General features: G+C 38.8%; 2 protein-coding genes across 2 annotated transcripts; both read left to right on the forward strand.

Moving 5' to 3' along the window:
• Positions 1 to 41,571: 41,571 nt before the first annotated feature.
• Positions 41,572 to 48,686, forward strand: LOC116751921 (transmembrane emp24 domain-containing protein 2-like). The gene is made up of 2 exons (XM_032628402.1): positions 41,572 to 42,154; positions 48,658 to 48,686. Exons 1-2 carry the CDS (start codon positions 41,572 to 41,574, stop codon positions 48,684 to 48,686), a joined length of 612 nt encoding a protein of 203 aa, XP_032484293.1.
• Positions 48,687 to 53,265: 4,579 nt separating this feature from the next.
• On the forward strand, positions 53,266 to 117,454 carry ZNF879 (zinc finger protein 879). The gene is given in 7 exon segments (XM_032627244.1): positions 53,266 to 53,364; positions 54,439 to 54,505; positions 57,320 to 57,446; positions 57,901 to 57,996; positions 62,096 to 63,543; positions 113,544 to 113,754; positions 113,843 to 117,454. Coding segments are annotated over 6 exon segments (2,526 nt in total). The 5' UTR covers positions 53,266 to 53,364; positions 54,439 to 54,472; the 3' UTR covers positions 114,454 to 117,454.
• Positions 117,455 to 123,881: the final 6,427 nt, after the last annotated feature.

Here is a 123,881-nt window from a genome sequence, read left to right on the forward strand (position 1 = left end):
CATCCTTAGAGAGGGCCACTTCTCAAAGGTCAAGAAACATAACTAACCTTCCACATACATAAAAATACAAATAGAAATTTAAACAAAATGAAAGGGCAAAGGAATATGTTCCAGATGAAGGAACAAGATAAAACACCAGAAGAACAGCTAAGTGACATGGAGAGAGGTAATCTACCTGAGAAAAGGTTCAGAGTAATGATCATAAAGGTGATCCAAGAGCTTGGGAAAAGAATGGATGTACAGAGTGAGAGGTTACAAGAAATTTTTAACAAAGAGAAAATATAAAGAACAACCTAACAGAGTTGAAGAGTACAATAACTGAAATGAAAAATACACTGTAAGAGATCAATAGAAGAATAAATGAGGCAGAAGAACAGATAAGTGACATGGAAGACAGAGTGGTGGAAATCACTGCCACAGAACAGCATAAAGAAGAAAATAATGAAAAGAAAGAAATGAGGACAGTTTAAGAGGCCTCTGGAACAACATCAAATGCACCAATATTCACATTATAGGGGTCCCAGAAGGAGAAGAGAGAGAGAAAGGGCCTGAGATAATATTTGAAGAAATAATAGCTGAAAACTTCACTAACATGGGAAAAGAAACAGTCACCGAAGTCCAAGAAGTGCAGAGAGTCCCATAGAGGATTAATCCAAGGAGGGACATGCTGAGAAACATAGTAATAAAGTTGACAAAAATTAAATATGGAGAGGACTTCCCTGCTGACACAGTGGTTGAGAGTCTGCCTGCTGATGCAGGGGACACGGGTTTGTGCCCTGGTCCGGGAAGATCCCACATGCCATGGAGCGGCTGGGCCCGTGAGCCATGGCCACTGAGCCTGCACATCTGGAGCCTGTGCTCCACAACAGAAGAGGCCACAACAGTGAGAGGCCTGCGTACCACAAAAAAAAAAAAAAAAAAAAAATTAAATTAAATATGGAGAGAAATTTTAAAAGCAACAAGGGAAAAGCAACAAATAACATACAAGGTAAGCCCCATAGGTTATCAGCTGATTTTTCAGCAGAAATTCTGTAGGCCAGAAGGGAGAGTCATGATATACTTAAATTGATGAAATGGAAAAACCTACAACCAAGAATACTCTACCCAACAAGGCTCTCATTCAGATTTGATGGAGAAATCAAAAGCTATATAGACAAATAAAACCTAAAAGAATTCAGCACCACCAAACTAGCCTTGGAACTTGTCTAGGTGGAAAAGGAAAGGCCACAACTAGAAACAAGAATATTATGAAATGGGAAGTTCTAAAGGCAAACATAAAGTAAAGGTAGGAAACCATCCACACACAAATATGATATCTAAACCAGTAACTGCGAGAGGAGAGTACAAATGCAGGATATTTGAAATGCATTTGAAACTTAAAGATCAGCAACTTAAAACAATCATATGTTTATATAGACTGCTGTACCAACACCTTATGGTAACTGCAAACCAAAAATCTATAATGGATATACACACAAAACAGAAAAAGAAATCCAAACACAACACTAAAGATAGTCATCAAATCACAAGAGAATAGAACAAAAGAGGAAAGGAAAAAAAAACCCCTATAAAACCAAATCCAAAACAATTAACAAAATGGCAATAAGAACATACATATCAATAATTACTTTAAATGTAAATGGATTAAATGCTCCAACCAAAAGACATGGATTGGCTGAATGGATACAAAAACAAGAGCCATGTATATGCTGCCTACAATAGACCCACTTCAGATCTAGGGACACATACAGACTGAAAGCAAGGGGATGGAAAAAGTTATTCCATGCAAGTGGAAGTAAAAGAAAGCTGGAGTAGAAATACTCGTATCAAACAAAATGGACTGTAGAATAAAGACTGTTACAAGAGACAATGAAGGACACTACATAATGACCAAGGGATAAATCCAAGAAGAAGATATAACAATTGTAAATGTATATGCAGCAAACATAGGAGCACCTCAGTATATAAGCAAATGTTAACAGGTATAAAAGGAGAAATTTTAAGTGGGGGAGTTTAACACCCCACTTACACCAATGGACATATCATTCAGACAGAAAATCAACAAGGAAACACAGGCCTTAAACGATGCATTAGACCAGATGGACTCAATTGCTATTTATAGACCATTCTATCCAAAAGCAGCATAATACACATTCTTTTCAAGTGCACATTGAATATTCTCCAGGGTAGATCACATGCTGGACCGTAAAGCAAGCCTTGGTAAATTTAAGAAAATTGAAATCATATCAAGCAACTTTTCCAACCACAATACTATGAGATTAGAAATAAATTACAAGAAAAAACTAAAAAACACAAACACATAGAGGCTAAGCAATATGCTACTAAACAATCAATGGATCACTGAAAAAATCAAAGAGGAAATCAAAATATACCTAGGGACAAATGAAAATGAAAACACAATAATCCAAAACCTATGGGACACAGCAAAAGCAGTCCTAAGAAGGAAGTTTACAGAGTTACAATCTTACCTCAGGAAAGAAAAATCTCAAATAAACAACGTAACCTTATACCTAAAGCAACTAGAGAAAGAAGAACAAACAAAACCCAATGTTAGCAGAAGGAAAGAAATTATAAAGATCAGAGCATAAACAAATGAAATAGCAATGAAGAAAACAATGGAAAAGATCAATGAAATTAAAAGCTAGTTTTTGAAAAGATAAATAAAATTGATAAACCCTTAGTCAGACTCATCAAGAAAAAAAAGGGAGAGAGCTCAAATCAATAAAATTAGAAATGAAAAAGAAGTTACGACTGACACCACAGAAATACAAAGGATCATAAGAGATTACAACAAGCACCTATACGCCAATAAAATGGACAACCTAGAAGAAATGGACACATTCTTAGAAAGGTACACTCTCCCAAAACTGAATCAGGAAAAAATAGAAAATATGAACAGACCAATCACAAGCACTGAAATTGAAACTGTTATTTAAAAACTCCCAACAAACAAAAGTCTAGGACCAGATGGCTTCACAGGTGAATTCTATCCAACATTTAGGGAAGAGTCATCGCCTATGCTTCTGAAACTCTTCCAAAAAATTGAGGACGAAGGAACACTTCCAATCTCATTCTCTGAGGCCACCATCATGCTGATACCAAAACCAGACAAAAATACCACAAAAGAAGAAAATTACACGCCAATATCACTGATGAACATAGATGCAAAAATCCTCAACAAAATATTAGCAAACTGAACCCAACAATACATTAAAAGGATCATACACCATTATCAAGTGGAATTTATTCCAGGGATGCAAGAATTTTTCAATATCCACAAATCAGTCAGTGTGATACCCCACATTAACAAATTGAAGAATAAAAACCATATGATAATCTCAATAGGTGAAGAAAAAACTTTTGACAAACTTCAACGCCCATTTATAATAAAAACTCTCCAGAAAGCAGGGACAGATGGAACATAACTCAACAAAATAAAGGCCATATATGACAAACCCACACCTAACATCATATGGAATGATGAAAAGCTGAAAACATTTCCTCTAAGATCAGGAACAAGACAAGTATGTCCACTCTCGCCACTTTTGTTCAACATAGTTTTGGAAGTCCTAGCCATGGCAATCAGAGAAGAAAAAGAAATAAAAGGAATCCAAACTGGAAAAGACGTAGTAAAACTGCCACTGTTTGGAGGTAACATGATACTATACATAGAAAATCCTACAGACACTACCAGAAAACTACTGGAGCTCATCAATGAATTCAGTAAAGTTGCAGGATACAAATTTAATACACCGAAATCTGTTGTATTTCTATACACTAACAACAAAAGATCAGAAAGAGAAATTAAGGAAACAATCTCATTTACCAACACATCAGAAAGAATAAAATACCTAAGAATAAACCCCTAAGGAGGCAAAAGACCTGTACTCCAAGAACTATAAGACACTGATGAAAGAAACAAAAGATGAGAGGAGCTTCAAGATGGCAGAAGAATAAGACACAGAGATCACATTCCTCCCCACAGATACATCAGAAATACATCTACATGTGGAACTACTCCTATAGAACACCTACTGAACGCTGGCAGAAGACCTCAGACCTCCCAAAAGGCAAGAAACTCCCCACATACTTGGGTACGGCAAAAGAAAAAAAAAAGGCAACAGAATAGGGAAGGGACCTGCACCAGTGGGAGGGAGACTGTGAAGGAGGAAAGGTTTCCACACACTAGGAAGCCCCTTCATGGGCGGAGACTGCGGGTGGTGGACGGGGGAAGCTTCGGAGCCATGGAGGAGAGCGCGGCAACAGGGGTGCGGAGGGCAAAGTGGAGAGATTCCTGCACAGAGCATCAGTGCCAACCAGCACTCACCAGCCCGAGAGGCTTGTCTGCTCACCCGCTGGGGCGGGGGGGGGCTGGGAGCTGAGGCTCGGGCTTCGGAGGTCGGATCCCAGGGAGAGGACTGGGGTTGGTTGCGTGAACACAGCCTGAAGGGGGCTAGTGCGCCACAGCTAGCTGGGAGGGAGCCCGGGAAAAAGTCTGGACCTGCCGAAGAGGCAAGAGACTTTTCCTTCCCTCTTTGTTTCCTGGTGCACGAGGAGAGGGGATTAGGAGCACAGCTTAAAGGAGCTCCAGAGACCGGAGTGAGCTGCGGCTATCAGCGTGGACCCTAGAGACGGGCATGAGATGCTAAGTCTGCTGCTGCAGCCACCAAGAAGCCTGTGTGCAAGCACAGGTCACTATCCACACTGCCCCTCCCGGGAGCCTGTGCAGCCTGCCACTGCCAGGGTCCCGTGATCCAGGGACAACTTCCCAGGGAGAACGCACGGCACGTGCCTCAGGCTGTTGCAACGTCACACTGGCCTCTGCTGCCGCAGGCTCGCCCCACATCCGTACCCCTCCCTCCCCCTGGCCTGAGTGAGCCAGAGGCCCCGAATCAGCTGCTCCTTTAACCCCGTCCTGTCTGAGCGAAGGACAGATGCCCTCAGGCGACCTACATGCAGAGGCGGGTCCAAATCCAAAGCTGAATCCCGGGAGCTGTGCGAACAAACAAGAGAAAGGGAAATCTCTCCCAGTAGTCTCAGGAGCAGCGGATTAAATCTCCACAATCAACTTAATGTACCCTGCATCTGTGGAGTACCTGAACAGACAACGAAGCATCCCAAATTGAGGAGGTGGACTTTGGGAGCAAAAATATATTTCCCCCCCTTTTTCTCTTTTTCTGAGTGTGTATGTGTATGCTTCTGTGTGCGATGTTGTCCGTATAGCTTTGCTTTTACCATTTGTCCTAGGGTTCTGTCCATCCATCTTTTGTTTTACTTTACAAATTTTTTTCATAATAATTATTTCTTATTTTAATAACTTTATTTCATTTTATTCCCTTTCTTTCTTTCTTTCTTTCTTCTTTCTTTCTCTCTCTCTTTCTTTCTTCCTTCCTTTCTTTCTTTCTTTCTTTCTTCCTTCCTTCCTTCCTTCCTTTCTTTCTTGCTTGCTTGCTTTTTCTTTTTTCTTTCATTTTTTCTTCCTTTAATTCTCAGCCGTGTGAATGAAAGGTTCTTGGTGCTCCAGCCAGGAGTCAGTGCTGTACCTCTGAGGTGGGAGAGCCAACTTCAGGACACTGGTCCACAAGAGACCTCCCAGCTCCACATAATATCAAATGGTGAAAATCTCCCAGAGATCTCCATCTCAACACCAGCACCCAGCTTCACTCAACAACCAGCAAGCTACAGTGCTGGACACCCTATGCCAAACAACTAGCAAGACAGGAACACAACCCCACCCATTAGTAGAGAGGCTGCCTAAAATCATAATAAGGCCACAGACATCCAAAAACTCAGCACAAGACATGGACCCGTCCACCAGAAAGACAAGATCCAGCCTCATCCACCAGAACACAGCCACTAGTCCCCTCTACCAGGAAACCTACACAACCCACTGAACCAACATTAGCCACTGGGTACAGACACCAAAAACAACAGGAACTACGAACCTGAAGCCTGCAAAAAGGAGACCCAAAACACAGTAAGTTAAGCAAAATGAGAAGACATAAAAATACAAAGCAGATGAAGGAGCAAGGTAAAAACCCACCAGACCTAACAAATGAGGAGGAAATAGGCAGTCTACCTGAAAAAGAATTCAGAATAATGATAGTAAAGGTGATCCAAAATCTTGGAAATAGAATAGAGAAAATACAAGAAACATTTAACAAGGACCTAGAAAAACTAAAGAGCAAACAAACAATGATGAACAACACAATAAATGAAATTAAAAATTCTCTAGAAGGGATCAATAGCAGAATAACTGAGGCAGAAGAAAGGATAAGTGACCTGGAAGATAAAATAATGGAAAAAAATACTGCAGAGCTGGAAAAAGAAAAAAGAATGAAAAGAAGTGAGGACAGTCTCAGAGACCTCTGGGACAACATTAAATGCACCAACATTTGAATTATAGGGGTCCCAGAAGAAGAAGAGAAAAAGAAAGGGACTGAGAAAATATTTGAAGACATTATAGTTGAAAACTTCCCTAATATGGGAAAGGAAATAGTTAATCAAGTCCAGGAAACACAGAGAGTCCCATACAGGATAAATCCAAGGAGAAACACACCAAGACACATATTAATCAAACTGTCAAAAATTAAATAAAAAGAAAACATATTAACAGCAGCAAGGGAAAAACAACAAATAACACACAAGGGAATCCCCATAAGGTTAACAGCTGATCTTTTAGGAGAAACTCTGCAAGCCAGAAGGGACTGGCAGGACATATTTAAAATGATGAAGGAGAAAAACCTACAACCAAGATTACTCTACCCAGCAAGGATCTCATTCAGATTTGATGGAGAAATTAAAACCTTTACAGACAAGCAAAAGCTGAGAGAGTTCAGCACCACCAAACCAGCTTTACAACAAATGCTAAAGGAACTTCTCTAGGCAAGAAACACAAGAGAAGGAAAAGACCTACAATAACAAACCCAAAACAATTAAGAAATGGGAATAGGAACATAAATATCGATAATTACCTTAAATGTAAATGGATTAAATGTTCCCACCAAAAGACACAGACTGCCTGAATGGATACAAAAACAAGACCCATATATATGCTGTCTACAAGAGACCCACTTCAGACCTAGAGACACATACAGACTGAAAGTAAGGGGATGGAAAAAGATATTCCATGCAAATGGAAACCAAAAGAAAGCTGGAGTAGCAATTCTCATATCAGACAAAATAGACTTTAAAATAAAGACTATTAGAAGAGACAAAGAAGGACACTACATAACGATCAAGGGATCGATCCAAGAAGAATATATAACAACTGTAAATATTTATGCACCCAACATAGGAGCACCTCAATACACAAGGCAAATGCTAACAGCCATAAAAGGGGGAATCGACAGTAACACAATCATAGTAGGGGACTTTAACACCCCACTTTCACCAATGGACAGATCATCCAAAATGAAAATAAATAAGGAAACACAAGCTTTAAATGATACATTAAAAAAGATGCACTTAATTGATATTTATAGGACATTCATCCAAAAACAACAGAATACACATTTTTCTCAAGTGCTCACGGAACATTCTCCAGGATAGGTCATATCTTGGGTCACAAATCAAGCCTTGGTAAATTTAAGAAAATTGAAATTGTATCAAGTATCTTTTCTGTCCACAACACTATGAGACTAGATATCAATTACAGGAATAGATCTGTAGAAAATACAAACACATGGACGCTAAACAATACACTACTTAATAACGAAGTGATCACTGGAGAAATCAAAGAGGAAATCAAAAAATACCTAGAAACAAATGACAATGGAGACACGATGACCCAAAACCTATGGGATGCAGCAAAAGCAGTTCTAAGTGGGAAGTTTAGAGCTATACAATCCTACCTTAAGAAACAGGAAACATTTCAAATAAAAAACCTAACCTTGCACCTAAAGCAATTAGAGAAAGAACAAAAAAAACCCCAAAGTTAGCAGAAGGAAAGAAATCATAAAGATCAGAGCAGAAATAAATGAAAAAGAAATTAAGGAAATGATAGCAAAGATCAATAAAACTAAAAGCTGGTTCTTTGAGAAGATAAACAAAATTGATAAACCATTAACTAGAATCATCAAGAAAAAAAGGGAGAAGTCTCATCAAGAAAAAAAGGGAGAATTTAAATCAATAGAATTAGAAATGAAAAAGGAGAAGTAACAACTGACACTGCAGAAATACAAAGGATCATGAGAGATTACTACAGGCAACTCTAGGCCAATAAAATGGACAACCTGCAAGAAATGGACAAATTCTTAGAAATGCACAACCTTCCAAGACTGAACCAGAAAGAAATAGAATATACAAACAGACCAATCACAAGCACTGAAATTGAAACTGTGATTAAAAATCTTCCAACAGGGCTTCTCTGGTGGCACAGTGGTTGAGAGTCTTCCTGCCGATGCAGGTGACATGGATGCATGCCCCAGTCGGGGAAGATCCCACATGCCTCAGAGAGGCTGGGCCTGTGAGCCATGGCCACTAAGCCTGCGCGTCTGGAGCCTGTGCTCTGCAACGGGAGAGGCCACAACAGTGAGAGGCCTGTGTACAGAAAAAAAAAAACTTCCAACAAACAAAAGCCCAGGACCAGATGGCTTCACAGGTGAATTCTATCAAACATTTAGAGAAGAGCTAACACCAATCCTTCTTGAACTCTTCCAAAATATAGCAGAGGGAGGAACACTCCCAAACTCATTCTATGAGGCCACCATCACCCTGATACCAAAAACAGACAAAGTTGTCACAAAGAAAGAAAATTATAGACCAACATCAGTGATGAACATAGATGCAAAAATCCTCAACAAAATACTAGCAAACAGAATCCAACAGCACATTTAAAGAATCATACACCATGATCAAATGGGGTTTATCCCAGGAATGCAAGGATTCTTCAATATAGGCAAATCAATCAATGTGATACACCATATTAACAAACTGAAGGAGATAAACCATATGATCATCTCAATCGATACAGAGAAGGCTTTCAACAAAATTCAACACCCATTTATGATAAAAAACCCTGCAGAAAGTAGGCATAGAGGGAACTTTCCTCAACGTAATAAAGGCCATATATGACAAACCCACAGCCAACATCATCCTCAATGGTGAAAAACTGAAAGCATTTCCACCAAGATCAGAAACAAGACAAGGTTGCCCACTCTCACCACTCTTATTCAACATAGTTTTGGAAGTTTTAGCCACAGCAATCAGAGAAGAAAAAGAAATAAAAGGAATCCAAATAGGAAAAGAAGAAGTAAAGCTGTCACTGTTTGCAGATGACATGATACTATACATAGAGAATCCGAAAGATGCTACCAGAAAACTACTAGAGCTAATCAATGAATTTGGTAAAGTAGCAGGATACAAAATTAATGCACAGAAATCTCTGGCATTCCTATACAGTAATGATGAAAAATCTGAAAGAGAAATTAAGGAAACACTCCCATTTACCATTGCAACAAAAAGAATAAAATATCTAGGAACAAACCTACCTAAGGAGACAAAAGACCTGTATGCAGAAAATTGTAAGACACTGATAAAGACATTAAAGATGATACACACAGATGGAGAGACATACCATGTTCTTGGATTGGAAGAATCAACATTGTGAAAATGACTCTACTACCCAAAGCAATCTACACATTCAATGCAATCCCTGTCAAACTACCACTGGCATTTTTCACAGAACTAGAACAAAAAATTTCACAATTTGTATGGAAACACCAAAGACCCCGAATAGCCAAAGCAATCTTGAGAATGAAAAACGGAGCTGGAGGAATCAGGCTCCCTGACTTCAGACTATACTACAAAGCTACAATAATCAAGACAGTATGGTACTGGCACAAAAACAGAAATATAGATCAATGGAACAGGATAGAAAGCCCAGAGATAAACCCACGCACTTATGGTCTCCTTATCTTTGATAAACGAGGCAGAAATGTACAGTGGAGAAAGGACAACCTCTTCAATAAGTGGTGCTGGGAAAACTGGACAGGTACATTTAAAAGTATGAAATTAGAACACTCCCTAACACCATACACAAAAATAAACTCAAAATGGATAAAGACCTAAATGTAAGGGTGGACACTATAAAACTCTTAGAGGAAAACATAGGCAGAACACTCTATGACATAAATCACAGCAAGATCTTTTTTGACCCACATCCTAGGGAAATGGAAATAAAAACAAAAATAAACAAATGAGACCTATTGAAACTGGAAAGGTTTTGCACAGCAAAGGAAACCATAAATAAGACCAAAAGACAACCCTCAGAATGGGAGAAAATATTTGCAAGTGAAGCAACTGACAAAGGATTAATCTCCAAAATTTACAAGTGACTCATGCAGCTCAATATCAGAAAAACAAACAACCCAATCCAAAAATAGGCAGAAGACCAAAATAGACATTTCTCCAAAGGAGATATACAGATTGCCAACAAACACATGAAAGGATGCTCAACATCATTAATCATTAGAGAAATGCAAATCAAAACTACAATGAGATATCATCTCATTCCGGTCAGAAAGGCCATTATCATAAAATCTACAAACAATAAATTCTGGAGAGGGTGTGGAGAAAAGGGAAGCCTCTTGAACTGTTGGTGGGAATGTAAGTTGATACAGCCACTATGGAGAACAGTATGGAGTTTCCTTAAATAACTACAAATAGAACTATCATAGGACCCAGCAATCCCACTACTGGGCATATACCCTGAGAAAATCATAATTCAAAAAGAGTCATGTACCAAAATGTTCATTGCAGCTCTATTTACAATTGCCAGGACATGGAAGCAACCTAAGTGTCCATCAACAGATGAATGGAGAAAGAAGATGTGGCACATATATACAATGGAATATTACTCAGCCATAAAAAGAAATGAAATTGAGTTATTTGTAGTGAGGTGGATGGATTTAGAGTCTGTCATCCAGAGTGAAGTAAGTCAGAAAGAGAAAAACAAATGCCGTATGCTAACACATATATATGGAACCTAAGGGGAAAAAATGGTCATGAAGAACCTAGGGGCAAGACGGGAATAAAGACACAGACCTACTAGAGAATGGACTTGAGGATATTTGGAGGGAGAAGGGTAAGCTGTGACAAAGCGAGGGAGTGGCATGGACATATATGCACTAACAAACGTAAAATAGATAGCTAGTGGGAGGCAGCCGCATAGCACAGGGAGATCAGCTCAGTGCTTTGTGACCACCTAGAGAGGTTGGAGAGGGAGGGTGGGAGGGAGGGAGACGCAAGAGGGAAGAGATATGGGAGCATATGTATATGTATAACTGATTCACTTTGTTATAAAGCAGAAACTAACACACAATTGTAAAGCAATTATACTCCAATAAAGATGTTAAATAAAAAAGAAACCAAAGATGACAAAAACAGATGGAAAGATATACCATGTTCTTGGACTGGAAGAATCAATATTGTCAAAATGATTACCCAAGGTTATCTACAGATTCAAAGCAATCCATATCAAATTACCATGGCGTTTTTCCCAGATGTAGTATAAAAAATGTTTACATTTGTATGAAAACACAAAAGACCGCAAATAGCCAAAGCAATCCTGAGAAAGAAAAACGGAGCTGGAAGAATCAGTCATCTGGTGAGTTTGAGTTGAAGCCAGAGCTTATTTACTATTCCCCAAATCCTAGGGCCCTTAAAAATTACACTAAATCTACTCTGCTTATGTTCTATAAATGGAACAACAAAGCCTGGATGACAACACAACTATTTACCCCACGGTTTACTGAATATTTTAAGCCCACGGTTGAAACCCACCACTCAGAAAGAAAAGATTCTTCTCAAAATATTATTGCTCATTGACAATACATCTGGTCACCCCTGAGCTCTGATGGAGATGTACAATGAGATTAATATTGTTTTCATGCCTTTAACACAACATCCATTCTGCAGCCCATGGCACAAGGAGTAATTTGAACTTTCAAGTCTTATTATTTAATAAATACGTCTTGCAAGTCTATAGTTGCCATAAATAGTGATTCCTCTGATGGATTTGGGCAAAGTAAGTTGAAAAGCTTCTGAAAAGTATTCACCATTTTAGATGCTATTAAGAATATTTGTGATTCATGGGAAGATGTCAAAATATCAACATTGGGATTCCCTGGTGGCGCAGTGGTTGAGAGTCTGCCTGCCAATGCAGGGGACACGGTTTCGAGCCCTGGTCTGGGAGGATCCCACATGCCGCGGAGCAGCTGGCCCCGTGAGCCACAGTTGCTGAGCCTGCGCGTCTGGAGCCTGTGCTCTGCAGCAGGGGAGGCCACGACAGTGAGAGGCCTGCGCACCGCGTTGAGGAGTGGCCCCCGCTTGCCGCAACTAGGGAAAGCCCTCGCACAGAAACGAAGAGCCAACACAGCCATAAATAAATAAATAAATAAAATTAAAAAAAAAAAAAAAAAAATATCAACATTAACAATAGTTTGGAAGAAGTTGATTCCAACCCTATGGATGACTTGGAGAGGTTCAAGATTTTAGTGGAGGAAGTCACTGCAGATGTGGCAGAAATAGGAAGAGAATTAAAATTAGAAGTGGAGGCTGAATTTTGTGATTGAATCGCTGCAATCTCATGGTAAAACTTTAATGGAGGAAGAGTTGTTTCATGTGGATGAGCAAGGAAAGTGGTTTCTTGAGATGGAATCTATTCCTGGTAAAGATGCTGTGAAGATTGTTGAAATGACAACAGAGGATTAAGAATATTACATAAACTTAGTTGATAAGGCAGTGGCAGGGTTTGAGAGGATTGATTCCAATTTTTAAAGAATCTCTACTCCAAGTAAAATGCTATCATTGCATGCTACAGAGAAATCATTTGTGAAAGGAAGTCAATGAATGTGGCAAACTTCATCATTGCCTTATTTTAAGAAATTACCACAGCCATCCTCAAACTTCAGCAAACACCACCCTGATTGGTCAGCAGCCATCAACATCAAGGCAAAAGCCTCCACCAGCAAAAAGATTATGACTTGCTGAAGGCTGATGATGTTTAGCAGTTTTTAGCAATAAGGATTTTTTTTTTTTTGCGGTACGTGGGCCTCTCACTGTTGTGGCCTCTCCCATTGCAGAGCACAGGCTCCGGATGCGCAGGCTCAGTGGCCATGGCTTACGGGCCCAGCCACTCTGCGGCATGTGGGATCTTCCTGGACCGGGGCACGAACCCGTGTCCCCTGCATCGGCAGGCAGACTTTCAACCACTGCGCCACCAGGGAAGCCCAGCAATAAGGTATTTTTTAATGAATGTATGTACATTGTTTTGACATAATGCTATTACACACCTAATAGATTACAGTATGCGGTGAACAAAACTTTTATACATACTGGAAAACCAAAAAAAGTTGTGTGACTTGCTTTCCTGCAATATTCACTTTATTGCAGTGGTCTGGAACCAAACCTGTGATATCACTGAGGTACACCTCAGAGGTGTGGCAGAGGTTCAACTTCAATTTTTTGCAAGTGGATAACCAGTTTGATATGTAGATCTCTATGGCAGGTGGTACTTGGGCAGAGACTGAATGAAAAGTGTGATAAAACAATGTTGATATCTACCAGGCAGAGGAGACAGCAATTGGAGACTTCAGGTACAGACAGGTACAGACAGGTGACACAAATTAATCAAGGAGTGAATATAGGTGCTTCTGCGAGAGTACAGTATAGATATCTCTGAAAAATCTTCTGTTGAGTAAAAATTCAGACAAAAAAATAACTGGAGTTATGAGAAGAATAGGATTTGAACAGAACACTCAAACCTTAGCAGGTTTGGAACAATCTTAATAAAAAACAGCATAATTTAAAAGACATAATTAGTTATTAGATACCTATATATGCACACGCATGAGAGAGAGAGAGAAAGTGAGAGAGAGGGAAAACTTCTCCTATTAAGAAAGGTGAAAGTGGGAGTTCTGGTGGTCTAGTGGTTAGGATTCAGCGCTTTCACTGCTGTGGCCAGGGTTCAATTCCTGGCCAGGGAACTGAGATCCCATAAGCCATGTGGTGTGACCAAAAAAAAAAAAAAAAAAAAAAAAAAACGGGTGAAAGTACGTTGGATAAAGAGAAATTGATGAAGGGTTGATGCCACTGAGTCATGAAGACTCAGAAGTGTTTCTGAGAGAGAAAGCAGGTGGCCACACTGAGTTAGGAGAGAGATTGTGAGAATTAAAGGCATATCAGGAACAGTCCTATTTTCTCCAATTGCACTGCTCTCAGCTGTGTTGGTTTACCTTCACTCAGACTAACATATTAATGTGCTAGAGGAAAAAATCTCCTATGAACCAAGAAACCTTCCACATCACACTAACCTGATGCATAATACAGAAGCACCTGTTGCAGCAGAACATATTCTTCACAAAAATTCAAAATAGACAAAGAAAACATCTTACAATATATTTTATAATATATTATAAAATATATTATATATATTTTATATAATATAAATACTAATAATTACCTAGGACAAGAAATAAAATTTACATCCAAACCAAGGAGCACAAATACAAAAATCCTTGTCAAACATTTGCAAGCTGAAGAACATAAAAATATCATTATCAAGACTGGTTTGTCCCAGAAATGCACTTTAGCAGATTAAGGACTTAGGAAATTATTAATGTAATTCATGGCATTAACAGATTAAAGGAAAAAACATTATCTAAATGGATGTGAAAAAGCATTTGAGAATATCCAATATTCATTCATAATTTTATAAACTTAGTAATCTATGGATCTTCTTTAACCTGATAAAATTATCTACCAACATCCTCCAGAAAAAATTGTATTCAGTGATGAGTCATTTCAAGTGTTTATTTCCTTTAAAACCAGAAGAAGACAATACAGTTGATCCTTAACAATACAGGGTTTAGGGACACTGACCCACTTCACATGTATAACTTTATGTTTAACGACTGACCTGCATCCACAGATTGAACCAACCACAGACTGTGTAGTTCTGTAGTACGAATTCACTGAAAAAAAAGTCTGTGTATAAGTGGACCCATGATTTCAAAGCTGTGTTGTTCAAGGGTCAACTGTAATTCCAATTATCACCCCCTGTAGGGGGCCCTAGTCAGTGCAAGAAAAATAAGCATAATAATCTAATTTAAAAATATACAACCATCGGGGAGCATCCGGGCACTTCCGCAGCCAAGTGGTGATCCTGGCGATGGCAGCAGCTGTGGCGGAAGCGGTTGAGGAGCTCCCACGCCTGGGACCAGGAGGGGGGAAGGCAAAATGGGGGCGAGGCCTTAAGCCTGAGCCACAGCGGGGTGGGTCCCGAGGGAGGCAGAGTGGGAAGCACTCTTGTGGGTGCAAGAGAGCAGAGAGCGGGGCTCGTTGAGTCTCTAGTGCATTCACCTGGCCAGCCGGGGCTCCAGAGATGCATTTGCATCAGGTACTCACCAGAGCTGTCAACCCTGGAGACAACTGCTATTCCATGGGCAGCCTTGAGGATGTCCGCTTTATGGAGAGAGGAGCCTGAACCAAGATGGTGGAGTAGAAGCATGTGCTCTCACTCCCTCTTCTGAGAACACCAGAATCACAAACAGCTGCTGGACAATCATCAACAGGAAGACACTGGAACTCACCAAAAAAGATACCCCACATCCAAAGACAAAGCAGAAGCCACAATGAGAAGGTAGGAGGGGCGCAATCACAGTAAAATCAAATCCCATAACAGCTGGGTGGGTGACTCACAGACTGGAGAACACTTATACCACAGAAGTCCACTCACTGGAGTGAAGGTTCTGAGCTCCACAACAGGCTTCCCAACCTGGGGGTCTGACAACAGGAGGAGGAATTCCTAGAAAATCAGACTTTGAAGGCTAATGGGGTTTGATTGCAGGACTTTGACAGGACTGGGGGAAACAGAGACTCCACTCTTGGAGGGTACAAACAAAGTAGTGTGCGCACTGGGACCCACAGGGAGGAAGAAGTGACCTCATATGAGACTGAACCAGACCTAACTGCTAGTGTTGGAGGGTGTCCTGCAGAGATGGAGGGTGGCTGTGGCTCACTGTGGGGACAAGGACACTGGCACAAGAAGTTTTGGGAAGTACTCCTTGGCATGAGCCCCCCCAGACTCTGCCATTAGCCACACCAAAGAGCCCAGGTAGGCTCCAGTGTTGGTTTGCCTCAGGCCAAACAACTAAAGGGAGGGAACCCAGCCCCACGCATCAGCAGTCAAGAGGATTAAAGTTTTACTGAGCTCTGCCCACCAGAGCAAGAGTCAGCTCTACCCACCACCAGTCCCTCCCATCAGGAAATTTGCACAAGCCTCTTAGATAGCCTCATCCACCAGAGGGCAGACAGCAGAATCAAGAAGAACCACAATCCTGCAGCCTGTGGTACAAAAACCATATTCACAGAAAGATAGACAAGATGAAAAGGCAGAGGGCTATGTACCAGATGAAGGAGCAAGATGAAACCCCAGAAAAACAACTAAATGAAGTGGAGATAGGCAAACTTCCAGAAAAAGAACTCAGAATAATGATAGTGAAGATGATCCAGGATCTCGGAAAAAGAATGGAGGCAAAGCTCGAGAAGCTGCAAGAAATGTTTAACAAAGACCTAGAAGAATTAAGGACAAACAAACAGAGATAAACAATACAATGACTGAAATGAAAACTACACTAGAAGGAATCAATAGCAGAATAACTGAGGCAGAAGAACGGATAAGTGACCTAGAGGACAAAATGGTGGAATTCACTGCTGTGGAACAGAATAAAGAAAAGAAATGAAGACCGCCTAAGAGACCTCTAGGACAACATTAAATACAACAACATTCGCATTATAGGGGTCCCAGAAGGAGAAGAGACACAGATGGGACCAGAGGAAATATTTGAAGAGAATATAGTCAAATACTTCCCTAACATGGGCAAGAAAATAGCCAACCAAGTCCAGGAAATTCAGTGAGTCCCATACAAGATAAACGCAAGGAGAAACACACCGAGACACATAGTAATCAAATTGGCAAAAAATAAAGACAAAGAAAAATTATTTAAAGCAGCAAGGGAAAAATGACAAAAAACATACAAGGGAAATCCCATAAGGTTAACAGCTGATTTCTTAGCAGAAATTCTACAAGCCAGAAGGGAATGGCATGATATACTTAAAGTGATGAAAGGGAAGAACCTAAAACCAAGATTACTCTACCCGGCAAGGATCTCACTAAGGTTCGATAGAGAAATCAAAAGCTTTACAGACAAGCAAAAGATAAGAGAATTCAGCACCACCAAAGCAGCTCTACAACAAATGCTAAAGGAATTTCTCTAAGTGGGAAACAGAAGAGAAGAAAAGGACCTACAAAAACAAACCCAAAACAATTAAGACAATGGTCATAGGAACATACATATCGATAATTACCTTAAATGTGAATGGATTAAATGCTCCAACCAAAAGACACAGGAGTGCTGAATGGATACAAAAACAAGACCCATATATATGCTGTCTACAAGAGACCCACTTCAGACCTAGGGACACATACAGACTGTAAGTGAGGGGATAGAAAAAGATATTCCATGCAAATGAAAATCAAAAGAAAGCTGGAGTAGCAATACTCATATCAGATAAAATAGACTTTAAAATAAAGAATGTTACAAGGGACAAGGCAGGACACTACATAATGATCAAGGGATCAATCCAAGAAGAAGATATAACAATTATAAATATATATGCACCCCACATAGGAGCACCTCAATACATAAGGAAACTACTAACAGCTATAAAAGAGGAAATCAACAGTAACACAATAATAGTGGGAGACTTTAACACCTCACTTACACCAATGGAAAGATCATCCAACGTGAAAATAAATAAGGAAACAGAAGCTTTAAATGACACAATAGACCAGATAGGTTTAGCTTTAATCAAAGAGGAATTCCAAAAATACCTAGAGACAAATGACAATGAAAACATGACAATCCAAAACCTATGGGATGCAGCAAAAACAGTTCTAAGAGGGAAGTTTATAGCTATACAAACCTACCTCAAGAAACAAGAAAAATCGCAAATAAACAATCTAACCTTATACCTAAAGGAGGTAGAGAAAGAGGAACCAAAAAAACCCAAAATTAGTAGAAGGAAAGAAATCATAAAGATCGGAGCAGAAATAAATGAAATAGAAACAAAGAAAACAATAGCAAAGATCAATAAAACTAAAAGCTGGGTCTTTGAGATGAAAAACAAAATTGATAAACCATTAGCCAGACTCATCACGAAAAAGAGGGAGAGGACTCAAATCAATAAAATTAGAAATGAAAAAGGAGAAGTTAAAACAGACACCGCAGAAATACAAAGCATCCTAAGAGACTACTACAAGCAACTCTATGCCAATAGAATGGACAATCTGGAAGAAATGGACAAATTCTTAGAAAGGTATAACCTTCCAAGACTGAACCAGGAAGAAATAGAAAATATAAACAGACCAATCACAAGTAATGAAATTGAAATTATGATTAAAAATCTTCAAACAAACAGAAGTCCAGGACCAGATGGCTTCACAGGTGAATTCTATCAAACATTTAGAGAAGAGCTAACAGTTATCCTTCTCAAACTCTTCCAAAATATTGCAGAGGAAGGAACACTCCCAAACTCATTCTATGAGGCCACCATCACCGTGATACCAAAAGCAGACAAAGATACTACAAAAAAAGAAAATTACAGTCCAATATTGCTGATGAATATAGATGCAAAATTCTCAACAAAATACTAGCAAAGAGAATCCACCAACACATTAAAAGGATCATACACCATGGTCAAGTGGGATTTATCCCAGTGATGCAAAGATTCTTCAATATACGCAAATCAATAAATGTGATATCCTATATTAACAAACTGAAGAAGAAAAACCATATGATCATCTCAATAGATGCAGGGAAAGCTTTTGACAAGACTCAACACCCATTTATGATAAAAACTCTCCAGCAAGTAGGCAGAGAGGGAGCCTACCTCAACATAATAAAGGCCATATATGACAAACCCACAGCAAACATCATTCTCAATGGTGAAAAATTGAAAGCGTTTCCTCTGAGATCAGGAACAAGACCAGGATGTCCACTCTCACCACTATTATTCGTTTTGGAAGTCCTAGCTACAGCAGTCAGAGAGGAAAAAGAAATAAAAGGAATTCAAATTGGAAAAGATGAAGTAAAGCTGTCAATGTTTGCAGATGACATGATACTATACATAGATAACCCTAATGATGCCACCAGAAAACTACTACAGCTAATCAATGAATTTGGTAAAGTTGCAGGATACAAAATTAATGCACAGAACTCTGTCATTCCTATACACTAATGATGAAAAATCTGAAAGAGAAATTAAGGAAACACTCCCATTTACCATTGCAACAAAAAGAATAAAATACCTAGGAGTAAACCTACCTAGGGAGACAAAAGACCTGTATGCAGAAAACTATAAGACACCGATGAAAGAAATTAAAGATGATACCAGCAGATGGAGAGATATACCATGTTCTTGGTTTGGAAGAATCAATATTGTGAAACTGACTATACTACCCAAAGCAATCTACAGATTCAATGCAATCCTTATCAAATTACTAATGACATTTTTTACAGGACTAGAACAAAAAATCTTAAAATTTGTATGGAGACACAAAAGACCCCAAGTAGCCAAAACAGTCTTGAGGGAAGAAAACGGAGCTGGAGGAATCAGGCTCTCTGACTTCAGACTATCCTACAAAGCTACAGTAATCAAGACAATATGGTACTGGCAAAAATCAGAAACATAGATCAATGGAACAAGATAGAAATCCCAAAGATAAACTCATGTACCTATGGCCAACTTATCTATGACAAAGGAGGCAAGGATATACAATGGGGAAAAGACAGTCTATTCAATAAGTGGTGCTGGGAAAACTGGACAGCTACATGTAAAAGAATGAAATTAGAGCACTCCCAAACAGCATACACAAGAATAAACTCAAAATGGATTAGAGACCTAAATGTAAGACCAGACACTATAAAACTCTTAGAGGAAAAGATAGGAAGAACACTCTTTGACATAAATCCCAGCAAGATCTTTTTTGATCCACCTCCTAGAGTAAGTGAAATAAAAACAAAAATAAACAAATGGGACCAAATGAAACTTCAAAGCTTTTGCACAGAAAAGGAAACCATTAACAAGACGAAAAGACAACCCTCAGAATGGGAGAAAATATTTGCAAACGAATCAATGGACTAAGGATTAATCTCCAAAATATATAAACAGCTCATGCAGCTCAATATTAAGAAAACAAACAACCCAATCCACAAACGGGCAGAAGACCAAAATAGACATTTCTCCAAAGACATACAGATGGCCAAGAAGCACATGAAAAGCTGCTCAACATCACTAAATATTAGAGAAATGCAAATCAAAACTACAATGAGGTATCACCTCACACCAGTTAGAATGGGCATCATTAGAAAATCTACAAACAACAAATGTTGGAGAGGGTGTGGAGAAAAGGGAACCCTCTTGCACTGTTGGTGGGAATGTAAATTGATACAGCCACTATGGAGAACAGTATGGAGCTTCCTTAAAAAACTAAAAATAGAATTACCATATGATCCAGCAATCCCACTACTGGGAATATACCCAGAGAAAACCATAATTCAAAAAGATACATGCACCCCAATGTTCATTGCAGCACTATTTACAAGTGCCAGGTCATGAAAGCAACCTAAATGCCCATCAAAAGATGAATGGATAAAGAAGTTGTGGTACAATGAATATTCTGCAGTGTAGATCATACCCTAGAACATAAAACAAACCTCAACAAAATAGAAAAAACATACAAAATATGTTCTCAAACCACAAAGGAATTGATTTAGAAATCAATAACAAATAGAATTTGGTAAGTTCATAAATATGTAGAAACTAAACAACACAATCCTAAATAACCAATGGCTCAAATAAGAAATCAAAAGGGAAATTAGAAATTTTTTTTTTTTTTTTTTTGCGGTACGCGGGCCTCTCACTGTTGTGGCCTCTCCCGTTGCAGAGCACAGGCTCCCGGACACACAGGCTCAGCGGCCATGGCTCACAGGCCTAGCTGCTCCGCGGCACGTGGGATCTTCCTGGACCGGGGCATGAACCCGTGTCCCCTGCATCGGCAGGCGGACTCTCAACCACTGCGCCACCAGGGAAGCCCTAGAAAATATTTTGAACTGAGTAAAAGTGAAGACACAGCATACCAAAATTTATCAGATGCAGCTAGAAGGACATTTATACTGGTAGATGCCTCCCTTAGAAAAGAAGTAACATCTGAAATCAACAACCTTACTTTCCAAATTACGAAAATAGGAAACAAAGTGCAACCTAAACCTAAAGAAAGCAAGCAAAATGAAGACAATAAAATACGAAGTAATAGCTAACGGGATAGATTTCTCTTTGAGGTGAGTAAAACGTCCTAGAATTGACTGTGGTGTTTGTAATTGTGCAATTTAAATGCGTGAATTTTATGTTATGTAAATTATATTTCAATAAAACTGTTTTTAAAAAAACTTAAAAAAAAGAAGTTGTACATATATACAATGGAATATTATTCAGCCATAAAAAGGAACGAAATTGGGTCTTTTTTTGAGACGTGGATGGACCTAGAGACCGTCATACAGAGTGAAGTGAGTCAGAAAGAGAAAAACAAATATCGTATATTAACGCATGTATGTGGAACTTAGAAAAATGGTACAGATGAACCAGTTTTCAGGGCAGAAATTGAGACACAGATGTAGAGAACAAACGTATGGACACTAAGGGGGGAAAGCCACAGTGGGGTGGGGGTGGGGGTGTGATGAATTGGGTGACTGGGACTGACATGTATACACTGATGTATATAAAATTGATGACTAATAAGAACCTGCTGTATAAAAAAATAAATAAAATTAAAAAAAAACAACTCTCATCATTTATATATATGATTGTCTACTGTATTATTCGGGGTTCTCCATAGAAACAGAACATGACTATATTAAGAGGAATTGGCTCATGTGATTATGGGGGCTGAGAAGTCTCAAGATCTACAATTGACAAGCTGGAGGACCGGGAAAGATGATGGTGTAATTTCAGTTCAATTTCAAAGGTTTGAGAACTAGGAGAGCCCATGGTAAAAATTCCAGAACAAAAACAAAGAACCTCAAGATCCAAAAAGAGCCAATGTTTCAGTCTGAATCTGAAGGCAGGGAAAGACCAATGTTCCATCTTAAGACAGGCAGAAGTTCCTTGTTCACCATGGGAGAATCAGCCTTTTTCTTCTATTCTGGCCTTCAATTGATTGGATGAGGCCCACTTACATCATGCAGGGTAATCTGCTTTACTCAGTCTGCCAATTCAAATGTTCATCTCATCTAGAAACACCTTCACAGACATACCCAGAATAATGTTTGACCAAATATCAGGGCGCCCTATGGCCTATTCAAACTAAAACAATAAATTAACCACACTTTGTCAACTTGGCCCCCATATGCATCTCTTTAAACCATATTCAATCTCTAAATAAAGATAGTAACAAAGTCATACTTCTACCCCAAATGATACAAGTATCCTGCCTACAATCAAAAACTCACTAAGCCCTTCCACAAAAGAGTAGGTAATGTCCTTGAGGAATGTTTACTCTTCCTGATATCTTGTAACTTAAATACTATGATATAAAATCAATACATCTTATGTTACATGATAAGAGTATAAGATAAGGAAGAAAACATATTCATAACCAAAAAATGAACTCATAATATTACAGTCCTCATTTCTATAACTCTTCACTTGGTCATAGTTGGTATTTATAACAATCTTCTACTACCCATTTTGTATTCCCTTTGCTTTCAACAAGCACCTCAGCTGGTATCAGTTTCTGATGTGGTTGGGTGACCTAAACCTTCATTCCTAAAGGGTCTGGGCAATTAGTAATCTTGCCTGGATTTGCTTGTAGTTTTCCACTGACCTTAATTGCAGGACACTGTAATACTAAAGACATCCTAAGAGATCTCCTGTATTCCAGACATACTCTTCTTTATGTCCACTTGGAGTAACTGTTTAATTTCCCCTTGGTAGTCAGGATCAATCACCCAGCCAACATCATAACTCTTCTTTGCCTGATGATACAGAGTCATGAGGAACTCAAAGTGACCATCTTAACTTCCAGTTCAATGGAATCATTGTGTCTTCCGGTGAAAGTTTTCCTCCCTCTGGAACAAAGACCTCTAGTCCAGTAGAATGTAAGTTTGCAGGAACAGGAAGCAAAAATTTTGCTCGTGGGTTACTAGGGGTAATAGTGGAGGGTGCTACTATTTCCCATTTCCTCCCCTTGATTCCTGGACCTGTGAATTTTGGCTATGGGAAAAACCGAACTGTATATTGGATGCTGATTCAGAGCATATACAGCCTTAGGGAGAAACTTGCCTCAACCCTGCTAGGTATTCACCTAGTTGGCAATGTAACTAGATCTTCAAAAGGCCATTCTGTCAAGCTGGCTACTTCAGGATTGTGAGAAATATGGTAAGACCAACAAATTCCATGAGCATGGGCCCATAGCCACACTTCATTTGCTGTGAAGTGAGTTCTTTGATCACAAACAATGCTGTGTGGAATACTATAATGGTGGATAAAGCATCAAACTGCCTGATCACCATGGGAATGGTGCTATATCAAGGACTCAGTGTTGGCCTCTACTGCTGGCAGATTGGGCATTCAACAATGGCCATAGCCAGGTCGGGCTTGGTGAGCAGAAGTCCATGCTGCTGAGCCCACATGTAACCCCCATCTTTGCTACCATGACAACTTTGTTCACGAGCCCATTGGTTGATGACAGAGGTGGCTAGAGAAAGATACTGGCTGGTTTCCACAGAACAGGTTACCTTATCCACTTGATTATTGAAATTCTCCTCTGCTGAAGTCACCCTTTGGTGAGAAATCACATGGACACAAATACCTTCACATTTTTGCTCATTCAGAAAATATATCCATGTATCTCTTCCCCAGAGTTCCTTGTCATCAATTTTCCAATCACGTTCCTTCCAATTCCCTGACCATCCAGCCAAACCAATGGCCACAGCCCATGAATAGGTATATAACCTCACATCTGGCCATTTCTTCTTCCAAACAAAGTGAACAACTAGGTGCACTGCTAAAGTTCTACAGGGAGGATTTCCCTTCACCTAAGTCCTTCAGGGATGTCCCAGAGAGGAGTAGTGCTGCAACTATCCACTTCCAGTGATGTCCAGGACACTGTGGACTTCAGACATGCAGGTTGATGGTGAAGAGCAGAATAAAGAAGTGCTGCAGGATGTGGAAGATGAAAATCAGTGAGACATAAAAGCCAACAAGAGAAACCATCTCTGACCACCCCACACCTTCCCATCCCACCCCTATTGGAAATTCCCCCATTGTCACTGAGAACCACCAGATCTGACTTTTACAGTTGGTCTCAGAATTTAGGTTCCTGCCCTGCTGTGTTTTTTGTTTGTTGGTTTGTTTTTTAAACAGTTTTTGAAAGTTCTTAAAGGCAAGGGTGAATTTCTGTGGATTTTACTGGTCCCAGTTTTTAGGCTCTTTAAGACACTAACAGGACTGCATAGAGGCCTTTTCAGCATTACTGTATTGTCTCCTGCCAGATGTGGCAAGATCACCATTAGAAATGGAAATTTTATTGAACAGTCAAAAGTGATTAGATTCCTAGGTGATGCAAGCATCTAAGAAAAAGGTTAATCACACTGCAGAGGCATAAGTGGTATATCATTTTTACTTTTTCTAATTGTTTAAATTTAATTTGATACCAATGTTTAAAATTAATTGGATGTTAGCTTGAGGTGGTTAAAGGTCGTTTGGGGAGTCTGTTGTAATGGTTTTGCTGTAAGAAGTGTTTCAAACTCTGCTGAAATGTTGCTGAAAAGCATGGTGCTGGTAACAGTTCAATAATCCATGGCTGCTCATTCTTGCCTACTTTTACTTTCCCTCTGAAGCAGGTTAGCACTGAAGGTGGTATGGAAAAGCCTGCATGCATGTTCAATTCTTTGTTTCTTCTCCTTCCCTCTCCCCCTGGGCCCCGCCCCTTCGTCGCTCCTCAACCTCTTTTGTTAAGTATGTATAACTTGAAGCTAATTTGTACTACTGGATATCTGACTGGAGCCACAGATACAGAATCTGTATTGTTCTTACTGAAACACTTCCAGTGATGCCTCCATATTGTGCAGAAACATCTGCAAACCAGGCCCATATTTTCTTTTCCTTTGTCCACTGATCAGAGGGAACTCCCTATGAAGGCATGGGTGCAGGCTGTGAGAGAAAAGGCAGTGTAGTAAGAGTGGCGACCATAGGACAACTGACAGACTAATGGATAAATAAATTGTAGTGAAGTCACACAATGACATCCCAAAGAACAATGAAAATTAAGAACTTCAGTCACGTGTATTAAGATAGATGAAGCTTCCAAACAAGGCTATAAGAAAAACATTTAACTACGGGAGACTAGGCAGATATTTTAGGGATACGTATTTGTAATATTTGTTTTTAAAAAGCAATGGTATAATAAAAATGAATCCAGGAGAATGTTATCACTGGTGTGGGGGGAGGGGAGGAGGGGTGTTGATGGTTGGATTGAGAATGGAGATAAAAAATAATGACAATAATAGTATAATAATGTCTAATACTTGTATAGTGTTTAAAATTTGCCAGTGTTCTAAGTGCTTTTTAATCTTTAGCTCATTTAATCCTCACAAGTCCATAGGTAGTTACTAGTACTTTCTGCATTCTACAAAGGAGACCAAGATATGCTTCCGAACCATTGTACCAAATAATTCCTAAATTAAAAACAAATGAAACCATGGATAAAACATTGTCAATATTGAATATCTTAAAGTAGAAAAATAGCAGCATAAGTTTGCTTTTTCTTTTGTTTCATTTAATTTGGAAATGTACAGGTAAATTCCAGGAAAAACAAGGGAACTTGAAAGAGGTTTCCTCTAGATGTGGTACTCCATTTTAGGAAGGAGTTGTATAGGGCCCTGTCTTTTGATGATAAAAATTGCCCCTCCCATTTGACATATATACTATATGCATGCATTTTTTTGATAGAAGGAATTTACTGAAAAATATAATTAGAATAAAAATATGCGAGATCTAGCTGGTCTCTGAATGGCAAAGGTTTTTTTATGTTTTCCTCAATGGCATAAATGACACAGAAAATATTGTGATACTTGAGTTACAAAAGTATTTTAAATTTCTGAATACCATGAATATCATATAAGAAAAATTAAAAGCCTAATAAAATATTTGAATGATTCAAAAAATGAGAGAAACACAAAGGCCTTGTTAAGGAATAAAGAAAACAGGTAAGACCATGGCTCTCATAGAAATATAAAATGAATGCATGCCAAGGATTTTATTTAACTTATTAACTAATGAGGGAAAAAGTAAGATTTTAAAATCAACTCACAGGAAAATTCAAAGGACCACACATATATAGGCAAATCAAGAATGTGGAAATCTGGATCTACAAATAGATGCACAAAGTTTCTATTCATAGGAATGCAGGATCAATTGCACTCCCCAGACACAATTTATTTGCATTTCTGTAAATAAGAACAGCTTGCATTATTAACAATTTTTTACAACTTTCAGAACTGTGAAATGGCTGAAAGACAATGAAAGGCTTAGATAACCCAAAAGGACATTCAGTAAACTTTTTGGTCCATTTCAAAGTCTGTCTCATTTTTTTCCTATAGCTTACAGAGATAAGCAGGAAAAGAAAGGACTATTTTTTTTTTTACAAAAAGGAAATATAAATGAAAATAAGAATATGAGAAAATGTTTTATAAATCAAAGAAATCCTAACTGTTCTATGAAAATATTTAAACACATATAATGCTCTTCTGCTTAAAATTAAAGCTAACTCCTTATATTGGGCCAGGACTCATTTTTAAAATAAATTTTTATTTTAGAATAGTTTAGATTTATAGAAAATTTGCAAAAATAGTACAGTTACCATACAACTCAACCCATAGTATGAACATCTTGCATTCACACAATGAACCAATATTGATAAATTATTATTAACTAAAGTTCATACTTTATTCAGAATAATTTCTTAAGTTTTTTCCATTCCAGGATCCCATCCATGACAAATTACACTTAGTTGTCATGTCCTCCTTAGGCTCCTTTTTGCTGTGACACTCTCAGACTTTCCTTATTTTTGATGATCTTGATAGTTTTGAGGAATACTGGTCAGGCATTTTGTAGAATCTCCCCTTATTGTGATTTTTTTGATGTTTTTCTCATTACTAGGCTGGGGTTATGGGGTTTTGGGAGGAAGACCACAGAGGTAAAGTGCTGTTTTCATTACATTGTTTCAAGTGTACATACTATCAATATAATTTACAACTATCGATGTTGACCTGAATCACCTGGCTGACATGTGTTGTCATGTTTCTCCACTGTCAAGTTATTCTTTTATTTTCTTTAAACCTTCCTGTACTGTCCTCTTTGGAAGGAAGTTATGTTCCACTTCCTTGAAGACAGAGTTTCTATAATAACTGCATGAGTGATTTATCTATTCTTACCCAAACATTTTTTGTGTCTCTGGGGATGAGGCCAGGAAATATGTTTCAATTAGTCCTCCAGATGATTCCTATGTGAGCTAAAATTTGAGAACAACTGAGATATTGGGGTTGTAACTATAGCATAACTTCTTCTAAACAGACTGATGCAGGATCCAGTTTCCTTTTTTCTTTTCCATATGGTATCCAACCATCCAAATTCCATTCATTGAGTAGTTCATGCTTTCCTCAGTGATCTGCCATGCTAAAACTGTCATATATTAAGTGGCCAATTACACATAGGTATGTGTTTGGGCTCTTCAATTCATTTCACTCATCTGTTTATGTAATCTTGTAACAACACATGTCATAACTATTCTATCTTTATCATAAGGCTTGGTATCTTAGAGAGCAATTCCTCCCATATACTTCTATTTCATTATTGTCCTCACTATTCTTGACCCTATGCACACTGATACAAATTTTAATATCAACCTGTTAACTTCAGCAAACAACCTGTTGGGATTGCACTGAATTGGTAAATCTTTTGGGGGTAATTGAACATACTTACAATTTTTAGGTTTCTAATTTGTGAATATGGTCTCTCTCTCCATTTATTTAAATTTTTAAATATCTGCCAATAAAGTTTTATAATTTTCTTCATCGAGGCCTTGAACATTTTTGTTAGATTTATTCTTAAGGACTGTATATTTTTGATGCTATTATAAATGGTGTCTCTTTTATTTCACTTTTTGATAGTGGCTGATATATAGGAAAACAAATTATTTTATATCAATTTTACAGCTATCAATTTCACTAACTCATTAATTCTAATAATTATCAGTAGAATATGCTGGATTGTGTATGTACAGAAGCATATCACCTACAAATAATGTGATTCCTTTCATTAAATCCTTATGCCTTTATTTTTTTAACCACTCTTGATTGTTTATGATCTCTTAAAAAACTCAAATAGAAGGGATGATACCAGAACTACTGTCCTATTCATGATCTCAAAAGGAAAATTTTTTTCACTATTTCATCATTTGGAATGGTGGTAAGCTGGAGGTATTTGATAGAAATCCAGTATCAGATTGAGTTCCCTTCTATCCTAATTTGCTGCAAATTTTTATTATGAATGGTTGTTGAATTTCATGAAACTTCTGCATCTATTTAAACGACCATGTGATTTTTCTCCTTTCATTTTTTAAAAAGTGTGGGGCCCCTTAGGTAAGACTGGGCCCCCCTTAATTTTTAGAAAAAATACGTATTAATTTATTTGGCTGCACTGGGTCCTAGTTGTGGCACGCGGGATCCCCGTTGCAGTGTGCAGGATCTTTTAGTTGCGGCATGTGAGATCTTATTCCCTGACCAGGGATCAAACCCAGGCCCCCTGCACTGGGAGCGCAGAGTTTTAGCCACTGGACCATGAGGGAAGTCCCTTTCTCCTTTCATTTTTTAATATGAATGATTATATTAATTGCTTTTTTTTCAGGGATGTACTCATTTTTAAAATTCAGGTTTATTGAAGCATAATTTACTAACAGTAGAATACACCTGTTTTCAATGTTGTTTGTTGAATCTTGGCCTACAGTCACGTAATTGCCAGAAAAATCGAGATGTAGAACATTTACATCACCACAAAAAGTTCCCTTGTGCCCCTTGGCAGTCAATCCCTTCCTCCTCCTTCTACTCCCTGCACCAGGGAACTACTGATTTGATTTCTGTCCATATAGTTTTGCATTTTCTTGTTTGTTGTATAAAGGGAATTATACACTATGTATCCTTTTTCTGTCTTGCTTATTTCACTTAGAATAATGTTTTTGAGATTCATCTACGTTATTGCATGTAACAATAGTGGAGTTTTTTAAGAAAAATGTATACCAAAATTTGTTTATTCATTTATCAGTGGGTGGACATTTGTGTTTCCAATTACGGGTTATTATGAATAAAGCTGCTGTAAAATTTTCATACAGCTTTTTGTATGGACATATATTTTCATTTCTATTGAGTAACCTAGAAGTGAGATTGCTGAGTCATATGATAAGTGTATGTTCAACTTTATAGAAACTGACAAACTGTTTTCCAAAGTATGAGAGCTCTAGTTGCCTCACATTTCACCAGCATTTTGTATTATCTTTTAAAAAATTATTTAAATAATTTTAATAGGTGTATTGCTGCTGAAATTCAGTGGCTTAAAAAAACATTAATTGGTTCTCTTATAGTTCTGGAGGCCAGAAGTCCAAAAAAATTGTTTCACTGAGCCGAACTCATGCTGACTCTAGATTAGAATCCATTTCCTTGCCTTTTCCGAATTATAGTGGCTGACTGCAACCTAGTGGCATAATGCAATCTTGCTAAGCTTACTTTCTAGTTCTAGTAACCTTTTCATAGATTCCATCATATTTTCCTATGAAGAATATCGTGTTGGTTGCAAATAAAGGTAGTTTTACTTTTTCCTTACCAACCTTGATGCCTTTTCTCTCTTTTTCTTGCCTTATTGCAGTGACTAGAACCTCCACTAAAATGACGAATAGAAGTAATGAGAGTGACATCCCTGTGTTGCTCCTGATTGTAGAGCATTTTGTCTTTTATCATCAAGCATGATGTTAGCTGTAAAACCTACTGTTAACATTGCAGATGAGGAAGCTCCTTTCTATTTCCAGTTTGCTGAGTGTTTTTAATCAGAAATGGATGTTGGGCTTTGCAAATGCCTTTATTGTGCCTTGACCTGAAAACTCTGTCAAAGAAGTAAGCTTGGACGGTTTTGTAGGGCTCTTCTCCTTTGTTTCTTGTCTCTCAGGAACCAATGTCCTTTGTCGCCTGATGTCTTGTGTCTAGAAAATATTATTTCATATATCTCATCTGTGTTTGTTGTTATTGCTGTTGTTTAAGGTGGGAAGATAACTCTAGTTCCTTTTACTCTGTCTTAGTCAGAAGCACAGGTAAACAGATTTTTCTGGCATCAGATGCATTTCAATCCATTGCAGTTAATATTCTTTTCTGATGCCCAAATTTTTCCATCTTTGTCCAACAGAAACTCTTCAAGTTGGTTCCTGTGTCCTTTTGACATGACCCAGTAGTCGTGGATAGTTTTCCAGCTTTCAAGCACCAGACTTATTTTGTGAACTCCCTGTCTTGGATTTGTAATCAGCCATTTCTCTATGGAAACTTTTTTTATTAAATGCTACCTAGAGACCATAATTTGTTATTGCTATTGGATTGTCATTCTTTCTAGTCCTTTACAGTAGATAGAGACAGGAAAAACCTTTTTTTTTTGAGAACCAAACTTTGATTTCTGATATTTCCCAGTTCACATGTTAGGCAAAAGGCTTTTCCACTTAAGTTCTTTGAAGTAACATTTAAAAAAATCTCAATAAGATAATTGAGAGCTGGCCCTGGAGGTCTCCACCTTCTCCACAAGTCTTGCCTGGGCCCTGAGCCTCTGCACAGAATCCGGGTGGGGGTGTGGCACCAGGGCTGCCTAGCTGCTCTAGGTGGGGAGAAGAGCTGGGCTTTAGGGTGCCCCAGTTCTGAGCGCCCACCCACTGCCCTGAAACATGCCAGCCCATCCAACATTTCTGCGTTTGGAGGCGTGAACCTGAGACCTTGGGAGGTAATGCTGGCTAGACTTTGAGTGGGCTTGGTGAGAGTGAAGAAACACCCTAAAGGAGAACTTTTCTACCAGGACCTAAGGCACCAGTGGCTTGGACCACAGGCCTCTTCCGAGAAACCTCAGCTAAGGAACAAATTAGCTCTTTAGTGGTTGGCAGTTTAACATCCTTATTGATTCTAGCTCATCAATGCTTTTATTTCCCCTCAACTACCTCCAAAATCCTGGAATGTATTTTTTGCTGTCTGCATCTCGTGGAGTAGTATGACTGATACCAACCTGGGTTCTTGAACTCTTTAATCAATGGAAATTTATGAGGCCAGATTAGAAATCCAGGCAAGGCTTTATTGGGACTGGTGGGACATGAGGGAGCAAAAACAAGTAACAGGTTCCCTTGCTCACAGCCCAAGGGGTAGCAGGAGCAAGCTGGTTCCTTAAATGGAGTGAAGGTGGGGCAGACCAGTGGGTCCAGCCAGAGGAGTGGCTTAGGTCATCTGCCCACCCATTTGGTGGTGCTGTGTGCAGGGATCATGCACAGTACCCTGCTTTTGCTCAGGGAACCTCAGAAGTGGCTGTTAGTTTGTGTGCTTTTTATAGTTTATTGTTCATAATTGCCCCAATTGCACAAGAGTGTTGCTATTTTTAGTCCCATTTAGTTTCTTTGTATTTTGTTGCTGGAGGAGACCTTTGTCCAGGTGCAAGTGCAAGCACTCCGGTAAAGGGTCCCAGGTCCCAGTCTATCTTATGACGGCCAGCATACTTAAGTACTAATATCAACAAGGAGACTCAGAACTGAAATTTAGAGTGCTAACTTAGTGATTTTATTTTCTATTACCATGTGTACGTGGGAACCTGTGCTTCCATATGTGGGAAAGTGAGGTTGGCAAGGTATAGGACTATGAATATGCTGGATAAGGTATGCTGAAGAATCTCCCACTGAAGTCTGATACAAGATTTTCATGTTAATTGTATATCTAAATACCCTTTTGCAGGGGAGACATATCATAGATCACTTTGCTTTGTCTTTAAGAAGCTGATGTTGTACTTAACATTCCAACCCTTAAAGCTCAAACAGCACAAGTAATTGTCACTTTGAAACTGAACTTTTTTATACTGTAATTGCAAGGCCAAAGGCTATGTAATAAACAATCTTGCATTTTCAGACACGAATTCTTTTATTTCTGTTAAACTGAATATACAATTTTTGTTTCCTAGGCAAACAAATTTGTTTATAACTACCATTTAATTTCTTGTTAACAGAACATAGTGAAAAGACAACTTTGATTGTAAAGATATAATTACTATAATAAATAAAGTAATTTATATTAAAAGAGAATGTTGAATGTAGTTTAAGATTACTCAGGGGAGTCAAGATGGCGGAGGAGTAGGAAGATGGGGAGTTTACCTCTCCTCACATATGCATCAAGAATACATCCACAGGGACTTCCCTGGTGGCTCAGTGGATAAGAATCCACCTGCCAATGTAGGGGACACAGGTTCAATCCCTGGTCTGGGAAGATCCCACATGCCAAAGAGCAACTAAGCCTGTGTGCCACAACTACTGAGCCTGTGCTCTAGAGCCCACATGCCACAATTAATGAGCCCGCGTACTGCAACTACTTCAGCCTGAGCCCCTAGAGCCCATGCTTCACAACAAGAGAAGCCACCATAATGAGAAGACTGTGCACCACAACGAAGAGTAGCCCCCACTTGCCACAACTAGAGAAAGCCTGCACGCAGCAACAAAGACCCAACGCAGCCAAAAAAATAAAAATCAAATCAAATCTTTAAAGAATACAAGTGGAAAAATACAGAGCACCTGCTGAACACTAGCAGAGGAAATTAGACACCTAAAAGGACAAGAAAGATCCTCGCGTAACTGGGTAGGATGAAAAAAAAGAAGAAGGGAAAAGGAAGAGGAGAAGAAGCAGGATGGAACCTCAACCCCTGGGAGGGAGCTGAAGGAGAGGAGAGGTTCTCGCATCTTGGGAAGCCCCCTCATCAGCAGGGAGATCAGCTAGAACAGAAGAGGAGCTTTGGGGACTCGGAGGAGAGCGCAGCAACCAATCTGTGGCAGGTAGGACAGAGTGAGACCTACACAGATGGTCTGTGCCACAGCCATGTGCGTCCCAACCTGAGACATGTGTCTGCCAGTGTGGACGGGGTCTGGGTGATGGAACACGGGGATTGGAGAGTAGACCCAGGGAAAGGACTGCTGTTGGCTGTACAGAGATAGACTGAGGGTACAGGAGTGAGGAGCTCTGCAACCAGGAATGCTCATGGAGGAAGTCCAGACTGCCATAGAAGCGAAGTGCCATTGCTGAATGATGTGCAAAGGGCAGGGCTGCCATTGCAGCCTCTATCTCCATGTACTGGTCCCTGCCTCCTTGGACACTAGAAAGTGCTCCCACCAGGGCAGGCTCTCATGCCCCTGGCTTCCTCCTCCTCCTCCGCACCCCATCTCCCATAGGGTAGACTTTTGTGCTCCAGGGCATCCTTGGGAGTAGATTCCTGTGGGTGGCCCATATGCAGAGGTGGGGCTGAAACCACAGCTGAACTCCAGGGGCCATGCAACTAAGGAAGAAGAGCTGAAATCTCTCACAACTGTACAAATTGCAGATTTACACCCCCGCTACTGACTTTGTAAACTCAGCGCCTGCAGAACATCTGAACAGGCAATGAGTGCTCCCACAGCCAAGACAGGTCTAGCTTTAGTAGCTATGGACTTTGTGGGCATGTACATGCAGGGGTTGGGCCAGGCTAGAGTCTGAGTTGCCCCCACTCACCCAGAGCAGGTCTAGATCCATGATTACTGCAATCAGGGACCTGACTTCAGTGGGTCTATACTGGTGGTCTGCTGAAAACAACATCTGAGAGGCACCAGGACCAATTGCTGACATACTCACAGTTAAGATGGGGCCAAGAGCAGTGCCAACAACAGTGAAATCAGAGAGTTCACACAACAGGTGAAAGGTGACACAACAGAGCACACCCACAGGTGAACATCTCCAGAGGAGGAACACTCAGTGTCTTTTCTCCCAGTGGGAGTGCTCCAATCCCACCTACCTCACACCACAGATCAGAAACACAGCTATGAAACAGATCTGGGGTCCTCTACTCCAACAACTAGGGAGCGGACCCAGCCCCTGACAGGGCAGTGACAACCACAGAGCAAAAGGGAGGCCCTGCTCAATATCCAGTGCAGGCTCTGGTCACCACAACATCATTTGCACCTCCTATCAAGGGGTTAATGGCAGCATAAACTGAGGAAAGAGGTGGCAGACTTCTATACCAAAAACAGCCCTTGCACCAAAAAATATTAAACCCACACAGGCTACACGGGGATATTCTCACATAAAAATAGCCCTCCAAGAGTGTCTGATGGTCTGGCATTGGGGGGAAGAACCCCCAGAGCATTTAGCCTTGATGGCCAGTGGGGCTTTAGTGCAGGAGCCCCACAGGGCTGGGGGAAACAAAGACTCCACTCTTGGAGGGCACACACAGGTTTCATGTGCACTGGGACCAGCACAAAGCTGTACCTCCACAAGAACCTGAGCTAGACCTACCTAGGGGTTTTGGAGGGTCCCCCAGGGAGGCAAGGGGTCAGCTGTAGCTCACTGTGTGGGCAAGTACACTGGTAGTAGAGGCCTCTGGGAATATTGATCAGCCTGAGCTCTCCCAATTTGGCACTGAAGCCTGGCCCCACCCTACAACATGCAGACTCCAAGTGCTGGAAAGCTTCAGGCCATGCAACCAATAAGATAGGAACACAGCCCCACCCAGCAGCAGACAGGCTGCCTAAAGTCGTGCTGAGCTCATAGCCACCTCAAAACACACTCCTTGACATGGTCCCCCTCACCAGAGGGGAAAGACCCAGCTCCACCCACCAGAGGGCAGGCACCAGTCCCTCCAACCAGGATGCCTAAACAAGCCTCTGGACCAACCTCACCCACCAGGGGAAGACACAAGAAGCAAGAACTACAATCCTGCAGCCTGTGTAAAGGAGACCACAAACACAGAAAGTTAGACAAAATGAGACAACAGAGGAATATGTTGCAGACATTGGAACAAGAAAAAACCACAAGAACAACTAAATGAAGAGGAGATAGGCAATCTACCTGAAAAAAAATTCTGAGTAATGATAGTAAAGACAATTCAAAATCTCAGATAAAGAATGGAGTCACAGGGCTTCCCTGGTGGCACAGTGGTTGAGAGTCCGCCTGCTGATGCGGGAGACATGAGTTCGTGCCCTGGTCTGGTAGGATCCCATATGCTGTGGAGCGGCTGGGCCCATGAGCCATGGCCACTGAGCCTGTGCCTCCAGAGCCTGTGCTCCGCAATCGGAAAGACCACAACAGTGAGAGGCCCGCGTACCACAAAAAAAAAAAAAAAGAATGGAGGCACAGACCAAGAAGATACAAGTAATGCTGAACAAACACATAGAAGATTTAAAGAAAAAACAAACAGAGATGAACAACACAATAACTGAAATGAAGAATGCACTAGAAGGAATCAATAGCAGAATAACTGAGGCAGAAGAACATATAAGTGACATGGAAGACAGAGTGGTGGAAATCACTGCCACAGAACAGAATGAAGAATGAAAAGAAATGAGGACAGTCTCAGGGACTTCTGGGACAACTTTAAACACACAAACATGAATCCAGGAGAATGGTTACCACTGGTGGCGGGGTGGTGGTGGTGGAGGGAGTGTTGAAGATTGGATTGAGAATGGAGATTAAAAAAATAATGGCAATAATAGCATAATAATGTCTAATATTTGTATAGTGGTTACATTTGCCGGGGCTCTAAATGCTTTTTGTATTTTAGCTCATTTAATCCTCATAAGTCAATGGTAGTTACTAGTACTTTCTGCATTCTACAAAGAAGGAGACCAAGTTATACTTCCTAACCATTGTACCAAATATTTCCTAAATTAAAAAAAATAGAAACAAATGAAACCATGGATAAAACATTAAGATATTTAATATCATTTTTTTTTTTCCTGTATGCAGTCCTCTCACTGTTGTGGCCTCTCCTGCTGTGGAGCACAGGCTCTGGACACACAGGCTCAGCGGCCATGGCTCACGGGCCCAGCTGCTCCACAGCATGTGGGATTCTCCTGGACTGGGACACAAACCCATGTCCCCTGCATCAGCAGGTGGACTCCCAACCTCTGCACCACCAGGGAAGCCCGAGATATTTAATATCTTAAAGTAGAAAAATAGCAACATAAGTTTGCTTTTGCTTTTGTTTTATTTAATTTGGAAATGTAGAGGTAAATTCCAGGAGAAACAAGGGAACTTGAAATTATAGGGGTCCCAGGAGAAGAAGAGAAAGGAAAAGGGCCTGAGAAAATATTTGAAGAGATTATAGCCAAAAAATTCCCTAACATGGGAGAGGAAACAGTCACCCAAGTCCAGGAAGCACATAAAGTCTCATACAGGATAAACCCAAGGAGGAACACACTGAGACACATATTAATCAAACTCACAAAAATTAAATATAAAGAAAAATTATTAAAAGCAACAAAGGAAAAGCAACATACAAGGGAATCCCTGTAAAGTTATCGGCTGATTTTTCAGCAGAAACTACAGGCTGGAAGGGAGTGGCATTATATATTTAAAGTTATGAAAGGGAAAAACCTACAACCAAGAATACTCTACTCAGCAAGTTTCTCATTCAGATTTGAAGGAGAAATCAAAAGCTTTACAAACAAGCAAAAGCTAAGGGAATTCAGCACCACCAAACCAGACTTACAACAAATGCTACAGGAACTTCTCTAAGCAAGAGGGAAAAAAAGAGGCCACAACTAGAAATAAGAAAATCACAAATGGGAAAGCTCATGAGTAAAGGCAAACATAAAGTAATAGTAGGGAATTATCATACACATATATGATATCAAAACAAGCAACCATGAAAAGAGGAGAGTACAAATGCAGGAAATGGGAAATGCATTTGAAATTAAGAGACCAGCAACTCAAAACAGCCTTGTGCATATACAGACTGCTATATCAAAACTTCATGGAAACTGCAAACAAAAAACAACAATAGATACACACACAAAAAGAAAAAGCAACCCAAACATGGCACTAAAGATGGTCATCAAATCACAAGAGAAGAGAACAAAAGCAGACCAACAACAAAAAAATCCAATACAATTGAGAAAATGGCAATAGGAACATACATACTGATAATTACCTTAAATATAAATGGATTAAATGCTTTAACCAAAAGACATAGATTGGCCGAATGGATACAAAAACAAGACCCATATATATGTTGTCTACAAAGAGACCCACTTCAGACCTAGGAACACATACTGACTGAAAGTGAGGGGATAGAAAAAGATATTCCTTGCAAATGGAAATCGAAAGAAAGCTGGAGTAGCAATACTCATATCATAAAAAGTAGACTTTAAAATAGAGACTGTTACAAGAGACAAGGAAGGACACTACATAATGATCATGGGATCAATCCAGGAAGAAAATATAACAATTGTAAATATATATGCACCCAACATAGGAGTACTCAATATATAAGGCAAATGTTAACAGCCATAAATGGGGAAATGGGCAGCAACACAATAATAGCAGGGAACTTTAACACCCCACTTACACCAATGGACAGATCATCCAGTCAGAAAATCAGTAAGGAAACACAAGCCTTAAATAACACATTAGATGGACTTAATTGCTATTAGATGGACTTAATTGCTATTTATAGAGCATTCCATCTGAAAGCAGCAGAAAACACATTCTTCTCAAGTGCACATGGAATATTCTCCAGGATAGTTCACATCTTGGGCCACAAACCAAGCCTCAGTAAATTTAAGAAAACTGAAATCATATCAAGCAACTTTTCCAACCACAATGCTATGAGATGAGAAATAAATTATAAGAAAAAACTATAAAAAACACAAGCACGTGGAGGCTAAACAATATGCTACTAAACAATCAATGGATCACTGAAGAAATCAAAGAGGAAATACCTAGAGGCAATTGAAAATGAAAACATGACAATCCGAAACCTATGGGGCACAGCAAAAGCAGCTCTAAGATGGGCATTTATAGAAATACAATCTTATCTCAGGAAACAAGAAAAATCCCAAATAAACAGCCTAACCTTATACCTAACGTAACTAGAGAAAGAAGAACAAACTAAACCTAAAGTTAGTAGAAGGAAAGAAATCATAAAGATCAAAACATAAATAGTTGAAATAGAGATGAAGGAAACAATAGAAAAGATCAATGAAACTACAAGCTTGTTCTTTGAAAACATAAACAAAATGGATAAACCTTTAGCTAGACTCATAAGGAAATAAAGGGAGAGAGCTCAATTCAATAAAATTAGAAATGAAAAAGGAGAAGTTACAACTGATACCATAGAAATAGAAGGATTATAAGAGACTACTACAAGCAACTATACACCAATAAAATGGACAACCTAGAAGAAATGGACAAATTCTTAGAAGGGTACAATCTCCAAGACTGAACCAAAAAGAAATCGAAAATATGAACAGACAAATCACATGTATTAAAATAAAAACTGTGATTTTAAAACTCCCAACAAACAAAAGTCCAGGACCAGATTGCTTCACAGGCGAATTCTCTCAAACATTTAGAGAAGAGTTAATAACTATCCTTCTGATACTCCAAAAAATTTCAGGGGAAGGAACACTACCAAGCTCATTCTATGAGGCCACCTTATCCCAGATACCCAAACCAGACAAAGATACCACAAAAGAAGAAAATTACAGGCCAACAGCACTGATGAACATAAATGCAAAAATCCTCAAAAAAAATACAAGCAACCTGAATCCAACAACAAATTAAAGGGATCGTATACCACGATCAAGTGGAATTTATCCCAGGAATGCAAGGATTCTTCAATATATGCAAATCAATCAATGAGATACACCACATTAAAAATAATAAAAACCATATGATCATCTCAATAGCTTCAGAAAAAGCTTTTGACAAAATTCAAAACCCATTTATGATAAAAACTATCCAGAGAGCTGGCACAGAGGGAATATACCTCAACATAATAAAGGCCATATACAACAAACTCACAGCTCACATCATTCTCAGTGGTGAAAAACTGAAAGCATTTCCTCTAAGATCAGGAATAAGACAAAGATGACCACTCTCACCACTTTTATTCAACTTAATTTTGGAGGTTCTAGCCACAGCAATCAGAAAAGAAAAAGAAATAAAAGGAGTCCAAACTGGAAAAGAAGAAGTAAAACTATCACTGTTTGCAGATGACATGATACTCTACATAGAAAATCCTACAGACACTACCAGAAAACTACTAGAACTCATCAATGAATTTGGTAATGTTGCAGGATACAAAATTAATACACAGAAATCTGCTGCATTTCTATACACTAACAACAAAATATCAGAAATAGAAATTAAGGAAACAATCCCATTTACCATCGCATCAAAAATAATAAAATAGCTAGGAATAAACCTACCTAAGGAGGCAAAAAACCTGTACTCTGAAGGCTGAGATGCTGATAAAAGAAATGAAAGATGACACAAATAGATGGAGAGATACACCATGTTCTTGGATAGGAAGAATCAATATTGTCAAAATAACTATCCTATCCAAAGCACTCTACAGATTCAATGCAATCTCTATCAAATTACCAATGACTTTTCAACAGAATTAGAACAAAAATTTTACAATTTGTATGGAAACACAAAAGACCCCGAATAACCCATGCAAACCTGAGAAAGAAAAACGGAGCTGAAGGAATCAGGCTCCCTGACTTCAGACTATACTACAAATCTACAGTAATCAAAAAAGTTTGTTACTGACACAAAAACAGAAATATTGATTAATGGAACACTATAGAAACTCCAGAGATAAACCCATGCAACTATGGTCAACTAATCTATGACAAAGGAGGCAAGAATATACAATGGAGAAAAGACAGCCCCTTCAATAAGTAGTGCTAGGAAAACTGAACAGCTACATGTAAAAGAATAAAATTAGAACACTCCCTAACACCATACACAAAAATAAACTCAAAATGTATTAAAGACCTAAATGTAAGGCCAGATACTATAAAACTCTTAGGGGAAAACATAGGCAGAACATTCTCCGACATAAATTGCAGGAATATCTTTTTTGATCCACCTCCTACAGTATGGAAAATAAAAACAAAAATAAACAAATGGGACCTAATGAAACTTAAAAGCTTTTGCACAGCAAAGGAACTCATAAACAAAAAGAAAAGACAACCCATAGAATGGGAGAAAACATTTGCTAATGCAGTGACAGACAAGGGATTAATCTCCAAAATATACAAAGCACCTCATGCAGCTCAATATATTAAAAAAAATGACCCAATCAAAAAATGGGCAGGGCTTCCCTGGTGGCGCAGTAGTTGAGAGTCTGCCTGCCGATGCAGGGGACACGGGTTCGTGCCGCAGTCCGGGAAGATCCCACATGCTGTGGAGCGTCTGGGCCCATGAGCCATGGCCACTGAGCCTGCGCGTCCAGAGCCTGTGCTCCGCAAGGGGAGAGGCTACAACAGTGAGAGGCCTGCATACCGCCAAAAAAAAAAAAATTCGGCGATGATCTAGATGGACATTTCTCCAAAGAAGACATACAGATGGCCAAAAAGCACATGAAAAGATGCTTAACATCACTAATTATTAGAGAAATGCAAATCAAAACTACAAAGAGGTATCACCTCACAGTGGTGAGGATAGCCATCGTCAAAAAATCTACAAACAGTAAGTGCTGAAAAGGTTATGGAGAAAAGGGACCCCTCCTACGCTGTTGGTTGTAATGTAAATTGGTACAACCAATATGGAGAACAGTATGGAGGTTCCTTAAAAAACTAAAAATAGAGCTGCCATATGATTCAGCAATCCCACTGCTGGACATATATCTGGAGAATATACTTTGAAAAGTATACATGCTACTTTGAAAAGATACATGCTAAAGCAACTATACTCCAATGAAAATTAATTTTAAAAATATAAAATAAGATACGTGCACCCCAATGTTCATTGCAGTAGTATTTACAATAGCCAAGACATGGAAGCAACCTAAATATCCATCGACAGATGAATGGATAAAGAAAATGTGATATATTACTAAGCCATAAAAAAAAAAGAATGAAATAATGTCATTTGCAGCCACATGGATGGACCTAGAGATTGTCATACTGAGTGAAGAAAGTCAGTCAGAGAAAGACAAATATCATATGATATCGCCTATATGTGGAATCTAAAAAAAAAAAAAAGGTACAAAATGAACTTATTTACAAACAGAAATAGAGTCACAGGTGTAGAAAACAAACTTATGCGCTGAGGTGGTGGTGGCAGCAACGGCGGCTCTGGAGGCCACAGTTCCAGTCCTGGTTTTGGCCCCAGCCCCACCATGGTGACACTTGCTGAGCTGCTGGTGCTCCTGGCTGCCATCCTGGCCATGGCCTTGGACTACTTTGTCAGCATTGACGTGCATGCAGAGGAGTGCTTCTTCGAGTGGGTCACCTCGGGCACCAAGATGGGCCTCATCTTCGAGGTGGCCGAGGGCATCTTCCTGGGCATTGACGTGGAGATTACAGGGCCTGATAATAAAGGAATTTATAAAGAAGACTGGAAGTCCAGTGGGAAATACATATTTGCTGCTGACATGGATGGAACATGTAAGTTTTGTTTCAGCAATAGAATGTCCACCATGACTCCAAAAATAGTGATGTTCACCATTGATATTGAGGAGGTGCCCAAAGGACAAAACATGGAAACAGAAGCTCACCAGAACAAGCTAGAAGAAATGATTAATGAGCTCACAGTGGCGATGACAGCTGTAAAGCATGAACAGGAATACATGGAAGTTCGGGAGAGAATACACAGAGCAATCAATGGCAGAACAAACAGCAGAGTGGTCCTTTGGTCCTTCTTTGAAGCTCTTGTTCTAGTTACCATGATATTGGGACAGATCTACTACCTGAAGAGATTTTGTGTGTGTGTGTGTGTGTGTGTGTGTGTGTGTGTGTTCTTCTTTAATCTGTTAATGTGGTGAATCACATTATTTTTAGAGTTAAAATTATCTGTATTCTGGAAAAGCCCAACATGGTTATCATATATTATTACCATTTTTATGTATTGCTAGTTTGTGTGTCCTAATATATTTTTTTTAATTTTTGAATTTTATTTAATTTTTTTTTTATACAGCAGGTTCTTATTAGTCATCAATTTTATACACATCAGTGTATACATGTCAATCCCAATCGTCTAATTCATCACACCACGAACCCCACCCCACCGTGGATTTCCCCACTTAGTGTCCATACGTTTGTTCCCTACATCTGTGTCTCAATTTCTGCCCTGCAAACCGGTTCATCTGTACCATTTTTCTAGGTTCCACATGCATGCGTTAATATACAATATTTGTTTTTCTCTTTCTGACTTATTTCACTCTGTATGACAGTCTCTAGATTCAACCACTTCTCAACAAGTGACCCAATTTTGTTCCTTTTTATGGCTGAGTAATATTCCATTGTATATAAGTACCACAACTTCTTTATCCATTTGTCTGTTGATGGGCATTTAGGTTGCTTCCATGACCTGGGTGTTGTAAATAGTGCAATGAACATTGGGGTGCATGTGTCTTTTTGAATTATGGTTTTCTCTGGGTATATTCCCAGTAGTGGGATTGTTGAAAAATATGATAATTCTACTTTTAGCTTTTTAAGGAACCTCCATACTGTCCTCCATAGTGGCTGTATCAATTTACATTCCCACCAACAGTGCAAGAGGGTTCCCTTTTCTCCACACCCTCTCCAACATTTGTTGTTTGTAGATTTTCTGATAATGCCCATTCTAACTGGTGTGAGGTGATACCTCATTGTAGTTTTGATTTACATTTCTCTAATAATTAGTGATGTTGAGAGCTTTTCATGTGCTTCTTGGCCATTTGTATGTCTTCTTTGGAGAAATGTCTATTTTGGGCTTCTGCCCATTTTTGGATTGGGTTGTTTGTTTTCTTAATATTGAGCTGCATGAGCTGTTTATATATTTTGCAGGTTAATGCTTTGTCCGTTGATTCATTTGCAAATATTTTCTCCCATTCTGAGGGTTGTCTTTTCATCTTGTTTATGGTTTCCTTTGCTGTGCAAAAGCTTTGAAATTTCATTTGGTCCTATTTGTTTAATTTTGTTTTTATTTCACTTACTCTAGGAGGAGGATCAAAAAAGATCTTGCTGGGATTTATGTCAAAGAGTGTTCTTCCTATGTTTTCCTGTAAGAATTTTGTAGTGTCCAGTCTTACAATTAGGTCTATAATCCATTTTGAGTTTATTTTTGTATATGGTGTTAGGGAGTGTTCTAATTTCATTCTTTTACATGTAGCTGTCCAGTTTTCCCAGCACCACTTATTGAGGAGACTGCCTTTTCTCCATTGTATATCCTTGCCTCTTTTTTCATAGATTACTTGACCATAGGTGCATGGGTTTATCTCGGAGCTTTCTATCTTTTTCCATTGATTTATGTTTCTGTTTTTGTGCCAGTACCATATTGTCTTGATTACTGTAGCTTTGTAGGATAGTCTGAAGTCACGGAATCTGATTCCTCCAGCTCCGTTTTTTTCCCTCAAGACTGCTTTGGCTATGTGGGGTCTTTTGTGTCTCCATACAAATTTTAAGATTTTTTGTTCTAGTTCTGTAAAAAAAATGTCATTGGTAATTTTATAGGAATTGCATTGAATCTGTAGATTGCTTTGGGTAATATAGTCATTTTCACAATATTGATTCTTCCAATCAAAGAACATGGTATATCTCTCCATCTGCTGGTATCATCTTTAATTTTTTTCATCAGTGTCTTATAATTTTCTGCATACAGGTCTTTTGTCTCCCTAGGTAGGTTTACTCTTAGGTATTTTATTCTTTTTGTTCCAATGGTAAATTGGAGTGCTTCCTTAATTTCTCTTTCAGATTTTTCATCATTAATGTATAGGAATACCAGAGATTTCTGTGCATGAATTTTGTATCCTGCAACTTTACCAAATTCACTGATTAGCTCTAGTAGTTTTCTGGTGGCATCTTTAGGGTTCTCTATGTATAGTATCATGTCATCTGCAAACAGTGAAAGTTTTACTTCTTTTCCAATTTGGATTCCTTTTATTTCTTTTTCTTCTCTGACTGCCATGGCTAGGACTTCCAAAACTATGTTGAATAATAGTGGTGAGAGTGGATATCCTTGTCATGTTCCTGATCCTAGAGGAAATGCTTTCAGTTTTTCACCATTGAGAATGATGTTTGCTGTGGGTTTGTTGTATATGGCCTTTATTATGTTGAGGTAGGCTCCCTCTCTGCCTACTTTCTGGAGAGTTTTTATCATGAATGGGTGTTGAATTTTGTCAAAGGCTTTCCCTGTATCTATTGAGATGATCATATGGTTTTTCTTCTTCAGTTTGTTAATATGGTGCATCACACTGATTGATTTGCATATATTGAAGAATCCTTGCATCCCTGGCATAAATCCCACTTGACCATGGTGTATGATCCTTTAATGTGTTGTTGGATTCTGTTTGCTAGTATTTTGTTGAGGATTTTTGCATCTATATTCATCAGTGATATGGGTTTGTAATTTTCTTTTTTGGTAGTATTTTTGTCTGGTTTTGGTATCAGGGTGATGGCAGCCTCATAGAATGAGTTTGGGAGTGTTCCTTCCTCCGCAATTTTTTGGAAGAGTTTGAGAAGGATGGGTGTTAGCTCTTCTCTAAATGTTTGATAGAATTCACCTGTGAAGCCATCTGGTCCTGGACTTTTGTTTTTTGGAAGATTTTTTTTTTTTTTTTGCAGTACACGGGCCTCTCACTGTTGGGGCCTCTCCCGTTGCGGAGCACAGGCTCCAGTTGCACAGGCTCAGCAGCCATGGCTCACGGACCTAAGCATTCCATGGCATGGGGGACCCTCCCGGACTGGAGCATGAACCCATGTCCTCTGCATCGGCAGGCGGACTCTCAAGCACTACACCACCAGGGAAGCCCTGTTGGAAGATTTTTAATCACAGTTTCAATTTCATTACTTGTGATTGGTCTGTTTATATTTTCTATTTCTTCCTGGTTCAGTCTTGGAAGGTTATACATTTCTAAGACTTTATCCATTTCGTCCAGGTTGTCCATTCTATTGGCATAGAGTTGCTTGTAATAGTCTCTTAGGATGCTTTGTATTTCTTCGGTGTCTGCTGTAACTTCTCCTTTTTCATTTTTAATTTTATTGATTTGAGTCCTCTCCCTCTTTTTCATGATGAGTCTGGCTAATGGTTTATCAATTTTGTTTATCTCCTCAAAGAACCAGTTTTTAGTTTTATTGATCTTTGTTATTGTTTTCTTTGTTTCTATTTCATTTATTTCTGCTCTGATCTTTATGATTTCTTTCCTTCTACTAACTTTGGGTTTTGTTTGTTCCTCTTTCTCTACCTCCTTTAGGTGTAAGGTTAGGTTGTTTATATGTGATTTTTCTTGTTTCTTGAGGTAGGCTTGTATAGCTATAAAATTCCCTCTTAGAACTGCTTTTGCTGTATCCTGTAGGTTTTGGATCATCGTGTTTTCATTGTCGTTTCTCTCTATGTATTTTTTGATTTCTTCTTTGATTTCTTCAGTGATCTCTTGGTTATTTGATAACGTATCGTTTAGCCTCCATTTGTTTGTGTTTTTTATGTGTTTTTTTTTTGTTGTTGTTGTTTTTGTTTCTTGCGGTACGCGGGCCTCTTACTGTTGTGGCCTACTCCCATTGCGGAGCACAGGCTCCAGACGTGCAGGCTCAGCGGCCATGGCTCATGGGCCCAGCTGCTCTGAAGCATGTGGGATCTTCCTGGACCGGGGCAGGAACCCGTGTCCCCTGCATCGGCAGGCGGACTCTCAACTGCTGCGCCACCAGGGAAGCACTGTTTTTTATGTTTTTTTCCCTGTAATTGATTTCTAATCTCATAGCTTTGTGGTCAGAAAAGATACTTGATATGATTTAAATTTTATAAATTTACTGAGACTTGATTTGTTACCCAAGATGTGATCTATCCTGGAGAATGTTCCATGCACACTTGAGAAGAAAGTGTAATTTGCTGTTTTTGGATGGAATGTCCTATAAATATCAATTAAATCTATCTGGTCTATTGTGTCATTTAAAGCTTGTGTTTCCTTATTTATTTTCACTTTGGATGATCTGTCCATTGGTGTAAGTGAGGTGTTAAAGTCCCCCACTATTATTGTGTTACTGTCGATTTCCTCTTTTATAGCCATTAGTAGTATCTTTATGTATTGAGGTGTTCCTATGTGGGGTGCATATATATTTATAATTGTTATATCTTCTTCTTGGATTGATCCCTTGATCATTATGTAGTGTCCTGCCTTGTCTCTTGTAACATTCTTTATTTTAAAGTCTATTTTATCTGATATGAGGATTGCTACTCCAGCTTTCTTTTGATTTTCATTTGCATGGAATATCTTTCTCTATCCCCTCACTTACAGTCTGTATGTGTCCCTAGGTCTGAAGTGGGTCTCTTGTGGACAGCATATATATGGGTCTTGTTTTTGTATCCATTCAGCACTCCTGTGTCTTTTGGTTGGAGCATTTAATCCATTCACATTTAAGGTAATTATCGATATGTATATTCCTATGACCATTGTCTTAATTGTTTTGGGTTTGTTTTTGTAGGTCCTTTTCTTCTCTTCTGTTTCCCACTTAGAGAAATTCCTTTAGCATTTGTTGTAGAGCTGTTTTGGTGGTGCTGAATTCTCTTACCTTTTGCTTGTCTGTAAAGCTTTTGATTTCTCCATCAAACCTGAATGAGATCCTTGCCGGGTAGAGTAATATTGGTTTTAGGTTCTTCCCTTTCATCACTTTAAGTATATCATGCCATTCCCTTCTGGCTTGTAGAATTTCTGCTGAGAAATCAGCTGTTAACCTTATGGGAGTTCCCTTGTATGTTATTTGTCACTTTTCCCTTGCTGCCTTCAATAATTTTTCTTTGTCTTATTTTTTGCCAATTTGATTACTACGTGTCTCAGCATGTTTCTCCTTGGGTTTATCTTCTATGGGACTCACTGAATTTCCTGGACTTGGGTGGCTATTTCCTTTCCCATGTTAGGGAAGTTTTCAGCTATATTCTCTTCAAATATTTCCTCTGGTCCCATCTGTGTCTCTTCTCCTTCTGGAACCCCTATAATGCGAATGTTTTTGCATTTAATGTTGTCCCAGAGGTCTCTTAGGTGGTCTTCATTTCTTTTCTTTCTTTTTTCTTTATTCTGTTCCACAGCAGTGAATTCCACCATTTTGTCTTCCAGGTCACTTATCCGTTCTTCTGCCTCAGTTATTCTGCTATTGATTCCTTCTAGTGTAGTTTTCATTTCAGTCATTGTATTGTTCATCTCTGTTTGTTTGTTCTTTAATTCTTCTAGGTCTTTGTTAAACATTTCTTGCAGCTTCTTGATCTTTGCCTCCGTTCTTTTTCCAATGTCCTGGATCATCTTCACTGTCATTATTTTGAATTCTTTTTCTGGAAGGTTGCCTGTCTCCACTTCATTTAATTGTTTTTCTGGGGTTTCATCTTGTTCCTTCATCTGGTACACAGCCCTCTGCCTTTTCATCTTGTCTATCTTTCTGTGAATGTGGTTTTTGTTCCACAGGCTGCAGGATTGTAGTTCTTCTTGATTCTGCTGTCTGCCCTCTGGTGGATGAGGCTATCTAAGAGGCTTGTGCAAGTTTCCTGATGGAAGGGATTGGTGGTGGGCAGAGCTCAGTAAAACTTTAATCCACTTGACAGCTGATGGGTGGGGCTGGGTTCCCTCCCTGTTGGTTGTTTGGCCTGAGGCAACCCAACACTGGAGCCCATCCAGGCTCCTTGGTGGGGCCAATGACAGTCTCTTTGAAGGCTCACGCCAAGTTGCATTTCCCAGAACTTCCACTGCCAGTGTCCCCGTCTCCATGGTGAGCCACAGCTGCCTGCTCCCTGTCTTTGCAGGAGACCGCCCCCTCCCAACACCCGCAGGCAGGCCTGGCTCAGTCTCCCCTGGTGTCCCCGCTCCCCCTCCTGGTTCCCGATGCACACACTACTCTGTGTGTGCCCTCCAGGAATGGAGTCCCTGCAAAGTCCCTGTCGAAGTCCTGCAATCAAATCCCAGCAGCCTTCAAAGTCTGATTCTCTAGGAATTCCTTCTCCCATTGCTGGACCCCCAGGTTGGGAAGCCTGATGTGGGGCTCAGAAACTTCATTCCATTTCGTGGACTTCTGTGGTACAAGTGTTCTGCAGTCTGTGAGTCACCCACCCAGCAGTTATGGGACTCGACCCTACTGTGATTGCACCCCTCCCACCATCCCACTGCGGTCTCTCCTCTGTCTCTGGATGTGGGGCATCTTCTCTGGTGAGCTCCAGTGTCCCACTGTCGATGATTGTCAAGCAGCCAGTTGTGATTCCGGTGCTCTCACAAGAGGGATTGAGAGCACATCCTTCCACTCCTGAAGAGACTTTTTTGAAGTCCAGAAGGTTGTTTAAAAAGGCTTTTTCTAATGATCCCAAACTCATAATTCGCTGTTTACCAAACGTCTTGTCATAATAATGTCATTAGTTTCTATGTTTTTATTTTCTAAACTGTACATTCACAGCTTATGTTTCTTTGTGATTAATATATATTGGGGAGAAACATTTTTTAGGAAAGTCAGTGAAATTTGACATGTGATTGGCATGATTTCATATTTGAATTCTTCCTCCATTATACAGGTCCTTCCAGAACTCAAGCACTGTAAGTGGAATATAGGTGCATAGTCCTTATTATATCTTCTTTCCTTTGTTTTTATAATAAAATGCAGTCTGATCAGGATTGTACTTTACTGATAGTACTTTACTAAAAATGACTACATTCTTGGGATCCCTAATCCTGCAGTTCAAGTCATTAAAGATTCATTTTGTTGAGTACTTATCAGAAACAACAATCTGAATCTTGACATTTTCTATCTAGCCTAATGGCAGAGCTCTGTGACTAGAGTATGCTACCAGGTTGGTACTTTTATACTTTGTCTATCTTGTTTTTGCTTTAAAGACTTAAACCAACAACCTTTTTCCCCTTTAAAGTTTTACTTTGAACCTTAGAACTCAATCATCTCCACTTAAAATTGTTGACACAAGCAGCTAATAACCATTTTTTGTTTCTGCCTAACCTTTTAAGACGTTGCTACTAAAGCCAATTCTCTGGGTGTTGCAGTGAACGGTAGTTCTTTTTCTTTCTATGATGGCCTATCCACTTTCTCTACTCTTAGCATGGAGGAGGTATGCGTTCACATAATTGGAAAAATCTGGATTTCTGATGCCAAAGGGTTAAAAGCCTCTTGGATTTCTTTGCAGTGATATACAGCCACTATTTTATTTTTGATCAGTGGCATTTTGGCCACTGTTTAATTAGTGTACTGAGCATTACTGTCAGCACTAGGGTGTTTGTTTTTCTTGGGTCTTTCATTTTTGGCACATGTGAATTTTGCTTCGTATAAAACAAAATGACTTTCTCTTGGCCTCTGATGATGGGTTAAAATTAAAGAAGCATCTAGTTTTGGTGGGGATGATCCAGGATTATGTTGTGACTGATGTATATTAGTTACTTGTACATTTTTTTTTTGGATCTTTGCAAGGGGAAAACTACAAGTAACAAGTTTTATATAATTAATTTAAATCTGTTACAGGTTTTCATGTTCAGGATAAACAATTTTTCAACCTTGGGTGAAAATACTTGCAACAGTTTATGGTGACTGTGTTTTGCCTTATGACAACTGTTGCATGCCAGTTTGTGTGCGTGTGTGTGTGTGTGTGTGTGTGTGTGAAAACACTTCAAAATTGAGTTAAAAGATGTAAATTTAAAATTGGTTGTGTATCTAATCTGCCCCAGGTCCAGTAAATAAACAATTCTTTTTAAAAACAAAAACAAAGTGAAACAAAAACGTATGGTTCCCATGGGGAAGGGGAGGATGGATAAATTCGGAGACTGGGATTGACATATACACACTACTATTTATAAAATAGATATAATAAATACCTACTAATAAAGACCTACTTATAGCACAGGTAACCCTAATCAATACTCTGTAATGACCTATATGGGAAAAGAATCTAAAGAAGAGTGGATGTATGTATGTGTATAGTTGATTCACTTTGTTGTACACCTGAAACAACACAACATTGTAAATCAACTATACTCCAATAAAAATTATAAAAATAAATAAGATTTGAACCTACAAAAAAAAAAGATTATGCAGTGGCTGGTTAGATATTCATATACTGATTTGCTTAGTGGGTTCTATTGAATATTTAACATACACATTTAAAGATTTTTAAAACTTATTTCTGAAATTATGTCATTCTCCTGAATAATCAAGAACAGTAACCTGCTACCATATTCTCTTTGCCACTCTCTTTTGTAATATTTTGGGTTTTAATTGCATGATTAATTACCCTCACAATATGCTTCAACACTAATTTTGACTCTAATGTTTTACTGATTAATTTACTTACTTCATTTCCTTGTAATCCATACAAATTTTACTTTCTTTGATTTTGTAATGAATTATATTCGTAATTAATTCTGTCAGAGCTATTCTAGGAACTATAATCTGTGTAAATACTTTTGTTACCCAACACAAGTTCATGTGCCAAACATACAGAAAAGTCGGAGTTTGGAGCAGAAAAGGTTTATTGCAGGGCCATGCAAGGAGACATATGGCTCTGTTAGATGGCCTTTGTCTCTCAGGGCACATATCTGCTGCATGCCTTCCAAGATTATTAATTTCTTGTGTTCTGGTGGTATTTTTCTAGAGTTGTATGGTTTTTATTACTTTTCAAATTATACATGTGTTTTTATTATTTTAAAGAATATGAAGAGAAAAAAGGAGGTAATGATGTGTATTCAGTCTGCCACCTTGTTTTTACTTTGTAAATCTCAATGCTGTCTTGCCAGTAATGGTTCATAATTGTTATTTTATTTTATATTATTATTTTATTGTGGTAAAATACATATAACATAAAATTTACCATTTTAATCATTTTTTAAGTGTATAGCTTAATAGCATTAAGCATATTTACATTGTTGTGCAATCACCACCACTAGTCACCACCAGAAAATTTTCATTATCCCAAACTGAAACTCTGTACCCATTAAACAATAAATCCTCATTTCACTCTTCCTTCAACCATTGGTAACCACTATTCTACTTTCCTTCTATGAATCTGACTCTTCTAGATACCTCACATAGGTGGAATCATACAATATTTGTCCTTTTGTGTCTGCCTTGTTTTACTTTGCATGTCTTCAAGATTCATCCATGTTGTAGCATGTATTGGATTTTCCTTCATTTTATGGCTGAATAATACTTCATTGTACGGATAGACCACATTTTGTTTATCCTTTCATACATCCATTGACACTTCAGTTGTTTCTACCTTTTGACTACTGTGAATAATGTTGCCGTGAACATTAGTGTACAAATACCTGCTTGAGTCCTTGCTTTCAATTCTTTGGGGAATATACCTAGAAGTGGAATTGCTGGATTATATGGTAATTCTATTTTTAATTTTTTGAGGAACCGCCTGTCAACTGCAAATTGGCACTTGCCATCGGCACTTGTCATCTACCTCTACAAGGTAGATGTGCTGCTGCAGCTGCTGACTTTCAACACCCCCTGAAAGGAATTCAGGGTGGAGAGCAGAAATGAGGCACTCTGTGCTCTGGGAAAAACTGGCAGAACATGTCTTCAGATAGTCATATATTTTCAGGAGACAATTTTATGAGTCCAATTCTTGCATCTCCTAATATCTAGAAAAGCACTAAGCACCTTCATGGTGATGATTGCTCCTTGTGACTAGCAGAAACCTTCTGCAAAAAAATATGTGCTTGATTGCATGTACTCCCCCTTCACCAAAATCACAAATATACTGACATCCCCCAATACCTCTTTGGAGCAGTTTCTCAGAGCTATCTGAAATGCTGTCTCCCAGGCTATAGTCCTCATTTCGCCCCAAATAAAACTTGACTCACAACTTGCACGTTGTGCATTTTTTAAAGTCGACACGCCATACTATTTTCCACAGCAGCTGCACCATTTTACATTGTCACCAGCAATTCACAAGGATTCAATTTCAACAAGTCCTCACCAACACTTGTTTTTTTCTGTATTATTTTGTTTTTGTCTTTGTTTGTTTGTTTTGATAGCAGCTATCCTAATGGGTGTAAAGTGATAGCTCATTGTGGGTTTGATTTGCATTTCCCTAATGGTTAGTAATGTGTATTGTTATCTTTTATCGATACATAACAACCTATTTTGTCCAACTTAACTATTTTTACTTTGAAATATATTTGTCTTTGTAACATTGTGATCCCAGATTTCTTTTTCATATTATTTTTCCGGGTATATTTTAATTCATCTCTTTATTTTCTACCTTAAGGTACCCTTTGATTTTAGGTCTGTTTTCGTAAACCGTAATGGTGGATATTTTAAAAAGCATTCATTCAACACTTATTGAATACGTATTATTTGGTATGTACAGTGCCAGACAATGAGGATGCAGTTGTAAAGAAGGGAAGTACAGTCAATACTGGAAGACAAGCTTTACAATTTAAAGGAACCCTTTTAAAAGAAGTAATGAGTGTCATGAAAAGGGCAATACTAGGTCTATGTTTTTGTTTTTACCCAGTGTGTCAGTTAAAAAATGTATCTTTTATCATAGGCTACAAAATTTAGACAATTTTTTTAATTCAAAAATTTGTTAGATTCTAAGTTTTCTCAATAACCAATAAGGAGCAGCAAACTTCTAGTCGTCCACATTTTCTATTACATATTCACTTTTCCCTCCTACTATCATTGTCATCATAATTATGAATAAAAAGGGTGCGCCAGAGGACATGTGGTTACAGCAGAGGCTCCAACTTCCTCTGCCTTCTAGCAAGACTGCTTTTTCTAGCAAGACTCTAGCCTTCCCACCGTTGGCCCTTCTCGTACCCCGTAGAGTGCCGTAGAGTGCAGACGTCTGGGAAGTATAGTTCGAAAGGAAAAGCTCTGCGGTTCTCCTTTGCGCACGCGCATTTTTGTCCGGCGGCCTGGCGGCGGCGGCGACAACAAATATTCCTGCGCTAGGTGTTCCCCTTGCCTGCAGTAAGGGCCGCAGCTTCGAGTGCCCGTCCTGGCGAGCCCAGGTACAGACTGCCGGTGAGAGTGGGCCCGGGGTGTGCGCCTCCTACGGCGGGGCCAGGACAGAAGGCCAGCGCGGCGCGAGCCCCAGCTCTGGGCGTGCCAGCCCAGGCGGCCTTGGCAGGTGAACGCAGCCCGAGGAGGGGGCGTTGCCCGGGGAGGTCTACCCGCCCGACAGCTGGGCCTATGCCTGGGGCAAGACTCCTGGAGAAACGGCACTCGAAAAGAGATTGCAGCAAGCTGTGCCTTGTTTTCAGGGTTCGTGAACCCTGGGGCGGTTTTCACCTTTTTCCGTTGGTTGGTTTTTTCCCCCCTAGAGTTTAAACTTTGTTTATCCGTTTTTGCCAACCTTGTTTTTTGACATTGTTCTAGAGTGAATCCTAAGTGATTTAACTGTTTACTCGTTTGTTTAGAGTAATTTTGTATGCTTGCAGAGTTACTTCCGTTTTCTCTAAATTTTAAATTCATTTCTAGCCAACGAAGCTATTTCTTCTAAGTCTTGTATTTTTGGGGGTGTGGGAGTAGGGAAGGTGGTTAGGTAATGTTTCCTTTTACGTTTAAGGAGCTTTGATAACTCTTTCTTCGAAAGGAAACAGTTTCCAAAAACACAGCTAATTTTTGGTTGACTATTTCTGAAAAGGACATCAATTCTTAAAATGACTTTTGAAGAATTATTATATCATAATTACTATAGCTCAAAGTACCTAAATGCAGGTGTGTGGAATATTTATGTCATTTCTCTATGATTAAACATTTCTGTGAGCCCGGTGTGACTGCCCTTTACACTGTTAATGCATATCAGATAGTTCTAAGCCCTTAGTTTGATTCCTCTTTATTCATAAACCACTGGCTGAAAGGTAGCAGGCCCAGTGACTGGCAGTCTTCTTACTGCCCACTCCTGGTTTTGGTGATCAAGCATAGGGCCCCTCCCACTCAGGAATGCCTAGGCTTCCAGGTTCCTTCTGGTTTCCTTCTGCAAGGTGCTCAGTGCGTGGAGACTTCTTAACCTAGCCTAACCCTGATGAGGACGGGAGTGCAGATAGGATGGAGAGACCTCACAGTTTCTTTCAACGTTTCAGGTGCCTTCTCCAAGAGGAGCAGCAGGAGGGAGACATGGCCACAAGATTGCTGCCAGCCCAGGCTCTGGTATGTGAAGGCTTCTTTCTTGAACTACCTTCTGGGTTCAGAGGTGGGGAACATGCTTCATCCATTGTTGAGCTTTTCTAGGTAATGAAGCGCACTGAGGGACCAGAAGGCCTGGTAGTTGAGGAACTTCAGAAAGAAGGTGTTTCCCTTGCTGCAGGGCCAGTCTCATTTTGAATTTTCTACGTAAGTTAGTGCTTGTTGACTAGGAAATGAATGGGCCCACAGGCCCCATGCCAGTGCCACACCCAGAGCTTTGTGTGGGATCCAGGTCTGTTTTGCCTTGGGGAGGGCAGAGACGTGGGGGAGTCAGATCTTTCCATAATGCTAGGAAATCGAAGAGGAAGGTCTCTATCCTCAAGGTATTGAGAACCAGTCTACTCCAGTAATACCTGGTGAGGGTCCAGGTGATTTTCTAAGAAGATCCTAGAAAGAAGACCTCTGAGTCAGCAGGTGTGGTCAGGGATACTCCCTCCTATTGTGCGATTTTGCACATGCAAGCAGGATTAGGCTCGTACAGATGGTGAAAGGAAAAGAAGTCGCAATTTGGGCAGTGGCTTGCGGGGACAGATTCGGGAAGTGAGCCTTCCCTGAAGTGGGAAGCGTCTGGTTCACAGTGATTTTTTTCCCTTCTTTGCCCTTTCACTTGGGGAACTATAATTAAAAACATAATCTCTTCCCAACCCAGGAAACCTTTCCACAAAGGTAGAAGAGAAAGAAAACACTTTTATTATTGAATAAACATTAAGCCAGAATGTAATGTGCATCACAGGCAATCCACTAAAGAGAGTGCAAAGACAGAAAACTCATTCTTATATAGGTAAGTGCTATAACCCAATATCGCAATTGGGAAATTTGTCAGGTGACAAGTTAGGCCCATCTCCTCCCAGGAATTGGGAATGTTGGCGCATTCAAAGAAATGGTTGCCAGGTCCTTGAGGAAACAGTCCTGAGTTGTGAGACTGACAGATGGTTTATTTAGCTATTAAAAAGATTTACATACATTTGGTAAGGATGAAGAAAGAAATTCAGAAAGAAAATGGAGATTGGAGTGGGAGTCTTCTCACTTATTTCCAACAGCCTCTTAGTTTTGTTTTTGCCCTTATCAGTCAGAGAACATCCCTGGCCTTGTGATCTCCTTTCTGGGTTTTGGGGATAAAGAGAAAGTGTGGAAGTATTTCTGCCTCTAGAAATGTGTCCTAAGGAAATAAGCTTTTTTGTGATGTGCAGGGATGCTCAATCCAGAATTTTTAGGGTTACAAAAATGGAAACAACCTAAATGCCCACAAGTAGCTTAGTTACCTAAATGCCCACTAGTAGATTAGTTAAGTAAACCATCTAATAATCTGTAAGTAATCTATACAGTGAGATGCTGGGCAGCAAATAAAAAATGTTGTTGGATAAAGTTACCTGTGTAACATTTTATTTTTGTTTAAACTTAGAGCCATATTATCATGTAAAAGTCTGAAAGAACATACAGCAAGAAGTTAATAAACCTTGTTTCTAGTGGTAGAAAGTTAGATTAACATTCCTTTTTCTTTTGCTTATTCCTAATTTGCTTAAAAAAAAGATTCTTAATAATAAAAGAAAGGGGCCACTACTTTAAAAGAGGTGACTTGTGATGCAGTGAAGTGGGAGATGTTACTGAAGGCAAGTTCGTGTCCCTGATGCACAGTGAGGCAAAACTAACCAAAACGTCGGAGTTTGGAGTGGAAAAGGTTTATTGCAGGGCCAAGCACTGAGAAAGGATGGCTTGTGTTAAAAAAAACTTGAACTCCCTGACTGTTTTCGGGGATAAGTTTTTTTAGGGAAAATTTGGGGTGAGGGCTGCAGAGTGTGTGACTTTCTTCTGATTGGTTGGTGGTGAGGTAACAGGGCAGTGTTCCAGGACTCTTGCGCTCAGCCTTAAGTGACATTCTCTACCTGGATGGGGGCCTTAGTTCCTGCAGAAGAACTCAGAGATACATTGTTATGTATGTCCCTTGAGCAGGAACCAGGACCCTACTTTTTGGCTGCACTGTTGTTTCTTGACAACAGAAACAGTTTCCTTTGTTTGTCTGTTCCTTTGTTTCTGCATTCCCTCACTTCCCTGATTAGCAACTGTTTGAATATGCTCTTTGGTGTTCAGGAAGGTCTAGGAAGCTGAAGCCCTTTTTCTACAAACAAGAAATGGGGGACATGGAAAGGCTCTTTGTATACAGGAGGGCCCCACAGGGTCCTGCTTGGTATCAGAGAGAGGTAGAACAAAGACTTCTGGGGTGGGGAGAGAGAGTCCCAACTGCAGCCTTCTCACATGGCTCTTCAAACTGTGCAGCTCACACGCTGGGCCCGCTCCTGGGAAAGCCATGCTTGGGGCATTCTCTGAGCCTCCCTTACTGTGACTGTCAGAGTCCTCTTGCCCGGGACACAGATGGCCCACGGTGATGACAGAATCCAAGCACACCTATTCCTCCTTGAGTGAGTGTACTGGAGGCTCTAAAATCTTCTAAAATCCAATTCTCATGTCTCACCTGTAAAATGAGTTTGGTCTAGGTGATTGTACATGTCCATGTCTAGAGTTCAGTGTTTCTGTCATTCTGATTTTATTTAATTATTTCAAGTGCTTTACCTTGTTTGGCTGCTGTGTTTCATTTTTCTGGGGACACAGTGCATCACTGACAGTAGGTAGATGACAAATATATATGTGATCAGTAATTGAGGGGTGGTAAGGAAGTATTCAGCCTGAAATGCTCAGAACCTAGAGTACTGACAGTGTTGCTGCCCAGTCATCCCACAGAGGGTATGGCCCTGGGTGAGCAAGAATGGGTTTCTGTTACAGGAGTCTGTGACATTCAGGGATGTGGCTGTGTTCTTCAGCCGGGATGAGTGGTTGCATCTGGACTCTGCGCAGAGAACCTTGTACCAGGAGGTGATGTTGGAGAACTACAGCACTCTGTTCTCGCTGGGTAAGGACCTTTCCTTGTGATGTAGAATTTGCTGGGGGAGCACCTTGGTGCCCTCTCCAAGGAGGACACTTGGAGGGCATGGCCAGGTTCAGCCCACAGGTGGACTCAGAAAGTAGCGGTTGCTATTGCCCTTGGCCGCCGGGACAAGTCTTGGCTTGGTAGAATTGGTGATGGGCATCTTCTCTGTGCTTTTCCTGTCTTCTGTCCCTTGAACTCTGTCCCTCTGGGTCTCACAGGAGGTTCCAGCTTAGAGGAGTGCACAGCCAGAGCCCTAACTTTCTTCCTGAGACCACCTCCTGGCCATCCTCTGGGAGCCCAATTTTAAACCCTTCTCAGAACAAATCTCTTTCCTCTCAACTGTCCCTCTGCCCCAGACTCTGGGGCTGGATCTGAGTGTCAGACTGGCCACTCATGTCTGCACCATGGATTCATTCTCTTTCTTGCTTATGAACAGGGATTCTGTTTTCCAAACCAAAAGTTATCCTCCAGTTAGAGCAAGGGGAAGACCCCTGGATGGTGGAAAATGGAGTTTCTCAAAGCACATGTCTAGGTGAGTGACAGTAATTGGGAAATGGGTATAGCATTTTCTGACTGCTTGGGCTTTGCTGATCAGTGAGGAGGCTGCACGCAGGAGATATTGATGAAGGCCCTCCTTGATGTACCAGGCCAGGTGAGAAATGCTGGGAAGGGCATATCCTCACTTGACCTTTTTGAGTACTTGGTACAGCAGGTTCAGAGGGAGAGTTGAATTCTTCCAATATGGGTTGCATTTTTGTCATATGTCCTTTGTAATTTGAATACAGAATATGTAATGCAGTATGTAATGTGTAAAGGTTTGTGATTCATACCTTCCCCCTTTTTTCTTGCTTTTACTGGATTGATTATTTTCTTAAATTATTTTCTTTTTATGGTCTGAACAAACCTTTTATCACTACAGTGCATTTCTCGTTGTCCCATCTTGGGTTTTTGCTTTGACTTATCTGCAACTTTTTACACATTTCAGCTAAAAAAAATACAAAAAGAGAAAAAACAAACAAAAAATGATGCATGTATATTTTGTATTATGCAAGAGAGAGAAAGCAAGGTTAGCAAAGTGGTAACAATTACTGAATTCAGGCAGAAGGTTTGCAGATGTTCAACATGCCTTTTTCCTAATTCTTTTGTGTGAAAAAATTTAAACTAATATGTTCCAGACCCTGGCTTCTAGGACATATCTCTCAATCTCTAAAATCCCTGTGGGTTGCTGAATCATAAGCTCTTGCTTTCTGTTCTACTTTGAATATTGTCTTTGTTTCTGACACCAGAGGATGGCTCGCTTTTTGAGTTTTGCTGCTTGTCCAGAATTTATTTCTCTTGATAGCAACAGATAGCCTTTCTATGTCAGTTCAGTCTTGTGTTTCTATTCGTGAACTCTGTCTTCAGATATTTTCCTTTGGTCTGACTAGAATATTTACTGAGTAATGTTTTCAGAAAGGTTCATGTGTACTGTATTTGTGCATGTCTAATATCAATTCTTTTACCTCTCCTGTGGGAGTTATGTTTGGGATCTAGAATTCTGGCATCAGTTTTTATTCCCAAGAATTGTTCAGACTTTGCTCCACTGTGTTGGGGCACTGAGTATTGTTGATTAAAAGTCTTCTGGAGTTTCTTTCCCCTCTGTTTCCTGTATAGAAAACCTTTTCCCCCTTTTTTGTCTTCTGTCTAGAATATTATAAGATATCCTCTTTGTCTTTGGAATTCAGAAGTTTCATTAAGTTATATCAAGGAGGTTTGACTTTTTTGTTTTTGTTTTTAATATTATTCAGCATTCACGGGGCCCTTTGCTTTGAAGACCCAAGTCTTTTTTCAGTTCAGGGATCTTTTTTCTACCACAAACTAAAATATATTCTGCCATATTCCATGGACAATTGGAGAAGCCTCACTGTAAGAATAACAATATAATAAAATAGAAATTCAGTCAGAACTGTAGAAAATAAATGTATCTATTATAAGAACCAGGATGGTAGCCAAGGATGAGTTTCAAATTTGGCTGTGAGCTTTCTAGTTGGCAAAGAAATCATTAGTTTCAAATTGACTGTGTTCTTCTTTTGAAAGCATTAAAAAAAATCAATTATTTTAAATTTGTTTAAGGTGTGCATGGTATTGTAAAAAAAACAGAGGAGTAAAAAAAGGAGATTCACTTGACATTTTACCAACTGTGCTGAGCCATTGTTAATATTTTACTATTTATCTTTTCAGACTGTGAATATTTGTTTGAGTGTATTTGTACATGAGAGAGAAAGACACATGCATGCAGAGAAACAGATTGATTATACATATTGTTCTTGAGTTTGTTTTTAATTATGAATGTCATTCAATTATTTAGCCATCATTGAATAGAGGTCTACTTCATTGAAAGAACTCTAGTGTATTGTTAAGCCATATTTTATTAAACAATCTTCCTTTTGGAAATTTTAGTTTCCCATTTTTCCCTATTAATATTGCTGTCATGGCTATGGAATACAAAAGTAAATATAAGGGGAAGAAGGTCTGAATAATTATAGCACAAAGGTATGAGCATTATGATTAAAAAGATTTCTTGAAAAACTACTCAACTTCATTATAAATCAATGAAATTCAAACTGAAGCATTTTTCTCTTTAATAGGGAATATTACCAAAGGTTAAGAAATACACGTCCAGTGTTTTGCTACTGTTTTGAGCAATAAGCAATATCTTTAGTGGGATTTTGATTGGAAGTCTTTCTGGCTTTATTAAAATCAATCCCAGGCTTAGAAATTTATCTTAAGAAAATAATTCCATAATTGTGCAAAGTTGCAAAGATAGTGTAAAAGAATGTTTGTTATAACATGAGGCATTACTAGGAGTAACTAAAGCTAAATGACTCCAAAGGAGATTTATTAAATATGATATATTCATGTACTGGAATATTATGCAGCCATAAAAACGATGATGTCAGCCTACATTTATGGACATGGAGAGAGTTCATAATTTTTTTTTTAAGTGAAGTGGGGAGGGGGAAGTTTTAACCACTTTAATTTTTTAGGTAAAAATGTTTTCTTTATATACAGAAAAATTTTGGTGAGCTGAATTCCACATATAGCAGTGATTATATTTGCATGATGTGTTTATGGGTGAACTGTATTTTCATTTTTATAGTTTTCTGTATTTTCTTAATTTTTCTTACAATGATTATATATTTCCTTTTTAGTTAAGAAAATGAAAGCTCTTTCATAAGGTACATTCATTCCTTTTGAATCAGTGATCCCACTTCTTGCACTGTATCCTAAGTGATCAAAAAGGTAGACAGAAAATCATTTTCAAAAATGTAGTCTTCTCACAGTATTTCCTATATGGCACCCATCTCCATTGAGTTCCCCAAGCCAAAAGCTAGGTGCCATCATTCTTGAGTCTTCTCACTTATTCTGTACCCCCTATTCACAGGTGAACATACCTGTCATCTCTGCCTTTAAAATATCTCAGTGTGCCTGATTCTGCTACCATGCCAGTGCAGACTGCCATCACCTTCCTCCAGGAAGACTGTGGCAGCCTCCTAATTGGCTGCTCTATACCTGTCTTTGTTCTGTTTTCCTCTGCCCCCAATTACAGCCCATTTGTCACACAACCATCCCCCAGTGATCCTTAGAAGAAATTCCAAACACATTCCTATATCTTACAAGATGCCACATGATGTGGTCCCTGCCCACCTCATTTCCTCCCATTGTAGCACTCTCCCCTAGTTCCCTCTTGCCTAGGCCACACTTGTTCTTTATCTGCAAACACACGAAGCTTACTCCTGCCTTAGTGCCTTTGTAATGGCTCTTCTTTCTAGGTGGAATCATCTTTATACCCATGTTTTTTCATGGCTAGCTCTTGTGTGTTATTTAGATCTCATGTTTAATTTTATTTCCTCACCACCCAGTTTAAAATACCAGGTTGTTCACTTATATTACACATTGCCTTGTTTTTGTATATTTTCTTACAGTTCTCATTACTCCCAATACTTTATTTGGTTACTTGGTTATTGTCAGTGTTGGCTATTAGAATGTAAACCTTGTGAAAATTGGACTTTTATCTGGCATGTTCCCTGTAACCCTGAGTCTTGACCTTTGCATGGTAATACACAGTGGATACTCAGTAGATATTGTCTGAGTGAGTCAGTGAAGTTCATTACAACATTATGCATAGCACTCAAATGAGTCCCAGAACTTCAGTAGCTGAGGTCTGGTGTTTCAAAGAGCCTTTTAAGGGCAGTGCTTCTTCCACTTTTTGTTTATAGCCCCTCTGCAGTTTTCTCTTGGATTTGGCTTGAGTACACTGGTGGCTGACCTGGGAGATGAAGCTGAATAACAGTACAACCTGCTGTACACAGAAATGCTGTATACCCTGCTGACCTCTGCTTTGTTACTAGATCAGGCCTGGCTCTACTGGAAGAGCTGCCCTCTCAGTTCCTCAGCCCACCCACACATAGGTTTCTTCAGACCCTTTCCCACCCAGGCACCTCTTCCATCCTGCTTGTTTCTCTTGCTCTTCTTTTTTCATCCTTTTCTAAGGACTCCCAGGATACATTTGTTAGCCATCCTTGTATATGTTAATGTCATTTTTCTTTATTCTCAGTGCAAGAGAGACTTACATGTTTCATTTATTTTAGGATGGGAGAGCTTGTTTGAAACCACAGTTTCTGAAGAAGAAAATCAGGAAGTAATGAATCAACTCATAGGTGATGGTCCTTTTGACTTCAAGTTGGGAGAAATTTACATAAATGAGGAAAAACTAGAGAATCAGCAAGGCAAAAAGAACAGACCTTTGAGGGGAGTCTTAGTTACCATCAAGAAAACCTGTATGAAGGAGAAGAGCTTTACAGGTATTGACCTTGGGAAAAATCTTGATCTAAAATTATCACTTATTAGAAAACCCAGAATTGTTTCCAGAGGAAGGAAACCCTGTTCACAGCAGTATTCAATTCTATTTAAACAGCTGGGAATCAACACAGTGCGTAAGTGTTACAAGTGTAGTATCTGCGGGAAAATCTTCCTCCACAGTTCTTCTCTGAGTAAACATCAGAGAATCCATACTGGAGAGAAGCTCTATAAATGTAAGGAATGTAGGAAAGCTTTTAGCCAAAGCTCATCTCTAACTCAGCACCTGAGAGTTCATACTGGAGAGAAGCCTTATATATGTAGTGAATGTGGAAAAGCCTTCAGTTTCACTACATCTCTAATTGGACATCAGAGAATGCATACTGGAGAGAGACCCTATAAATGTAATGAATGTGGAAAAACATTTAAAGGTAGTTCATCCCTTAATAATCACCAGCGAATTCATACTGGAGAAAAGCCCTATAAGTGTAATGAATGTGGGAGAGCCTTTAGCCAGTGCTCATCTCTTATTCAGCATCATAGAATTCATACTGGAGAGAAACCGTATGAATGTAGTCAGTGTGGGAAAGCCTTTACTTCAATATCACGGCTAAGTAGACACCATAGAATTCATACTGGAGAGAAACCCTTTAATTGTAATGAGTGTGGAAAAGTATTTAGTTACCACTCAGCTCTTATTATACATCAGAGAATTCACACTGGTGAGAAACCTTATGCCTGTAAAGAATGTGGGAAAGCCTTCAGCCAAAGCTCAGCTCTTATACAACATCAAAGAATTCATACTGGAGAAAAACCTTACAAATGTAATGAATGTGGGAAAGCTTTCTCCTGGATTTCACGGCTTAATATACACAACAGAATCCATACTGGAGAGAAACCATATAACTGTAAGGAATGTGGAAAAGCCTTCAGTTCCCACTCAGCAGTTAATACTCATCGAAAAATTCATACCGGAGAGAAACCTTATAAATGTAATGACTGTGAAAAAGCCTTCAACCAAAGCTCAGCTCTCATTCAGCACCAGAGAATTCATACTGGAGAGAAACCATATAACTGTAAAGTATGTGGGAAAGCCTTTAGACAGAGTTCATCCCTTATGACACATATGAGAATTCATACAGGAGAAAAGCCTTATAAATGTAAAGAATGTGGGAAAGCTTTCAGTCAGAGCTCATCCCTTACAAATCATCAGAGGACTCATACTGGAGAAAAACTATAAGTTAAATGCATGGGGAAAAACCTTCCAACTGAAGTTAATTCCACATGAAATATCAAAGAATTCGTCTTGGGGAGAAAGCCATGAAGATTAGTTAATTGTGAATTAAACTTCAGAATTTAGACCTCATCAAACATCAGAGACTTTATGATGCAGGAAAACCTTAGGAATATTAGGAAAGCTTCTATAAGATGTTGTTTTCATAAATTCTTAAGTTATTACTGACTATAAAATAGAAAATTTGTCAGATCAAAGGGTTAGTATTTTATTTTCTTTCTAGTGATGTATGATAACAGCCACCAGCTTTCACAGGCATCACTGGGAAGCATGTTGATTTATGGAAAAGTGCAGACTTCAGATTAATCTAGTATTCTATTTTTTGAAACTGCATTTGAGTGTTACGCAAGCCAGTTGTACTAAGAAGAATGTATTGGAGAGGAAATGTAAGCAGGTGACCTGGAGCTACCTCACTGTCACTAAAATTTGTTTTTGTAAGAGTTTAAAAGCAACTTCTGTACTTGGTGGTTGTTAAAACTTTTGAGTTATTTCTCCCCTGCTTCCTAAGCCATTCACCTGAAAATAAAATCACTCTGTAAACTGCAGGTGTAAGTCCTGTGAGTTTTCTCCCCAACTATTCCAAACTCTGAATCAGATCTAAAGTCACATGATTTCAAATCATGGAAGGCATGATATTTCACTTGTTTTTCTCATAAGTTGATTACCTTTGCTGTATTAAGCTGAGAATTAGAGGTTGTTTAGATAACTGCTTTTGCAAGTTAATTTACTGATAAATGTTGTTAAAAATCATCTTGCAATGTAGCCATAGGGAGTATGACTCTTGGCTCCCAGGTTGTGCCTGCTTCCTTGAGTTCTCTGGTTACCAGCCACCAGTAAGGCCCAGGAACAACATGGAACTTGGGTTGTCCTCCTAAGAGGTCAAGTGAACAAGATAACTTTCACTCTTACATTCTACCTTCACCTCCATCACGTGATGCTCTCTCCCTCACACACTCTGAGGGCCACTAGACAAAAATTCAGGCTTATCTAAGTTCAGATGCTTTTTCCTCCAAAAAATGGGCTATGTCTTTTAACAAGTTATTTATCCCAGTAAAGCATTTCTAAAATGTGAACAATAATTTGAGCAAGCTAAAAACAAGTCATACTAAAATTGTTGAGCTTCACAGAGGTTCAGAGGTTAACATCCAGTTTTGCCAATTTTATCAGGAGTAGACAAGCAGTTAAGGACAGGAATACTCATTTCATTTTAAAAACTGTTAGTTTTTTTTCTATTTGCCAAGGTGCTAAAACAAAACAAAACAAAAACTCCAAAATGTTATTTCGGATGGAGATTAAGCAAAGCAAAAATCAGTGAATTCAGCTTTGCCTCCTAGGACTAATCAGTCTCATTGTTTCAGACTTGTGAGGAACAAACTCTTCTGGGTCATTTAGTACTCTACCTGCAATGTCTCTTTCCCAACAACCATTCTTTTAAATTCTCTAATTACCTAAGGAAAATTCCTAGGAAACACATAACTTCCCTATCTTAGTTTGGAGTGCTATACCAAAATACCAGAGACTGGGTAGCTTATAAACAACAGAAATTTATTTCTCACGATTATGGCTGGGGAGTCCAAGATCAAGGCACCAGCATGGCTGTATTGTGGTTAACCCTCTTCCTGGTTCATTTCTGGTGACTTCTCACTGTGTCCTCACATGGTGAGGGAGCTGTCAGGGACCTCTTTTATAAGGTCATTGATCTATTCATGAGGGAGGTACCCTCATGATCATCATCACCCAATGCCCCACTTCCTAATACCATCACCTTTGGAGTTGAATTTCAACATGAATTTTGAGGGGACACAAACTTTCAGACAATAGCATTCCCTAAGTATCAATAGTCCTAAAGTCATCAAAAAATTAAATAAAATCACACAAAATATTAAGCCTAGTTATTTTTAAGGCGAGGTCTATCAAACTTGAGTGTAACAGATTAAGTCTTTTGCAGGATCCTTCAGAGGAGATAATCTTTAAGCATGATGATTCTAATATAACCCAGTACCAAAATCAGACAAGGAAAATACAAGACAGAAAAATTGCAGGCCAATATCATCTATCAACAGAAATGTAAAAATCCAAACAAAGCATTAGCAAATGTAAACCAAAGTACCCAAACATAGATAACACATGATAAATACAGAATTTTCATGGGAATGCATGGGTTATTTTAACATTAGGAAACTTACAGATGCTGTGCACTACCTTAATATTAACAGAAGTCCATATGTTCATCTCAATACATGTAGGAAAAAACCCAAGATACTCAGTACTTACTCATGATAAAAACTTTTAGCCAAGCAGCAGTAGAAAGGAACTTTCTAACCAGATAAAAAGGTATTTAACAAAAAACCTGCTGAAAAAAATAATAAAAGGTTAGAAGTATTCATGACGTGATGAGTATGGGGAAAGAATGAACTACCCAATAATGGTCCTAAGAAGCAGAAATGGTTCATGCACATACAAAAAAAAAATGGATGCCTACCCTCACCATATCAAGAGTTATATGATTTTGGAAGAATATGTAAGGAATAACTTTATGACCTCAAGATAGGGAAGGAATTTTTTAAACAGGATACAAATAAGCTATATAAAATGTTTATATTATTTGCTCACATTGAAATAAGGAACTTATGCTTATCAAAATGTACCAAAAAAGAAATGAAAAATCAAGACACAAAACAGAAGGAAATCTTTCCACAGCATGCCCAATATGTTTTCTGGAAATTTTGAATAATTTGTATGGATCAATTAAAAAGAAAAACTTGGGACTTCCCTGGTGGCACAGTGGATAAGACTCCGCACTCCCAATGCAGGGGACCTGGGTTCAATCCCTGTTCAGGGAACTAGATCCCACATGCATGCTTCAACTAAGGAGCTGGTGAGCTGCAACTACGGAGCCTGCCTGCCACAGCTAAGACCCGGCACAACCAAATAGTAAAAAATAAATAACAACAACAAAAAAGAAAAACAATAGAAAAAAGTGATCTGAATACATGACTACTTATTTCATAGAAGAGGAAATACAAATTTCCAAAAACATGAAAAGATGCTTAACTTCATTAGTTTAAAAATGTAGATTAGGACCACAGGCATGATTTTAAAGTACACATGAGCAAATATAAGATGTATGACAATACTGAGTTTTGGAATGTATGTGGAATAACTGGCATTCATACTCTGCTAGTGGGAGTATAAATTGATACAGGTCATGACATCTTGCAAAGTTGAACACCTGCTTGTTGTAATACACAGGCACCTATACATGCTACATAAATGTTTGCAGATGAGCACCAAGAATTATGTGTAAAGACATACTGATCATAATAGCAAATATTTGGAAGTAGTCTTCTGAATGTCCATTAGTAGGAGAATGGATACACTTTAGAGTATTAACACGGTAAACAGCAATGAAAATTGATGAACCAAAGCTATATACAAAACTTTGATGAATTGTAAAACATGCTGAATTCTAAAGTCATAGGAAACTACATGTGGTATATCATTTTTTGCAAAATTAAGTTTATACTAAGTGATATGTACATGTGGTGAAGATCATAAAAACAGCAAGTGATTGGATGAGATAGTGTTTTAGTTATTGTTAACCCCCAAAATGCAGAAGACTGCAAATAAGAAAAAACAGTTTGTTTGAGGTCCTAAGAATTGCAACTCGAGAGGCATAGATTCTAGCAGCCACTCAAATATGTTCGGAGGGAAATACAAAATGGCTAGGTTTTATAAAAGCAACAGACAAAAACATCCCAGTAACATTATATACACGTTACTTTTAGAGAACTACAATTGGTGGCATTCAGTCACTTGGGGACAGCAGATTGGTTGCTAAGCTGTGGTCTCGAGGGAGAAAAGAAAACAAGTTCCATAAAAAAATAAGTTCCAGATGGTCTCAGAATGGCTGTGTCAAAAGTTTATATTGCATCCGGGGGTGGATGTGTGTAAGTTCTACTTCCTTAGTGGCCTCCTGGCTCCATTTTAGATCCCTTTGACATAAGTAACTCCATTTTGTTGTTCATGGTCCACATTATCCACTATGTAACAACTCTCCCCAAAATTTACTGGCTTAACAAGTTATTAATATCTGTCTTGGTTCCACGTTTGGGCTCAGCTGGGCAGTTCTTACTTAGTGTGTCTAATGTGTTTGCGTTCAAGTGGCAGCTGGGGCTAAAGGCACGACTGGGCTTGATACCCAAGGTGGCGGGCCGTTGTTGATGACTGCCAGGTGGGAGCATGGTTGGGCTTCTGTGTGGCTTGAGCTTCTCACAGAAAGGTGGCTGGTTTCTGAGAGGGAGTATCCCTAGAGCAAGCATTCTGAGAGACGTTGGTAGAAGTGGCAAATCTTATAACTCAGTTTTGGAAGTCACAACATTAATTCTGCTGAATATTATTGGTCAAAAATTATTCACAGATTTGGCCCAGATTCAAGAGGAGAAGACTATAGAAGGGCATTAATACCAGGGGGCATGGTTCATTGGGTGAACCCATGAACCCATATTTGGTGACTAGCTACCACATAAACACAAAATTCTGAATGGTAATTACCTCAGGATGTAAGGCAAAGAAATGACTTGGGAAGGAGCAGAGAATTCCTCAGCTTGCTTGATGCCAGAAAGAGGCTCCCTTGTCAAGAAGAGGCTGCCCAGGCCAGCTAGAATGATGGCCAGTGTGTATGTCAGTAAAATTAATTAAGTATAAATTTTTGGTCCAACACTGTACTGGGTGATTTGAGAGAGAATAAAGCAGACATCTTCATGCCTGATCACCCTGGATAAAGTGAACATGTAGTTTAAGGTAAAGTTTAAGGAACAAATAGTTTAAGGATAAAGTTTAGGATAAAGTTTAAGATGTAATGACCTCAGATGTTGTACCAAGGGCTATCCCAAAGTGATTAACATTCTTCAGGCCACTGTTAAATTTAAATGTGTCTCATTAATAGAACCATCAACATCTCCCTCCTGTCTGCACCTTCCCCTTCTTATTCATCTCCTGGATCACCAGAGGAAGAGAATATTGGTTCCTATCACAAGTAAGGAAACGTAGTAAACCAAAACATGTGCATCATAAGAAAACAAGGCAAAGAAGTAACAATCATCATTAAGCTATCGATAGGTTTTTCTTTGCCTAATTTCTCTTATTCTCAGAGACTTGTTCAGAATCTAGGCAAAAGAGAAAAATGTCCATTTTCATAGCTTCTTAATAGGCCATTTTCAAAGCAGCCTGAAAAAGCAAACTATGCTTTAATTTTTGTGATAATTGACATGCCTGATATATTTACAGTGTTCAAAGTGATTAAATTATTTAAAATATTCATCTTTTCAAGCGCTTTGGGTTGCATTATCAAACATATTTTCTCATGAAGAGATCTGTGAAATGAATAGATCATTTTATTTCTCAGCAGTCGCTCCATTGAATTTATCAAATATTTCCTCATGATTAGATTTTGCTTTTTGGTAAGAAAGTCACCACAGTAATATGGTATTCATCTCAGTACATTATATTATCACATTAGGAGGCTTGTGATGTTGAATTAACCTATTCCTGGGAAATTTAACTTTGATCTGTTGGTTAAGGTGGTATCAACCTAATTTCCCACTGTAAAGTTACCGTTTTTCTCATCGTAATCTTTAGTATCTTGAGAGGAAATCCTAGAGTGTATGCATGTATATTTTTACTGGTCAAACTCCCCTCCACTAGTTTTAGCATCTATTGATGGCACTTGCTGTAATCAATTATTATTATAATGGTTTCCAAATGGAAATTATCTAATTCCATCATTCCTTCTACACTTATTAACTGGCTTTCTACTTTAGGGAAGAGTTTTATCTTCTATTTGTTTCTATGACTCTGGAAGCACAGTTTCTTATTATATTCAATGGACTGTAATCTGCTAATATCATTATTTATTTTGATGCTGAAATTGTCACAGACTTGGCCTCTGAGATTCCCTGCAAGCTGGTATCTGTGTCCTTTCTGTCACAACAAGCTTGGAATTGTGTCCAAGATTTGTAATTCAAGTACACCTACTTCTTGCTGTGTAGCAAAGTATGATTTATTAACTAGATGACTTGAGGGTTGGGGAGAAGAATTGTGGGGTCAAAAATAAGTGGGGGGATTTTCTCTTTTTCTTCTGCAGTATCTTATATTTCCTCCTCTTGCTACTTTCCTCCTTGAAACATGGTTTCCACACCTCTATTTTCTGTTAACAATGTTCCCCCGAAGCATTACCTTCCCACTAATGCCTCCTTGCATCCTGCATGTACTTAAAAAAATTTTGTAAAATATTTATAGCTTAAAATGTATCATTTAACCATTTTAACGTGTACAGTAGCATTGAGTGCATTCACAATTTGGGTGTAACTATCACCAAAATGTATTTCTAGAACTTTTTCTTCATCTCAAACAGAAACCCTGTACTCGTTGAGTAACTTTCCATTTTCCCCTTCCCTCAGCCCTTGGTAACCTCTATTCTGCTTTCTGTCTCCAATAATTTGCCTTTTCTAGCTAGTTCATATAAGTGGAATCATACAATATATTTCTTTTTGTGTTTGGCTTATTTCACTTAGGGTAATGTCTTAAAGATTCATCCACGTTGTAGCATGTTATCAGAATTTCGTTCCTTTTTTAAAGGCTGAATAAAATTCCATTGTATGTATAGACCACATTTTGTTTATCCATTCATCTGTCAATGGGCATTTGAGTTGCTTCCACCTTTTGGCTATTGTAAATAATGCTGCCATGAACACTGGCATACAAGTATCTGTTTGACTCCGTGCTTTCAATTACTTTCCCTATAGTTTTGCCTTTATAGAATATCGTATGTCTGGCTGCTTTTTCTTAGGCTAGTACATTTGAGATTTCCCCCATGTTGTTGTATCAGTATTTTGCACCTTTTAATTGCTGAGTGGTATTCCATTATATGAATGTACCACAGTTTGTTTATCCATTCTCCACTTGAGGAACATTTGGGTTATTTCCGATTTTTGGAAGTTATGAATAAAGCTGCTACAAACAATTGCATACAGGTTTTTGTGTGAACATTAAGTTTTCATTACTCCTCGTGTAAATACCTAAGAGTGTGGGATTGCATAGTCATTTGAGAAGTGGATATTAACCTTTATAAGACACTGTAAACTGTTTTCCACAGCAGCTGCAGCATTTCACATTCTCATCAGCAATGCACAAGGGTTCTAGTTTGAATGTGGATTCTTCTACATCTTCACCAACACTTGTTAACACTTGCTATTTTTTTTTTATATAAGAGCCATTCTAACAGGTGTGAAGTGGTATCTCATTGTGGTTATGAGTTGTGTTCCTCTAATGACTAGGGATATTGAGCATCTTTTAATATGCTTATTGGCCATTTGTATATCTTATTTGGAGAGCTATTTGAAACCTTTGCCCATTTTTGTTTTTTTTAACCATTTATTTAATTATTTTAATTAATCAATTAATTATGACTGTGCTGGGTCTTAGTTGCAGCACACAGGATCTTCGTTGCGGCATGCAGGATAGTTTTTAGTTGCAGCATGCGGTCTTCTTAGTTGCGGCATGCGAACTCTTAGTTGCAGCATGCATGCGGGATCTAGTTCTCCAACCAGGGATCGAACCCAGGCCCCCTGCATTAGGAGCGCAGAGTCTTACCCACTGGACCACCAGGGAAGTCCCCGGCCCATTTTTTAATTGCATTGTTTTGTTGTTGTTATTGAGCTATGGAAGTTGTTTATATGTCCTGCATGTACTTTTAAGCGCTTACTTATATATAGTCCTCTTATATACCGTAAACTTTTGCATATTTTCACACATAGGCTGTACTTTCTCTTTCTGGTGGTGGTTTTAATATCAATTTTAGGAACACCACTACCTCTTCTCTTTTCTGTTGCATATCCTTTATTGTTTTTTTAAAGGATATGATGGAAGTTTTAGATTATACCACCATCGCTTCCTCACCTCCAAGAATTACCTGAAGAAATATTTTTGTTATCCAATTTCCACAGAATTTCTACCTGATTTTTATTTCTCTTTATTCCAACAATATTCTTTAAGTGCTTATTATGTGCCATATCCAAAAAAGTTTGTTGTTTCTGTAACAGAGGAAACCCTTGTCATACCTGTGGCAAGAAGTCTAAAAGCTGCCAGTGCTCCAACATTTGCTTTGTGATCTCTGCTTCAGTAACAAGATATGGGCAAAGGGAAACAAGCTAGCAGAGCTTCAGTTTCTTTCAAGCAAATAGATTATACACAATAAAAAATTGTAGGTTTTCATGACTCTCCCCATAAAAGTTGTGATGGAAAAACCAGGATAGAATTACACCTTGGATTCCTGTTTTTCAATACCATCCAGCCTGCACACTTCTTCACTTAGGTCAATGGGATTATTTTTTCTAAACAAATATTTGCAGTCATTCTTAAATGTGCTTGTACAAAAATCCTTTAAACTTCTATGAGTTCATACAGGACAGGAAGATATAAATAACTTATTGCATGTTTCTATCACTCAGGTTTGCAGTAGTATCTGTATGGCATTTTAAATAGTATACACCCTTGTGTCTCCCCAATCTAGCCAGTCCATCATCCTCAATTCCACATGTACACAGGGATGGATGTTGTTATGATCATCAGCTGATTAAGAGAATAAGATGGAAGAGGAGCTGTAATTTAATTTTAAACACTATGCATGTACTTCAATTTAGCCTTTCAAATTTTGAATAGTTGGGAAAAATTCCCATTTTTCCTTTTCTAAAATTATTCTTTTTATTTCCCCATTGTACAGAAAAGGAAGGGAAGAAGGGAGGAAGGGAGAGAGGAAGGAAGGAAAAAAATAGTCCACCTTCAGTTACACCACAATGGACCCAAGGAACCTGCTGGGTCAGGATATTGGGTTACTTACTATTTCATGGATATCATATGCAGTGCAGATATTATTTCAAACAAAGTAGACGGTCATTTCTTTTAAAAGGATAAACTACATTAGAAAGAGAAAGTGGAGAAGGATAGCCACTTTGTAAACTGGATTCTGTAAGCTTGGAAGATAAATTTGAAGGTTCTTCCCTGAAAATGGAGGAAAAGGCAAAGAATTAAATGTGAGGTTTGCACATTGTCATGAAAGCCAGACATCAAGAATAAGAGTTTAATATGTTGCCAATGAAGAAAGCAGAAAAAAATAGAACAGAGTCTTATCCTTTCTTTGTGCCTCAGACAATAATAATGGAAAAAACCCAGATCAGAAATAAATGAAAAAAAAAATGAAGGAAACAATAGCAAAGATCAATAAAACTAACAGCTGGTTCTTTGAGAAAATAAACAAAATAGATAAACCATTAGCCAGACTCATCAAGAAAAAAGGGAGAAGATTCAAATCAATAGAATTAGAAATGAAAAAGGAGAAGTAACAACTGACACTGCAGAAATACAAAAGATCATAAGAGATTACTACAAGCAACTCTATGCCAATAAAATGGACAACCTGGAAGAAATGGACAAATTCTTAGAAATGCACAATCTCCAAGACTGAATCAGGAAGAAATAGAAAATATGAACAGACCAATCACAAGCACTGAAATTGAAACTGTGATTAAAAACATTCCAACAAACAAAAGCCCAGGACCAGATGGCTTCACAGGCGAATTCTATCAAACATTTAGAGAAGAGCTAACACCTATCCTTCTCAAACTCTTCCAAAATATAGCAGAGGGAGGAACACTCCCAAATTCATTCTACAAGGCCACCATCACCTTGATACCAAAACCAGACAAGGATGTCACTAAGAAAGAAAACTACAGGCCAATATCACTGATGAACATAGATGCAAAAATCCTCAACAAAATACTAGCAAACAGAATCCAACAGCACATTAAATGGATCAAGTGGGGTTTATTCCAGGAATGCAAGGATTCTTCAATACACGCAAATCAATCAATGTGATGAACCATATTAACAAATTGAAGGAGAAAAACCATATGATCATTTCAATAGATGCAGAGAAAGCTTTTGACAAAATTCAACACCCATTTATGGTAAAATCCCTGCAGGAAGCAGGCATAGAGGGAACTTTCCTCAACATAATAAAGGCCAAATATGACAAGCCCACAGCCAACATCGTCCTCAATGGTGAAAAGCTGAAAGCATTTCCACTAAGATCAGGAACAAGACAAGGTTGCCCACTCTCACCACTCTTATTCAATATAGTTTTGGAAGTTTTAGCCACAGCAATCAGAGAAGAAAAGGAAATAAAAGGAATCCAAATCAGAAAAGAAGAAGTAAAGCTGTCACTGTTTGCAGATTACATGATACTATACATAGAGAATCCTAAAGATGCTACCGAAAAACTACTACAGCTAATCAATGAATTTGGTAAAGTTGCAGGATACCAAATTAATACACAGAAATCTCTTGCATTCCTATACACTAATAATGAAAAATCTGAAAGTGAAATCAAGAAAACACTCCCATTTACCATTGCAACAAAAAGAATGAAGTATCTAGGAATAAACCTACCTAAGGAGACAAAAGACCTGTATGCAGAAAATTATAAGACACTGATGAAAGAAATTAAAGATGATACAAATAGATGGAGAGATATACTATGTTCTTGGATTGGAAGAATCAACTTTGTGAAAATGACTGTACTACCCAAAGCAATCTACAGATTCAATGCAATCCCTATCAAACTACCACTGGCATTTTTCACAGAACTAGAACAAAAAATTTCACAATTTGTATGGAAACACAAAAGACCCCGAGTAACAAAGCAATCTTGAGAATGAAAAACGGAGCTGGAGGAATCAGGCTCCCTGATTTCAGACTATACTACAAAGCTACAGTAATCAAGACAGTATGGTACTGGCACAAAAACAGAAAGATAGATCAATGGAACAGGATAGAAAGCTCAGAGATAAACCCACGCACATATGGTCACCTTATCTTTGATAAAGGAGGCAGGAATGTACAGTGGAGAAAGGACAGCCTCTTCAATAAGTCGTGCTGAGAAAACTGGATAGGTACATGTAAAAGTATGAGATTAGAACACTCCCTAACACCATACACAAAAATAAGCTCAAAATGGATTAAAGACCTAAATGTAAGGCCAGAAACTATCAAACTTTTAGAGGAAAACATAGGCAGAACACTTTATGATATAAATCACAGCAAGATCCCTTTTGACACACCTCCTAGAGAAATGGAAATAAAAACAAAAACAAATGGAACCTAATGAAACTGCAAAGCTTTTGCACAGCAAAGGAAACCATAAACAAGACCAAAAGACAACCCTCAGAATGGGAGAAAATATTTGCAAATGAAGCAACTGACAAAGGATTAATTTCCAAAATTTACAAGCAGCTCATGCAGCTCAATAACAAAAAAACAAACAACCCAATCCAAAAATGGGCAGAAGACCTAAATAGACATTTCTCCAAAGAAGATATACAGACTGCCAAGAAACACGTGAAAGAATGCTCAACATCATTAATCATTAGGGAAAAGCAAATGAAAACTACAATGAGATATCATCTCACACCAGTCAGAATGGCCATCATCAAAAAATCTAGAAACAATAAATGCTGGAGAGGGTGTGGAGAAAAGGGAACACTCTTGCACTGCTGGTGGGAATGTGAATTGGTTCAGCCACTATGGAGAAGAGTATGGAGGTTCCTTTAAAAACTACAAATAGAACTACCATATGACCCAGCAATCCCACTACTGGGCATATACCCTGAGAAAACCAAAATTCAAAAAGAGTCATGTACCAAAATATTCATTGCAGCTCTATTTTCAATAGCCTGGAGATGGAAACAACCTAAGTGTCCATCATTGGATGAATGGATAAAGAAGATGTGGCACATATATACAATGGAATATTACTCAGCCATAAAGAGAAACGAAATTGAGCTATTTGTAATGAGGTGGATAGACCTAGAGTCTGTCATACAGAGTGAAGTAAGTCAGAAAAAGAAAGACAAATCCCGTATTCTAACTCATATATATGGAATTTAAGAAAAAAAATGTGATGAATAACCTAGGGGTAAGACAGGAATAAAGACACACACCTACTGGAGAACGGACTTGAGGATATGGGGAGGGGGAAGGGTGAGCTGTGACAAAGCGAGAGAGAGGTATGGACATATATACACTACGAAACGTAAGGTAGATAGCTAGTGGGAAGCAGCCGCATAGCACAGGGAGATCAGCTCAGTGCTTTGTGACCACCTGGAGGGGTGGGATAGGGAGGGTGTGAGGGAGGGAGATGCAAGAGGGAAGAGATATGGGAACATATGTATATGTATAACTGATTCACTTTGATATAAAGCAGAAACTAACACACCATTGTAAAGCAATTATACCCCAATAAAGATGTTAAATAATAATAATAATGGAAAAAACCAATTGCTAGATACAGGGAAAAAAATAGAAATACTTAAAGATACAGGAAGTAAAGGGAGGGATTTATAAAAGTCAATGTACAGAAATAAATAAACAGAAGAATATTACCTATAAGAGAAGAAAAATCAAATTGGCCTCAGATATCTCCAGAAAACTAAGTAAAAGAGGCCCATGGAATAACTGAGAGGACACAAATAAAAACTAGTCTGTGACTGTGAAAAAACCCAGAAATGTCAAGACCAAAAGAGAAAATTCAGGAAGTGATGGTATAGACATGGTCAATAGAGAAACAGATTAAGTATAAATTTAATTACAAATAAGTATAAATTATAAAACTCAAGGAAATTGCCAAAATTCATAGTTGAGAGAGAAAATGGAATATGGAAGTAGTAAAATTAGATAGGCCTATTAGCTCATATTTTTTAAAATTTTAAAGGGGACAGAAAATTAAATTGCATTTGGTTTAAAATATAAAGTGTAAGAAATTAATAAACAGAAAACTCAATTAAATAGAAATGGGAGACTAGAAGGGGGTGCTCTCACCCCTACAACAGGAAGAGCCCAACAGGGAAAGAAAAGACTTCCCCTTCTTTCCTGGAAGGAGCTCAGCCAATGAGAGTCTGTCAGGACTCAGCCAATGAAAAAGCCATGGGCTCTTTCTTTATAGCCCTCTCAACTTCCTTTTCCCCTCTATAAAAAAGGTGTCCTCTCCATTTTTGCTGAGGACTTGCACAACCATATTTACAGACCCCAAATTGCAATTCTTTGCTAATCCTGAATAAACACATTTTCGCTGGAGAAAAAACTGGCGTCTATTTGTTTTAGGTCAACAAAAGGAAGTCAAGAGATAAGCTAATCCTTAATTTTTATAACCAGAAAAACAGAACATAAAGAATATTTTTTAAAGTGTAATATTACCAGGACAATTTAAAAGGAATATATATAATTCATAGTTGAGAAACATTATATTCCAATGTTCTTAACATCTTCATCTTTTCCATATTTTGAATTTTTACTTTTTCCAACCACTTCTCATAACTTCTACTCAGTCCAAACTGCTGTTTTCTCTCACAGATTTACCACAATAGCCTTCTAACTAGTCCTAGTCTCTCTACTTCTTACTTTGAACTTTTAGTTTATTCTCAGCACAGCAGTCAGCATGATCACTAAAAAAAAATGGACATAAGAGTATGTCTCTCCAGTGCCCAGAGCATTCTCTTGAGAATAAAATCCAGTGACATAATGACAAATAAGAGCCTATAAATTCTAGTCCTCTTGCTGCTGATCCCCTACTTCTCTTTCCCTCCTTATTTCTGTTTTCCTTATTGTTCCTTAAACAGGCCAGGCATGCTCCCACCTCAGGGCATCTGCTTGTTAGTCTATCAGAAAGCCTTCCCCCAGATATTTAGCTTGGCTCACTTCTCATCTTCTGCTGGTCCTTCTTCAAATGTCACTTTGTTGGTCAAATGTTTCACAATCACTTTGTGTAAAATTGTAAAATACCTCTCCCACCAAGGTTCCTATTCCCCTTTCTTGTTCTTGTTAGTACTCATCACTTTCCAAACACATACTATTTATTTACTTTACTGAAGTATAGTTGATTTACAATGTTGTGTTAGTTTCTGGTGTACAGAAAAGTGATTCAGCTATGCAGCTATACATATTCTTTTTCAGATTATTTTCCTTTATAGTTTATTACACAATATTGAATATAGTTCCCTGTGTTATACAGTAGGACCTTGTTTATTTTATATATAGTAGTTTGTATATGCTAATCGCAAACTTCTGATTTATCCCTCCTCCACCCCTTTTCCCTTTGGTGTAACTATAAATTTGTTTTCTGTGTCTGTGAGTCTGTTTCTGTTTTGTAAGTAAATTCATTTGTATCATTTTTTAGATTCCACATATAAATGATATCATATGGTAATTGTTTTTCTCTGCCTGACTTACTTCACTTAGTATGATATCTCTAGGTCTATCCATGTTGCTGCAAATGGCATTATTTCTTTCTTTTTTATGGCTGTTATTTTTGTTATTATTTTTCTTCTTTCTCTCCCATGAGGATTTAAGCTGCATGAATGCAGAGGTTTTGCCAGGTTTATTTACTGGTCTATTTCTAGCATCTACAACAATGCCAGGCGCAAGACAGGTGTTAAATATACTTTGTTCAATGAATGAATAATGGAATCATACAACAGTGAAAATGAAGTTTTCATATATCAAGATAGGTGAACCTAATAAGTGTTCATGTTGAGCATGTAAGTCACAGAAGAACATATAGCAGATTCTGTTTATATAAATATCAAACACCTTGCAAAAGTAAACACTGTTTTAGGGACACATACATATTGAGACAGACTGGGACTGGGACCTTTTGCTGTAGTGCTGCAATGCTTGCACCTGGACACACCTCTCCTCCAGCAACAAAGTACAAAGAAACTATATGGGACTAAAAATAACTGCTTGCATGTGCAGTTGGAGCAAATTCTGGACAAAAGATATAAAGAGACCAAAAAACCCAACTGCCACTTTTGAAGAGCCCAGAGCAAAAGCAGGGTACTGCCCATGTCCCCTGCACACAACACCATCTAAGGGGTGGGCAAACCACCTAAGCCACCCCTCCCGCTGGACCCCTGGACACACCCCTACCCTCACCCCATATAAGGAACAAGCTGCCCCTCCCCCCCAGCAAGTGAGCAAGGAAACCTGTTACTTGTTCTTGCTCCCCCCTGCTGCAGCAGGGGCCCCAATAAAGCCTTGCCTTAATTTCTTGTCTGGCCTTTTGTCAATTTCTATTGATTGGGGAAGGCCAAGAACCCTGTTTTGTATCAATATGACCTACTACTCATCAGGCTAATGAAAGGAATGTTTAACAAAATTTAGAAAAATGGGGAGCATCATGGACAAGTCTTCCAAAATTCTGATCAAGTTCTCTTTTGTGGGACCAAGAGCTCCCCAGAGGCGACAACTTTCACCTCTCGGAAGTGGCAGGCGCCAGCGGCGCCCCCTAGGAAGTGTAGTCGGCGCGGGGCCAGAGGCATGCCGGGAGTCGTAGTTCTCCTGGGTTCGCGGGGCGGCGGGGACGGCTCGCGGCCTTTCTGGGGCTTTTGGCGCGGGTGATCCCGGAACTGCTAGGGCACCGTGCCTGGGACTGAGAAGCTCCCGGTTGCCTCTTTCGGGTGGCGGTCGGAGCCAGCGCCTGTGACCGTCTGGGCTGGCAAGTGCGCGGGCCGGGCGGGGACGCGCGCTGGGGCACCAGGGAGACGCCACGGGCGGGTGGGTCTGGAGGCTGTCTGCACGGTCCGAGCCACGGTGCTTGGAGGGCGTCGTTCCCTCCCTCCCCACCCCCTACCCCCCAGACTCGCGGGGAGGGAGCACCCCTTCCAGGTGAGCTGGGGCGGGCCCGGGAATGCTGTCAGTGGGGGTCTTTTGTGGCTGGCTTTTCTGAGACTTCTAAATGAAACAGACAATGAAAACAATAGCTAATGCCTATGGAGACTTTATGTGTGCCGGGCACTAGTCTGGCGCCTTGGAGGAATTAACTCATTTCATCCTCAGATAACAGGTAGGTCCCCGTTTTACAGATGAAGAAAATGAGGCACAGAGTGAACAGGTAATTTGCCAGCCTTGGACTCAGACCATGGTCACTTTGTGCCTCTACTACTTACCAGTTTTGTTTCTTTGGACAGGTCACTAGACTCCCTGGTTCTCAGTCTTCCTCACATCCGTAATACGGAGTAGCAATATATTTTAGAGTCGTTGTGAGGATTAAATAATACATGTAATGCATGTAAGATTCCTGGCGGGCAGAAGATGTGCATCATAGAGTAACTATGATACTTGTACAGCAGCTTCCCTTCCCTGGCTGAGTTTACACAGCATACTCAGCTTGTTGAGCTTTCATGCCAGGTGCTATACCTGTAGAACCCGCTGCAAACTTAGGCGGCCAATGCAGGCAGCTGTGGCCACGGCTCTTCTCTGACGGTTGTCTGGCTGCTCCTCTTACCTTGTTTTCCCTGTTGGGGTTTGTATATGAAGAGCAAAGGACTATTTGGAGCTGTGGATGCTGCAAGAGGTGGCACCTGTGGAATTTGTGTTTGGGAGTGGCAAGCAATATGGCGTGCATTGTGTGAGAGTTCCCTAGGAAGAGCACAGCACTCCAGGAAGGAGCCACTCAGGAGCGCCTGCGTTGGTCATTCCGCAGAGAAAGAGAGGGCACATGTGGGCAAGTTCCTTTATTATGGTTTCTTCAGGAATGAAAAGGTGAGGCAGGGCAAATGGGCTTAGGATTGACTAGCTATGTTTGAAAGTGGGAGCCCAGGAATCACACGCTTGCTGTGACTGTGAGTGTGTAGTTTAAAGCTATCTTAAGGACTCCAGAAATCTGTGGTGAGTCACAATTTGCTTAGATGTAGCTAATAGATCCCAGATGGATGTTAAAGCATCAGTTTATGGAAATTAGAAGTATGGTTAATACAAGGAGGAGGTGGAGGTTGGCAAATTGTCTTAGAACTTCATTGGCTTAGTAGGCACACACTTGGTTTGCATCATTTATGTGGGGTGGCTTTCTAGGGACCTGATGGACATTATGGGTGGTTGTAACTTCCTTTCTCCAAGCCATCCCTTGACGCCAGAGTTCTTCACAATACCTTTTTCTCTCTGCAGACCTACCTTGTCAAGCACGCTGCTCTCCCTTGACAGGAATACTAAGAAGGAAAGAATGGCTGTGGATTTGCTACCTGCTCAGGTGACAGTAAGTAAATTTTGTCTTTTTAATGAATTGCCTTCTGTGTTCAGAGATGGTGGACATATTTCCATTCTTTGTCCAGGTACTTTGCTTTCTAGTGAAAACTATTGAGAATCCAGAGCCTGATAGGTTTTTCCCATGGTCCTGGCCTTATCAAGGGGTTGCTGAGGAATGTGCATCCTCTGTCCCCAGACAGAGGTCACTCTTAATTCACCCCAAAGTCATTTCATGACCAAAGATTGAGTCAGCTCTGAACATAGGCTTCCAGATAGGTTAAGTGCTTGGTGAGGAGTATGGAGTATTAGGGAGTCTTTATCTTCACAGATGATATCGTGTCACTTGGAGCAAAGCCATGAAAGGGCCAGAAGAGACACCCTCAACAGATATTGAGCATGACAACGTACAGGATACTGTGTAGGGCACTGGAGGTACAAAGAGGAAAGTTGTTATTTCTGTCTTCAGGGAGTTTTTGGTCCTGATCTTAGGAATGAATGTCCAAGAGGATTCAGGGAAGAGATTCAAGAAGTGGAGTTATTTTGAGCTAATACTAAAGGTCAGGACTGATACCTGATGGGCATCACAGAAGGAGTTCAACGTGGCCTGGGCTCTGAGACTGGCACTGGGGAGGACAGAGAGCTCCCTCTTTATTGGGAGTTCCTCTGTCTAGTGCAACTGTGGTACTAAACCGTCCAAATGTCCTTCTCATCTATCTGACTGATACCTCTATCTCCTTCTATGATTGTTTTTTCCTTGCTACTTCAGACTCCCCTCCTGGGCTCTTGTTTTTTGGTCTTTCCCCTTTTGAGATCTGTTTTCATTACTTAACCCTCACTTTTCTGAAGATCTTTCTCAAATTTCTCTCCCCAGGCCTGAACTTTTTTGGAGTTCACATGCAGGCCAGAGATGTGACTGGGCAGATTATTTTCTCCTTCTGTGCCTCATTTCCTCATTTGTAAGTGTGGTTAGTAATACACATGCCTCATTTAATCCTTACAAGAGGGCTGCTAATATCTGCATTTTACACATGAGGAAACTGAGGCACAGAGAAGCAAGTAACTTAATCAAGGTAGTACAGCTGGCTTTTGAACCCCAACAAAACAGTCTATACAGTTAACATGCTCTAAGAAAGTATATGTAAAGTGCTAAGAACAGCTCATAGTACATATTAAATCTCAGTAAATGCTGGCTGTCACTACCGTTAGTAACAGCAGCAGCAGCATTATTTTAGGACCTGCCAAATTTGGTACATATCTCCTCACTAGGCTAGACTTTACTTTGATTCTTTAATTACAAGAAGATGGGTGATTCAGGAAACCAAAATATAAAACCAGCAAAATGCAGTGCAAAGCAAAACCCAGCTTTCACTGTCTGAGCTTTCCCACACTCCCAAGCTGGAGAGACTGACTTGATTTTAGCTAAAAGAAGATGTAGAGAAGTATGTTTGCAACTCAGAGCCAGTTTTTGTGGAGCACTAATTCAGTATCTAACCCTTTTGATTAAGTCTCTTAGAGACCCCGAGGTGACCCAATCACAGGTCTCATTACCCCATTTGAATCAGTTCAGTGGTAATATTCAATATCAACTTCTTTCCTCATTAACGGTCCTCAGAGGTGAATTTCTCTCTGCTGTCTGTTAGAAAAATCAAATAGCAAATAAACAATTTTTGGAAAAAGCAGAATATTTTCAGATTTTACAAATATTCTTTATTCTCTTCTGTTTCGATGCAGCATATAATTTACCTTGTGGGGAAAAGGTACATAGGACTTGGCGTTTATTGATTTATAGTCATAGTTTGTCAATTAACTTTTTTTGTAGTAAATCAGTATTTGTTTTTGTGATTGTCACTATTTTTTTAAATTATTTTTTAGGATAGTTTTAGATTTAGAGAAAAATTGCAAAGATAGTACCATAATTACCGTATACCCTGCACCCAGTTTTCCCTATTACTAACATCTTCCATTATTATGAAACATTTGTTGTAATTAATGAGCCAGTATTGATATACTATCATTAACTAAAGTCCATACTTTATTCAGATTTCTTTAGTTTTTATTTAAAGTCCTTTTTCTGTTGCAGGATCCCATCCAGGATAACATATTATGTTTAGCTGTCATGTTTCCTTAGGCTCCTCCTGGCTCTCAGTTTCTCAGCCTTTCCTCATTTTTGATGACCATAACAGTTTTGAGGAGCATTGGTTAGATGTTTTGTAGAATGTTCCTCTATTGTGATTTGTCTGATATTTTTCTTAATGTTAGGCTGAAGTTATAGGTTTTGGGGAGGAAGACCACAGAGGTAAAGTGTAATTCTCATCACATCATCAAAACTACATATTAAATAACATGACTCATCACTGTTGATATTGACCTGATCACCTGACTGAAGTGTGTTTGCCAGGTTTCTCCACGTAAACTTCCTCTCTTTTGCCATCTTCCCACACTGTCCTCTTTGGAAAGAAGTCACTATGTGCAGCCCACACATAAGGAGTAGAGAGTTATGCTCCATCTCCTTGAGGGCAGAGAATCTACATAAATTATTTGGAATTCTAAATGGAGGATTGTCGCTTCTCCCCCATTTATATCAGTATAGACTCACAGATGCTTATTTTATATTTTGGGTTATAATCTAATACTGCTTTATTTTGTTGCTCAAATTGTTCCATCTTTGGCCAGTGGGAGCTCTTTCAGTTTGTTCCTCTGTCCCTTTGACATACCCCTATCACTGTGTAGTTTTTTGTTTTGTTTTTGGAGCACTTCCTTACTTTTGGTACTGTAAGGTGCTCTAGGCTTATTTTGTGTCTTCCCTGGCCCAGAAATCATCTATTTCTCTCGTGGCCTTGTTTTCTTTTCCTGGAGAATCGTATTAGAAAGCAAGATTTGGGCCTTAGGTTTACTCATTGCTACTGGGGTGTCTTTGCTTTTAGATCCTCTCAACTGACAGAGCAAGGGAATATATGTATATACTAACCTCTGTGTGTGTGTATAAATATTTTATATGTAACCATGTGTGAGTGTATGTGTGCATGTATATTTCTATATGTAACCACTTGTGTCTGTGTTAAGCAACATATTCGTTCATACTAATGTCTCCAACTCTAATTTATTACCACACGGATCATTCTAGCCTGCTCCCCTTCCTTACTTATAACGTGCCATTCCAACAATGAGAAACCTAGCTCCCACCATCTGCCATCCTTTGACTTTAACCATTCAGTTCCAGTCTGCATGTGTAGTAGTATCTGAATTGTTAATCCATACTGCCCAGAAAACTACTTTATTAACCAGAGTACAGTACTTATGTGCAGTTCCTTTTGTCTTACAGACTCCACTTATTTCCAAAGTTAGTAAGGTCAGCACCTTTTCCACCACCTCCTTCACTGGTTTTTGTCATACATTTGTATTATATTTAGATCATTGTGTCAGATTCTGTATTCCATTCTGGGACCCCCCCCCCAACATCCTAAATGATTTTTTTAAATTTGCATACATTAAGTTTAACTCTTTGTGTTGTAAACTTCTATGAGTTTTCAAAAATGCCTTGTGTCATGTATCCACCATTACAATATCATACAGAATAGTTTCACTAAAAATTTCCCTTTGCTTCACCTATTCAACCATCTTCCCCTGCCCCACTCCAAACTTCTGGCAACTGCAAATCTTCGTACTGTCTCTACATATCAGTAATACTTCTTTTTTATTTTAAATTAATGGTTGTCCTGCAGTTTTTTATAAATTACCACTAATCTAAGTCTACCTTTGAATAATACTATATTACTTCCTAGGTATTACAAATACCTTGTAATGAGTAATCCCAATTCCTCCCACCCATCCCTTATGGCATTACTATCAGTCATTTTACTCATCATATGCTATAATCACCCAATTCATTGTTATTATTACTTTAAGCAAACAGTTATCTTTTAGATCAACTAAGAATAAGAAAATACCTTGACTTATTTCTTCTTTGTCACTCTTCCTTAGTGTAGATTCACGTTTTTGACCTGCATTATTTTCTTTTCTCCCTGAAGAACTTGGTTCTTCATTTTCTTGCACGGCAGGTCTGCTGGTAATGAAGATTTTGCTTGTTTGGGAAAGTTTATTTCTCATCCCTCTTGAATATGGAATTGTAGATTGGCATTTTCTTTAAATATTTTAAATATTTCTCTTCTTATTTGTGTGGTTTCTAATGAGAAAATCCACTGTAATTCTTACCCTTGTTCCTCTATGGGTAACATGTGTTTTCTCCTTATCTTTGGTGTTTGGCATTTGAATATGATATGCTTAGGTGTACATTTTTGGTTTTTATCCTTTTTGGCATTCTCTGGACTTCCTGGATCTGTGGTTTGTGTCTGTCACTAATTTTGGAAAATTCTCAGCCATTATTATTTCAAATATTCCTTTATTTTATTATCTTTTTCTTCTCCTCCTGGTATTCTAATTATCAAGTAATTTTTTTTAAACATCTTTATTGGGGTATAATTGCTTTACAATGGTGTGTTAGTTTCTGCTTTATAACAAAGTGAATCAGCTATACATATACATATGTTCCCATATGTCTTCCCTCTTGCGTCTCCCTCCCTCCCACTCTCCCCATCCCACCCTTCCAGGCTGTCACAAAGCACCGAGCTAATATCCCTGTGCCTTGCGGCTGCTTCCCCCCAGCTATCTACCTTACTACGTTTGTTAGTGTGTATATGTCCATGACTCTCTCTCACCCTGTCAAAACTCACCCTTCCCCCTCCCCATATCCTCAAGTCCGTTCTCCAGTAGGTCTGCGTCTTTATTCCTATCTTACCCCTAGGTTCTTCATGACATTTTTTCCCCTTAAATTCCATATATATGTGTTAGCATACGGTATTTGTCTTTTTCTTTCTGACTTACTTCACTCTGTATGACAGACTCTAGGTCTATCCATCTCATTACAAATAGCTCAATTTCATTTCTTTTTAAGGCTGAGTAATATTCCATTGTGTATATGTGCCACATCATTATCCATTCATCCGATGATGGGCGCTTAGGTTGTTTCCATCTCCGGGCTATTGTAAATAGAGCTGCAATGAACATTTTGGAACATGACTCTTTTTGAATTTTGGTTTTCTCAGGGTATATGCCCAGTAGTGGGATTGCTGGGTCATATGGTAATTCTATTTGTAGTTTTTTAAGGAACCTCCATACTGTTCTCCATAGTGGCTGAACCAATTCACATTCCCACCAGCAGTGCAAGAGTGTCCCCTTTTCTCCACACCCTCTCCAGCATTTATTGTTTCTAGATTTTTTGATGATGGCCATTCTGACTGGTGTGAGATGATATCTCATTGTAGTTTTGATTTGCATTTCTCTAATGATTAATGATGTTGAGCATTCTTTCATGTGTTTGTTGGCATTCTGTATATCTTCTTTGGAGAAATGTCTATTTAGGTCTTCTGCCCATTTTTGGATGGGGTTGTTTGTTTTTTTGTTATTGAGCTGCATGAGCTGCTTGTAAATTTTGGAGATTAATCCTTTGTCAGTTGCTTCATTTGCAAATGTTTTCTCCCATTCTGAGGGTTGTCTTTTGGTCTTGGTTATGGTTTCCTTTGCTGTGCAAAAGCTTTGAAGTTTCATTAGGTCCCATTTGTTTATTTTTGTTTTTATTTCCATTACTCTAGGAGGTGGGTCAGAAAGGATCTTGCTGTGATTTATGTCATAGAGTGTTCCTCCTATGTTTTCTTCTAAGAGTTTGATAGTTTCTGGCCTTACATTTAGGTCTTTAATCCATTTTGAGCTTATTTTTGTGTATGGTGTTAGGGAGTGATCTAATCTCATACTTTTACATGTACCTGTCCAGTTTTCCCAGCACCATTTATTGAAGAGGCTGTCCTTTCTCCACTGTACATTCCTGCCTCCTTTATCAAAGATAAGGTGTCCATATGTGCGTGGGTTTATCTCTGGGCTTTCTATCCTGTTCCACTGATCTATCTTTCTGTTTTTGTGCCAGTACCATACTGTCTTGATTACTGTTGCTTTGTAATATAGTCTGAAGTCAGGGAGCCTGATTCCTCCAGCTCCTTTTTTCGTTCTCAAGATTGCTTTGGCTATTCGGGGTCTTTTGTGTTTCCATACAAATTGCGAAATTTTTTGTTCTAGTTCTGTGAAAAATGCCAGTGGTAGTTTGATAGGGATTGCATTGAATCTGTAGATTGCTTTGGGTAGTAGAGTCATTTTCACAATGTTGATTCTTCCCATCCAAGAACATGGTATATCTCTCCATCTATTTGTATCATCTTTAATTTCTTTCATCAGTGTCTTATAATTTTCTGCATACAGGTCTTTCGTCTCCTTAGGTAGGTTTATTCCTAGATATTTTATTCTTTTTGTTGCAATGGTAAATGGGAGTGTTTTCTTGATTTCACTTTCAGATTTTTCATCATTAGTATATAGGAATGCCAGAGATTTCTGTGCATTAATTTTGTATCCTGTTACTTTACCAAATTCATTGATTAGCTCTAGTAGTTTTCTGGTAGCATCTTTAGGATTCTCTATGTATAGTATCATGTCATCTGCAAACAGTGACAGCTTTACTTCTTCTTTTCCGATTTGGATTCCTTTTATTTCCTTTTCTTCTCTGATTGCTGTGGCTAAAACTTCCAAAACTATGTTGAATAAGAGTGGTGAGAGTGGGCAACCTTGTCTTGTTCCTGATCTTAGTGGAAATGCTTTCAGTTTTTCACCATTGAGGATGATGTTTGCTGTGGGCTTGTCATATATGGCCTTTATTATGTTGAGGAAAGTTCCTTCTATGCCTACTTTCTGGAGGGTTTTTATCATAAATGGGTGTTGAATTTTGTCGAAAGCGTTCTCTGCATCTATTGAGATGATCATATGGTTTTTCTCCTTCAATTTGTTAATATGGTTTATCACATTGATAGATTTGCATATATTGAAGAATCCTTGCATGCCTGGAATAAACCCCACTTGATCATGGTGTATGATCCTTTTAATGTGCTGTTGGATTCTGTTTGCTAGTATTTTGTTGAGGATTTTTGCATCTATGTTCATCAGTGATATTGGCCTGTAGTTTTCTTTCTTTGTGACATCCTTGTCTGGTTTTGGTATCAAGGTGATGGTGGCCTCGTAGAAGGAATTTGGGAGTGTTCCTCCCTCTGCTATATTTTGGAAGAGTGTGAGAAGGATAGGTGTTAGCTCTTCTCTAAACGTTTGATAGAATTCACCTGTGAAGCCATCTGGTCCTGGGCTTTTGTTTGTTGGAAGGTTTTTGATCACAGTTTCAATTTCAGTGCTTGTGATTGGTCTGTTCATATTTTCTATTTCTTCCTGATTCAGTCTTGGCAGGTTGTGCATTTCTAAGAATTTGTCCATTTCTTCCAGATTGTCCATTTTATTGGCATAGAGTTGCTTGTAGTAATCTCTCATGATTTTTTTTATTTCTGCAGTGTCAGTTGTTACTTCTCCTTTTTCATTTCTAATTCTATTGATTTGAGTCTTCTCCCTTTTTTTCTTGATGAGTCTGGCTAGCGGTTTATCAATTTTGTTTATCTTCTCAAAGAACCAGCTTTTAGTTTTATTGATCTTTGCTATCGTCTCCTTCATTTCTTTTTCATTTATTTCTGATCTGATTTTTATGATTTCTTTCCTTCTGCTAGCTTTGGGGTTTTTTTGTTCTTCTTTCTCTAATTGCTTGAGGTGCAAGGTTAGGTTGTTTATTCGAGATGTTTCCTGCTTCTTAAGGTGGGCTTGTATTGCTATAAACTTCCCACTTAGAACTGCTTTTGCTGCATCCCATAGGTTTTGGGTCGTTGTGTCTCTATTGTCATTTGTTTCTAGGTATTTTTTAATTTCCTCTTTGATTTCTTCAGTGATCACTTCATTATTAAGTAGTGTATTGTTTAGCCTCCATGTGTTTGTATTTTTTACAGATCTTTTCCTGTAATTGATATCTAGTCTCATGGCATTGTGGTCAGAAAAGATACTTGATACAATTTCAGTTTTCTTAAATTTACCAAGGCTTGATTTGTGACCCAAGACATGATCTATCCTGGAGAATGTTCCATGAGCACTTGAGAAAAATGTGTATTCTGTTGTTTTTGGATGGAGTGTCCTATAAATATCAATTAAGTCCATCTTGTTTAATGTATCATTTAAAGCTTGTGTTTCCTTATTTATTTTCATTTTGGATGATCTGTCCATGGGTGAAAGTGGGGTGTTAAAGTCCCCTACTATGAATGTGTTACTGTTGATCTCCCCTTTTATGGTTTTTAGTATTTGCCTTATGTATTGAGGTGCTCCTATGTTGGGTGCATAAATATTTACAATTGTTATATCTTCTTCTTGGATCGATCCCTTGATCATTATGTAGTGTCCTTCTTTATCCCTTTTAATAGTCCTTATTTTAAAGTCTATTTTGTCTGATATGAGAATTGCTACTCCAGCTTTCTTTTGGTTTCCATTTGCATGGAATATCTTTTTCCATCCCCTTACTTTCAGTCTGTATGTGTCTCTAGGTCTGAAGTGGGTCTCTTGTAGACAGCATATATAAGGGTCTTGTTTTTGTATCCATTCAGCCAATCTGTGTCTTTTGGTGGGAGCATTTAGTCCATTTACATTTAAGGTAATTATCGATATGTATGTTCCTATTCCCATTTTCTATATTGTTTTGGGTTCGCTACTATAGGTCATTTCCTTCTCTTGTGTTTCGTGTCTAGAGAAGTTCCTTTAGCATTTGTTGTAAAGCTGGTTTGGTGGTGCTGAACTCTCTCAGCTTTTGCTTGTCTGTAAAGGTTTTAATTTCTCCATCAAATGTGAATGAGATCCTTGCTGGGTAGAGTAGTCTTGGTTGCAGGCTTTTCTCCTTCATCACTTTCAGTATGTCCTGCCACTCCCTTCTGGCTTGTAGGGTTTCTGCTGAGAGATCAGCTGTTAACCTTATGGGGATTCCCTTGTGTGTTATTTGTTGTTTTTCCCTTGCTGCTTTTAATATGCTTTCTTTGTATTTAATTCTTGACAGTTTGATTAATATGTGTCTTGGCGTGTTTCTCCTTGTATTTATCCTGTATGGGACTCTCTGTGCTTCCTGGACTTGATTAACTATTTCCTTTCCCATATTAGGGAAGTTTTCAACTATAATCTCTTCAAATATTTTCTCAGTCCCTTTCTTTCTTTCTTCTTCTTCTGGAACCCCTATAATTCAAATGTTGGTGCGTTTCATGTTGTCCCAGAGGTCTCTGAGACTGTCCTCAGTTCTTTTCATTCTTTTTTCTTTATTCTGCTCTGCAGTAGTTATTTCCACTACTTTATCTTCCAGGTCACTTATCCGTTCTTCTGCCTCAGTTATTCTGCTATTGATCCTATCTAGAGTGGTTTTAATTTCATTTATTGCGTTGTTCATCGTTGCTTGTTTCATCTTTAGTTCTTGTAGGTCCTTGTTAACTGTTTCTTGCATTTTGTCCATTCTACTTCCAAGATTTCGGATCATCCTTACTATCATTATTCTGAATTCTTTTTCAGGTAGATTGCCTATTTCCTCTTCATTTGTTAGGTCTGGTGGGTTTTTATCTTGCTCCTTCATCTGCTGTGTGTTTTTCTGTCTTCTCATTTTGCTTATCTTACTGTGTTTGGGGTCTCCTTTTTGCAGGCTGCACTTTCATAGTTCCCGTTGTTTTTGATGTCTGTCTCCAGTGGCTAAGGTTGTTTCAGTGGGTTGTGTAGGCTTCCTGGTGGAGGGGACTAGTGCCTGTGTTGTGCTGGATGAGGCTGGATCTTGTCTCTTTAGTGGGCAGGTTCACGTCTGGTGGCGTGTTTTGGGGTGTCTGTGGCCTTATTATGATTTTAGGCAGCCTCTCTGCTAATGGGTGGGGTTGTGTTCCTGTTTTGCTAGTTGTTTGGCATAGGTTGTCCAGCACTGTGGCTTGCTGGTCGTTGAGTGAAGCTGGGTGCTGGTGTTAAGATGGAGGTCTCTGGGAGATTTCCGTTTAATATTATGTGGAGCTGGGAGGTCTCTTGTTGACCAGTGTCCTGAAGTTGGCTCTCCTACCTCAGAGGCAGAGCCCTGACTCCTGGTTGGAGCACCAAGAGCCTTTCATCCACACAGCTCAGAATAAAAGGGAGAAAAAGTAGAGAGAATTAGTAGAAGTATGAGTAAAGAAAGAAGGAAAGGTGGAAAGGAAGGAAGGAAGAAAGAAGCAAAGAAGGAAAGAAAGGAGGGAGGGACGGAGGGAGGGAGGAAGGAAGGAAGGAGGGAAAGAAGGATAAAAGACAGAAAGAAAGATGATACAGTAAAAATAAAATAAAGTATAATATAGTTATTGAATTAAAAAATATTTAGGAAAAAAAAAAAAAGGGACGGATAGAACCTTAGGACAAATGTTGGAAGCAAAGCTATACAGAGAAAATCTTACACAGAAGCATACACATACACCTTCACAAAAAGAGGTAAAGGGGGAAAAATCATAAATCTTGCTCTCAGAGACCACCTCCTCAATTTGGGGTGATTCGTTGTCTAAAGGAGGGAAGGCAGGAAGGAAAGAAAGAAAGAACGAAGGTAAAGTATAATAAAGTTATTACAATTAAACTTAATTATTAAGAAAAAGAATTAAAAAAAAAAAATCATGGACGGATAGAGCCCTAAGACAAATGGTGGAAGCCAGAGTATACAGACAAGATCTCACACAGAAGCATACACGTACACATTCACAAAAAGAGGAAAAGGGAAAAAAAATCATAGATCTCGCTCCTAAATTCCCCCTCTTCAATTTGGGATCATTCCTTGTCTATTCAGGTATTCCACAGATGCAGGGTATATCAAGTTGATTGTGGAGCTTTAATCCGCTGCTTCTGTGGCTGCTGGGAGAGATTTCCCTTTCTCTTCTTTGTTCTCACAGCTCACAGGAGCTCAGCTTTGGATTTGGCCCTGCCTCTGCGTGTAGGTCGCTGGAGGGCGTCTGTTTTTTCGCTCAGACAGGACGGGGTTAAAGGAGCCGCTGATTCGGGGCCTCCGGCTCACTCAGGCCGGGGGTTGGGGGATGGGGGTAGGAGGGGCACTACGTGCGGGGCGGGCCTGCGGCTGCAGAGGCAGCGTGACGTTGCGGCAGAGGCCGGCGTGATGTTGCACCAGCCTGAGGCCTGCCGTGCGTTGTCCCGGGGAAGTTGTCCCTGGATCCCGGGAACCTGGTAGTGGCGGGCTGCACAGGCTCCGCGGAAGAGGGGTGTGGAGAGTGACCTGTGCTCGCACACAGGCCCCTTGGTGGCGGCAGCAGCAGCCTTAGCGTCTCCCGCCCGTCTCTGGGGTCCGCGGTTTTAGCCGCGGCTCGCGCCCGTCTCTGGGGTTTGTGCTTTTCAGCCGCGGCTCGCGCCCGTCTCTGGGGTTCGCGCTTTTAGCCGCGACTCGCGCCCGTCTCTGGGGTTCGCGCTTTTAGCCGCGGCTCGCGCCCGTCTCTGGAGATCCTTTAAGCAGCGCTCTTAAACCCCTCTCCTCGCGCACCAGGAAACAAAGAGGGAAGAAAAAGTCTCTTGCCTCTTCGGCAGGTGCAGGCTTTTCCCCGAACTCCCTCCCGGCTAGTCGTGGTGCACTAACCCCTTCAGGCTATGTTCAAGCCGCCAACCCCAGTCCTCTCCCTGAGCTCCGTCCAAAACCAAAACCCGAGCCTCAGCTTGCAGCCCCGCCCGCCCCGGCGGGTGAGCAGACAAGCCTCTCGGGTTGGTGAGTGCCGGTCGGCACCGATCGTCTGTGCAGGAATCTCCCCGCTTTGCCCTCTGCACCCGTCGCTGTGCACTACTCCGCGGTCCCGAAACTCCCCCCTCCGCCTCCCGCAGTCTCCGCCCGCGGAGGGGCTTCCTAGTGTGTGGAAACTTTTCCTCCTTCACAGCTCCCTCCCACTGGTGCAGGTGCCATCCTTATTCTTTTGTCTCTGTTTTTTCTTTTTTTCTTTTGCCCTACCCAGGTACGTGGGGAGTTTCTTGCCTTTTGGGAGCTCTGAGGTCTTCTGCCAGCCTTCAGTAGGAGTTCTGTAGGAGTTGTTCCACGTGTGGATGTATTTCTGGTGTATCCGTGGGGAGGAAGGTGATCTCCGCGTCTTACTCTTCCGCCATCTTCAGGGTCCCCCTCATTATCATTTTCGGAACCATTATGTGTCTATCAAGTAATTTTAAATGATCAAATTTAAATGTTGTATTTTTAACATGGGAGGATATATATGATATATCAATAAGAAACTTAAGGGCATGAAACAATAATCATTTATTATTTTTCACAGTTTTTCTGGGTCAGGAATGCAGACAGGCAGCAGAGACAACTTATCTCTCCTGTACAAAGCCTGGGGTCTCAGCTGAAAGACTCAAAGTTTAGAGGCTAGAATCATCTGAAGTGTCTTTCACTCACATGTATAGTAGTTGATGCCAGCTCCTGGCTGAGACCTTAGCTAGGGCTGTTGGATTAAACATCCACTTGTAGTCCCTTTGTGTGTCTTGGGCTTACAATATGGTGGCCAGATTCCAAGGGTGAACATCAAGTGAGCCAGGTGGAAAGCGTATTCTTTCCTCGGAAGTCACATAACATTACTTCCACTGAATTCTACTGGTCACGGCACCTAGAATCCCCTACACAGATTGAAAGGAAGGAAACATAGACCTCACTTCTTGGTGGGAGAAGTGTCAGTGTCACATTATAGAAGAGCATGTGATATGGGAGGTATATTGGTATGGTCATCTTTGGAAAGTACAATCTGCCACATCTGTCAGAATTAAAAATGCACATATACTTTGAGCCAATAGTTCAACCTCTACCAGTTTATCTTATAAATATAGATGTACACATACCCAGAGATATCTGCATGAGAGTGGTCATTGTGCATTGTATGTGACAGCAAAAAACAGAAACCATCTAAATACCCATCAATAAAGGAAATGGTAAATAAGTTTTGGTATCTGTACAATGGCATATATCATGTAGTTGTTAAAAACAATAAGGTGTGTATATGCAGATGTGGCAAGATCTGTAAGATACAAGTTAAACATTCAGAATTTTTCCATTAAAAACAAGAATACATATGTGTATTTGCACAAAACATTTCTGGAAAGAAAGAAGAAAAACTTGATACCAGTTACCTATAGGATGGAGCTGCTAACATATCACTGTGTGCTCTTTTGTGCTCTTCATATTCTTTACCATGTGTCTGTTTTCCTCTTGTTTAAATAAATGGCCAAAAGAACACATGGATATGCGATTGGATATGAATTTTGTAATATGTTCTTAAAACCTGTCTGTAATAGGATTTAGTGTGATATATATCTTGTTCTTTTCAGTTTTTTTCAGATTTTTCTAAAGTGTTTATGTTTAATCTGTGTACTTTTTTAAAAGCTAATGAAATTTAAAAAGAAAAAGAATGTCATTTTGGTGGGAGTGTTCTAAGGCCCAGGGAAATGGGACTGGAAGTAAAGTTAGAATGTGGGGTTGCCGTGGGTATTCTGCTTACAGCAGCAAGAAGCCTGCTCAGGCTGCCGTAACAAAATGTCACAGGCTTAAGCAAAAGAAATTTATTTTCTCACAGTCCTAGAGGCTATAAGGCTAAGATCAAGATGTTGGCAGGTTTGGTTTCTTCTGAGGCCTGTCTGCTTGGCTTGTAGAAAGGCCACATTCTCAGTGTCCTCACATGGTCTTACCTCTGTGCATGTGCCTGTCTGTGTCCTAATCTCCTCTTATAAGGACACCAGACATACTGAATTAGGGCCCAATCTAAAGACAATCTTTTAACTTAATTACCTCTTTAAAGACCTTAACTCCAGATTCTGAGGGTACTAGAGGTTAGGACTTAAACATATGAATGGGTGGGAGGGATAATTCAGCTCATAATTAAGCCCTTTCATTGGGTCCTATAGAAAGATTGCTTTTCCTATCATCCCATTCATTCTTTCAATTCAAACATATTTGACATAGTTCTGTGGCCTCTCTCTGTAAGGCCTTTCCTGTGATCTCTGGATTATAGAGTGTGTGGTCTGTAAGCCTAATAAAGGCTAGGCTGAGGCAGAATCTCTGAGCCCATGGCTGACCCTGGTTCCAAACACCCAGGTTACCTGTTCTAGTCCCAGCAGAGCTAAACAGCTTTTCTCAAGGAGGCCATGACCCAGAACTAGAAATTTAAGTAAATAGGGAGTTAGCATACAGCAGACTTTTTTTTTTTTTTTTTTTTGCAGTATGTGGGCCTCTCACTGTTGTGGCCTCTCCCGTTGCGGAGCACAGGCTCCGGACGCGCAAGCTCAGCAGCCATGGCTCACGGGCCCAGCTGCTCCACGGCATGTGAGATCTTCCCGGCCCAGGGCACGAACCCGTGTCCCCTGCATCAGCAGGAGGACTCTCAGCCACTGCGCCACCAGGGAAGCCCCAGCAGATATTTTTTGACTGCATAACATCTAAACCATATTCCTGTGTTTGGGGAATTCTCCTCTTTTTCAGTCTTAGTAGGAAAGAGAGACCACTTCACATTTGAGACGCTAAAATGACCATATACTTGATTTTCCATCTTCCCTTATACATCAAGTATAGGTGTGTGATCCAAGTTTGGTCATTTAGTTGTACTCACCGTGGACTTTGAGACAGAAGCTAGGAATGTAAAGAAACAGGAACAATGTAGAGTGCACTCTGGTGGTTGTGGTGGCAGCAGTAACATTGAGTTTGTAGAGGAAGGAGGAGGAGGAGCTCAGCAAAAGCAGAGTCTGTCTACTGGGTGTGGGAGTGGTGGTAAGGCTGTACCATCCACTTTTCAATAGCAATAGTGTTCTCACAAGTCTGGTTTTCTAGTGTGATCCTGACTGTAGTCCAGAATGTTGCCTGGCCTCCCTGGTTTATGCTCATTTTCCAAGCCTAGTTCTGTGTCAATGCTCCCCTGTCCATTTTCTTTGTACATGAGCCAGAGTCCATTTCTGTTGCTTGAAACCGAAGAAACTTGACAGATATACTTCTTATGAAGCTACCTGCTGAAACCCAGAGTTGTATTTTACACCTTTAAAATACAGCTTAGATTACCAGTGTTTCATTTTTTTAAAATTACTTAATTAATTAATTAATTTTTGGCTGCATTGGGTCTTCATTGCTGCATGCAGACCAGGGCTTGAACCCTTGTCCCCTGCATTGGCAGGCAGATTCTTAACCACTGCACCACCAGGGAAGTCCCACCAGTGTTTCTAAATGGGGTCATCTTAGCATTTTGGATGGAGCCATCTTTCATTGTTCAGGACTGTCTGGAGCATATTTAAATGATTAACAACCTTGATCCCTTCCCTTAAATGCCACTAGCACCTCCCTTAGTCATTGTGAGAAAGAAAAAGGCCCTCACACATCTCCAAACTTAACCTGGGGAAGGGGGAGGATACCATACACTCATGAGAGCAACAAGTCTAGATGATTGATATCTTTCAGGTCTGCATTTCTAGGATTCCGTCATTTTGTTATTTCTTGATAGAACTTGCCTAGAACTTGCCTAGACTCACTGAATATTTTGTTTTATACTTAAAAAGTAATACATGGGCTTCCAGCTTCTGACAATAGAAGAATAGCTTCTATCAGACCAATTCATCTGTGGATGAGAACCAAGCTCTGGACAAAATATGAGAAACAACCACCTGAAGGCATTGAAGAGAAACCAAAAGCAGACAGATATTGGACAACTGTCTACATTTGGCTGAAGAGACTGTCACAGGGTAAATATTCTAGTTTTTATAGCTTTTGCCTAGGGACAGGCCACAGTCAGTGCCAACAGAATGGTTAAAACTTGATTAGAAACCTGTAATCTTACTATCATGAAGAATCACAAGACAGAGTTTGGGGCAACCTTAGCATCTGGAAAGTGGAGGGGCCTTAAAAAGGAGAGAGCCAGAGAGGGGGAGCCCTGTATCCTGTGCATAAACTCTGCCCAAATCTCTGGCTGACCCCTGAACCACACCATGCACAAGACAGACTCACAGTAACCCAACAAAGAACTGAAGAGATATTTTTGCTGCTGCCTATTACTGAGATGACAGAGTTTGATATTTGAGCACTGCTAAATTAACTACCTGCTTAAAAAAATATCAGTACTTCTTAAAGAAACATAACAAAATCCAGGGTCTACATTATAAACTATACAATGTCCAGGATAAGGTAGACATATGAAGAGATGGGAAAATGTGACCAATATTCAAGAGAAAGGCAATCAGCAGAGACCAAACCCAAGATGACTCAGATGCTGGAATTAGTGGGCAGATATTATTTTATTTTTATATTTTAAAATTTTTATTCGAGTGTAGTTGATTTACAATGTTGTGTTAGTTTCAGTTGTACAGCAAAGTGAATCAGTTATACATATACATATATACACTCTTTTTTAGATTCTTTTCCCATATAGGCCATTACAGAGTATTGAATAGAGTTCCCTGTGCTATACAGTAGGTCCTTATTAGTTACGTATTTTATATATAGTAGTGTGTATTGTGTATATGTCAATCCCAATCTTCAAATTTATCCCTCCCCCCACCCCTTGCCCCCTGGTAACCATAAGTTTGTTTTCTACGTCTGTAACTCTTTCTGTTTTGTAGATAAATTCACTTTGTACCCTTTTTTTAGACTCCACATATAAGCAGTATCATATGTTATTTGTCTTTCTCTGCAGCCGGCAGATTTTAAAACCACTGTTATAATTATGTGCAGGGATTTAAAGGAGAATATGCATGCAATAAATAAGTCAATAGGAAATCCAAGCAGAGAACTAGAGACTATGAAAAAGTAATAGAAATTTTGTAACTGGAGAATAAAATATCTGAAACATAAAAAGAATCACTGAATAGGCTTAACCTTTGGAAACGAACATAAGAAAATGTTAGTAAACTTGTAGATATATCAACAGAAAATGTCCTAACTGAAGAATAGGGATAAAAAGCTTCAGTTACCAGTAAAACAATGTTACAGGTCTAAGATACATGTAGTTGGAATTCAAGAAGAAGAGGAGAGAGAGAGAATGGGACAGAAAATATATTGAAAGGAAATAATGGCCAAAATTTTCCCAAATTTGTTTAAAAAAAAACAAAAACAGATATTTACAGATTGACTACACTCACTGAACCTCAAGCAGAATAAATACAAAGGAAACCGTAGCTAGGCACATCATTGACCAGTGCTGTGCAACAGCAATATAATGTGAACCATGAATGCAAGTCACATGTAATTTAAAATGTTTGGGGAGCAGATCCAGATGGCAAAGGAGTAGGATGTGGACCTCACCTTCTCCGCAGAGATACATCAAAAATACATCTACATGTGGAACGACTCTCACAGAACATCTACTGAATGCAGGCAGAAGACCTCAGACTTCCAAAAGGGCAAGAAAATCTCCACATAACTGGATAGGACAAAAGAAAAAAAAAAAGAGAGAAGCAAATTCGTACAGGACCTGCACCACTAGGAGAGAGCTGTAAAAGAGGAAGGGTTTCCACAAATGGAGAAGTCCCCTCACTGGTGGGAGGTCAGCCAGGACACAGGGAGAGCTTTGGAGCCTCAGAGGAGAGCACAGCAGCAGGTTTGCAGAGGGCAAAGCAGAGAGACAGACCTGCACAGACAATTGGTGTTGCCAGGCACTCCCCAGCCTGAGAAGCTCGTCTGTTGGGGTGGGCAGGGGCTGTGTGCTGACACTCAGGCTTTGGAGGTCAGACCCTGGGGAGAAGACTAGGGTTGGCTAAGCAAAGATAGCCTGAGGGGGCTAGGGTGTGGTGCGCCACAGCCAAGGGAATCCGGGAAGAAGCCTGGGCCCACCAGAGAGGCAAGACACCATTGTTGGGGGGCATATGAGGAGAGGGGCATGCCCACCATAGGAGTTTCTTTCTCCTAGTGCTCTCAGGCAGCAGGGCACCACCTACACAAGCTACAGGGGCAGGTACAAGCCACTGCTGCCATATCAGACTCCACAGGTGGGCGTGGACTGCTGCCGCCACCAAGGGTCCTATGAGCAGGTGCAGGTCACTGTCCCTACCTTCCTGGGAGTATGCGCAGCCCACCAATGCCAGGGGTCCTGTGACCTGGTGCCAACCACTGCCCCCACCTCCCCAGGGGTGCATGCAACCTCCTGCAGCTGCCAAGAGTCCCACAGCCAACTGCCATCCACTGCCCCTTCCTCCCCAGGAGTATGTGCAGCTAGCTGCCCTTGCTGAGGGACCCGCGACCGGGAGCCAACTGCTGCCCCTGCCTTCCTGGGAGTGTGCGCGCAGGCCATGCACCTGCACACCCCCATCAAGGGGATAATGGCCAGCACATGCTGAGGAAAGAGATGGCAAGCATCCAAACCAAAAACAGCCCTCACACTGAAAAAATATTAAACCCACACAAGCTATGCAGGGAAGCTCCCACATATAAATAGCTCTCCAAGACTACAGTAGATATTTGTTTCTCCTAAACTCACAGAGTAAGAGAAATATAAGCAAAAGGAAGAAGCAGAGGAACCACTCTCAGTTAAAGACCAAGAGAATTCCCGTGAAGGAACAAACCAGGAAACAGACCTCTTCAGTCTAACAGACAATGAGTTCAAAAAGGAGGCAATGAAAATACTCAAGCAATTAAGAAAGGCTATTGACAGAAATGCAGATTACTGTGAAAAGGAACTAGAAACTATAAGAAGGAGCCAAGAAAAATTAGAAAATTCATTTGCCGAGATGAAAGCTGAGCTCAAGGCAAAGAAGAAGAATGATTAATGCAGAAGAAAGAATAAGTGACCTGAAAGATAGAATGGAAATTACCCAATCAAACACCAGACAAAAGCCAAATGAAAAAAAAATGAAAGCAATATGAGACATATGGGATAATATAAAGTAGGCCAATGCATAGTAGGGATTCCAGAAGGAGAAGAAAGAGAAAAGGGGATTGAAAATGTATATGAAGCTATTATGGCTGAAAACCTCCCAAAAATAAAGAAGGAAACAGATATCCAGATCCAGGAAGCACAGAGTGTCCCAAATAAGATGAGCCCAAACAGACCTACACCAAGACATATTATAATAAAATTGGCAAAAGTTATAGAGAGGATTCTAAAGGCAGCAAGAGGAAAAACAAAGAGTTAATTACAAGGGAACCCCCATAAGGCTATCAGCTGATTTCTCTACAGAAGCAATGCAGGCCAGCAGGAAGTAACAAAATGTATTCAAAGGCTTGAAAGAGAAAAATTTCCAGCCTAGAATACTCTGCCAAGCAAGATTATCATTTAGAATAGGAGGAGAAATAAAGAAGTTCTCAGACAAGCAAAAACTAAAAGAATACAGCAATACTAAACCTATCCTAAAAGAAATACTGAAAGGTCATCTCTAGAAAAGAAGCAAGAAGATATAGGTAGGAGAAAATCACAATTGGAAAGTAAATCACTTAAATTAGCTAGTATACAGATCAAAAAGAAAAAAAAAGCTATTTTTGAAAGCAATGATTAAACATAAGCAACAGCAAAGGGATAGACATGAAGATGTAAAAAGGGACATCAAAATCATAAAACATGGGGAAGGAGAGTAAGAAAATGCAGATTCTTTTTCTTTCTTTTTCTTTTTTTGAATATGTTTGAGACTGTATGACTATCAGTCTAAAGCAAGCAGATATAGTAAGGGATTAACATACTTGAAAAATGGGACAACCCACAAATCAAAAACACAGTAGACTCACAAAAACCGAAAAGAAGAGAACACAAACATAAAAGGAAATCATCAAATCACAAAAAGAAAAAGGAACAAAGAAGAAACAAAGAATCTACTGGGAAAACAGGGAAAAATCTACTGGGAAAATAAAAAAATTTATTGCCATTGAAATGGCAATAAATACATATGTGTTGATAATTACCTTAAATGTCAATGGACTGGATACTCCAATCAAAAGACATAGAGTGTTAGACTGAATAAAAAAACACCAAGAACCTACAATATGCTGCCTACAGGAGACCCACCTTAGAGCAAAGGACACACATAGTTTTTTTTAATTTAATTTGGTTCTGGGTCTTAGTTTCAGCAGGTGAGCTCCTTAGTTGCAGCAGGTGGGCTCCTTAGTTGTGGCTCGAGGGCTCCTTAGTTGCAGCTCACCGGCTACTTAGTTGTGACACATAGGCTCCTTAGTTGCAGCACATGGGCTCCTTAGTTGTGGCATGCAAACTCTTAGTTGTGGCATGCATGTGGGATCTAGTTCCCTGACCAGGGATTGAACCCAGGCCACCTGCATTGGGAGTGTGGAGTCTTAACCACTGCATTACCAGGGAAGTCCAGGACACACGTAGATTGAAAGTGAGGGAGTGGAGAAAGATATTTCAGGCAAATGGAAATGACAAGAAAGCAGGAGTTGCAATACTCATATCAGACAAAGTAGACTTTAAAGTAAAGACTATAAAGAAAGATAAAGAAGGACACTATATAATGATAAAAGAATCAATACAAGTAGAGGATATTACCTCATCAACTTATATGCACTTAATGTAGCAGCACCCAAATACCTAAAATAAATACCTACAGACATAAAGGGAGAAATCAGTGGGAATACAATAATAGTAGGAGACTCTAACACCCTACTCACATCCATGGACAGATCTTCCAGACGTAAGGCAACAGAGATCCTAAATGATACAATGGAGCAGTTAGACTTAATTGATATTTTCAGGACGTTACATCCAAAACAAAACAAAATGGAGTACACATTCTTTTCAAGCACACACAGAACATTCTCTACGATTGACCACATACTTGGGCACAAAACTAACCTCAGCAAATTTAAGAGTATAGAAATTATTTCAGGCATCTTCTCTGATCACAATGGCATGAATCTAGAAATCAACCACAGGAAAAGAAATGAGAAAAAAAACGACTACATAGATACTAAACAACATGCCACTAAAAATCCAGTGGGTCAATGAGGAAATCAAAAAGAAAATTTTAAAAAATACCTTGAGACAAATGTCAATGAAAACACAACCATACAAAATCTATGGGATGCAGCAAAAGCAGTTCTTAGCTGGAAGTTCACAGTGATACAGGCCATCATCAAAAAAACAAGAAGAATCTCTAGTAAACAACCAAACCTACCACCTAAAAGAATCAGAAAAAGAAGAACAAACAAAACCTAAAGTCAGCAGAAGGAAGGAAATAATAAAGATCAGGGAGGAAATAAATAAAATAGAGATGTTTTTTAAAAGTAGAAAATAATCAATAAAACAAAGAGCTGGTTCTTTGAAAGGGTAAACAAAATTTAAAAACCTCTGGCCAGATCACCAAGAAGAAAAGAGAGAGAACCCAAATAAACAAAATAAGAAATGAAAAAAGAGAAATCTCAACTGATACTGCAGAAATACAAAAAGCCATAAGAGAATACTATGAACAATTATATGCCAACACATTTGACAACCTAGAAGAATCGGACAACTTTCTAGAAACATACAGCCCACTGAAATTGAATCAAGAAGAAATAGATGATTTGAACAGACCAATCACTAGACGTGAAATAGAATCTGTAATTTAAAAAACTCCTTACAAACAAAAGTCCAGGACCAGATGGCTTCACAGGTGAATTCTACCAAACATATAAAGAAGAACTTAAACTGATTCTTCTCAAACTCTTCCAAAAGATTGAAGAGGAGGGAATACTCCATTCTATGAAGCCATCATCACCCTGATACCGAAACCAGACAAAGACACCACCTAAAAAGAAAATTACAGGGCAATATCTTTGATGAATATAGATGCAAAAAATCTCAACAAAATGTTAGCAAACCAAATCCAACAATATATAAAAAAGATCATACACCATGACCAAGTGGGATTCATCCCAGCTTCACAAGGATGGTTCTACACTCGCAAATCAATCAATGTAATACACCACATTAACAAAAGAAAAGTAAAAAACCACATGACCATCTCAATAGATGCAGAAAAAGCGTTTGACAAAATTCAACATCCATCCATGATAAAAACTCTTACAAAAGTGGGAATAGAGGAATATCTGAACTTAATTAAAGCCATTTATGACAAACTCACAGCCAATATAATACTCAATGGTGAAGAGCTAAAAGCCTTCCCACTAAAATCTGGAACAAGACAAGGATGCCAACTCCCACCACTTCTATTCAACATAGTATTGGAAGTCCTAGCCACAGCAATCGGACAAGAAAAAGGAATAAAAGATATCCAGATTGGAAGGGAAGAGGTAAAATTGTCATATGCAGATGACATGATACTATATATAGGAAACCCTAAGGACCCAACACAGAAGCTACTAGATCTAATAAATGAATTCAGCAAAGTAGCAGAATAAAAGATTAACATTCAAAAAGCAGTTGCATTCTTTTTTGTTTTTTGGCTGTGTCAGGTCTTCATTGTGGCATGTGGGATCTTTTGTTGTGGTGTGCGGGCTCTTCATTGTGGTGCAGCTTCTTGCTAGTTGTGGCATGCAGGTTTTCTCTCTCTGGTTGTGGCATGCGAGCTCCAGGGCACGTGGGCTCTGTAGTTGTGGCGTGTGGACTCCAGAGTGTGTGGGCTCTGTAGTTTGTGACACACAGGCTCTCTAGTTGAAGAGCAGGCTCAGTAGTTGTGGTGCACGGGCTTAGTTGCCCCATGGCATGTGGGATCTTAGTTCACTGACCAGGGATTGAACCTGCATCCCCTGCATTGGAAGGCAGATTCTTTACCACTGGACCACCAGGGAAGTCCCTTGGTTGCATTTCTGTACACTAAAAATGAAATATCAGAAAGGGAATGTAAAAAAAAAAAAACCTTTTAAAGCAGCACTCCCAAAAAATAAAATACCTGGGAATAAACCTGACCAAGGAGGTGAAATACTTGTACACTGAGAACAATAAGACATTAATAAAGGAAATTAAAGAGGATTAAAAGCAATGGAAAGATATCCCATGCTCTTGGATCGGAAGAATTAATATTGTTAAAATGGCATTCTACCAAAAGCAATCTACAGATTTAATGCAATCCCTATCAAAATACCCATGACATTTTTCACAGAACTAGAATAATCCAAACATTTATGTGGAACCATAAAACCCAGAATTGCCAAAGCAATCCTGAGGGGAAAAAAAGCAGGGAACATAACTCTCCCAGACTTCAGACAATACTACAGAGCTACAGTAATCAAAACAGTGTGGTATTGGTACAAAATCAGACATATGGATCAATGGAACAGAATCGAGAGCCCAGAAATAAACCCACACAGTCAATTAACCTTCAACAAAGCAAGAATATAAAGTGGGAAAAAAGATGGTCTCTTCAGGAAGTGGTGCTGGGAAAGTTAGACAGCTGCATGTAAACCAATGAAGTTAGAGCACACTCTCACACCATGCACAAAAATAAACTTAAAATGGCTTAAAGACATAAACATAAGATGTGACACCATAAAGCTCCTAGGAGAAAGCATAGGCAAAACATTCTCTGACATAAATTGTACCAATGTTTTCTTAGGTCAGTCTCCCAAGGCAATAGAAATAAAAATAAACAGATGGGACCTAATCAAACTTACAAGCTTCTGCACAGCAAAGGATACCATAAAAAATCATTAAAAATGAAAAAACAACCTACAGAATGGGAGAAAATATTTGCAAATGATAAGACTGACAAGGGCTTAATCTTCAAAATATACAAACAGTTCATACAACTCAACAGCAAAACAACCCAATTGAAAAATGAGCAGAAGACCTTAATAGACATTTCTCCAAAGGAGACATACAGATGGCCAGTAGGCACATGAAAAGATGCTCAATGTCACTAGTTATTAGAGAAATGCAAATCAAAACTACAATGAGGTACCACCTCACACCAGTCAGAATGGCCAACGTTAAAAAGTCTACAAATAACAAATGCTGAAGAGGGTGTGGAGAAAAAGGAACCCTCCTACACTGCTGGTGTGGATGTCAGTTGGTGCAGCCACTGTGAAAAACAGTGTGGAGGTTCCTCAGAAAACTAAAAATAGAATTACCATATGATCCAGCAGTCCCACTCCTGGGCATATACCCAGAAAAAATTATAATTCAAAAAGATACATACACACCTATGTTCATAGCAGCACTCTTCACAATAGCCTAAACATGGAAACATGTCCATTGACGGATGAATGGATAAAGGAGATGTGGTACGTATATACAATGGAATACTACTCAGCCTTAAAAAAGAACGAAATAATGCCATTTGCAGCAACATGGGTGCAACTAGAGATTATTGTACTAAGTGAAGTAAGTCAGAAAGAGAAAGACAAATATCACATGATATCACTTACATGTGGAATCTAAAATATGGCACAAATGAACTTATCTACAAAACAAACAGATTCATAGACATAGAGAACAGACTTGTCATTGCCAAGGGGGAGGAGGGTATGGGAGGGAAAGACTGAGAGTTTAGGATTAGCAGATGTAAACTATTATATATAGGATGGAGAAACAGCAAGGTCCTACTGTATAGTGCAGGGAGCTATATTGAATATCCTGTGATATTCCACAGTGGAAAAGAATATAAAAAAAGAATGTCTATATGTGTATAATATAAAAAAGAATGTCTATATGTGTATAACTCAGTCACTTTGCTGTACAGCAGAGAGTGGCACAACACTGTAAATCAACCATACTTCAAGTAAAACATTTTTTTGAACTTTCTAGTAGTCACATTAAAAAATAAACAGAAGCAGATAAATTAACTTTAATATTTTACTTAACACAGTATACCCAAAATATTATTTCAACACGTAATAAGTACAAAATTATTATTGAAATATCATATGTATATATATTTATTTGTGTATATATAAATATTTTCTAGTATATATTCTGGTTGTATTTTATATATAACAGCACATCACAATTCAGACTAGCCACATTTTAAGCACTTAATATCCATTTGTGGCTAGTGCTTATGATATTAGGCAGAGAAGTCATAGACAAATCACTGAAAACCAAAGATTTTAAAGCAGACAGAAAAAAAATATCACATTACATATGGAGAATCAATATTTGAATGTCCATTGGCTCCTCATGAGAAACAACAGTGGCCAGAAAACAATAATGACCTTTTATATGCTGAAAGAAAAAAACTGTCAACCCAGAATTCTATAACCAATGAAAATATTCTTCAAGAATGAAGATGGGGCTTCCCTGGTGGTGCAGTGGTTGAGAGTCTGCCTGCTGATGAAGGGGACATGGGTTCGTGCCCTGGTCTGGGAAGATCCTACATGCCGCGGAGCGGCTAGGCCTGTGAGCCATGGCCACTGAGCCTGCATGTCCGGAGCCTGTGCTCCGCAAAGGGAGAGGCCACAACAGAGAGGCCCACGTACCAAAAAAAAAGAATGAAGATGAAATAAAGACATTTTCAGATAAAAGAAAACAAAGCTAATTCATTGTCAGCAGGCCTGCACTACAAGATATTCTAAAAGAAGTTCTTCAAGTTAAAAGGAAGTAATACCGGACCTAATCTTAGGAAGGAAATGAAGAGTATTAGAAATGGATAAATATAAATATATATTTATATTTGTCTGCATAAATATATTTATATTATAGAAATATATAACTAATTTTTCTTCTCAGTTTCTTTAAGATGATATGATTGTTTAAAGCAAAAGTATAATACTGTGTTATGGAGTTTATCATGTAAGTGGATGTAATGCATATAACTACCGTGGATATAGAATTCATTTATGCCTGGACTGGAAAAGCTCTATCTTTATCTTTGGAAAAGCTCTATCTTTGTCTCCAGGGATGCCTGGATGGCTGTTTTTGATTCCTGGCCAAGATAAGGGAAGTGGATGTGGTCCTTAAATGCCACTGACCACCCCCGGGGTCATCTTCTTCACTGCTGGTTTGCAGCTGGCCTATATGGTTTGACAAGCCTTGCTTGATACACAAAAGGCCCCTGCCGAGCGTTTCTCCTTTGAGCTCCCCCAACCCAAAATTTCTTATATAGCTCCAGAGACACAGCATAGTCTGTGCGTGCGGATAAGGGGAGATTGCACATGGAATATCTCTGACTTCCATAAAGACTTTCTTGCACAGTGTTTATCTTGCTGCATTGTACCCTTTGCCTTCCATGAGTAGTCTCAGAGCAGTCTGATGAGTCCTGTCAACTATATGAACTGAGAAAATCTTTGTAATAACAGTAGCATGAAGAAGAACCATATATTTGCGAGGTTCTTGCATTCTATGTGAAATCATATATTAGCTCTAAATACACTATAAAGAACTAAGAATGTGTATTCTAATTCTCAGCAACCACTAAAAATGCAAAGAGGTATAGCTAAAGGTGAACATGTAAATAAAAGTGGAATCTAAAAAAATTTCAAAACAGGCATACACCCTGTAAAAAAATGTAAGCCTAACTGAACGGTATAACATAATAAGTGAAAGGTTGCCTTTCTGTCCCTTTCTAAAATATCAAAGAGTCATCTGGGTGGACAGCTTGTTGTATTCTTTCAGATATTTTTGTAGGCACATATGCATATATAGATAAAGAATGTTTCAACACATACAGACTGGCAGCTTGCTTTTTCATATGAATCAGTAATATATCACGGTCAAATTCCAATGTCAGGCATACAAATCTATCTCATTCTATTTAATGGCTATATAACATTTCATGGACTAAATGCAGTATAAATTGCTTATACTGCTTATGCAGTATAAATTCCCTTATTGATAACGTAGGTTGTCTTCAAATTTTCACCATTGTATTAGTTTCCCATTGTTGCTGTAACAAATTACCACAAACTCTATGGCTTAAAATAACATAAATTTATTCTCCTACAGTTGTGGAGGTCAGAAGTGTGAAATCAGTTTCACTGGCTTAAGGTCCAGTTCTCAGCAGGGCTGCTTCTTTCTGGAGGCTCTGGGGTGAAAATCTGTTTCCTGGCCTTGTTTTCACCTTCTGGTGGCCCCCTATGTTCCTTGGTTTATGGCCCTTTCAACCATCTTCAAAGCATATCACTTCAGTCTCTGCTTCCATCATCATATAGCCTTCTCTTCTTCTGACTCTGATTCCTTTTGTGTTCTTCTTATAAGGACCGTTATAGATCCCCCTGGATAATAATCCAGAATAATCGCCCCCTCTCAAAACCCTTCAGCAGATCCTCAGAGTCCCTTTGTCATATGTATAATGTTTACAGGTTTATTACTCAGCCTACCATAACCATTATCTTAAAAGTAATGTTTTAGTGAACATCCTTGAAGAAGTATCCCTACCCAGTGTGTGATTATTCCTTGAAGTAGAATCCTAGAAGTATTTAGAAATGCAAGGTCAAAGTAATATACCTTTTACATTTTGATAGATTCTCAACCAAATACCCACTAAGCATTGTACTGTTACTCCCTTAGACTCTTTCATACAAGAATTGGTGGCTGTCCAACCCCTGCTTTCTTACATTTTGGGGTTTAACTGGGATTCTTTTGGAAGAACTTACCTTCTCAGCAGTTCCCTTTTGCACCTCTATAGTCTTGCGGGTAGTTTGGTTCTTTTAATTTTCATAGTCAATGGAAACCCATCTGACAATATATCTTAGAGACCTGTCTATCTGAATTCAGTTAGGAGCTCCACCACTCTAACAGTTTTACCTTGGGAAAATTTTGTAACCTTTCTGAACTGTTTCTTTATCTGCAAAATGGTTTAATTATAGTAACTTCCTAATAGAATGTCTGTGAAACTTAAATGGGTTACTGTATACAAAGTTTCTATCATAGTCCCTAACATGTAAGTATTCAATAAACATTAACTAATATTATTTTTATTATTTGCTTTATGTCTCAGAAATTCCTTTTTATTTCTGTTCTACTAATGATATTTTCCCTAGTTTTCCAGCACTGCTCTAAATGTTCTCTGATTTTTTTCCTTTCATTTAATTTGGATTTTGAGTGGGAGGGAGGTAAATGGATGTGTTCAGTTACTCTGACAGATCCCAGGGTGGGATATAAATTCCCTCTTGGCAGGAAATTTGCCCTTTTTTCCATATCACAGCACATGCCATGTGTCTTTGCTCCAAGTGGGTACTCAATAAATATTTGTTTAATAGTTGATGGGTGGTTCCAAAAATAACATAAATAGTTGCTTTGAAATATTTAGAATCCTGAGACATTTTCAGAATGGTTGCTACACATCCCAGTGTCACCTTCTTACCAAGTCTTCCAGAGGAGAAGATGTTCCTGGGTGAACAGGAATGGGTTTCCCATTACAGGAGTCAGTGACGTTTAGGGATATAGCTGTGCTCTTCAGCCGGAACGAGTGGTTGCACCTGGACTCTGCCCAGAGAACCTTGTACCGGGAGGTGATGCTGGAGAACTACAGCACCCTGGTCTCGCTGGGTAAGGAGCCTAGCTTGTCATGGAGAGTCTGCCGTGGGAGCACTTTAGAGCTCCCTCTCAGGTTCAGAGTCTGCAGGTTTCTATCCTGTGTGCCCCTGGGAAAGGAAAAACCGGTGTAGAATTGAAAGTGTACCTGTTTGTTGTGATGCCCTTCATGCTGCTGTTCATCCTCTGCCTTCCTCCCGCCCCACCTTCTGATCAGTTCCCTCCTACTCCAATGACTAGAGCCCAGTTTAGATTCTGAAAAACATGTAGGACTCCCATCTTAGAGGGATTCATAGCCAGGGCCCTATATTGTTTCCTCCATCCCCCTAAAGGCCTCAGTCCCCCTCAGGAGTGCTTATGCTGCCTTCTCTGCCCTATAGGCTCCAGTTACTTAGTTCTGGGGTTGCTCTTCATGCCATTTGTTCAAACTCCATTTCCCTACTCATGAGCAGGGATTCCATTTTCAATGCCAAAGTTGATCTGCAAGTTGCAACATGGAGAAGATCCCTGTATGGTGGAAAGAGAAATCCCTCAAGATACCTGCCTAGGTGAGTAAGTGACTGGGGGGTGGGCACAAGTGTCTTTATACATGAGCAGGTCATGAGGAGTGCTCTGAAAACTTTCCTGGAAATTCTGAGCCTTATTGAAATGCTCAGGACCCCTTGACAAGGCTCCTTGGTTGTAATGGTTTTCTTTGCATCAAGAAGGTCCTTGTATTGACATCTTCCTTCTCATACCACTCCCTGCATTCTCTTTCCCTTTCCCTTTTTTTGCAGCCTCACTCATGTTCTTCTACTGTCTTTGGCCTCTTGGTCTTCATGGTTTTCTTTCCATCTGCGTTAACACGTGTTCATGTCTGATAGATATTAAATACTTTACACCTTCTGCCATATTTTGAAATTTTTATAATTTTTTTCATTTCTTTTACCACCCACACATTTCAAAGTATTGTCAACATTCCTTTGTCTCTGATTTCTTAACATTTCCCTTTTATTTTCTTGGAGACTGGGTTGTCATCTCCCACTATTATATTCAGTCAGCTGTCATTAACATAACCACTGTAGCCTTTCTAGTCCAGGGGTCAGCAAACTTTTCCTATAAAGGGTCAGATTGTAAATATTTTGGCTTGGGGGCCATAAGGTCTCTGTTGCAACCATTTAACTCTGTGGTTGTAGTGCAAAAGCAGCCAGAGACAGTACTTAGACGAATAGGTGTGGCTGTATTCTGATAGAACTTTACAAAAACAGGTGGCAGCTGAATTTGTTCCAGAGATCCATAGTTTGCTGACCAGTCTTCTAGCCTAGTCTAATCTAGTTGGTCTTTATCATAAAACTGTAGGTTGTCAGGATTGGAGGATCACTTAAAGATGATCAAATTTATATACTTCTTTTTATATCTGAAGAAACAGAGTATCAGAGATCTTAAAGTACTTTGGTCACAGAGCTAGAAAGCTGAAATCTGATGAAAGAAACCTAAATAGATCCCCAATGTCATTTCTATTCACCATAGGACATAGATTTGCCAATATTTTGCTTCCGTCTTTGTGACTTAACCTTTAATCTATGATTCTTGCTTTTGTTAACATCTTTTTTTCACTCTTCTCTCAACAAATAGTTTTCAACTTTATTAAAATACAGTTTTCTACAAATAAAGAGTTAGTAAGGAGTGCAGTATAACATTCAAGATCATGGTTTGAATTTAGACATTCCAAATTTCACTTTACCACTACTTACAAGTTTTATGAGCTATGGGAAAGTTACCTACCCTCTCTGAGCCTCTCCTCACCCACCTTCCATGCCATCAGCACAGTGATCTTTTTGAAACTCAGGTGTTAATCCTATACCTTAAGGGACTTCATTGTTTCTCTGTTATCCTTGGAGTAAAGTAAGATTCCTTAATGTGACATTAAACCTACTTCATAGCCTGTCTCCATATTCCTTTATGGTCTCATCAATGGCCACTTCCACTTCAGATCAGTGTTCTGGCCATATCTGTGTACTCATTATCATTTGTGTGTTATTCCTTCAGCTTGAGTCACCTCTTCCATCTTATCCACTGGAAGACTACTTATCCTTCAAGATCCATCTGTCTACCTAAAATGCCACTCTTATCTGTAGGTTTTCCTTATCTTTCCTACTTCCCAGTCAGCATTAATTTTCCATCATTTGTGTTCATATATCACTTTCTACATACCTTGAGCACATTTATTATGGTATCTATCATGATGAATTATAGTTATTGTGTTTATATTTATTAGTATTAGGTATTTTTCTAATAAGATTGTGCATACTTAAGGGAGAGGCCAGGTCTTTGAATTTTGTGCCTCTAGCATCTAATATATTGGCTTTAGTAATATTTTAAAATTTTTTTCAAATTCAATTTTAATTGAATTGAGTTGCCTCTGTGATTAACTCAGTGCCAGTGAGGCTCAAAGTACTCAGTCCAGCCAGATCATTGCAGCTACATTATTTTTCAGATTCCATTCTGTCCTTCCTCTGATCCAAGCTGTTCAGTTTACCAAATATGATCACTTTTCTCTTATTATTATCTAAGAACTTATGACACCTTCTGTTATCTAGATTTTTCTAAATTCTTCTACTAGTTATTCAGTAACTCTATATTTGTCCTCACTGTGATTAACCAAAATTTTAACTAATTCCAACCTGGATTTCCTTCTTTAGTCAATAAGCCTCCCCTAAATAGGTTTACTTTCTCCACAGATGACTTTGACAGGCCTTCTTTCTGACTCACAGGGTCCTCTTTTCTTTTTCTATTGAAATCCAACCCATCTCTATTGTCCATCTTCCTTCATACAACCATTCTTTACTAATATTGTTGATATTTGTATCTTCATTTTCTGAACCTCAAACCTGAATTATGCAGTTGAGGCTTCTCACATCATGTAGAAATGAACTATTACTGTTTGGCCATTTATTTATTTCATATTATCATTGCTGATTATTCAGTATTTGTTCAATAAATGACTGATTGAGTCTCAGGAGTCCAGTAAGAGAAGAGAGAATCTCTTTTCCTTTTCAAGGTCACCTGACCTTCAGAATAACTTTTGCACCTCATTCCCTGTGCTCGTTCATTTTTTTTTTTTTAATCTAAGACATTCTAATTGTGTACTTGTCTTGTACACAATAAGGAATTAACAAATCATCATAAGACATATCCACTGCTCTCCTGGAACAAATACTTGAATTATTTTCACAGACTTTATATATATGTTAAGTAATTAAATATTTTGAAAATGTGTTTTGAAATTCTAAGAAAGAGATGGATTATTTAGGCTTAAATAATTGAGTTTCTGTAAGTAAATGAGATTAGAGTAGTAAGGTAAGTTTCTAGATGGGCAGGGAAGGTCATATTGTGGGAAAGGATAAAAAGAGAAAGTACCTTGGTTGATCCTTGAAAATCCAAACTGTTAGGTTTTCCATGGATCATTAAGAAAAATCTATATTTGTATACAGATTTATAGCCTGTATTTCTTGTTCTTATTTAATTTTAATAAAATATATTTTAATACTAAAGCTGGATGGATTTTATTAACATAAATAACCTATTTTACTTAAGTTGTATAGTTTATTTAAGTACATACAATTACCTAATTACAGTGATCTAATTTTAATCTATTTTCAATCATGGATTGATTAAAGTAAGCTAAGAGTTAACTCAGAGTTTCTTAGAATCAGCTCAAACTAAATCTTTTCACTTAGAATCAGATCTGAGCTTGGAGCTTGGGCATACTTCACAACTTCACATCTCTTGTAGACTTTCATTATTTTCAAAAGATTCCTACCTTTACTTCTCTCAAGTGGCAGTGTCTTTACTGTCACTGTTAATTTGTCCACTGTATTCTCCCACACTATTCCTTAACCTATTTACTTCTCCTTCCATTCCATTTTGTTTTTATCCAGATTCAAGTTCATGTTTGAGATCAGATGGTATCAAACCTCTTTTATATGTATCATTGCCAATGTTTTTGTCCCACTGATGCATATTTATCTCTTCCAGCAGAGGAGCCATTAATTCTTCTGACTTATTCCAGGTTTCAAGACATGGCCTGAAATAGAAGCATTGCCTCCTGAACAGGACATTTCTATAGAAGAAACATCTCAGGGAATAATAAAGAAAAAATCCATTAAGTTTGGTCACTTGGATGTCACGTTTGGAGAAACTTTGGAATTTGAGGGCAGGAGACAGCAAGAGCAACAGAAGAAACCTCTCAGGCAAATGATGGCCTCACACAAAAAAACCATCAGTGAAGCTGGAAACCAGACAAGTCTTGAATTAGGGAAAGGCTTATTTATAAATACAGTTCTTGTTAGACAACAAAGTGTACCTATAGAAAGGATACCCAATATATATTATACTTCTGGGGGAGATTTTAAACAGAATTTTGATCTAATGAGATGTTTCCAGATTTACCCAGGAGAAAAAGCTCATATTTACAGTGAATATGGAAAAAGCTTCAACCAGAGTCTACATCTTACTGAACACCAGAGAATTCATACTGGTGAGAAACCTTACAAATGTAATGAGTGTGGGAAAACCTTCAGCCACAGATCATCCCTTCTTGCCCATCAGAGAATTCATACTGGAGAGAAACCTTACAAATGTAATGAATGTGAGAAAGCATTTAGCAGTAGTTCAACCCTTATCAAACATCTGAGAGTGCATACTGGAGAGAAACCCTATCAGTGCAAGGAATGTGGTAAAGCCTTTAGCCAGTGTTCAACCCTCACTGTACATCAGAGAATTCACACTGGAGAGAAACTCTATAAAATGTGGAGAATGTGAGAAGGCCTTCAATCGTAGAGCAAAACTTCATAGACATCAAAGAATCCATACAGGTGAGAAACCCTATAAATGTAGTGAATGTGGGAAAAGTTACAGCCAGTTTACATCCCTGGCTGAACATCAGAGGCTTCATACTGGAGAACAACTGTGTGAATGTTTGGAATGTGGGAGAAACTTCACTCGCATCTCAACCCTTATTGAACATCAGCGTATTCATACTGGACAAAAACCATATCACTGTAATGAATGTGGGAAAGCCTTCAACCAGTATTCGTCCTTTAATGAACATCAGAAAATTCATACTGGGGAAAAACTTTACACATGTAGAAAATGTGGGAAAGCCCTTGGTTGCAAATCTAACCTTTATAGGCATCAGAGAATTCATACTGGAGAGAAACCCTATCAGTGTAATCAGTGTGGAAAAGCTTTCAGCCAGTATTCATTCCTAACTGAACATGAGAGAATCCATACTGGAGAGAAACTCTGTAAATGTATGGAATGTGGGAAAGCCTACAGTTACAGATCAAACCTTTGTAGACACAAAAAAGTTCACAATAAAGAAAAACTCTATAAATGGAAGGAATATGGGATCAGAGAATTTCTTAGAGGAGAAAAGCCCTGTGAGGTTTAATTCATCTCTCAAATAATTTAAGATTTCTCATTGGAGAATAATCAGGAGAATAATAAATAGGACACAGACTTCTGATAGATGTCTTTTTTTTTCTTCTTCTAGAGAAAATAGTTACCATTAAGTAATGGTAAAATTAATCAACGAATATTAAGAGCACTGACTTGTCAAATTTTATAAGAACCAGTAAATTCTAAGGTTTCTAAAAACGTAAAAATTTTAAATTCATAGAAAAATGTAAAAGTCCTAAGTTTAAAAAACATGAAAATAATGGAATGTAAGTTTTATTTCCTTTATTAGATTTTATTCCCTTTCTAACAGTAAGCTTCAATATGAATTTTCTTTTAAAAATAGTCATTGAGTTATTAATAACGTGAATAAGTATGGAGCCTTATTTTCTAAAATGGCAGACAGATGTAGGACATGCTTTCTTTCATAAAGAGAAGCTAAAAATAGAAAGGAATTCTTTAAATTTAGTTTCACATGGAAATAATCAAGCTCACTTTTTATGAACTGCCTCACCAGCAATTTATACTTATACATATATCCACATAAATGTGTATATATGCATGTGTATATATACACACACAGAATTTTGGATTATATGTATATTCTTCCCAAAAGTCTTTGATGATTAAAAAATGTGGTTTTATTAATTTAGAATTTCGTTTTGAAAATTAAAGTTTTGCCCCGTGGTGTCTCTTCCTTTTCCTTATATTATTTCTTATATGATATGATTGCTGAATAGTCTTTAGAAGTTGGAGTAAACTGAAACAAATGGAGAGACTGTCATGCAAATACTCTCTTATAGGTTGCAGAAGGGATATATTTCCAGAATCTGATTATACACCTGGTAGCTCATTAGAGCCAGGAGAGATTTTAATTTAGTTTATTTATAGCCTTTCATTTTACTAATGAAGAAATTGAGCTTATTGAGTAGCGTTAAGACTAGAATCTAGGTGTTCAGTTTTCTGTGGTAATTTTAGGTTCATTTCCAACCTCAAGTCCCTAGAGTCCAAGTCCCAAAGCTATTTGTTTTGTAAACTGGTTAGGCACAACTGCATTAATTTAACCAGTTTTATTTTTATATTTGACAAGTTCCCCCTGACTTTAATCTTAATAATTGACTTAAAATCATGTTTTTCCTTTTTATTATATGTCCCTAATTATACCTGCTGTTTTAGTAACTGTACATAAATCCTGAAACCCAGCTGAGGTACGGATGGTGAAATTGCATTTGGGGGTTTCACATACAAGATTGCCTTTTTGTTTATTTTTGTTTACACATCTTTTAGGACTTCTTTTGTGTAAAGTGATACATGAATATTTTATTATTAAACATTTTAATCATCAGTTAAAACTGGTTATCCAAACATTTTCCGTGTTTTTTAGAAAGATTTCATTTTCCCCTGGGCCTACTTCCTCCAATTTTATATTTTACTTTCACAATTGGTATCATTCAAAAAATTGTTCTAGTAAAATTATCTAGAACTCTCTATCTGAGAAAGGTTTTAAAATTAAACTCAAGCATTCAGCATTTGACTTGTCTTAGCTCATTAGAAAGTGTTTTCTTGGGAATTCCCTGGTGGTCCAGTGGTTAGGAGTCAGTGATTTCACTGCCAGGGCCCTAGTTCCGTCCCTGGTCAGGGAACTAAGGTTCTGCAAGCTGCATGACATGGCCAAAAAAAGTGTTTTCTTATATATTTAAGTATATTTATAAGGAAAATGAAGATTTTAAACCCCAGTTTTTAACATCATACAGAGCCATTTGCAAGACATTCTAGATAAAAACATATTTGATTACCCAATAGCAGTGACCAAACTTAGTACAAAGATTTTGGTTTCTAAATGCCATTTCCCACTAAAAGGAACTAGGGCTCCTTGGAGAAATGGCTGATTCCCTATTTGGAATATGGAAAATGTAAGGTTATGCCTGGAATATTTTTAATGAAACAAAGCACGCAGAGACTAATGGGATAATGTCAGAAGGACCTGGGGGACAATTTAAAGGAGCTCCCACAGGTCAAATTTAGGACAATTTAAACATCAAAAAGAATAATCACAGTAATTGGTTATAACATGTTAAGTAAAATAAAATGAGCCTATAATGAAAAAATAGAGAAAAAAAAGAAAAGCTCTTTATGTACTTATTTGAAGAATGTCATCGTTCATTGTACATGGAGTGATAGATTTAGAAAAATCACCATCTTACAACCCTTACTGTAATTAAATCAGGCATGTTCAATGGATGGGGAAACCCTATTAGGTGAAAAAAAATTAACAAACATTATTTACATGATGTCAAAAGATCACAGATACCAATTGCAAAGGAAAGATATGCCTTTATAATGGAGAGATCTGGCTGTCAAACTTAATTTCTCTACTAGTGGGACAGCCTGACATGTGACTCGTGACAAGATGCAGTATGAAGTACACATGATCATTATGATGTATTCTTGCCAAAAAAATTTTGATGAAAATCTAATTAAATCTCTTATCTAGACTGATCTTCCTGTCACAAGAAATACAAGGAATAGAGGAACAAGTTGAATTACATAGTAAGGAATTAAACCCAGAATGTGAGTTACTACACATGACAGCTTGTCTGGACTTTTCAAAAAGCCAATGTAATAAAACAAAAAATGGAGTCTTCTAGATTAAGACACTCAAGATATAACCAACTGCAAGGTGTGACTCTTATTTGGGATCTGATTCAGAAAAATCAGAACAACTGTAAGGACATTTGGGGGGACACTTGGGGAAATACGAGGATAGAATTGGTATTAGATAATGTGGTATGTTTAATTTTCCTAGGTATAATGGGGGTATTGAGGTATAAAGGACAATATCCTTATTCTTAGGAGATGCATGCAAAAGTTTTCAAGTTTGAAGAGTCATGATGTTTGCAGCATATTTCAAATAAATATGTCAAAAATTAGTCAACTGTTGTCTCTTTGTGAAGGATATAGTTATGTTCATTGGTCATTCTCTAAACTTTTCTGTATGCTAAAATTTTAATAAAAAATTGAGGCAAAATGTGATTGGAAAAGTGATGAATATGAAACTTCCAGTCAATATTCTTCCTTTGTACTTATAAATTTCCTGTTTGAGAGTTTATCCCATATGGATATAATCATTGGAAATAACTTTGGTTGGTTCTGGTTCCACCTTATGGAATAAGCACACACCACCTTATATCTCCCACTAAATCTGACTAAAAATCCTAGAGAATGCATGGAGCCGCTGCCTGAGGATCCTGAAAAGTAATGGTAGCAGGCAGATTTGGGAAGGAAACCAGATTTTGAAATAAGGCCAGTCTGGCACTCCCAGACATTCCTGTGGTGAGGTCACTGGTGGTTGAACATACATCTAAACCTCTGAGAGAGGAGAACCCTTATCTCTGGTCAGAGGAACTGTGGGCCAAAAGGTTGGAAGAATCCCCACTGCTTTTCTTCTCTCACTATCTTTTTGCTACTTGGACTTGGAGGTAGATATATCCATTAGGTGTGTACCAGAGAGGAGAACCTAAAGCCTTGGTATTTTAACCAGAAGACCAGGAATAGAAGTGGCCCCTGGGAGCTGGAATGTGTCAGGGTGGTGACAGAAAAGAAAACTCAGGAAAGCCATCTCATAAAGTTGTGTATATAATGCCAGACTCACCCCTGATCTGGACCCAGAGATCTCATTCAAAACGCACAGGATATAATGCAGAATTGCACAAAGTATAAAAATCAGGAAAATTGCAACAATTCATAAGGAAAAAGAAAACAGGCAATGCCCCAAGATGACACAAATGTTGAAATTATAAAGTAGATGTTATAAAAATGTTTCCAAAAATGTGAGCATTCTTGAATGGAAACTTCAAAATTCTCAGCAGGAAAATAATATATTAAAAGGAACCAAATGGAAATTTTAGAACTGAACGATACAGTCACAAAATTTACCAAAAAAAAAAAAAAAATCATTGGAAGGACTTAGTAGCAGAATAGAGATGACAGGGAAAAGAGTCAGTAAACTGAAGATAGGTTGACATATATCCAAACTGAACTAGAAAGAGAAAAAAATACATGATCATATCGATGCAGAAAAAAATTTTGACAAAATTGTCCATTTATGATAAAAACTCAGAGTATTACAAATGAAAGAGAAATTAACCTAATAAAGGACATCTACCAAAAACTCACAACTAACATCATGCTTAATGGTGATCAAGTGAATGCGGTTAAGATCAGGAACAAGTCATGATGTCCACTCTGAACACTCCTGACTTCATACTGGAAGTCCTTGTAATGCAATCAGGCAAATAAAAAGGCATTCAGTTTATAAAGGAAGAAATTAAATGGCCTCTATTCAAAGATGACATGATTGTCCCAAGGAATCAACAAGAAAAGCTCTTAGAACTAATGAGTTTAACAAGGTCACAAGATACTAGATTAACATGTAAAATTTTTTGTATTTGTGTACTCGCAATGAACAATTAGAAAATGAATTTAAACAAGATACGGCATTTGCGGTAACTCTGAAAGGAAAAAAGTGGAAAGTAAAGAAATATTGTACATAGATAAAAATACTGCAAACTACAAAATGTTGATGAATGACAAAGATCTAAATAAATGGAGAGACATACCATGTTTACAAGTTGGAAGACTATAGTTAGTATGGCAGTTTTCATCAATTTATTCTACAGATTTAACGCAATTTGAATAAAAATTTCAGTAGAATTTTTTTGTAGATACAGACAAGCTGATTCTAAAATTTAAGTGGGGAGGCAAAGGAAATAGGGTAGCCAAAACAATTTTGAAAAAGCAGAATAAAGTTGAAGGACTCAAAATACTCAACTTTAAGTCTTACTACAAAGCTACAGTAATAAAGACACTGATATTGGTGAAAGAATAGACATGTAGATTAATGGGACAGAAAGAGAGTCCAGAAATAGACTGGTTAAACAGACTGTGGTACATCCATATATTAGAATACCACTTAGCAATAAAAAGGTATGAACTGTTGATACATTCTACGTGGATGAGTGTCAAAGGCATTATGCTATGTGAAAGAAGCCTGTCACAAAGCTTATATGCTATATGATTTCATTTATATGGCACTATGTCAAAGGCAAAAACTATAGGCACAGAGACTAGATCTGTGGTTACCAGGGACTAGGGGTGAAGAGAGGGTTTGACTAGAAAACAATAGCACAAGAGAGTTTTCTGGGGGATAGAACTGTTATATATCCTGTTCAGTAGTACTTACACGGATCTATAGTGTGAAAGTGTTAAAACTCATAGAACTCTAAGAAAATGCAAATTTATTGTATGTAAATTTTAAACATAGTTTTTAAAAACAAGAAAAACATTTGTGTCTGTTCAGGACCTGTGCGTTTGTGTGTGTCTGCATGATGTTGCATTATACTATGGGTGAACAATGGAGGAACTAGGCATTTCAAGACCAACGAGGTGAATCTTGTGCCTTAGTTAATATGACAAAAGCAACCAAGAGAAAAAAACGTGAGTCTGAATTTATATCAAAATTCACAGCTAATGGAAAAGTGAAGTTGGTATAGAGTTCACGTGTAACCCTGCAAGGCCACACCTAATGAGGAAAAGGGAAGGTAGAACAGAAATCTTACAAGTGAAGGATATCACGGCCCATATAGGAAAATGCTAGGGTTTACAAGTGAAGCTACAGAAAAACTTTGTGAAGATGTTTTGGTTTCAAACACAATTCTAAGATATAGAAGGAAAATTGTTTTCAGAATCAAAAGACTTGAGTTAAAAGAGCTAGTTTTTACCACTCACTGTTGTGAACTTGGGAAAGTTTGATACCCTTTCTGGGTCCTAGTTTTATATATCTGTAAAAATAACTATATACACATATAGACAAGTAGATATATAGGTATGGACCAGATGAGTTGACAGAATATTTTCATTTATATCACTGAAATATCCTAAACCAAAGAAAACTGCCTCACCTGTCTATGTTTCTGCTGAGTGATTTCCACTCATTATTGTACCAAGAAGTTCCTACATTGAATCCCCGGCAATTAGTTACTTAATGCAAGAAGGTTTCTCACTTTTATTGATCTACATCCTGTGTCCCCTAGTGAATTCGTTCTCCCATTCCCTATCCCAACCCTTGCTCTTTCCTCTTATAAGAAAGATCTTTAAAGAAGACTGGCAGGATAAGTGAGAATAAACCTTGTCAGAATGAATGCAGGATGAAAATAACGCTTTCTCTCAACCCTATAATTAGTACTTAGGAGGTCCTGGTGTAAAAGATAAAGAGTTGTATGATGAACACAAAACAAGGTGCTGGTGGCCTTTTTATGTCTTGTTGGGAGAGTAACTTGTAGAGAGATTAGTTTGCTTCATGTGATTACTTGTAACACTGTTTGCTATGATAGCTTTGTATTGTTCTCCACTGCTCCACCCACTTCCCCCAGTTATTTCTTCCTTCAACCACAGAAGTTATATTTACCACACCAGAATTAACAGATATTTTAAAGGGCTTTATTTGTTAAATATGTTATAAGTTATACTTAATAACATTATATAGTTTTATAGCTATAACATAATTATAATGTCGCTATATTATATAAATTATATTGATACTTAACAAAGTTAATGAAGGGGCTGAAACTGGAGATGCACTCTGAAAACCTAGACTGGGATAAAAGTTGAACTACCTTTAAAAGGCAGGAGAATCCATGCTTATCTTGGAAAAAGCTGCTCCCTCTGGAAGGAAAATTGGTTTCTTAGGGTCAGCATAACAGTGCCCCTATAAGACAAAGAGGCAATCTGCTCCCACCTACAACAAGTGAAGAGATGGAAGATAGCAAGTGTAATGGAACCCAGGGAAGAATTTGCTCCCAGAGGAAAAGAAAGGCAATATCACTCTCCTTGGGTCTGGGATCCCAGCACAGCAAAAAGTTTATAGGGTGAAAGGCTATCCCAAGCAGTGCAGCTCCCTATTGGTCCTCAACCTAGCATCAATATGAAATATCCTCCTCTCGATCTAGAATGTGTATGGCTCTGCAACTTGAGCTCCAAAACAGTATTGGTGATAGCTGTGCTGTAATGAACTGCATGTATATCATTTATTATGATATACATGCAGTTCACTAAGCATTTATTAGTGTTGTAGATGTGAGTTGTTTCTGAAATGTCATAAGTCATTCAATAGTGACTTAAAAGTTATACATTAATTTGGGTCCTGTAGCATGTAGCTGATCTAAGATTCACCATGGAAGACATTGTATAATGATCAGGAATCAGAAACCAGCAAACTTCTGGGGCTAGATAATAAATATTCTAGGTTTTGTGGACCAAGAGGCAAAAATCAAGGATGTTATGTAAATACTTATATTTATTGTATTGCAAGAAAGAAACAAATTTCCACAAATTTTTAATGATGAAATTCAAAACACAACAATTGAGTACAGTTGTTATATTTTACAAATCTTTTGTGGGAGGGAATAACTGTTTTGCTTAAAGTTAGTATTCCCTATCATTAAAATTGACTATACCAAGATAATCCAGTGGGAATAGTCTTTCAACAAATGGTGCTGGGACAACTGGATGCAAAAGAGTAAAGTTGGATCCCTACCTCACCATATATGAAAATTAACTCAAAATGTATCAAAGACCTAAATGTAAGAGCCAAAATGATAGAACTCTTAGAAGAAAATATAGGCATTAATCTTTGTGACCTTGGATTAGGCAGTGGTTTCATAGATATGACACCAAAACCACAAAAACAAAAGAAAAAAATGCATAAATTGAATATCGCCAAAATTTAAAATGTCTGTGAACCAAAGGACACCATCAAGGAAGTACAAATATAGTCCATAGAATGGAAGAGAAATTTTGCAAATTATATTATCTGCTAATGTACTGTCTAGAATATATAAAGAACTACTACAACTCAATAATAAGACAAATAACTCAAATAAAAGTGGGCAAAGTATCTGAAAAGATATTTCTCCAAAGAAGATATTCAAATGGCCAAAAACACATGAAAATATACTCAACCTCATTAGCCATCAAGGAAATGTAAGTCAAAACTACAAGGAGATTCCACTTCACACCCACGAGGATGGTTAGAATGAAAGAGAGATAATAAAAAGTGTTGACAATCATGGAGAAAAATTGCAACTCTCATACACTTCTGGTTGGAGTATAACATGGTGTCACCTCTTTGGAAAATAATTTGACATTTTCCTGAAAGCTTAAATATAGAGTTACCATATGACTCAGCAATTCCACAGCTAAGTATATACCCAAGAGAAATGAAAACATACATCCATTGAAAATTTTGTACCTGTATACTCATTATTCACAACGATCAATAAATGGAAACAACCAAATATTCACCAACTGATGAATGAATAAGTGAAATGTGGTATATTCATGCAATGGAATATTATTTGGCAAGAAAAAAAAGTGAAACACTGATATATTCTACAATATGGATCGACCTTGAAAACATTGTGCTAAATGAAGGAAGCCAGTCACAAAGGATCATTCCATTTATATTTGATGATCAGAATAAGCAAATCCATAGAAACAGAAAATAGATTATTGGTTGCCAAGGGTTTGGATGGTTGGAAAAATATGAGGTGACTGCTAATGGATATGGAATTCGTTTTTGGATGATGAAAATGTTCTACAATTGATTGTACTAATGGTTGCACAACTTTTTTTTTTTTTTTTTTTTTTTTTTTTTTTTTTAATGCGTTACGCGGGCCTCTCACTGTTGTGGCCTCTCCCGTTGCGGAGGACAGGCTCCGGACGCGCAGGCTCAGCGGCCATGGCTCACGGGCCCAGCCGCTCCGCGGCATGTGGGATCCTCCCAGACCGGGGCACGAACCCGTGTCCCCTGCATCGGCAGGCGGACTCTCAACCACTGCGCCACCAGGGAAGCCCTGGTTGCACAACTTTGAAAATATACTAAAGAGCATTGGATTGTACACTTTAAACGTATGAATTGCATGGCATGTGAATTCTGTCTTAGTAAAGTTGTAAAACATTGATTGCAAATGCTTATCTGTTAATGTTGATCTATAATGAAGTTTTATGTATTTCATCTTTGAAAATGTTCTTTCACATTTAGGTATTGCCAAATACAGATATCAGTCCATGAGCACATGATTTTATAAGGCAATATCACTCTCCTTGGGTCTGGGATCCCAGCACAGCAAAAAGTTTATAGGGTGAAAGGCTATCCCAAGCAGTGCAGCTCCCTATTGGTCCTCAACCTAGCATCAATATGAAATATCCTCCTCTCGATCTAGAATGTGTATGGCTCTGCAACTTGAGCTCCAAAACAGTATTGGTGATAGCTGTGCTGTAATGAACTGCATGTATATCATTTATTATGATATACATGCAGTTCACTAAGCATTTATTAGTGTTGTAGATGTGAGTTGTTTCTGA

The sequence above is a fragment of the Phocoena sinus genome, chromosome 3 (genome assembly GCF_008692025.1).
Source record: "Phocoena sinus isolate mPhoSin1 chromosome 3, mPhoSin1.pri, whole genome shotgun sequence".
Lineage (NCBI taxonomy): Eukaryota > Metazoa > Chordata > Mammalia > Artiodactyla > Phocoenidae > Phocoena > Phocoena sinus.

What these genes read in the sequence shown, in the direction of transcription:
- LOC116751921 (XM_032628402.1), top strand. Translation starts at nt 41,572, where the DNA reads ATGGTGACACTTGCTGAGCTGCTGGTGCTCCTGGCTGCCATCCTGGCC. An exon ending in CTACTACCTGAAGAGATTTT is followed by an intron (nt 42,155 to 48,657) that starts GTGTGTGTGTGT and finishes ACTCCTGAAGAG; the next exon opens with ACTTTTTTGAAGTCCAGAAG.